At 39.2% G+C, this 140,784-nt stretch overlaps 11 protein-coding genes across 19 annotated transcripts; 6 read left to right on the top strand and 5 right to left on the bottom strand.

The window, feature by feature from the left end:
* Nucleotides 1–2,375: 2,375 nt before the first annotated feature.
* Nucleotides 2,376–35,788, bottom strand: loxhd1b (lipoxygenase homology PLAT domains 1b). The gene is given in 42 exon segments (XM_087848832.1): nt 2,376–3,015; nt 3,094–3,249; nt 3,471–3,618; nt 3,753–3,923; nt 4,861–5,046; nt 5,484–5,661; nt 7,353–7,470; nt 8,005–8,132; nt 8,617–8,825; nt 10,199–10,325; nt 10,426–10,635; nt 10,717–10,871; nt 11,357–11,519; nt 12,290–12,406; nt 12,491–12,672; nt 14,678–14,842; nt 14,936–15,064; nt 15,157–15,261; nt 15,363–15,508; nt 15,670–15,803; nt 19,125–19,276; nt 20,338–20,452; nt 20,540–20,656; nt 20,771–20,931; nt 22,181–22,373; nt 23,088–23,284; nt 23,363–23,439; nt 23,735–23,895; nt 24,021–24,175; nt 24,274–24,409; nt 24,629–24,715; nt 24,819–24,979; nt 25,631–25,766; nt 25,843–25,983; nt 27,613–27,722; nt 28,045–28,168; nt 30,540–30,688; nt 30,812–30,910; nt 31,050–31,234; nt 31,326–31,406; nt 31,858–31,972; nt 35,701–35,788. Coding segments are annotated over 42 exon segments (6,348 nt in total). The 3' UTR covers nt 2,376–2,534.
* A 15,301-nt stretch (nt 35,789–51,089) lies between these two features.
* Nucleotides 51,090–52,973, bottom strand: ptger4a (prostaglandin E receptor 4 (subtype EP4) a). Its single transcript, XM_006789854.3, has 2 exons — nt 52,092–52,973; nt 51,090–51,720 (listed from the first exon to the last, which is right to left on the bottom strand). Exons 1-2 carry the CDS (start codon nt 52,869–52,871, stop codon nt 51,163–51,165), a joined length of 1,338 nt encoding a protein of 445 aa, XP_006789917.2. The 5' UTR covers nt 52,872–52,973; the 3' UTR covers nt 51,090–51,162.
* Nucleotides 52,974–64,392: 11,419 nt separating this feature from the next.
* On the bottom strand, nt 64,393–74,620 carry mrps27 (mitochondrial ribosomal protein S27). 2 transcript variants are annotated; one of them, XM_087848735.1, is made up of 11 exons: nt 74,533–74,620; nt 74,196–74,273; nt 72,612–72,682; nt 72,460–72,518; nt 71,857–71,971; nt 71,269–71,347; nt 69,153–69,292; nt 68,867–68,969; nt 68,590–68,732; nt 66,629–66,790; nt 64,393–64,856 (listed from the first exon to the last, which is right to left on the bottom strand). In XM_087848735.1, the coding sequence occupies exons 1-11, from the start codon at nt 74,618–74,620 to the stop codon at nt 64,608–64,610; spliced, it is 1,287 nt and encodes a 428-aa protein (XP_087704861.1). In that variant the 3' UTR covers nt 64,393–64,607. The 2 variants fall into 2 exon arrangements, with proteins under 2 accessions (XP_087704861.1, XP_087704862.1); XM_087848736.1 differs by having other exon boundaries at nt 69,177–69,292.
* A 4,082-nt stretch (nt 74,621–78,702) lies between these two features.
* znf366 (zinc finger protein 366) lies at nt 78,703–88,892 on the bottom strand. Of its 2 annotated transcripts, none has more exons than XM_087848734.1 (7): nt 88,804–88,892; nt 84,334–85,359; nt 83,893–84,060; nt 83,429–83,579; nt 82,746–82,937; nt 80,113–80,287; nt 78,703–80,017 (listed from the first exon to the last, which is right to left on the bottom strand). In XM_087848734.1, the coding sequence occupies exons 1-7, from the start codon at nt 88,875–88,877 to the stop codon at nt 79,344–79,346; spliced, it is 2,460 nt and encodes an 819-aa protein (XP_087704860.1). In that variant the 5' UTR covers nt 88,878–88,892; the 3' UTR covers nt 78,703–79,343. The 2 variants fall into 2 exon arrangements, with proteins under 2 accessions (XP_087704860.1, XP_006789915.2); XM_006789852.2 differs by having other exon boundaries at nt 88,714–88,805.
* Nucleotides 88,893–90,396: 1,504 nt separating this feature from the next.
* Nucleotides 90,397–92,467, top strand: LOC102782130 (isotocin-neurophysin IT 1). Of its 2 annotated transcripts, none has more exons than XM_006789851.3 (4): nt 90,397–90,589; nt 90,677–90,801; nt 91,075–91,279; nt 92,076–92,467. In XM_006789851.3, exons 2-4 carry the CDS (start codon nt 90,682–90,684, stop codon nt 92,219–92,221), a joined length of 471 nt encoding a protein of 156 aa, XP_006789914.1. In that variant the 5' UTR covers nt 90,397–90,589; nt 90,677–90,681; the 3' UTR covers nt 92,222–92,467. The 2 variants fall into 2 exon arrangements, with proteins under 2 accessions (XP_006789914.1, XP_006789913.1); XM_006789850.3 differs by having other exon boundaries at nt 90,399–90,589; nt 90,680–90,801.
* Nucleotides 92,468–92,821: 354 nt separating this feature from the next.
* On the top strand, nt 92,822–93,901 carry LOC102781851 (fatty acid-binding protein, liver-type-like). The gene is made up of 4 exons (XM_006789849.3): nt 92,822–93,101; nt 93,201–93,373; nt 93,508–93,600; nt 93,691–93,901. The coding sequence occupies exons 1-4, from the start codon at nt 93,035–93,037 to the stop codon at nt 93,739–93,741; spliced, it is 384 nt and encodes a 127-aa protein (XP_006789912.1). The 5' UTR covers nt 92,822–93,034; the 3' UTR covers nt 93,742–93,901.
* A 1,866-nt stretch (nt 93,902–95,767) lies between these two features.
* Nucleotides 95,768–100,953, bottom strand: smyd1b (SET and MYND domain containing 1b). Of its 2 annotated transcripts, XM_006789847.3 has the most exons (10): nt 100,701–100,952; nt 99,653–99,829; nt 99,245–99,458; nt 98,873–99,003; nt 98,644–98,682; nt 97,620–97,815; nt 96,748–96,840; nt 96,492–96,655; nt 96,190–96,358; nt 95,768–96,079 (listed from the first exon to the last, which is right to left on the bottom strand). In XM_006789847.3, the coding sequence occupies exons 1-10, from the start codon at nt 100,820–100,822 to the stop codon at nt 95,915–95,917; spliced, it is 1,470 nt and encodes a 489-aa protein (XP_006789910.1). In that variant the 5' UTR covers nt 100,823–100,952; the 3' UTR covers nt 95,768–95,914. The 2 variants fall into 2 exon arrangements, with proteins under 2 accessions (XP_006789910.1, XP_006789911.1); XM_006789848.3 differs by lacking the exon at nt 98,644–98,682 and having other exon boundaries at nt 95,769–96,079; nt 100,701–100,953.
* Nucleotides 100,954–105,443: 4,490 nt separating this feature from the next.
* On the top strand, nt 105,444–117,129 carry lzts3b (leucine zipper, putative tumor suppressor family member 3b). 5 transcript variants are annotated; one of them, XM_087849223.1, is made up of 8 exons: nt 105,444–105,631; nt 108,572–109,397; nt 110,137–110,607; nt 110,700–110,867; nt 111,389–111,517; nt 112,031–112,222; nt 113,325–113,555; nt 115,418–117,129. In XM_087849223.1, the coding sequence occupies exons 2-8, from the start codon at nt 108,609–108,611 to the stop codon at nt 116,504–116,506; spliced, it is 3,069 nt and encodes a 1,022-aa protein (XP_087705349.1). In that variant the 5' UTR covers nt 105,444–105,631; nt 108,572–108,608; the 3' UTR covers nt 116,507–117,129. The 5 variants fall into 5 exon arrangements, with proteins under 5 accessions (XP_087705349.1, XP_087705348.1, XP_006790142.3 ...); XM_087849222.1 differs by having other exon boundaries at nt 108,448–109,397; XM_006790079.3 differs by having other exon boundaries at nt 105,444–105,673.
* Nucleotides 117,130–122,297: 5,168 nt separating this feature from the next.
* ubox5 (U-box domain containing 5) lies at nt 122,298–131,951 on the top strand. Its single transcript, XM_006789846.3, has 7 exons — nt 122,298–122,427; nt 126,483–126,546; nt 127,213–127,314; nt 128,519–129,255; nt 129,361–129,974; nt 130,557–130,739; nt 131,441–131,951. The coding sequence occupies exons 2-7, from the start codon at nt 126,493–126,495 to the stop codon at nt 131,659–131,661; spliced, it is 1,911 nt and encodes a 636-aa protein (XP_006789909.2). The 5' UTR covers nt 122,298–122,427; nt 126,483–126,492; the 3' UTR covers nt 131,662–131,951.
* A 3,338-nt stretch (nt 131,952–135,289) lies between these two features.
* On the top strand, nt 135,290–137,157 carry avp (arginine vasopressin). Its single transcript, XM_006789845.3, has 3 exons — nt 135,290–135,652; nt 136,249–136,453; nt 136,529–137,157. Exons 1-3 carry the CDS (start codon nt 135,533–135,535, stop codon nt 136,663–136,665), a joined length of 462 nt encoding a protein of 153 aa, XP_006789908.2. The 5' UTR covers nt 135,290–135,532; the 3' UTR covers nt 136,666–137,157.
* Nucleotides 137,158–139,297: 2,140 nt separating this feature from the next.
* Nucleotides 139,298–140,251, top strand: LOC148100245 (uncharacterized). The gene is made up of 3 exons (XM_087848733.1): nt 139,298–139,391; nt 139,749–139,866; nt 140,063–140,251. The coding sequence occupies exons 1-3, from the start codon at nt 139,298–139,300 to the stop codon at nt 140,172–140,174; spliced, it is 324 nt and encodes a 107-aa protein (XP_087704859.1). The 3' UTR covers nt 140,175–140,251.
* Nucleotides 140,252–140,784: the final 533 nt, after the last annotated feature.

Raw genomic sequence — 140,784 nt, 5'->3', positions numbered from 1 at the left:
TGAGATTAGGAGGGGAGAGTGTAACCACGGTGACTTCTGTTCCCACTTCCGCTAGTCCCTTTATTGTGGCGGGAATGAACCCCATATAACTTCCGGGTCAATCAGCTGCATCTTCCCTGCTTCCCCGGCTGCTGTTGTCCCTGTGGTTGGCGTACTTGTCAGATATTGACAAATTTTACATTGCATACTAGTTGACAGCGTGCAATAACCCGGCCGATTCATTCATCTTTACACTACCTCACAATCGACTCAACGGTCAGGTTTTTTTTCCCCGCGATCAGTCCTGATCAGCGCGGGATGGCGAGCCACCCGACCACCGCTATGTTGCGGTAGGAATCATAAACCTATGGACTGAATTACAAAAACTGTTGTCACGTGACCTATCACAGGTCCATGGAACTGAACCAAATCTCATACTGGACTAAACCTCATCCCACCTCCTTTTGGACCATAATAAGCTGTTTTGTATTGTTAGCGTTATTTTGTTTGTGATATATTATACATATATTTTTTTTGTATATCTCTCTCTATATTTATCATAACAAACACAATATATATATATTTTTGAGCTCTACTTTTGGTTTCCTGTGTTTTCTTCACACACTCAGGCTCCATAGTCGAGACTACTTCTGAGAGCTCATTGTCTATGTAGCTGCAGTCAGGCGCCCTGGTCCTGCAACCGCGTTACATGAACATAAAAGGCTAATTGTTCAGAGGGAAATGGCTGAAATGCTGAAGCTTGGAGTTCACTATCTGGGACCACATCCTCGGTAATGATGGGCGATGAGGGATGAGGAAGTGTGAACTGGTGCTGCGGTTTGGGGAAGGCCTCGAAGGGGACTGGCGATGGCTCTCGAGCCGGGCAGATCCAGATCCCCGTGTACTAACGAGAAATGAATGAAGGAAAGGAAGAGAGGAGAAGAAAGTGGGGGGAAAGATGGGGCATGAAAATGAGAACAGCAGGTACTGGAGAAGGGGGGGCTTTTATAGCCTGAGGCCGGAGGGGGCGTGAAGGAAGAGTGGTCCCTCTCCTGAAATTCAGACGATATCTCCACTAATAGAAGAGTCACACAGTGGGTGGTATAGCCCCGCAGTTCTTGTGGTGAAGAAAGATAGGTCTATACAGTTCTGCATTGACTACCGCAAGGTGAATGAGGTGTCACAGTTTGATGCCTACCCCATGTCCCGGGTCGAAGAGTTCCTGAACTGGCATTGCTCAGTTTTTCACAACTCTGGATTTAACCAAGGGCTACTGGCAGATTCACAGGAAAAAGCATCCTTGTGTACTCCTTACGGGTTGTACCAATTTGTCACACTTCCTTCTTTGGAGCTCCAGCCATTTTTCAACTCCTCATGGACTGGGTGCTGCATCCGCTGGCTGCATATGCTGCCGCCTACCCGGATGTCACTGTGGCTGGCATCATCCACAATGACACCTGGGCGGAGCATGTGCAGTGGGTGGCCACGGTCCTGGAGTCCCTGAGGCAGGTGTGGCTCACGGCCTGAAGAAGTGTCCGGTTGGACGGAGGGAGGTACAGTATTTGGGGTACCACTTGGGAGGCAGGCCGGTGCGCCCTCAGGTGTAAAAAACAGCAGCCATTGCATGCTTGCTACAGCACAGTTGAAAAGGAGTGCTTGGTAATCTGCTGGGTGGTTGACTCTCTTCATTTTTACCTCCTGAGCTGCCCTTTCATCCTCTGTTTGGATCACGCTCCGCTACAGTGGCTCCATCACATGCAGGATGCCAACGCCCGAATCACCTGTTGGTGTCTGACCTTACAGCCTTTTAAGTTCAAGGTGATACATAGACTGGGGGGCGCAGATGGTCGTGAAAATAAATGTCTTGGTCGAAATATCTGATATATTCTCTATGTTCTGTTGTGAATGAAATATGGGTTCATGAGATTTGGACATGATTGCATTCGTTTTTTTTAATTTACATGTTAAACAGCATTCCGCGTTTTGTTTTAGTTGTCTTTGTTTTTGCTGCTACGATTGGCTATTCGCCTTCCCTGATCCCTGTGTAATACTACCCATTATTCTACAAAATGGTTTTTAAATTTATGCATACTGAAAATTTTAACCCCTGTTGGAGTGCAATGCCCATGTATTATGCTTAAGCAAATGAATTTATTTTTGCTGAACTATTTTCCAGCTTTGCCTTTATCCCTCAAGTGATTGGCACTGGTATGAAACCTTTCAGTGAGACGTGAGGAAAAGTAAAATGAAGGTAAATATTTGTTGTAGTGAGCTGGGTAATATTCAGTTCTGTTTATTTGTGCGAGATGGAAGCAAATGGCTTTTTCTGAAGAGTGACAGCCTAAACAGTTGGCACAAACTTAAAAAAACAAAACAAACTAAAACAAAAAACTGGCTTTATCCTGAAAAAGTTGAAATACATTTATATTCAGATGGATTAACGCTAACTTTTCCGTGCAATGTTTCTCTTACAATTGGTAAAAAATCCCCAACAAAACAAATGAGTCAAACAGGAAAAAGCAAATGCTCACCCACTCTTTCTTTCTACCATTATTCTAATATCTGGGATTGAGCACTCGCTGAATTTGTCCATCAGCTTTAGCAGTGTGCAACCACTTTCCACAGTGGAAGATTGTTGTGACTGAATTGGCTGTGTTGGTCACCTCAATACACTCTAGATACCACCCACTGTTGGGGCTGGTGCCGTCATGTTCCACTTTGACCCTCAGCAATTCCCCAAGGTCCAGCATCTCCAGAACGAAGCGGTCTGTCCGCCCTCGCTCAAAAAGGTTGCGAAACTTCTGCCGTAGGTGACGCTTGCCTGAGTCACCATTGACACCATACATGGTGATAAAAACATTTGCATCTGTGCCGCCCGCTTTGACGTCCCCGGTGATGACGATGATTTCATACTTGACAGGGACCAGGTTGCGGACTTTGCTTGCAAAGCTCTCGATGGATTTATAGCACTCGAATGTCTGGAACTGGTCTTTTTTGGCTGCCAGGGGAATTTGTGCATCACAGTGGAAGAAATACCTAACCACAAGAGGATGCATTGATTCAGCACCATCAGTTTTATATAACATAATGCATGTTGTGTGAGAGTCTACTCACTTGTTTCCCAGCTCCTTTTCTGTCACCACCACCTCCATAACATGCCAGAAAGCCTCATTCTTCACCTTCTTGCCGTCTTTTGTGATGTGGCCAACGCAGATGCTAGCGATTTCCCCCACGTGCTTCGACGAGAACTCAAACGTGTCAGTGGCACCGCTGTGGAAAGGTTCAAGAGACGTTTCTGTAGGGTTTGATTTTAAACTGTTAAATTTTATGGTCTGCCTGAGAGGTTCTGTTTCACCTCATGGGATTATCTCTCCTGAGAGTAAAGAGAAAATGAAGCTACAAGATAAAAGGGGGTAGAAAAAAATGTGTAAAAGAGGGCAATTATGTAAGACCACATTAGAGGGTTTTACCACGAGTCGCAAACCCTGGACTCTCTGAAGACCTACCTTAAGAACTTCTTTTTCTTATTCTCCAGAACAAACTCCTTGGAACGGGCTTTCCTTCCTTCCAGCAGGATCCAGACATTTTCCGTTGTGGAGGCGTCATCTGCGTTAGCAGTTGTTGTGGCAATTTCATATTCTGTGGCCATGCACAGAGACACAAATTGCTGCATTATTTTACAAGTGACAAATGGTTGTAATTTACTGCAAGTGATTCATCTCAGATAATTACACAACCCATGATTATGCCAACAGACTCTCTGGATAACTAACTTGTTTTGTCACTGAGGTCTACAGAATCATTGTTGGCACAAGCCAGTTCCCTCATAATCTGCCCGTCATCTTCGTTTTTTGCCAACCAGCGGTCACAGGGGAACCTGAAGGTGTTGTCCAGGGTCTCATCTTTCACATCAAGGTACTCCAGGTGCCATCCAGGAGCAGGGCCTGTTTACAGTAAGAGCAACAGTCAATGGTGAATTTATTCCATCTGTAAACAAATGTTATCTCAACCACTTATCTAAATTTCCCCGTTCCATTGTTTAACAAAAAAAGGTAAAGTATATATAGTATAAAGTTTCTTGAGATGACTACTATTGTGAACAGGTACTTTATAAATAAAATAGATTTGAAGTAAACAAGCTAACATTAACACTATGGTGTACATCCACTCTTGCAGTATCTAAGCAAGATTCTGGTATTCCATCTTCCAAGTACCCCTGTAAGACATCTTGTCTAGCTTCCTGAGTCAAAAAATTTAAAATAAAAAAAAGTACTTTGCTTCAATTCATTGCTTATGCACAGCTCTTTTAAGGCTGTGGCATTTCAATTGGGTTGATATACCTAGCTTTTAACTGGGGGAGTGCAAATCATTCTGTTGAGATTTGTAGCTTGACATTGCTGCGTGACCTAATTTTGGCCAAACTTTAGCTGTGAGACAGAAGTATTCTAGAGTCACATTTGACTCTTGTATACTTTTATGTGGTGGCCTGGTCCCGTGGCTGCAAGTGAAGCCCTAATCATTACCCCTCCTCCACCGTGCTTGACGGTTGGCATCAGGTGTTTGCGCTGATATGTTGTATCTGATTTTCACCAAATGTGGCATCAAGCATTATTGCCAAATATCTCCACTTTGATGACATCTACCCAAAGGACATTGTTCCGGAAGTCTTGTGGTATGTTCAGATGCAACTTTTGAAATCTAAGTTGTGGTGTTATTTTCTTTTTAGAGGGAAGAAACTTTTCCTGGCAACCATTCCAAACAACTTGTTCATTCTCTGACAATAACACAAAAACTCGATGCTCCAGATTATTCCAAAGTGCTAAAACTTTCCTTCCTTTCTTATGTGCTTACTTATGACCGTAGTTCTCCTTGTCTCCTTACCTTTGTTGTCATGCCACACTCTGACTTTTGACAGTTCGCCCAGACTGAGCATATCAGGAAATCTGAACACGTCCTTCATTTTTCGCTCAAACTTGTTTCTGTTGGTGCTCTCTTTCAGAGGCAGCATCCCTGTATCTCCATACTCCCCAAACACAATCAGAAACACGTTGGCATCAGTGCCAGCACCTAGAATATTGCAAAGATCAGAGAACAGAACTCCAATAAACTTTAACTTATGAGAAAATCTATTAGTAGTTGTAAACATGCTTGTTAAAGTTAAGCACTCAGTGTCTTATTTAACACTTAAAAAATATGTAAAATACTCATAGAAGTTCAACAAACGTAAACTATTTTGATTCATTTGGGGAAGAAATTTGCGCAGTTAACGAGGGCTCTGGGATGATTAGAGAAAACCCCCAACTTGAATATTTATATTTATTATTATTTTTTTTAACTTTATTCCAAGCTGACAAATTAAGTTAAAATTGACTGATACAGTTTCTTTAACCTGGTCAACTTTCTAAATATATGTGATTGTTTTCTGTTTTTAGAATCACTAAACACACATTCTTAATAGTTGAGGCAATTACTTGACTATACATTGGAAACATTCTGTGACCCACCTGCAGCGTCACTAGTCTGGACTTGGATGATGTAAGTTGTTTTTTCTACCATCTCCTCGTCATCCACCATAGCCGCCAGCTCACACACCTTTGTCCTCTTGGGCCCTTTGGTCTTGGACAGCCAGTTCTCGTAGGTGAACAGGTACTCTTCCTCTGTGGTCAGGTTTCTCATCAGGATCTAACATTTTAAATCAGATGATGACATCACAATTCGCATTAAACAAATGTCCACATGTGAAATCTACTATTTAGCTGCAGCAGAGGAGGAGAAAATTGACTGTGATTTTGGAATAAATGCATTAATGTATATTTGTGGCTTGAAAAATGTTAAACAATCCACAAATACACGAAAGTTAACCTAGCATTCATCTGTTTCCACTGGAAAAGAATCTGATTAATTAACGGTATTTGCGAAGGCTGAAAAAAGAAATTGCTTCATTATTAAATTAGCAAATTAAAAGATTGTGGTTTAAAAATCACAAGAGTTATTGTTTTAATTACAGCTTAGAGACAGCGCCATCCACTGCAATGATATACCAAACACGCAAGTGAAATTTACTAACTTGTGAAAACTGTTCAGTGTTCCACCTCATTTCATTACCTGAATAGGAACGTTTATATAATTTCACAGATACTGTACAATCATTACTTACTTCATTAGGTACATCTGTTCAACTGGTTAATAATGCAAATATTTAATTAGTAAGTCAGACGGCTGCAACTCAATGCCTTTAAGTGTGTAGACATAGTCCAGATGACCTCCTAAAGTTAAAACTGAACATCAGAATGTGGAAGAAAAGTTATTTAAGTGACTTTGAACGTGGCATGGTTGTTGGTGCCAGATGGGCTGGTCTGAGTATTTCAGAAACTGTTGATTTTCCCACATAACCATCTTTAGGGTTTATAGAGGAAGGTCAGAAAAAGATAAAATATCCAGTGATCTGATTGTTCTCTGTGCAGTGAAAATGCCTTTTGATGCCAGAGAAAGACTGCATTGAGCTGATAGGGAGCCAACAGTAACTCACAGTAACTTACAACCAAGGTATGCAGAAAAACATCTCTGAAAGCACAAAATGTCAAATGTTGCAGTAGATCACACTAAGTGCCACTCCTGTTTGCTTGATTTCTGCTGCAACATTCAGATAGTAGTGTCTGAATTTGTTGCAAACAACATGAAAACATGGATCCATCCTGCTTGTATCAACAGTTCAGGCTGCTAGTGGTGGTTTAATGATGTGGGGGATATTTTCTTGGCATGCTTTGGGCCCCTTAGTACCAACTGAGCATCATTGAAATGCCACAGCCTACCTGAGAATCGATGCTGATCATTTCCATCCCTTTATGGCCACGGTGTACCCATCTTCTGATGGTTGCTTTCAAAAGGATGACACACCATATCACAAAGCTCAAGTAATCTCAAACTGATTGCTTGAATATGAAAATGAGCTCACTGTTCTCAAATGGCCTCTACAGTCACCAGATCTCAATCAAGCAGAGCACCTTTGGGATTTGGCTCAACGGGGGATTTGTATCATGGTTGTGGGGCCAACAAATCTGCAGCAACTGTTTGACGGTATCGTGTCAGTAAGGGGTAAAATCTCAGAGGAATGTATACACCACCTTGTTGAACCTATGCCATGAAGAATTAAGCCAGTTCTGAATGTAAAAGGGGATCTAGCAAGCTGTACCTTATAAAGTAGCACATGAGTGTAAAACGTAATATTTATGATAAACTGATGTTAAAGTTTTGTGCTACCTCAAAATGTGCACCTGCTTTCCGGTAATTGCAAATTATTTCTTATCATTCCTTCTTTCTTACATTTTTTATTCTAATACCAGACGTGTTGCATCAGACACTCTTTGCATTACCCTGTCAAGAAACCAGTCTGGGCGGCTTCCGGTGCCATCTATTCGAATTCTGATCTTCTTCAAAGGAGCGATGTCATCTATCTCCAAGGTAAATGTGTCTTCTTGCCCTCTTTCAAACCTGAATGAACCAATATATATGGATTAAGCTGCATTTAAAGACATGACTGTGCTAATTAAATAGTTTAACCTTTCTGGAGATACATTTAATTGCATTTTAACTTTCATGCCTTTGTAGCTGTACACAGCAGCTGGTTAGATTATCTTAGGTTAAACGGCATAAACAGTGAAACTGCCTGTCCAATTTTGTCCATAGGCAACAGCACAGATTAACATAAAACACTGTGTTTATTCAGAAACATGTGGTGCTTGTGGCATTTATATGGCAGACTCTTTGTTATTACGATCTTAGTGCCAATAAAGGAAATCACTGCTTTGATCCAAAATACCACACAATAAGTGTGGTTTAAGTATATAAATAATAAGTTTCTTTATAGTTAAGTCACATTAATGAGATGCAACACATATATTATTGAGCTTTAAAGGTGCTGATGAGCTCATTTTGTTTGTTTAAACTCAGGCATCCCACATTTCCAGTATTTGCACTGAAAGAATCAACTGTTTCTTTATTGATAAGTAATCACTGTGAACTGACCTATCCTCATTTTTGGGCAGAAGCATTTCCTCTGTGCTCCCATTGGCTCCGAACACGGTCAGGAAAATGTTGGTATCAGTTCCTGCATACTGAATGTCACCTGTGGCAACCGTGACTGAATAAACAACCTAAAGAAATACGGTACACAGAGATACAGATACAGTTTTTATGTAACACATTAACTGAATGTTTTCCAACACTTCATATTTTAGGTGCGGTGACTCACTTTGCGGATAATGTTGATCGTGCTGGAGTCCAGCACATTGAACAGTCTGGCAGTCAGACCATCTCCCCTGTCTTTAGCCAGCCAGCACTTACATGGAAAGATGTACTTGATACCTTTGGTTGGCACGGCAACCGACAGCTCATCCACCAACCAGCAGCTCTCTGGTGTGACACCGTTATGGCCAAGCTGAGAGGGAAGAGAAGGGAGAGGAGATGGAGAGGGAATTGGTATATCACTTGATTTTTGTTTGATCTAGGCACATCTAGAATTAATTATTGCTGAGCTAGAATGGTTTTATTAAAATTTTAACAGCAGTGCATCTGAAGAGGCAGCCGAGAGGAGACAGTTTCACAGATTTAGCTACAGAAAGAGTCCCAGATTCTCACTTCCACCCTCTTGATCTCTCCTACGTCAGTTCCATAGCACACAAAGTGCTCCATGGAGCCAGCTGTGAAGGATTTCTTTCCCTCTGGCAGGTCCAGCCACAGCCGGTCTGTCTCGACGTCATTGGGACCAATGATGATGACATAAACCCTCGCTGTGGTGCTGGCATCATGTTCGATCGCCGTGGACAGGGTGAAGTGATAAGGGATGACTGGGTGAGAGAGAAAAACTGCTTTGAGTTTTTTTTTCACATATAAAATTCAGTCTGAAGTCTCAGCCACTTCAGAGAACATTCCTACTTCTTTAATATTAGTACTATCATCTAGCTCCAGGCTGAGTGTGACCTTTTGATCTTTTTCAAATATGGATGGAGACAATATTAAAGTTTATCTTAAAAGAGTAGTTTGACATTTTGGGAAAGGTGTATTCTTACAGAAAGTCAGATTAAGGTGGAAGATTGTTAGCACTCTTTTAACTGTAGCCAGCAGCCATTTACCTTAGCATAGCATGAAGACTTATAGTCAAGAAATAATCCTTCATCACTATACACTGTAAAAGCATACAGCTGTTCTTCTTAGACGAAACATGTTGTGTTAAATAATGAGCCTTTAAGGTGTTTGTAGATGCTTTTCTTTTATTAAGGCTACATCAGTGTTATTCTAGTGCTTTAGCACACACATACTATCATGTGCAGCCAAAGAAAAAGAGCAGAGGGATGCTTGTTTTGTGTCTTTTATCATACAGAAGAACAGAAACAGCAACGTTTCAGACCAGAGATTTATTTTGCCTGAGGTAGAGCAGTTCCACTACTAATCAGAAGGTCAGTTGTTCAATCCCTCCTCCTCCTTCATTCTGCACGTTGAAGTGTCCTTGGGCAAGATACTGAACCTCAAATCTGCCTCCCCGTGCATCCTTCAAAAAGTGTGTGCGTGTGTGTGTGTTTGAAAGTCCTTAGAGGCACAAAATATAGCTCAAATGTGTGTGTGAATGTGGGTTGTAATAATCAAGTGCTTTGAGTGCTCACTTAGACTAGAAAAGCACTACATAAGTACCAGTTCATTTACCATCCCTGGTAGAGAAATACAAAGAGGATTATAGAGGATGAGGTTACAAAAGGTGTCTGAGCCAAGCTGACTTTTTTGTCTTTTTTTTGTCATTTTTTGAAGCAATTGTAGGTCTGCGTACTACAATTTTGTGAATGTCTCTGCTTTCCTTTCCACACTAAAAAAAAGTCAGAGCTGCATTAGCAGGACTTCCAAAAGTCTCAGTTTTAGGAGTGCTGTGGTGAGTGAGTTCAGGCACAAAGCGTAACTTTGGTAAGTTAAACACTTTAAAATGAAAGCCACCAAGCACAAACACTGTGTTTACCTATTTCTTTAATGTTGGTTAATTTGGTGTAAATATTAGGGTGAACTATGACCTGATTGATATTACCTGTATTTATGAAATTTCTATAAGTTTGTATTGATTCTTCCTGTTGATATTGTGGTTATTTATCATGTTGAATTTCAGTATTTTTTCCTGATATTTGTGTCCACTTCCAGAAACGTCATTTCACAAAGAGACACAATGAATAGACCTTACTTGGACCCCCTTCAACTACTACTGCCTTTTTCTTCTTTTTCTTCTTGTTGGCATTCTTGTCCAGTCCCAGTTTGGCCTGAGCAATCATTTTGGAATATGGATCAGAGCTTCTTTCACCCTCATACCCCTAAAACAGGCACAAAATAAACACAGCTATCAATTTTCTTTTCTGGAATAATTCTGACATACAAAGAAGAAAATAATAAAACACTGTCTTTAAACACAACCTTGACGTAGAAGGTCCTGTCTATTCGTTTGTCCTCTTTCTTCGTTGATAGCCAGCGCTCACACAGGAACATGTATACCTCTTCTGTTTCCACATCCAGCACCTCCACCTGGTCCAGGTACCAATCAGCCCCAACCATAGAGTTGTTATGACGAACACGAATCTTAAACACCTGCCCCAAATCCACGGCCTCAATATTGAACTTATCCACCTAAAAGGCAAAAGGAATTGAACAGATTTAGATTTATTTTTGTGCAACATCACATAACGATTCGCACTTCTCCTCTAATACCTCTCCTCTCTCAAACTTGTTCTTGTTATTCTCAGATTTGGCGAGTTTCCGCTCTCCTGTGTCTCCCAAATCTCCATAAATGGTGAGGAAAACGTTGGCATCGGTTCCCGCTCCGTACATATCGCCTGTCCGCACAGACACCGTGTATGTGTGAGCTGTGAGGGAGGAAAAATTTTGGTCGGTAAATGCAGACCTTGTTTGCTAATAGATTTTTTTTCCCAACTGTGTTGTTTCCAGTCTCACAGCATGTCTATTTATACAGCAAAATGTCTCAAAAATTTGTACAACATGCAGAGGGTTGGTGTGACAGAAGAGGATGCTTTGGATAGTGCGAGATCGGCTGTGGCAACCCCTAAAGAGAGCAGCTGAAAGAAGAAGAATGTCTCAAAATTGGACTTTAAACCATTCTCCCCACTAAGCCTTTCAAAACTCAGCTTCAGCTTTGAAAAAGTGCATGCTAGAAGAGCATATTAGGATGCTGAAAAGCAAAATCTACCAAGGCTTATATTGCTCCATGCTAGTTCAACATCTTCACCATGCAACAGCTGAAATAAAAATAAGCACCTCTAATGTTTCCTTAAGCAGAGCACCTGAAAGCAAGTGTAGTTACATTCCACCGGTGACATAACTTTCAACCTACTTTCCAAAGCATCTTCAACCTCAGTTTCAGTTGTTTTCAGTGTCCCATCCCTGAGGAGTTTCTGAGTGATGATGTCTGAGGGGACAAGCTCCCTCACCGTCTCACCATCATCTTCAGACTTGGCTAGCCAGCGCTCGCAAGGGAATATAGTCGTCTCAGAACCCTGCCATTAAACACAGATAACTCTTCAGTCTGGCACCAGCTATGTTTCTCTAACTGAGACTCAATGAACTGTGTGAGCCAGAAGATGTTAAATTATTAATTTGTTAATAATTTAATGAGGCCACAGACAAGAAATCTCTTAACGATGCACTTACAGTGCATTGCCTAAAGTATTCACTCATCTGCGTTCAAAGGCATATGAACTTGAGCGACATCCCATTCTTAATCCATAGGGTTTAACATGATGTTGCAGCTATAATAGCTTCAACTCTTCTGGAAAGGCTTTCCACAAGGTTTAAGAGTGTTTTTTGAGAATATTTGACTACTCTTCCAGAAGAGTGTTTGTGATGTTGGATGAGAAGGGTGCTGTCAGGACTCTGTACAGGACAATCAAATTCTTTCACACCAGACTCGCTCATCCATGTTTTTATGAACCTTGTGTGCCTCAGTATGTGCTCTGTGTTTTATGTGACCTACCACTTTGTGGCTGAGCTGCTGTCGTTCCCAATCGTGTCCACTTTTTTATAATAACAGTAAAAGTTTAATGTGGAATCTTTAGTAGTGCTTGACTTCACAGAGCTCCTGAGAGCAACCCATTGTGTCACAAATGTTTGTAGAAGCAGTGTGCATGCCTAGGTGCTTGATTTTATACACACACCTGTGGCCATGGAAATAACTGCAACACCTTATCTATGATTTGGATGAGTGAGTGAATAGTTTTGGCAATATAATGCCGCTATTAAGGTGTCATCTCATGGGGATTTTGCTTACCTTTCCTTTCCTGAGCTGTCGCCTGATCTCCACTCTGTCAAGATGCCATCCAGGATTGGTGCCGCTGTTGTCATGTCCTATCCTGATTTTCTCTATAACATCACCAATGTCCTCCAGCTGTTTAAAGACAACTTATCATTCGCAAACCGGCCGCCACTTTTTGAAAAGCTCTATCAGTGAGTAGCCACACATTACACTTACCTCCACAATAAACATGTCTTCAGCTCCCCTCTCAAAGCACAAGCGTCGCTCTCTCTTGTTGACACACAGGTGCTTCTGCTGAGTGCACACCCCCTTATGGCCATACAAGACTATAAACACGTCAGCATCTGTTCCCGCTCCAAATACATCGGTGGTGTATATCTTTATCTCATAAGGCACAACTGAAAAAAAAGTAAAAGCTTTTTTGTTGGCAGGAAAGGTGGAAGAACCCTTTTTGAGCCGTGCACACACTGGTCCCATCACCGTTTACACTTCGGTTTATCAGGTGTCATGTACAGCTGACCACTTGTGTTCAGATTTCCTTGCTTTTTTAACCAAGAGTCAGCAAAGAAGACAACTATTTTAAGACTTGTAAAACACAAAAGCTGCATGAAAAAGAGAAAACAAGGTGTTACAATCTTGTTGTGGATGTATTAGACACCATACAAAAAATTGTCAATGCGTCAAAGACTGAAACTCTGTTGCTTTGGCGGTTTCACCATTTATTGATGAGCAAACACTATCATGGTTAACTCATATTGATGATGTAGGAGTGGGTATATTTCAACTTAATATTCAAAAGCTTGCGTTTTGAATTTCAGAGACCACAAATAAACGAGTATAACAGATTACTTGTCTGTTATTTGGTTTTAGTGCTTCAGAAGTAAGACCCTCGCTCAAAACAGAGCTACCCCTTTTGCTCTTCACTGAACGACAGTGTGGGTGGGAAACATGCCAGGCTGTCATGGATGAAGGTGGAGGACAGGCTGGCATATAATCTAGTCTTTTATATAAGAAACATTTGCATTTTAGGAAAGGCTATATTAGTTTTCACAGCTAACGTTTACAGTTATGATACCAGACATGCTTTTATGCCTTACAGAAAACATATCAGACTAAACTATCTAACTGTAATAACTGTCCACCATCCTTACTACAAGCATTGATAAGCAATTAAAAGCAAGAAGTTTACGAAGAAAGTCCTGCAGTATATGTGGTTATTTATCTGTGGAGAGTGATCACAGTTGTGCTAGCTGATAGCTATAACTGCTGGCTTAAAATGTGTTTATTGTCACTGATGACATTTTTCTGTTTTAGTGTTAATTTGTTGTTGAAACTCAAAGGAATCATTTGATCTTTTAATACGTTTGCTGTCCTAAATAGTTAACATCTAACTGGTAAGATACTGAATGAAAAACAAAGTCACGTGTAGAAATTATATCTATAGATAATTGCTACTATAATATCCTGAAATTGGTTGAACTTTTTAGCCTGCTTTATAAAAATGCCCTTATATTGAAGGGCATTATCGTCATTGATTACATAATAACAGTCTTTGAGCCCGCTTTATAAACTGCAATATTATTTATTTTCTTTCTTGTTGTTTGTATAAACTAACTGACATGAATGGATCATAATGTATAAGTTGAGTTTGCATACATATTGATAAAAACAAACTATACTCTATAAGTCAATATTTCGGGCTGTTGTCTCAAACTTTATCTCAAAATTTGGATTTATTAACTCAAACTAATGAGAAAATAACTTTATCCATCCATTCACTTCCACTTATCCTTTTCAGGGTCGCGGGGGAGGCTGGAGCCTATCCCAGCTGTCATAGGGCGAGAGGCAGGGTACACCCTGAACACACAGACACAGACAACCATCCATCCATCCATCCATTCACTTCCACTTATCCTTTTCAGGGTCGCGGGGGAGGCTGGAGCCTATCCCAGCTGTCATAGGGCGAGAGGCAGGGTACACCCTGAACACACAGACACAGACAACCATTCGCACTCAAATAACTTAAATTCTGAGTAATTTTGTCTAAAGTTTGAGTGAGTAAGTCATAATCTTTTTTTGGAAAATAACCTGAAATTTCGACTTAGCTCTGCCAATTGAAAATGTTTTTTTCAAGGGCAGAAACAAGCCTTCATATTGGAGGAACGATAATAAAAAGACAGGACACCACTGCAGCTTTATAACATTCATTACAGGTTGGAGTTAATGGTCTGATAAGCACCATTCTTCAGGCAGACTGCTTTAAAATACATTTTACTGCTAATGCTTCCGCTCTTTTATCAGAGTGAAATTTTGCATAAAGCACTTTCAGAGGACGATTTCTCAATAAGCCTACTCTACGTTTACTAATGGATTTGAGTACTTATATCACTGCTGTTCACTCACATGGTGTGTAGAATTCAGTCTGTAAGTCAGCTGGATAGAGATCCCTCACAGTTGCACCATCATCCTCCCCTTTATCCAGCCAACGGCCACATGGGAAGCGCATCCTCTGACCCTGTGAAGGGGCATCAATGTCGATCCAGTCCAAGAACCAACCAGGTGAACCCCCTGATTCAGAAAAAAAAAGTTTAGTTTTTTTGTACAGTGCAGTGCTTATGTATATGACTGCTTTGTTTGTTTTACAGTACGTTCTTTTCCCACCTGAGTCCTCGTGCCCGATTCGAACTTTTACCAGGTCGCCCAGATCCACGGCCTCCACAGTGAACTCATTGATCATCCCCTGTTCAAACTTATTCTTGTAGTTTTTACAAGCCTTTAGATTGATGATCCCTGTGGGTGACATGCAGATTTTTTTAAATTCTGATATTTAGCCAGTAACAGGGATGCCATCATACTGCAGGGATGATGCTGAATTATCGCACCTGTGTCATCATTTTCACCAAAGAGGATAGCGAAGACATTGGAATCAGTTCCAGCATACTTCTTTTCTCCAGTTTTTATCTTAAGAGTATATGTAGTAGACATAGCTGCAGGATAAATTTATCATATAAGTATATGAAACTTGTCATATTGGTCTTCCACTAATCTTATCCCACTGAGGCGTAAACAAGCTTTGAAGCTTCATTACATTTCTGCTCCAGGCCCAGAGTGCCACTCGTGCCCTCATCATCATCATCCTTCCTCATGAAGGCCTCATCCACGGGAACCAGCTCTCTCGCTATCTGCCCGTCGTCTTCATCAACTGCAAGCCAGCGGTTACAAGGGAAGTAGTATCTACAGAAGAAACACCTTTGTTCAACACTCCAAGATATAATGTTGTTAATTTACTCTCCTAATCACACAAAATCTTTAATTGTTGTTTGCTGTCGGATTTTTCTGGAATCCAGCTGAATAACTAAGCAAAACCCACATGGCTGTATGTTTGTGGCACCTACGTTGTATCCTCTTTTGTGTCCACTATTTCAACACGATCTAGGTACCAAGAGGAGTAAGACTCAGAGTTGTCATGACGGATTCGTAGCTTCTTCAAAGGGCCCAAATCAACGGCTGTCACGATGAAAACATCCTCCTGCAAAATACAGCAACTAGATGTTTTACAAATCACTTTTAATTTAACTGTTTTTATTTGATAGTCCAAAGTGATACCAGAGCAGAAATGAATCGGGACTCACAAGAGTGTTAACTGATAGAAGAGAAGTTGGTCTGAAACAGTACTGAAATATATTAAAGCTTTGAAACTTTACAAGGGAAAGACAGAAAAGGCACAAATATATAAAAATGGAATGCAATCCATCCAGAATTGCTACAGTATATCTGACCACATCACAAATATATTATTAGAAAAGCATGTAAGCAAAAAAAAAGGTAATATGAAAACTCCCAGTTTCTGCGATGCTGTGTAAAATGTAGAGAAGAACAAATGCAAAATCCCATATTTACCCCCCAAAAAGTCAAAGACAACTTAAAAAAAACTTTAATTGTATTTGATATGTATGCATATATATATATATATATATATATATATATATATATATATATATATATATATATATATAATCCAATTTTGATATTGGATTTGATATGTATTTGTATATGAATTTGACTCTTTTATTTTTGTTTTTACAATTGAGTCATGTTGTTCACGTCACAGAGGTACCTGTATGTGGTTTGACATTGTCCTGAGAAATCATCATCTGTATGGCTGCGTATGATTTGGAATCATCTGGTGGGATTCATATGTTTCTCCATAACTTGTATGTACTCTTCAGCCTTAACAGTGCCAACCATGTGCAAGTTACTCATGCTTTTAAAATGCACACTAATATTAAGTCATACAGTTCCTCACATTTTTAGAGAGGAGGAAGTGATGGGCATGTTTTCCAAAAAGAATTAAACATTTCGGTAAATTCAAATACTGGATGCCCCCCCCCCCCCGTCTTAAATATGCTTGAGGCTAGAGAGGGCAGCAGTGTTTCTGGATCATATTTTATAGATGTTGCAAAGTGTAATATCCACTTTGGTGGATGCTGTTCACTGACAACAATTTTCAGAAGTGCTTCTGTGTCCATACAGTGATTTCCAATACTGTGTATTCAAATTTTAAAATATTATCCACTGAGGATAAAAAATCCCCGAAGTATTTGCAATTGTTTGAAATGCAATTCAAACTTCACAACAAGCATATACTATAGCTTTCAAAATTTTATTTTTTTATGCTTTTCTTGTGTATGATTTTTAATTAAATACACTAAGTGATTTGCAAGTCAATTCATTTTTTTCAGCTTTCCAATTATGTTAAAAAAGGAGAAGACGGCTGGTCATACTCCACAGAAAACAGTTAAATGAATATGTGAGCTGCAGTTAAATTTCTTCATGATAATGTGACAAAGATGGCACCATTCGTTTGTTCCCTTCTCCCTTCCACTTGCCACGCCTAAATTTATTTCTGTCTTCCCAAATCATCTGAAAACAGTTGATGTTAGTGACGGGATCTTGAATGATTCTTGAAGATGTATTTCTGTGACACTCAGTATAATACAAACATGAAGGGCCCCTCATTTCTCACAAAAGCTGTTAGCCTCTCCGTGGTCATCTCACAAGCATGACAGTGTCTGTTTTCTGGGCTGGTTTCTTTTCCCTTGTAGCTTCCTTCTACTTCCACATCCCCTGCTTGTTATCCTCTGATTTCTGCAGGGATGTCTGTTGTTGTTATTCCGGTCGTCATGCAACTGCAGCACGTTTAATAAAAATGGTAATAAGGGGTCGAGAAAACAGAGCAGAAGTCTCCCAAGCAACATGTCCGGTGATGGCATAGCTCAAGAAAAAAAAGGTACTAGCAATAAACGAAACAAACCAAGTGTGACAAGAAAAAGTAAAAGAAAGCAAAAAAGGAAGAAAAGGTGAGAAGGAGAGAGAGAAAGAGAGGTGGGGTTGTTAAGGAAATATTCAGTTTATTTCACTGTTAAGGCACTCACTCATGAGTAAAATATAGTATTTTTTTTACATTGTATCACATAAAAGTATTTTTTTAAAGAACAATTCCCTTACAGAACTGAGGGTGACACTGTTTATTTAGGAGCTTTAATTGGTCATAAATAATCTCTCTTTCTTAAATTTTGTTATAATATATATGCATCTTAAAGTATCTTTAATGAAAAAAACCCCCGATTTTAAACAGAACTAAACAGAGAAAAGGTGTAGATGTCTGTCAACCACAGACCAAACATTCCCACTCACTGAATGGACTTTTTACTTGTGTCTTAGAAACAGACCCATTTTCCTGGTCTGGGGCCTGGATCTCCTCCATGCCTGCTTCATGCCCTGGGGGACAGGGCTATGGCTCTCTACATCCTCTTGCAGACCATTACATGGGGAAACCATTTGAATACAAGCGCGCCGATCCACACAGGTGTGCACACGGGTGTTCACTGTTCGTAGACTTAAATCACACCTTTCTTGGCTGCTACTTCAAAGCACATTGTGCGCTGTCTGTCCTGCGTGCTGCACAACAACATTCAATATTTAGTATTTACTGCTGTTTACACTTAGCTAGATTAATGCGATGGTGTTGTGTTTAGTATGTTGCTTTGTTTTTTTGTTTTTTTTGCTTGTTTTCTATTCTTTTTCTCTCAACAGGTGATCCCGGAGATATTTTTTTCCCCCCTTTCTCACTGTCCCTCTCCCCTTCTGTTTTTCTTTTCCTTCCTCTTTCTTTCTCCCTTTCCTATCCCTCACTCATGTCTGTCACGTCTGTAACAACTGAAAATAAAATAAAATAAATAATAAAAACAAAGGTCGATCAAATGGACCAATACGGCAATGCCATGATGATCCATTTGGCAAAATAAATCCATTGGGTATCCTTGTTGGTCTTCAGACAACAATTCTGACGGCTAAAGAACCAAATGGGACAGGCAGAAAAAAAGAAAAAGAAAAAGAAAAAAAAAGAAACAGACCCATTTTCCACTGAAGTGAGCTCTATGTTCTTACAGGGCCAGCTGTGATAATTAATTAACAGGTGTGGATAAAGTATGGAGTAAAAGTAGGACGGTTCAATGACGCAGAGGACTCCTGTGAGTCCAAGCCGGCTTGCCTGCGGGAGTGTTTGTAACCCTACCAGAATATGCTCCCACCCACACCTCAGTGGAACTCATGTTGAATCTTTGACTAACTGCTGGTTAATTTTCAGCATGACACATTTTTGAGCAAATGTATGAAGGTGTTCAGCTGTGATGAAAGCTACTAAGATATTTTTTTTAAAGAATATCAATTCGTAGAACTTGCCACAATAGAGCATAATCACAAATATAATCAAGTGACGTCTTTAAATCGAAATGATCATTTTTATAATCATACAAATTTAGAAGTGATTGTGTATTTCCTTTATTACCTGCCCTCGCTCAAATTTATTGATGTTGTCAGAATTCTTCAGGCAGCGCTCTCCAGTGTCTCCGTTCTCTCCATAAATATTAATGTAGACATTGGCGTCGGTCCCGGCTCCCATCATGTCACCAGTGAAGACACACACTTCGTAGGTGTTGACTGTCAGACAAAACAAGGGTTCAATTACTAACACCTTGTTAACCTGTCATACATGCCCTCCAAGTAAAATGTGTGAACCAATTATGGCTAAAACACAACACTGAAGACACAATAAAGATGTCGTAAATAAAAAGACATTTCAGTTCTTTATTGCTTATTAGCTGTAGCTAATTGAATTTTCTTAAATGACTAAAAATGGGATAAGGTGGTACTGTGAAGTCTTGTTCAAAAAGATAAATGCAGACAGGTGGCTGCTCACTGGAAAACTGATAGAAAATACACCTGCTTTAAGCCTATGTCTTAAATTAATTAACTATGTGAGGAGAAGGGATGCATATGGGAAGAAGAGGTGCTCTTTGAATAAAACAGACCTTTTCTTCTCTCTAACTTTAAAGACATGATGTTAAATCTTTTAGTTTTGGTTGACTTAATAATATTATTACGTGCAATGTAATCATGAATTTCATCCAGCACTGGTATGCTTCCTTTGCTCTGAATGCATTATTCATGTGAAAAGGCATTTGAATTCAGTGCAGATGGTAAATTACCTCCATGACTAGATTTCCACATAGGGAGGTAACTAAGGAGTGCACACAGTCAGTGAGACTGCAAAAGTTGATGTCAGTCATTAATAATATAAAAAAAATTATAATGAAAATCTCACGCATTGAAACTTTAATATGCTCCAAACTCAGAGAAGTGTTTAAAGAACATATGCAATTTCTAAAAATGCATTTAATGCTGTTGCATTTTTGATATAATATAAATAGAGGGTTCATGGACCAGCGAACAAAGCTTTGTTTGCCTGACTCTATCCGTGCATGAATAGCAGCTCCATTTTGCTGCAGGTGGTATATTTGAAAGAGTGATTTTGGTGCATTTTTATTGTGGAGTATGCAAGGAGAAAAGGGTTTCGTTTTGTACTATGTTGCAAATCCATGGCCACTGAACAACTGGGAATTACTATTATGATGATTATTACTATATATCATCATCATCATGAACTGTGTTAAATAAAACAGTTAACACTTTCATTTATTAAAAGCTTGTTCATTTAGTACCTTCCATCTCTTCTGCATCTTCAGGCAGCAGCTCCACCACCAGCTCGCCGTCCTCCTCTCCCCCAGCCAACCAGCGTGAACAGGGAAAATGATATGTCAGCACCACTTCTTGCATCTCCTCGCCACCCTCCTCATCCTCATCTTCCTCTTTCTTCTTTTTCTTCTTCTTCTTCTTGTCCTCCTTTTTCTTCTCCTTGGGCACCAAGGCCATGATGAGATGTTTCACGTCCACTGTCTCCAGGAACCAGCCAGATCCAATGCCGGCTCCACTGTGACCGATGCGTATCTTAAAGATCTTTCCGACATCTTTGGCCTCTATCTGTCAAACAATTGAAAAGTTTTGATTCAACATTTGGACACTTACTTCTGCATTTACGTTAAATTGTTGCAATAGATTTGGAGTTTTGGAAATCATAAAATCCAGATTTGAAACCTTAAATATTTCTGTGGTATTCCGTTCAAAGTTGTTGGATCTGCTTTCGAGTGTGATAACCTCCGTCTTCCCCTTGTCCCCGAAGATTTGGATGAAGACTACAGCATTTGTGCCAGCAAACACCACATCTCCGGTCATGACTGTTATCTCATAGTTTATTACTAGAAAATGCAGATCGATGAATGTGAAAGTGAACACAAGTATTTTTTGTGCAGCATTGGTGTTAACACATACACTATAGATGTGTAAGCTCATATATTCAAAACTCCTTACATAATAATTCAGTTCAGTGTAATTGTTTTTAAATAGTGGAAATTCACAATAACTTTTATCTCAAGGTACTTTATATTGCAGGCCCCAAACCCTACAGTCTAAAAAATATTTTAAAATAACCCAACAAAGAGACAACCCCCTATGAGCTTGCACTTGGTGATGGTGGGAAGGAAAAACTCCCTTTGAACAGGAAGAAACTTCCAGCAGAACCAGCTTCAGGAAGGGGCGGCCTTTTGCTGGGACTGGTTGAAAGAAAAGACAGCAAAAGACACACTGGGAGAGAGAGGCAGAGTTAGGTAACTGCAAGTGGTGTGTAAAAACAAAAAGAGAGAAAAGAGTGGAAAATAAATGCTCAGTGCATAATGAGAAGCCCCCTGAGACCTGGGACCATAGCAGCATAGCAGTTTAGGTTCACCTCACCCATCCCCAAATAAGCTTTGCTGAGAAGGAAAGTTTTGAGCTTAGTCTTAAAAGAAGAGAGTGTGTCTATCACCCAAATATCAACTGGGTGCTGGGCCCAGTCTACTTTAGGAAACTCTTGAAAGCACAAGTAAGCCTGCCATCTGAGAGCGAAGTGTTCTATTGGGATAATATGGTATTATGAAATATTTAAGATATGATGGTACCTGATTTCTCTAGGCTTTGCATGTGAGGAGAAGGATTTTACATTCAGTTCTAGACTTGAAAAGTGGCCGATAAAGAAATGCTAATACAGGAGAAATATGTTTTCTCTTTGTCATAACTGTCAATAATCAAACTGTGGAATTCGGGATCAATTGATGACCTTTTAAGTAAATTTCAGAACATCTTGATACCAATGAATTGCACTGGCCCAGCCTAGAAGTAATAAATTAGTTTTTCAGTATCAAAAATGTCAAAAATGACTCATGATTCATCACAGTGTTACTGGTTGGCCAAAGTAACGCCAGTATGAGTTAGATGGTTAGATGCCTTATTTCTCATATTTTTAGGGCTGAGTACAATAACCCTAGTATCATCTGCATAGTAACCTCACTGAAGGGCTCCATTATTAACCTTGGTATGTGAAGGTGACTCCCCATTTTGACTTTTGACTTACTCACTCATTTAAATACTGTTTATTAGTGTTTTTCTTCTTGTGCTTAATGTGTTGCCTACATTGTTCTACATCCAGGATCTCGCTTGGGTAGAGCTCCACCGTTGTTTTGCCATCTGCCTCATCTTCGTCCAGCCAGCGGTGGCTGGGGAACATGTAATTCTTTCCATGGACTGGAACCAAAATTTGAACACTGTCCAAGAACCAGCCCGCACGCATGCCTTTGTTAGTGTGGCCGATCAACAGACGGTTGATCTAGAAGAATAAATAAATGACACCAATTACATTTTATTAAAGACGTTTCACACAGAAATTCTGAAAGTTCACAGGAAAAAACAAAACAATAGAATCTGTGTTATGTGTTTTTTCCATTTTACTTTAGCAAATATCCTCTCATATTTGGAGCAAATTGAATAAAATATCATAATACTACTGACAATTATTGTTGCTAAGCCACTGTCCACAAACAGACACTACAAACATTGTTTCTATGATGTGTTTGTAACAGTAACTAAGCAACAGTAATTAGTAGTAAGGGTACAAATGCGTTTAGACTACAGTTAAGATCTTTTTTTTTATTAGAATACGGAGAGTATTACCCTCTAATAGAATAGAATGAATCACAAAAGGCTATGTGTCTTTCATAAGTGAGAATAGGTCTTTAGTAAAGCTTTTCATAGTACTACAGTAGTGTGTAAAAGTCTCCAGCCACCTCTTATTTATAATCTTTATAATTTGCAAGGAAAATTGGAAAATAGGTGCAGAGATTTATTGAAAAATGTGCAAACCTACATGAAAATATGTGCTAAAAACACAGTCTGTACAATTGAAACAAGGGAATCACCTTTTGGTGCATAAAAAATTACAAAAAAAAAAAAGTCAATTTCCATGGAAACAAAATATAAAGAATTAAAGGGGAAGACTTATGCATAGTACTTTACATTGGCATCAACATCAAATGACAAAAACCTGTCCAATGTCAAAGGTTTCCACTGTGAAGATGTCAACGCGGCCTGTTTCAAAGTAGTTCCCCAGGTCGTTGGCAGAGACCACCAGCATCATCTTACTGGTGTCACCTTTCTCTCCATAGAGCTTCACAAACACATCAGAGTCAGAGCTACCTCCGGGGATGTCACCTGTCTTCACAGCGATGTGATAGTTGGTATCTGACACACACAGAGAACAAATATAAGCATGACAATAAAATTCAAACGTTACTGAAATGTCAGATTCCTTTAACTTACTGTAAAGACGCTGTCCTTCTGCAAACGGAACTAATTCTCTGACAATCTGTCCATCATCCTCGTTGCGGGCCAGCCATCTGCACGCCACATTCAGTAAACAAACTATTATCTCATCCATCACACACACACACACAGTTTAACAACTATTATGTATATACTTGCAAAACATGTTTTTAGGAACATGTAATCATCCAATCATTCATTCATGTGCCAGCACTGCAGCAAATAAAATCTTCAGGATCAGGATCTTTACTTTATGTGCACATCAAAATAAAGAAATGAGGCAGCCTGTCTTTAAAGAAGTGTTCCTAACAAAGTGACTAGTTAGTGTCGATTTTATTTCCCCGCAACAACTGTGACTGATGAGAGCACCTGTTGCAGGGGAACTCCACGGCATTTGCCTCAGCTTGTCCTTCCTCTCTTACAATCACTTTGTCAAGAAACCAGGCAGAGCCTCCACCTTTGCCATCATGTCCAATTCTCACCCTGCGGATCTGCCCAATGGCCACCGCCTCAATTAGAAACTCATCCAACTAGAAAAACACACAATTAGATTGGATGAAGATCAGTCATGTGACTTCTAAATGAAAAAACAAAGGAAGAGTGAAGCTTTCTTCGTGAGCTCTATGTTTAAGAGAGCAGTGCTAAATATACATACACTTCCTTTCTCAAACTTGTTGACGTTGTTTTTGCAGTTGATCAGGTCCCTATCGCCGGTGTCCCCTTGGTCTCCAATTAGATTTAGAAAAACAGATGCATCTGTGCCGCTACCACCCACCGTCCCCGTGCAGACAGTTACTCTGTATTTAATCACTGCAGAGAACAATAACATAATTCATCGTCGCTTACATTCTTCTTCTTGTTTAGCTAATAAGATTTGGATTGTTCATGGTGAATGTGGATATACACACAGGGCAGAGGCTCAGCAATAAGCTCTCCGGTGGCGGGAAGCTCTCTCACAACCTCATTATCATCTTCATTAGTATCCAGCCACCGCTCACAAGGAAATGTATACTTCTCCTTCGTTAATGTTTTCATTAATGTTGCCTGAATGAATAAAGATGATATTGATTTTTGATTGTATCAGTTGGAGCTGAGGATGCTGATTTCTTTATATTAGCACCATTCTTGTGTTTGCTAGGCTAGAATGCCTAAAAACTGGCTGTTTGAAATTTTAGGATTTTTATGAAATCACTAGCAGAAATAGGTATGGAAATGTCACAGCTGAGATAATTTATCCGATTACTAGAGTTGAGAAATTCTCACCTTGCTTAAATGCCATCCTCCAAAAGGATTCCTCTTTTCATGCCAGATACGGAGTTTGGTCAGTTTTCCCAAATCAGGAAGTTCAACCTGTGATTTTAAGTCAAGGTAAAAGTCGTTTATTACTGTGTGCAGCCTCAGTATCTGACGTGCTGATACTAATGTGTGTAGCACTGAATTGTAGGATACTTACCATAAATCTGTCAACTTGTCCTTGTTCAAAATTGTCTGTTTTGTTGTCCAGGCTGATTTCGTCTGACTTGCCCTTTTCTCCGTACACCTGGAACGAGATATCAGCATCGGTTCCTGCGCTGGGCAGGTCCGACGTCCAGATCCACAGCGACCAGGGATGCTCTGAGGAATGTGAACTCAAATCATCATCTTAAATTAGGACTGCCATCATCATAATTTGTTTGTCACTGTGACTAAGAGCTCATCCATTCTCCCTGATTGCTTTGGCAGAGTGAAATAAAGTATGCTTTACACATTTGAGGGCAGTAGGAACACAAAGTCTCTGGAAGGATTTTTTGACAAGAGCTTAAAGATGTCAGGGGAGCAGCTGAAAATGCATTTTTGCTCATTAAAAATCTTCTCAGGACAGAAACTACCATTTTGAGGTGATTGCAGCAGACAGCTCCCAACTGTGATTTTTTGTGATTGTGAATGAGCATGAAGCTGGGCAGTGAAGGAATGCCCACTTTACAAATTTATGTCGAAATAATAAACTTCTGCTGTTTATGTTTGTCGACCAGAAGAAAACTAAGATAATACATAACAAATGCAATCAGCGGTTACATGTCTTCAAAAATAGATATTGGACTGAATTTACTGGCTATTTCACACAAAGCAGAATAAAGACAGGCTGCCTACTGAGTCATTATGCAAATTTGTGTTACATGTGATGCGGTTGTGAGTTCATTTACTGAGTGGTTCAGGAAATAAAAGTGGAAATGACAGCATTAGCTGCCACCGCTGACTAGCCGTAATTACTGACATTCAGCTCACTTTTCTGTCTCTTCTGCCTGAGTGAGACCATCTCGTAGAGCTCTCTCTCTATCAACCCATCTCCCTCCTTTTCATCCAGCCATTTACTGCACGGGAAAGTCTGCTCTATTCCAGTGAATGGGCAGTAAACCACAACCTGCAAAGAACGCAAGTTCTGTTAAACTATTTAATTGAAAATGAACACATTTTAAAGGGTGCTTGTGGAAATGTACCTTCTCGCAGTACCACCCAGTACTAATCCCTCTGTTGTCGTGTCCAATGGTGACTCTGCTCAGGGGACTGAGGAGTGCAGCAAGCTCGACATTAAAGATGTCTGTTAAGTCCCGTTCAAACTTTCCTCCTTCCAAAAAGACCTTGATTAAGCACAACAGGGAAAAGTTTAAGTCTGGTTTGTCCACAAAGAACCTAATTCATGCTCACTGGTCAGAAAATTGTGTCACATGAAAAGAAATGTAATGCATGTGAGTATTTTATGTATTTAAATACCTATAAAAACCTATAAAAAAAGAAGCGACGCATTGACACAACATTGATCTGCAGTAATACATACACATTCAGTTCAATTCAATTTTATTTACACAGCGCCAAATCACAACAGCAGTTGCCTCAAGGCACTTTGTACTGTAAGGTAGACCCTACAATAATTCAAGAGCGAAAACCCCAACAAGCATATGACCCCCTAAGAGCAAGTCCTTTGGAAACCTCCAGCAGAACCAGGCTCAGGGAGGGGCGGTCGGTTAGGGTGATCGGTGTCAGCGTTACTCTGAGACAGGATGTTTCTAATTTTAGAGGTATTGGGCAAATGGAAGAAATACTCCTATATATTTGTTTAATATGTGCATTGACAAACATATCCTGGTCAAAAATGACTCCATGATTCCTCACAGTGTTCCTGGAGGCCAAGGTAATGTCATCCAGAGTTGCCATCTGGTTAGATGCCATATTTCCAAGATTTAAATAAATATACATAAAATGGTCCCACTGATTACACAAAAAGTACATTTATCACAAAAATACATAAAAATGAAAGTGATGAGCTTTTAACATTAAGAGGCAACCTTGGTAAATTGGCAAACGTGACCAAAAAAGTTCTTTAAATCCTACAATGCCAAAGAATTTATAGAATAAATATAATGTGCTGTCTGGGGGAAAAAAAGGGGTTTGCTCTCTGTATGGCTATGGCAGCTATAGAGAGTAAAATCAACCATAGTGGATTCATCTAATCTGTAATTAATTCATGCTTAGGTGGGGATGGTTTGAGTGACAAAAGGAGGGTGAAACCGGTGAGGCAGCACCTCAGCTAATTGGAGGCACTTGACTGGACCAGTCTCTCAACTCAAGTCTTCAAAATTATCCCTCTTTTATATCTACTTTAGATTCAGGTAGTAAAAAAAAGGGGACTAAATCAGAATAAAAAATGCCCTGCATTAGACCAGAAAAACGTTGAGTTAAAGAAAAACACCTGCAGAGACCCACTGAAGTTAAGGCCACTTTTAACAACTCTGTTTTCAAATGAATCAAGTTTAAGGCAAAAGTTTAATAAGGAAGATCTGCATTGACTCATCTGCCTAGATTCTTGGGTGTTTGGGCTGCTAGTCTATTCTGTGAAACTCAGTTCTGTCATCATCACTCTGGTCTAATTATTTTCTTGCCCCCCTTCTGCGAGTCAGTCGGCCTCTGTTCTGTGCTTTTAACCTCAGTGCTCTTATGTCATTCTGTTTTTCAGACTCTACCTTCAATTCACCCTGGCCAGACGGAGATCCTTATCAAGTCTCCACAGGTCCTCTCCTACTTCCTACCACAGTTGGACTCTGCTCTGAGATCTGGCTTCATTGGTGTCTAATTGCCAAAAACTTTATTTATTTCAATAAATCCTGCTCAGTTCCTTAAAATGATCTCTCCTCTTGGGAATGAAAATAAAGACTCCTGCAACACTTATTAGTAAAATGCTTTCTGTTCTGTGTCTTGATTTTCCTCTTTACCTTCCCACTGTTCTTCAAGCCTTTCGTGCCGTGCATCACAATGTGGATTTTGGAGTTGGTCCCGGCACCCCGGATGTTTCCTGTCACAATCTGGACATTGTACACAATACCTGATGGATACAGTTACATGTTAGCTTATCACAGGTAGTGCCAGTGGGTCGCCATGGTTCACAGCACCCGTACTCCCAAGGATACGAGCAGGACCAGATAACCCAGATCTAAACAATAGTAGTCGGATCCAAGAAGCTGCTTACACAGCTTTCTGGTAAGGTTAGTCTGCAGTTATTCATTAATAGTTAATAATTAATTAAAACTGAGGGAAACCTTTTTGTAAGACAGCTCCGAATTGTTAACTATCCTTGAAGCTGGCATCGTTTAAGCCAGTTTAATTGTCTCAGGCTTAAAAACCAATTTTCCAAATTTCATCTTCACCTGTGGGCTGACTCCCTCCAACCAAAACGTCCCTCTGGATCTTCCCATCATCCTCATCGATGGCAAACCAGCGGCTGATGGGGAATTCATACACTAGTTTGTTTCCAAGATCATCTACTATCACCTGTAGAAAAAAACTGCAATATTCAGTATAATTGGTCACACTAGAAACTGCAAAGATCAAAAAACCTAAATAAAATGAGATAGTGGTGCTTCATCTTCTCATGTGCTTGCTCAGTACAGGTCACATTAGTGCAATGCTATGATCAGTCTTACAGAGAAAGTTACAGTAGAAGGATGAAATGAGGCAGAGCAGTCCGAGTTTCAAATTACAGTTTCTTAATTAAAGGCTGGAAAGCTGACTGAGCACATTTGTCTGCTGCCTAGGTGAAACATGCACGATTGTCATTCAGTATCCACTTAGTGGCTGTTCCTTTCCTAGAGTGCTGAATATGATGTTGATGACTGTTTTATTCAAATGTGTTTTGCATGCGCAGGTTTCCTTTTTAGCATCCATTTTGTCCTTATGCTCTATCTATCTATCTATCTATCTATCTATCTATCTATCTATCTATCTATCTATCTATCTATCTATCTATCTATCTATCTATCTATCTATCTATCTATCTATCTATCTATCTTTAAATAATAAGCTATAATACTTTGCAGCTTGTTACATTTGGTGTGATGTATGTGTAATTCATTAATATTAGTTTATATTCCCCGAATTCTATTTTTGACATTTTGGGGATTTTTTGGATTCAGTTGTTTACATATTACTTGGTTGGCTTTGGTAATTAAAGTCACATCAAAATGAAAGAGAAGCTACTTTTGGTCACTCCCAAAATCTGTTAAACATAAATAATATTCTATGTTGCAAGCGAGAGTGAAATGCTTGAGAAGAACCTGCTCTTTGACAATAGAGGGCACTGTTCATATAAGAAAAAGACAGAACAGGAAAACACACACAGCTGTTAAAGTGAAGGAGCTTCACTTTGCCATGCTGTGTTGCACATAAAGCCATGAAGAGTTCCATTGCTAGTTATTGAGCACCACTGCTTCATCAAGCTTTTCAATAGGGCTTACTAGATCTGTCCTCTCATGTTCATTAGACTGCAGGCAGCCCCAAAAATACTAGCAAACCACCAAAATTAAGCAGGAAGTTGGACATAAATGTGGAGTTGAGTTGTCTTACTTTGTTTACCTAAATGTGCATTAATTTGTCCGTAAAAAACTGTTGCCCCTGTCACCTCTGTGTTTGTCAGACAGTATTTTTGTTCAGCTGCAGGAGGACAGCCCTCAGCTATTATTACAGTTAGCTCCTTGGCTGTGGGTCAAAGGAGGTGACAGGTTGAGACTAGGGTGGGACCACTCTGTTAAACAAAACATGGAAGAATTTTAGCACCATCTCGTTTTCTCAGTGACCAGCAAAACAGGAAATTTGTACCTGAGATGCATTACAGTGTAGTCACTACAAGTAAACAAGAAGTGTACCATTCAGTTCCATTACTGGGATTTCTGATATCATCTTGTGCCTTTCTGTTTTGCCATTATGCAAAAGGCCATACAAAGTCTACAGAACCTTTATTGAAAATCACGTTTTAAAACCCACACTTCTCTCATCATGTTAAAAAAAGGTATGTTTGTGGTTTAGAGATGAAAAAAAAAATCAGAAGTATTTGTTTTCAGGATCTTGCTTACTATCTTATATCATAAAAAGTCAGAATTATGAGATTAAAGTCAAAATTCTTTTTTCTCAGAATTCTGACTTTAATCTCAGAATTCTGACTTTTTTCTCAGAATGCTGACTTTTTTCTCAGAATTCTGACTTGTTTCTCAGATTTTTTTTCCAGTGGCCCTAATCCTCTTCCGTAGCTTATAGAGGTTTCAGTAGCAATGACAAAAACTAAGCTAGCCTCAAATAAATGCTCAGAATCTTTTAGTCCAGAATTTATCTCAGTGTAATAAGTAATGTAGTGGCTACACATTTGAAATGCAAATAGAATATGACTCAGCAACATTGTCACTACTGATCTTTGGTGTCAGCCTGTGCTGCAGTAACCAACAAATCTACCGACTCGTCTGTCTGTTTGCTGTAAGGCAATCTCTTAATGGGGCATGGTGTCCCTTTACACAGCAGGTAGAATGAAGACATGCGTGTTTCGCGTGTCTGTTTGAATGAACTCATCTCTCACTGTATGTGTTGGAGGTGCAGGGACGCTGGTCTCGGATGAGACAGCCGACAGGAAACAAGGAGATCACATGTCTTAAGTACGACTGCAGAAGCAGGGCAGCGGCACAGCGAGACTCTTTTGTTTCAAGATAATGCACAGTAAAATCCTTAATGTATCATATAACAAATGGAAGTCATTTTTCATGACGGGCATATCTTTTGACCATTAGAATCATGTCAACATCATTTTATTTTACAGACTCATAGGGGAACAGTCTTGTAAAGAATATCTGTCCTGTCTGTTTATGTGTCTGTTTCTTACCTTCTCCACAAACCATCCTGCTGAGGAGCCTTTGTTATTATGTCCAATGGTGATCTTTCTAATTTTGCCCAAGTTCGGTGCATCGATGGTGAATTTGTCCTCTGTGCCCTTTTCAAAGTTATTTTTGTCGTTGTCAAGTCGCCTCTCCCCTAAAATAGAATCAATGAATAAATAAATAAATTATAACAACAGTTTCATTTATTCATTATAGTTTCATTAAAGTGCTTCTCTTTGGGTCAAACTTAAGTGACCAGATATGCTGCACGTGTTACCTGTATCTCCAAACTCCCCAAAGATGTTAATAAAGACATCTGCATCTGTGCCACTGCCTTTTACATCTGCAGTGAAAACACTCACAACGAATTTATTATCTGGAAAATTAAGAAAAAGTACAAAAAAGTCACAATTTTTGCAGAGTTTAAAGACAAACCTGATATATAAACTTCTTAAAAACATGTCAGCTGCTAATGCCGACTAGATTCTTAGAGGGTTTTATCTATGCATACATACATTTGGGTATGTCCATGGGGTCTATGCTGCCCAGCAGGTCTCTGATATAAAGGCCATCTCCTTCTATCTTACTGAGCCAGTTATTACAAGCAAAATAGAACCTCAGATGAGGTCGAATCACATCCGTTACCACGACTCTGTCCAAGAACCAGCTGGGATTAAGGCCAGTGTTGTCATGCTCAATCCTGGAGAAACAGAAACATGTGGATAAATTACATGTTCCTGGTCAAAAAAAAATGGTTAAGGGTGTTAAAAAATATCTCATGTCTAACAAACCGTATCTTTTTCAAGGATCCAACATTGTGAGTTCTAATTCTGAACACATCTGTTTTGGCCCTTTCGAATGCTGTGCAACTCCTGAAATACCAAAAAAGGTTAAAATTCAGAAGTCACCTGAACTTCATCCTCTTTTGACACATCATACTATTCAGTAAAAAATAAATACAAACTAATCAGAAGTAAAAGTGTAAATCTAGGAAAATAATTACCAAAGTCATGCAAACTTTGAAAAAATCATGCAGGAAATGGTGCCACCAAAAACCACAGCACAATCTGATGGCTAAGCTGTCACAGCAATTTTTTAACACAACAATAAATACATACTTCTTTTCTGTGCTGTGAAAGAGAAGGAAAGACATCGTTTTAGTTCATATAGAAAATAAATACTGAAATGACATAGGGTTTATTTTGAACTGGAGGCTCTTAGAGTGATCACTCTTTGCTGTTTATTTAACCAGGTCATTTCATCTTTATTACACTTGCAGGCAAGCTTATATCTAAACTCCACTAATCTTTAAAGCTGACTTACTTGCTAGCCAGGTGGACTTTGGGTGTGATGCCATACTCTCCAAAAAGAGTAATAAACACATTGGCATCAGTGCCTGCTCCTCTCTCATCACCAGTGATGGCAACCACCTCGTACACTACAGGGTTCAAAAAGAAGAGAACAATAAAACCAAGTAACGTGTGAAGATGCATTAAGGTATTGTGTTAAGCATAAATACATACATACTAGGTGACAGTGTGCATTTGAGTTTTAGTACTTCTGGCCTTCTGAAACTTATCGTAAGCTTAATTTATTCAAACCCACACAGATGTTCCCAGTTATGTTTTCAGATAAGACAATAGGTTGCCAAATTTAATGCACTAATTCAAAAGTTTCTCACAGATACTTTGAATCTTAAATATTTTATATAGGATAGTCACTGTATCCAATTAGATGATTATGAAGCAATAAGTACAAGTAAGTGCTTTGAACTGGTCAAAAAGAAATGTCATACTGGGCAAGTAAGCAAAGAATGATACTAGTGGCCACATGTCTGACCGTTAGGCTATGACTTGTTGAGATGTGTCCGTTTTTTGGACTAGTCATGAGGCACCCTAGATGGAGTTATCCACTGTGACACAATATCCAAGATAAAACATACAAATCTTATGATTATTGCTTATTTTCCTCTCAAAATTGTCCATCATTTTGGTTGGTTATCATTGGAACCAGGCATAATGAAGGTCTATTCAAGTGATGTGTTTATCTGAGGAAGTTGAAGGTGTTTTAAATCAGATTTTCATTTCTTATATTTACCAATAGAATTGTTGGGGAGGGCTTGAGCTAATCCTTAGACACGGAACGAGCAGGTTACTCTACGTTCTCACATCCACACCTTCAGCCAGTTCAGGATCACCAATTAACCCAACAAGCATGTCTTTGAACTGTGGGAGGAAACAGGAGCACCCAGAGGACAGGCACAACTAAGAGCTGCTATCATGACATGTAACTGGTTAACCTGAGTTTTACTTAGATTATGAAAAAATATTTAATGATGAAACAACACACAAGTCGAATACATGACAAGATTTAAGCTTAATTGTTCTTCAAATGACTTTTAATTCCACTCCACTACATCTAAATTAAATTGCTAAAACTAAACAAACCTCAAATATATATCTTTATATTTCTTACTTCTTGAAACAACAAGATTTATTTATATAATTAAATACTTTAAAGATAAACCTAAAATCCATCCATCCATTTTCTTTCACTTCTTTTGCTTGAATGTGAGTGTGAATAGCCGTCTAAACACTAAAATAAAGTGCTAACATTTAAAGTTTACAATATTGTGGTGCATGTCATTGTGTTTCTTTGTTTTTGTAAGATGATGTTTCTTTTTGTTAAGTTCAGTGTGACTTTGCTTTGGGTTGTTGTGGACTGGGATGGACGTGAAACCACCCCACGTAAAGATTAACGACATTATGTTCACTACGCCACTATGTTCATCCGCCTCATGAACATTAAACTAAGGCAGTGACACTGCTAGAGACAGTGAGACTCCTGAAACTGCAAAGATCCACCTGTCCTCTGGGTGTCGAATAACTTTCCTGAAGCAGAACTGACATTATATTGTCCTTGATTCTCCTGAATATACATATTTGGCACCTGCTGCTCCCTCATCTTGAATTCTGCATTTTACAAGTGATGAAAAAAAAGTTCACCTTTCTTTTTGTGATACTCATCCTCGTAGTTCTCCACTTTTTCTGGCTCGTAGGTACGAAGCTCTTTCTCATAGATTTCAACATAATTTTCAATCTTCTTCTTCTTGCCTTTTGTCTTCTTGGTGTCTTCATCACTGTCTCCCTTTACTGAACCTTTCTTCTTCTTGTCTTTCTTTTTCTTTTTCCCTTCCTCTTCTTCAGGGTCCTCCTCTTTCTTGGATTTTTTGTCCTTTGATCCCATCTTTGACTGAAGACTTCTTCTTTGTGGTTTCAATCACATCAGGAAACTATTCTCCTCTCGTGCTACCCTTGGTTCTGCTGTCATTAACTTCATTATTGCTGCTGAATACTCTTTTGTCTTCTTAACCTGATTTTCCTTTTTTTTCCCTAGATGCTCCTCATATCAGACCCTGATTAGTCATAATTACATCCTGCTTCATCCTTGTCCTTCTTCTTCTTCAGTCTCCTTTGACTCACTCAACTACTCATCTGGTGAAAAACCTGTTAGGTTTCCTCCACTGCTCTCTGACTTCTTTTTTCTTTTTTGTAGACATCTTAATTTATTTAATACCTTGTAACCGTAGCCAATTCCTGTGGCTGAAACTTGATTAAACTGACCCGCGACAGCACAGGATTGACCCACTGCGAGGACAAGTCTGACTCAGAGTTTACATAGTTTCTTAGTAGGTGGCTGGGGATGATCCTCTTTATTCATGACCTCATGAGAAATGATGAAGTAACCTGAGCAGAGCATAGGGCAGGTTCCCTCCCAGAATGGAGACCTGCTAGAAAAGCAAGTAAATAAATGAAATGACTGATACATGTTAAACATGTGTCAGGATCCACTAACCCTGTGAGTATTACATGACTGGTATTATATTACAGGCTGTTATTAAAATATAAACAACATGTTATGTATTATTCAACAGTAAAACAGATGTTGACTGTTCTATTCAAATGTTTTTCGCATGTGCAGGTTTCCTTTTTAGCATCCAGATTCTGTTTTCTCTTTATGCTCTAAAACAGTAAAACAAAATACGAACAGAGTATTTTTAATTAATTTTTAAATTAATTTTTAATTAAGGATCATTTGTTTTATTATATTATCAACTAACTGCTGAACATTACACAAATTATTGAGTTTGTTAGACAATCATAGTTCTTTGTACAAACCTTAAAATAACAGGCTTAATCAGTTGTTTTAGCTAATGTTGGTTTCTCTAATATGTGCAAGTTATTGATATATTTGACATGCAAACATCCTAAACTTTTAAATATCCTGCCAAATTCAGACTTCATATAATCGAGTGGAAAGTAATTCTTTCTCTCTAAAGTGTAATGTATTAGAAGTAACATATAGTAATAGAAACATCCTAAGCTAATGTAGGCCATTAAAAAAATTAGTTTTAAATTGATATTAAAAACAGATACTGCAATGGGGGAAAAAACTGTTTTTGTACGTGTATGGGCCATCTGACCTCAGGAATTCGCATGATAAGGTGGGGCCAGGTTTGACAATGAGCTCACCCGAAACTCTGGCTGATTGGGACCCACACCCAGTTTCACACCTTGGCTCAGGCGATTAGAGGATCATCAGGGAGTCCTTTTGTCCCTCTGTGGGGGGATACTCCCACTAGGTTTGAAACTGGGACTCCCCACGATTTGACCTTAAAACTGAAGAAGCTTCTCGGATGAGAGGTGAAACGTCTTCAAGCAACTTAAAGAAGTCCAGACGCTTTTCTTTGCAAGCTCCTTTGACTTTTGTACGTGTAGTTTTAACTGCAACCAGCAGAGGGAGATACTTACGCTTGGATCGGCTCAAAGTGTGCTTTTTGTGTTTGCACCCACTCAGCAGAGGATGACCATTGCTTTTGTCATCCAGACTGACTTATCAAAAGGAGCTTATCCCAGCTGGTTTTAATAAATTAAGAAACAGTGATACAGTTAAAATCACAATGTGCTTCAAACTGCTTGTAATAAGTAAAACAATATCTGTAATGAAATTTAATTTTAAACAAACTGAAAAAAAATCTGTTCACTGCAACATAAGCAGTTAAAATAAAAGAAGCTTCATCTTGTATTCCTTTTCTGTCTGGGCAAATGTTTTTTCTCCATTTTCAGCAATGTTTCCTTTGGCTGTACAGCAGACATATTCCCTTACACGATGGGCTCAGCCACAATGAAAGCTCTTCCTCTTCCTTGTCCTCATCTTCCTCCTTCTGTTTCCCCCCGCCTTCTTCCCCCAACATCTCATTCTCTTTATGCAGTTCTGATTCTTTTCAAAATAGTTAAACTCACTCAAAGTACCTAAATGTTAATGTTTGCATCTGTGAAACAGGCACATTAGCGTTTCATTGCAGCAGTTACGTTGTAACTTACGATCACGGCCTTATTTAAATGGTTTCACAGTCTGTGATTTGGGCCACTGAATGTGTCTAATTTTACAGCTAATGTTCAATTTGCTCACCTAATTTTCCTCATTAGTTGATGACTATGCAATCACAGCTTACACACACAAAAAATAACAGTTAAACTGTTTCTGCAGATGTATGTTGTCACTTCAGTGGCTAGACTATAACATTAGTTTGTTGAGACAGCTGTTTAATGACTGAATAAACACCAGTAAAATAAACAAAATGCACGTTAAAAGAGAAGAGAGATATTTGAGACCCACTCCCTCGCTGTGTAGTCTCTCAGTTGGAAAGCTGTTGGGTAAGGAGGCTGTTTATAAGATCCATATCAGTGAAGGATCCAGGAAAAGGAGTTCACGATGACAGTCCTGACAACCTTAACAAGCTCACTGCAGTAAATCAATACAGATTTCTTTTGAATTCATTGAGAGAGGAAGAAGTTTACGCTACAGAGGAGCAGATCAGCTGTCATCTGTGTCCACAGGGGCCAAATACTGGACATCAAACTCAGCATTTATCTGAAATGTCTTTGAACATAGATTCAAAGAGTTTGAGAGCTTAGTACAGCAGTCAGCCAATTACTATTGCTGCTTGTTCACTGGAGTCAACTAAAGGTCACTCATATTATAGTTGTTCTTGTTCAAGAAGCTGCCGGTTGGCTTATCCAGACAGAAGATGTGTGGATGTGTATGTGTAGGTGAGGAAGGTTGTCTGTCTCTCTGTGTTAGCCCTGTGATGGACTGGCAACTTTCAGAGTGTACCCTGCATCTTGTCCAGTGTCAGCTGGGATAGGCTCCAGATACTCTAGGATGCTAGTTTGATTCAATGAGCAAGACTCCCCTTATAAGGAAATTCACTTTACCTTGTTGTCAAACTTCATACAAAATGTGAGGCAACATTAATATCATTGGGGGTTTAAAGAAAAGTGACATTATTCAGCAAATTAATAGAAAATCTCAGGTGTGGAGCAAAAAACCCATAATAAGTAAATAACTACTGATTTAAAACAATATGATTTTAGTAAAATCCATTCGCCCTAAGCAAGGGGATAAAAAGAGTCAGCCATGAATGCACCCCCAGACATGGAGATTTGACCATGTCGTGACCGGTAGGAAAATCCTGTAATCTACTGCTCAACATCAACAAAAATAAGGGAATGGTTGCTGACATTAGGAAAAAATGTGACAAAGACAAACTGTTTGCATCAGATGAGCTGAGGCAGACCTGAGGTGGAGCAGAAGAAAAGCTTTATGTTCTTGAGAATCCATATCCAAGAGAATCTGCTGCGGTCATCCTCGGGTAAGAAAACTCAGAAATGACTTTACTTCTTAGGCTTGGTCCTATAATCTTTGAAGTTCTTCCTAAACTTAAAGAGGAGCAATTGAAAGCATCTCAACTGTGATGTGCACACCGCAGGAAGGGGTCACCAAACTAACAAGCTTCAGTTATACCTGTGAGGTGAGGTGTGCAGAGTGGAGCCTCCAATCGGGCACTTTTTAAAAATGTATTTAGTATTCTTTAGTTAGTAGCAAAATGGAGTTATATCATGGGAAAAAAGCATTTTGTTATATAGTGAAAAAACAAATAAGGTCTGCAATTTATGCTTGTTTAAATATTTCCTTAATCATTCCAGTGTTTGAACTGGCATTTAAATGATTAAAATCCTGAAAATGTAATTTTTGATCGTTCTGATATGGACTCAAGTTGATTAACTGGTTTATAAAAAGCAGCAAAACAAAAACCAAAAAACAATTGTTGTATGAGGATTTTATGGCAGATTTTTTGTGTGTAAATTTTTGTCCACGAAGCTGTCAAAAGAGTGTAAAAGTTGAGGAGGGCACAAGGGTTAAGGATTCCACAGAAGTTTTATGATGAATATTTGTGACTTTTTTATTATTTTATAAGTGATTAAAACTGTCTTACTGATCTTACTTAATTTTAAGTGGTTGCCATTTGTGTAACGCAGGTTGCTACTTAAGAAAACAGCTTAATCTATTTAAACGATTCAGAGTCTATGAACCCAAGAATCACAAGAGTCTATGATATCCTTGACGTCTGTGTCTTTAAAAGATGAGGGTAGTTAAAAAAAGCAAACAGAGTATCTTTCCTCTCTGCACATCCACGACACCCTGATTCATTATCAGCTTTTGGAAATGAACTGATTGACTCTGATTTATTTTAGAGATATAAACATCAAGAAGAAATGTAAACTCTTGTGGGAGTCTGAAATGCCTCCTGCATGTGATGTTGACTTCAGATCCTTTCGTAGCCTGCAGATTATAAGCTTAATTGGTTTCCCAAACTTCAAATGTTTATTTTCTATCCCATCCAGAAGGAGCTTCGTGATAACATAGCCGTGGCTTTGCGACACAGAAGACACTCCGCAAAGTCATTCAAAACAAACACACTGGAGGGTTTGTGGGTTCACGCGGGATGCTCAGGAGGAAATGGAGAGGAAATTGACTTCCACAGAAGGATACGTGAGGAACACAGCACTGTCATGTTGCTCGGCCAGCTACCTCAGTCCATGACTGTGGTCGTGTTATGTTGTGACAGGGGGATCAGATCGTGGTGAAACCTAAACACTGATTTATTTGACAAGGACAAGGTGATTGGTTCGTTCTCAGAGCAACTTGTTTGTGTGGTGGTTATGCAACAGGGAAAGAGGTCATGGCTTGTGCTGATAGTATTATGACTGGGGCCAACAGGTGGCATAAGGAGAGATGAGAGTCAAAACCAAAGTTAAAGGTATCATGTTGGCAAGCAAGCTGGAAAGCCCTTTTGTGCTCAGGAGGGTACAAAACAACACTGTGTAATGGTAAAGCACCTAAAACATCACAATCGCATGACGGCATGCTTTCATGGAAATTTAAAGGCAATCAGTGGTGCTACTTGATACTTTGGGCTTCCTTAAAGCAGCGATTAAACTTGCCCTTCTTCCAAAATGGAGGTGACATCCTGTAAAATCCCTGAAGCTTTTCAGAGAATACTTTAAATAGTTTCACCTTTTAGTAAAAAGAAATGACATTAACAATGAACTAAATCCCTAATCTAGCTAATGTAGACATCAGGAAATTACAGGCTTTCTCTCCTTTTTAGAAATGCAGCCCTGTGGTGATGGTGACGAAGAAGAGGTCATCACAAGCCTTTCACTTTTCTGATCCCAATTTATTTTACTCTTCCACAGATAAAGCCAGAAACCTCCCGATACAACTACTAACACTAATACCAATTTGTCGGCTCACCTGAAGTGGCAGCAATCATTGTTGAGAGCTCATATAATTACCCATCTGGTGCTTTACTAAATTCATTTTAGCAATCAATTCTACTTTGTGCTTAATCACTAACTGTCATTTTGTCTGCAACAATTAATGCCTCTGCACACTCACAGTCCACCCACACAGATGTTCTTGTTTAAAGTGGCCAATATTTTTATAGTAATGTAGCCCTCATTCCTCATTTCTCCTGGGGTAGCGTTGCCCAGTCTCTGTGGGCTGCGCTTGAACATTGGACTACAGTTTCACTTAAAAATATCTTTAATGATAAACATCAACAAAGCGGGACAGTGTGCATGATACACAGTATATGTGGAAAATGATGAAGTGCTGCACTGCTAATGTACCGATAATGAAATACTTTAATATGCAATGAATTCAATTCTGTAGTCATTAAGTCATAACCCTGCACAACTTAATATTGAGCATAACATGCTAAAAGCTAAAGTTTATCAAATGCTAGTTTGAAAACAATGTAACAGTTTAAAAGGATTAAAGGTTGATGGAGCACTTCAGTGGGTTTATTTTAAGTTAAGAGTGTTTACATTTGAAAAGTCTTTCACTGACTTGACTTATTCTTTTGTTATTCAGCGCTGTGTGCATTATATTTTAACCTAGCTGTGACTCTTTGCATGCTTTATCTGTCAGTTCACGCCCCTGAGAAATAATGTTTCCCACTCCTGGTCTAAAGTCATCAGTGGCACCAAAGCAGCATTTAGCAGCATGTTTGGATGTTAGCAAGTAAACAAACTGAATACTTATTATTAATTATGAACACTTTAAAGCAAGTGTTCATAATTTTTATGAACACAGTCACAGTATCTGAGGACACCAGATGCAAGCATTCGTGATAAAAACTGACTTAACTTCAATTGATTTGATTAACGATACCGTTCTACAGCATTTCCTCTTTTTTTTTGCATTGTCTTCACTGACAGACAGACAGAAAGAAAGAAAAACAAACCCTAAAAAACTCAGTTGTCATGGTTACATCAGATCTCCTTCCTCTTGACCATCTGCACACGGATCAAGTATATATAAACTTAAAAGCGGGATTTATGACAGAAATTGGGCGAGAACATTTTTGAGTACAACTCACATCAGGTTTTATTTTCTCTTTTACAATCCCACTTAGTATCACAATACAAGCTTCAATCAGCTAGAGTTATCGAGGACAGCAGTAGACCTGTATATGATTGATACTTTTCACAAAAGGTCATTGGAAAGGTCCTTCCTCTGCTTATCTGGGGCCGGGCCGTGGGAGCAGCAGCCTAAGCAGAGAAGCCCAGACCTCCCTCTCCTCCACCTCCTGCAGCTTGTCAACACCAAGGCTTTCCTAGGACAGTGCGAGCTGAAGGCATTCACCCAATGAATCCAACAGAACCACAGCATCCACAATAAGCAGAGACGATTCTGAGTCCGCCCAAGTGGAAGCCTTCCACCACTTGGATAGATCTAGAAACTCTGTCCATAAAAATTATGAACAGAATCAGTGACGAAGAAAAGGTAGCCAACTTAACCGGTATTTGTACACATATAACTAGTCCTCTAAACAACTTCAAACATCTGAGAATGAAATCAGATGGTGGCGCTGGTTTATTTGATAGCTATTAACTGTAGTAGTAAGCTAAATGTTAAGCCACTTCATAACATTCATATGAAGAAAGGTATTAATTTAACTTTATCTTTTAGTTTTGGGTTGCCCCAAAGTAATTGTCTTTTATTGAAAACTGTTCCAAATATTAGAAAAAACGATCACAAGTATGTTTTCATGCTCTGAGCAGTTTGTGACTTCACCAGCAGAAACAAGAAGAATGTGGAGTTGTCAGCATCAAAGCCCAGACAGAAAGACATCCTGGTCTTTGAAGATAGTTACATAAGCTTTAGTATCTATTTCAAACTTCTACTTAATCAACATCTTTCAACCTTCAGTCTGGGCTTCCTGTTATTTTTCAGCATTTAGGATATGGGTACTTCAAGGAGATTACTTTCTCAGGGTGAGATGTGGCTTTTACGAAAGAAAATGATGGTGTTTTGTATTTATTAGATCTTACAGAGGTGAGTGTCAGAAAAAGAGGCGTACCAAAGAAAAGATCATGGAGCAGGAATACACAGGAATACCATTTTTCCAATGTAATGTCAAATATTTGGTCTTTCACAACTTAAATTATTAACCAAAAACCCCTTTATGCATCATTTAAAGTGCTGTAAGTAAGTGTTGAGGTTCAGGGTGGAAAAGCAAAGTGAAACAAAAAAACTGTCCAGAAAAGGGAGCAGTTTGGTAAATACTGATTTATAAAATGTTAATAAATTCTGTAAATAAATTATTTACTTCAAAATGAAATCATCATGCTTAACGTAATAGTTAGTATGAATTCTATGATGTGTGACTCAATCTGTTTATCTGCAAAAGCCTTTCTGGGTTCGTATTTGAATGCTACAAGGAACTCGATCCAGTTTACAGAAAACTGTTGGACGACTGACACAAAGGTTCTGTTTATTTGGCTTTTTTAACTAATTATTTAATGTCCTGAAAGGATATAAGAATTACATTACGAAAGCGCTTCTTTTCCTCTGCGGAGAATGGTTTGGAAATTTGTGTGGGTGCAAAAGAGAAACAGATTTGATATAAATGCATTTGCTCCACATCTGCACTGCTTCATGCCATCATTTATTTGCTATTTTTTTGGGGGGGGCCTGCTGAAAGCGCACGTAGAAGCGACATCTGATACAGTGTGTGCAAATGAGCATGCTTATACATAGTCTCTGCTAAAGCACTTACACAAATGTTGACCCGTGCCATCAACAATTAGTGGTCCCCGTTCCGGGCAGTTGAAATGAGGATACTGTTTCACTGCCTTTGGTGAGAAGAAAAGAAACTGAATCCAAGAATCACAAGAGCACAAAACCTGAGCAGTGCGGGCAATTCCCATTTACACATAAATGCACATAGAAACAAGCAAAAAACACATGCAATACACACTTATTATGATTAATAACATGCCTATTAGGTACTCTTTTGAGAGTAATTTACTCATTAAATACAGAGGGGTGCACTTTTCCCTAATTTCTTGCCCTATTGAAGTTGAAGATTGCATAAACCTTTCCAAACTGGTATAAAGTAGCAGATTTATGACCTGTGGATGTTGTTCTATTTCAGCAGCCTAAATGAACCATCTACTAAATCATGCTAGAATAAGCTACCTTTCATCAGAATTTCCCATGCATGCTGCTGGCTCAGAGACACAACTTACTTAAGCTACAGATGGTTTTCAAATAGTCGGCTAGTGCAGCAGCAACAACAGATATTTAAAGAGCCCATTTGCAGTGATTCAAAGTTTTAGCAGATTTTTTTGTGTGAATCACAGTAACCTGAAGAAAGCCAGATAAATTAAAAATCATGGTAAAATACCTCAAATCTGAATCACTTAACCCTGTACCATCATCTGGTAAAGCTCTAACCCAACATTAATATATACTCAGCGATATTTAAGATGACTTATTGATCTTAAACTGAAGTATGATGTAGTGTGTTGAACTGACACAATTTGTTACATCTGTTAGCCCAAGGACAGGACCATTTACAAGGTGTGATCAGAAATGTGCATCCCGACAAAAATTCCAAAATTTTTGGTTATTTAAATCTGTCCACTCGCCCTTACCACTAGTCTTTGGGCGGCTTTTTAAAAAGTCTCTGTTCTGACGACTTGCACATGAACCTCTGCAAAGTACTCTGGATTTTCTAAAATATGTCATAGCAGCAACCTTTACATTTTCAGGTATCCAAGAAACATTTAGCTTGATGAGGCCCAAAAAACATATGCGTGGTATCACACACTGTAGTCCAGAAAATTTGCGTGTTCACAGTTTGACCCTAGGGGTCAAATTCACTTTGCAGAGCCATGTGAAAGTAGGAAAAAACAGCAAAGGCGCTCCTGGCGGTGCTGTTTGTAGTGAAATTGTGGAATCATGACTCCTGGTCAAAGTCAAAAGGACCTCATGAATGTGCCTAGGTTTCTGAGACAGGGAGCTGTCTTTGAATCTGAACAGCGAAAGTTGTCTCCTATAATAAACTGAGACGTAAAGATTAAATAAATCAGTGTGAATAATACACTTACAGGGGAGGATAGCAGAGATAATGTCTGTGTATAATGTCAGCACTGTGCACATAAATGAACCTGGACTGTATGGTGGTGCCGTGGTGGCATATTCTCCGTCTGCCAGCATCTCCAAGATGTGTTAGGAAATTGATGATTCTAATTTGGCTGTAGGTGAAGAGGGAAGATAAATGATGTTCTGTATGAACGGGTAAAGCATTTAGAGCAGTCAGTATGGCTAGAGGATTGCTCTACAAATTGCAAAACCTGTTTTCATTTACACTATTTTTTTCTGGTGCCTGCTATGTTGTAATACCCTCGACAGGCTTTAATGTGACAAGCACTTGTTTTTTAAACCAAACAAATTTACAACAGTTTGTCATGTAAATCTTCAGCTTGTATCCAGCACAAAATAGCCATATTTTTAAATAACAACACTCAAGGCAACTGTGAGAAAAACACCAGGACATTCATTCTCTGTGATTCACAACCACATTTATAATTATTATTTTAAAAAACAACAGAGAAACGTACTTATATTAGGTGACTTAAGAAAAAAAAAACCCAGCTGAGAGCTGCAAGAATCATTAAGCGAGGCCCCAGAGTTGGCAGAAACAACGGTGAGAGTTGGGAAGCACTGCTAGCTTCCAGTATGTGAACATGTGACTTTCTGTTGGAGCACCTCCCTGATGACCTGAAGCGGTGAGCCAAGAATCTAGTATTGCATTTTTTTTGGGTTAAACCACATATAAATATAGACACTTAACTTTGTCTTAATAAATCATTTCTCAGTGATGTGGTGCTATTTTTAGAGTTTGAAGGTTTTTACTGGCCATGGCAAAGATTTTACAATCTTTATGTTTGGACTACTGGGCTGGTTTCTGTTGTTTCCCTTTGTAAGTTTCAAATTTAATAAATGACTACCTGTTTGAAGTTATTCATTAATAAATGTAGTGTTGATAAATCAGGATGACAGTTCCATGTTCTTTTTACCCCTTCCTGTTTTATTGTGAATGTTATTTCTTCATGTTGTATTTTTACTTCCTGTCTTTGTTCTCTTCCTGCCATCTTTATGGCTTATTTACACTTCTGTGGTGAATGTTGCAGTGCCTATGACATAACCCATGTAACTGGTCAACACTGTTACAACATTGTTACCAGCATTCATGCTTTTGTGTGATGTTTTTGGCATTTTTTCCCTCCTGGGGTTAATCTTTTCTCTCTCTAGCTCCCCCCTTTTTTGAGGCAAACATATTTGTCTCTTTAGTTTTTTTCACCTCTTTGTACTTGGCAATATCCTTCCAGGAATTTGGTGACATCTGTCACTGATAAATTCTAAAACTGTGGTGACAAAGTAGCTGGAAATACACAAGAGGAATGAATAGTACTGAACATCCTATTAGTTTAAGGCTGTATCAACACAACAAAAAACAACACTTTTTTGTCAGATAAACAACCCTACAAGTGTCGATGACTCACTTATTTTAACTGCTATTATTACATTTGACCTGCTTTAGCTAATTTCCTTAATAATATGAAGTTTGCACAAGCAATAAAGCAAATCTTGGGTGGTCTGTGGCTCATCTGAAATGCACATTTGGAAATTACTGACTCTGTGAACTCTAAACTTGCAGGAATGACCTACTGTTCTTTGATAAATGTGACTCTGGGGACTACACACAAACACACACACATGCACAGTCGGGTTTTCATATCTTTATGGGGACATCTAATTGATACAATGCTTTCCCTAGCTGCTTAACTGAACCCTAACCATCAAAACAGAATGCCGTACCCTAACCCTTAGCCTAAACCTAATCAGGACCTAATTGTAATCCTGGCACTTAAACCACATTTTGAGTCTCAGGCTACGTCCACACTAGCCCAGATAGATTTGAAAACTGTGTTTTTGTCTGAAAACGCTCCGCGTCCTCACTATTGTGAGTTGTGCGTCCACATTGAAACGGCTGAAAACACTTACGTTCCAGTCCTGCGCATGCCTGAAACGCAAGTTGATTCGACCTGCCTCATTTCTGTCTGCTGTTTATTTACTTTGCTCTTTGAAACGTGCAGCAAAATGGCAAGGAAAGCACAGTTTTTAAAAAAATGAACTAACAATGAGATGGAGTGACACAAAAGTACAAAGTTGCAAAAGCGAGTGAGAATTACAGAATTTGAAGAAAAGCTGTCTGGAGCATGTACAAACTGATATTAATCTTTAATAGGGCTGTCAAAATTGAGAGCAAACAAAACTACTGCTGTATAATGCCCTCTGCTATCTTAGATTAATTGGTCACTTGACTGCATCACATGACTAAAATGTGTCATCGTTTTCAAAAAGTCTCAGTTTTCGCTGTCCACACTGCCAGGCGAAAGCACTGTTTTCAAATGTATGCGTCCTTGAGAGCGTTTTCAAAACGCTGCGTTTTCCTTGAGTGAAAATGCCGTCTCAGTGTGGACGGGAGGCCAAAACGGAGAGAAAACGATGCGTTTTCAAACGATAACGCATTGGTGTGGACGTAGCCTCAAAAATGCTTTCAAACCCGCGGGGACGGGGATTTTGTCCCCATAAAGGCTGTTAGTCCCCACAAAGATATGCAAACATGGCACACACACACACACACACACACACACACACACACACACACACACACACACAAACACATAGACACACATACACACACACACACACACACACACTAACACACAGACACAGAGGAGCAACAGTAACACATGGTGTAACACTTTCATTGTTACTCCACACTTTTTGTCTACTGTGTAAAACGTTTCCCAGCAACATTTATTGTATTCAGATAAGTAACTGCAGTAAGACTTTTATTTTGTTGAAGTATTTCATTTCCCATGTGTTACGACCTGGCAAAAAAAACAAAACTGATTTAGAAATATGTTGGAGGACATACTGTGTTGTTTTTTTCCACTGTCTGTTGCCTAACAGGTCACCTCATGTGGTTAAGTTTTTCCTATTTGCTTGTATAACAGCAGAGATCAAAGTTACTAGTTGCTGGTTTCATGGGAACTTGCTGTTGTAAATAATTCTGTTTTAAAAAACTTTGAAATAAGTTGCCCTGCATTCTGTATATTTGTGTGGGATTTAACACAGTCTGGAGCCCAATCCTAACAAATTTCTGCCCTGGAGCTGTTCACACTATCGTCTTCTATGGAATGAAATGTGACAATAATAATCAGAATTTGGGGGGAAAAAAGAAAGAAATCTTAAGAAGAAGTACTAAAGTATTTCTTTATTTTCACTTATAAGCATGAAAAAGCATGTCTTAAGTATGAAAAACAAGGCTTTAGCTGGAAGTCAGTTAACTGATATCAAATAAAATGTCGTCATCTTTAGGTATGCACGTGCAAACGTTTTGCAGAACATTTACTGATTAGCTCTGAGATTTTTGCTACCACTCGAAAAGATCAGGCCCTTTATGTTTGACATTGCAGGCAGTAAACCCCACAATCATGATCCCAGCCAGAGATATGAATTTAAAATGTTGTGTTGTAGTATTAGCTAACCAAAGCTAAAAACCTCCTCAATCAAAACTGACACAAAAAATTCTGAAGACTGAAATTTGTCAAGTTGCTTTCAGTTGCTAATATTTTTGGACTGATGATCCAACACCTCCAGTATGTCTTTCAATTTTCACATCAGCTGTTCTTATTAACTTAGATATTATAATACAGCCTGCAAATGATCGGCATCATGACGGATTCAGGTTGAGGTGCTCTCAGCATAAAATAAATAAAATGTAAACAAGCAATCGTAAGACAAACAAACTTACATTCAACAAATTCCTATATAACTTTGAGACCCCTTCATAATAATGATAATAATAATAATAATAATAATAATAATAATAATAATAATAATAATAATAATAATAATAATAATAATAATAATAATAATAATAATAATAATAATACCACATTTTTTCTCTCTTTTTTTCCCCCACAGTCAATCAGGACTCTGAAGAAGATCCCAGCCAGGATCGTTTGCTTGTTAAGTGATTGTATAAAGCAATATGTTATTGGAATATAGCCTAAGGTAATGCAGACAGCAGTACTTTGTTAAAATATATTTTTGTATTTTTTTTAGTAAGCCATTTAAAATTATGTGGAAATTAAAATATTTTAATTGTTGTATATTATATTGTAACTTTATGTCTATGTTTCAATTTGTATGTCTTTTATTTTATTGTCCATATTTTGATGTCGGGTTAATTTTTACCTCATCAAAATATTGTTTTACAATAGTGTATTTTAATTTTTTATACCATTTGTTTGTTTAATCTATTTGTATTTGTATGTTTAACTTTATTTAAAAAATGTAATTGTTGTAACAAAAGAGGAGATTAGCACTTAGCTTGTGTGGCTTCACTGATGTCACATGGAGAAAGGATGGTCGTCACACTGATGTGAAAAGAATGGCTCCAAACACACCACAGAGGATCATATTTTCCCTTTGAATTACATTTCATTTCTCTTTTCGCCATCACCCGAGGGATGAAGCTCCTGCACTAAGACCTGCTTCAGCTCCGCTTTGGCTCTGACATATTTTCAGACTCGTCTTGTTTAATTTCCTCCTTAACCGAGGGCGACAGCAGACACTGTCAAGCAACCGGTGCTTTCTGTTGTTTATCAATGAGCACAGAGGTGACAGTGTGCAGACTGTCACTAGAGGACCCCGCTGACATAAAGCAGCATCACAGCTTTGCCGCTTACGCAACATGTCAAGTTGTGCATCACATGAGATCAAATTCTCTGAGCATCACCGAGATATTCTTTCACAGCTGAAATTTAAAGCTGATGATCTCACCACTTACTTCTCCAAAAGTTGATTCTGTCTTATAAACAGTACATTTCCATAATGACCGATTGGGGAAAGCTGCAGTCAACTGAGACTGAAGAAGTCACTTGGATGAGTGACGAAATGTTTCTCCCACTGAAAACGTCCAGATGAACAGAATCAACTTTTGGAGATTTACTTATCTGGATGATTGAGAATGCATCAAGACGTCACCACTTACTTTTGCCTGTTTGGAGTTATCGAGGCAATCCTGAACATTTGTACAGGCTGTGCTTGTGCACCTGTTCACCCAGATGGTAGATATCAATCTTGTTGTTTTTCCATTAATACATTTAATTGGGTATTGCAGACTCTGGTGAACAAAGATGATCAAATTACTGAGAATCTTCCTTAATGTTCCACGTATCACCATCTCCCGCTACGGTACAATCCTGATTTTCACAGTTTAATTAAATTAACGCGTCTTGTTCCCAGAGTCTGGAGGATCCTCTCACACTCCGTCTTGTAGTCGAGGTGTTTGCTTAAGCCACTGCAATGCTTGTTTAAGCTTAATTGCAGTGAACTGGAGCTTTCAATTGTGTTTATTGTTTCAGGAGAGAAGTGCTCTGGGGCACCTCTGCTTCCAGAGACCCCTGATTTTTCTTTTCCATCAGAGCAAAGACCTCTGATTTCCTCTTATTGTGTGTGTGTGTGTGTCTTTCACACAATCAAGATTCAGTAAGATTGTTGTAGACTAGCAATAATCGCATTTGTGTTTATTTATCTATAAACTTCGGAAAAGTGGTAGCACGCTTTTCTCAGGGTCATTTGTCTGAATTAATGGGGGTCATGAGATGATCTCACTAACTATAAACAAGGAAAATGTGACTGTGAGAAAGAAAGCTCGTATTAAGCAGTTCTGCTTTATGGTAATGAAATATGACAACATGTCAAAGGCGATGTTTGCTCTGAAACAGTTAGTGTTCCTTTACAACTGCATCATAAATGTAGACATATATATTTCTTATCAGACAGAAGTTCTCAGTCATTTCCACTCAGTTTTTTTCTTGTACATCAAGTCATATTTACAGATATAACATTACCACAGCAAATGAATTCAAAGCTCATACAGTATATACATGTACACAAATTTCACTCTGCAATACAATATGAACCACAACTGAGCATAAAGTGCATAATTTAATGACTAAAAATAAATTAAAAGTTTTCAACTAGTATGTCAATCCCTAACTTTTGCCCTCACTGTACAATGTTTACAATGTTCATGTTCAAACTCAGACAAAAAGATAATCTGAGTGAAAAACTTCAAACCAACAGGAGTTCAAAAGTTCAGTCTGTATAGTGTTACAATACCAGAAGGTTTAACTTTTAATATTAAAATGGAGAATTTGCCTTATAAACGCAACAGAGAGGAGGATTACGCTGTATACTCACATGAAACTTGAGAATAATATTTAACTCTAGACTTGTGATCTTGGATAATTCATATTAGATCTGATATTGGGTGGAATCTGGTCATTTTCAAGGAGGAAAAAGGTGCCGGTACCATCTTTTTAAATGTGAGCATCATCGGACTTTTCCTGATTTTGTTAACTGTAAACATCATGTCTTTGACAACGAAAACCTTCCTGCTAAACTGAACATCTCACTTTAAACATTACACTCAAAGAGAAGTGTTACTCCTAAAATTAACCTTTAGCTTCAGTCTTAACTGATACAGAACATTTTTCAATAGGTTCTTTGATATTTTGAGTCCTGACTTTATAGATAGTGATGTTGAAAGACAACAATTTGTGAGTGTAAATACTGATCAAACTGCATGACTGATACAATTTATAACTGCGCATAAATATGTCTTCTGGACAAGTAATCCTTTTGGAGATGGAATTTATTCATTTTGACCTTCTCTTAGAGAAGAATAATTATATATCACAAAAAAAATATTTTACACAAGATCGCTCATTTAGAACTTGATTTTTCTCAAGCTGACCACTTAATGCATCTCATTAATCAGCATCTATCCACTGATTTTTAGAACATTTTCTGTAGCTGTGGAAATTATGCAGAAATTTCCCAGTCTACTGTGGAACAAGAGCCTCTGTGCCCTCGCTGTGTTTTGTTTTTTTAATAATTTGAGACAATATCTTTGTGTGTTTTCCGGGCTATAGAACAAAAACGTCTGTGTTCACAACCTTATAAACTCTACTCTACATTAGTCATGGAGCTAACATGACTGTGCCCTTCAAAAAGCACTGTACAGTAGAGTTTCCAAATGAATAAGTCCTAACAATAACTATGTGAATACTCATAGTGACTACTCACGAGAAGCACAATCAGGACCATTTCACTGACCACAAGCTTGTAGTCAGCACAGTTTAGAGACAGTAAATAGAGCTTTACAGTAAAGGTTTCCACAATGGTTGAACAAAGTAAATGAAATTGAGAATGATACGTTTTTTTCATCAATGTTATGTGTCTAACATAGGGGCGATCACGCAAACATATATATGGGCGATCGTGGCTCAAGAGTTGGGCGTTCGTCTTGTAATCGGAAGGTTGCCGGTTCGAGCCCCGGCTCCGACAGTCTCGGTCGTTGTGTCCTTGGGCAAGACACTTCACCCGTTGCCTACTGGTGGTGGTCAGAGGGCCCGGTGGCGCCAGTGTCCGGCAGCCTTGCCTCTGTCAGTGCCCCAGGGCAGCTGTGGCTACACTGTAGCTTGCCATCACCAGTGTGTGAATGGGTGGATGATTAAGTAAAGCACTTTGCTATACAAATACAGATCATTTACCATAACATCTTTCTTAGGCAAAATGGCAAAATCTGCTCACACAGTCAGTCATCACAGAGGTTGCTGGGTGCTGAAACAAACAACGGGACGATATCACTCACAGCACTTATCTCTTTCCCACTACATGGGCTCTACTAGATAGAAGAGTTACTTATGTGTTACTTCCATTTTTGAGTTCTTCAAAAGGTCTGTTGTAGAGAAATAAAACAGTATTTCTCTGGTTGGGTCAGATGCATTTCTCCTTTACTGTCTCGGTGTTCAGCGTGACCTGAAGTGCTGGATCTTTAGGGCATGGAGATGATGGATGACCTGTGATTGCATTTGTCTCGTCTCTGGTCTGATCCTCAGCGCTGCCCTCTTGGGATGAGTAAGAAGCTTGTGAATTTCTTGCTGAAGGTGGTTGTGAAGCAGAGAGTTTGTTTGACCTAGGACATTTTTCAGTGCACATCTCAGTTTTATCTTTATAGTAGAGGAAGGTTTGACAGGTGCTGTTGCTATCTCGTTGGTCACTAGACACCAAGGAGTTAGAGATCACAGAGGAGAGCTGATAGGCATCAATACAGGGGAAGTTTCCCTGTCTCTGTTGCCTCCTTGCTCCCATTTTACAGAACAGGCACTTGATTTTCTCAATGAGCTTGATGAGAACAGCCTTGCGGAGCAGGATGTAGATCCAGGGGTCAAAGATGGGGTTAAAAGAGGCAAAACGTATTGCCCGTAGATCAGGGTTTTTGTCCAGCCGCACCTCCACTGGAGTCTTATAAAGCTGGTTTAAAAACACCTGAGCCTGCAGGGGAGAGGAGAATAGTGACTGAATGAAAATATATGGATGCGTATGTTTGAGAGGACACTAATATAAACATGAAAGGGAAGACAGTCAGTTCACTTCTAATGTAAACTGTTTTACACTTTTACATAATCCTGCATACAGCAGCTGTGCTGAGTAAGAGTGATTAATCTGGACTGTAAGTGTTGTGGCTGAAAAGGTGAAAGGAAAAGTTTATTCACTACAAATATTTTTTTCTTTTTCACATTTTTTTTAACCTAACTAAACAGTTTTCTGCACTTAAAAAACATTTTTGTGTGAAAAAGAACCATGCGTAAAGCGTGCGTAATGGTAACATGCAACCATTGAGAAAAAAACTTAAAAAAACTTACAACAAGTGGTATAGAGCAGATGAGGACTACTACCGATGTGCCTATGAGTAGAATAACCATCTGAATCTCTGCACCAGCCAGACGACCAAAGCTGCGTGCTCTTCTTCGCGGGTCCACGCTGCGTCCCACATCGGTGCCAAGCGACATCCTACGCACAAAGCGTCGATGCATCCGGATCAAAGCCACACACACCAACACATTACAGATGACAGTGGCGAGAATAAGAAGAGAGCTGAAACCAGCATACATGTAGGAGTAGGCGGCATCGCTGGTCTTGTTGCTCCTCCACTCTAAAAAACACCACGTTTGTGGGTACTGTTTCTTCACCTGCCCAAAGCCCATAATTGGCAGGGCGCAGAAAAAAGCATTTGAGATGTAGATCGCTACTAGAGTCAGTCCCGCCAGTTTTTGGTCCACGTAGTCGTTGTAGAAATAGGCATGGTTTATAGCAATGTATCTCTCTACCGACATGGCACATATGATGCTGAGCCCTGCCAGCGAGAAGAAAAGCATGGTGAATCCAAAGTACTGGCACAGCGGGTCCTCTCCGGGCCACTCGCCTTTCACATAAATGGCGATGGTGACCGGACTGGCCAGCAGCGTGCCAAGCAGGTCCGTGATCGCCAGCCCACACACCAGCGTGTAAAACGTAGTTTCTTTCTGTTCTTTCCGAGATTTACAAAGGACCACGATGGCGATGAGGTTTCCAACCACCCCGAAAATGAACATAATGGACGGAATGGTGGGGACCATGGTCCTCCCTGTGGTTTGATTATTCATTATGAAGTCCAAACGCACTTCAAGACAAGTGAAGCAACTCTTTTTATCGCCTGTATTTCCAGTCCAGAGCAAGAAACTTACCTACAAGTGAAAGAAGCCTGGGCAGCATTTTCAAAATAAGAAAGTAGTTTTTTCTTATCTGAAAACTAACCTTTAAAAAACTTACAAAATCCCCCAAAGCATCCTCCGCATGCTGCCTCTGTGGTAACCAACAACTCCGTGGTGCTTTCTTATCAGATCCTCAGCTGGCTGTGCAAGACAGAAGCAGATTTCACTCACCAGGCCAGAGAGATAAAGCAAGCAACTCCAGTGACTTCATTGAAATGAGGCTCTGCCTTCTGGCGTCTTGCTGGGCTCAGCCCCTCCCCTTCATTTCACTTCACAGCCCTAATCAGCAGTTCAGGAAAAAGGTCTTGGGCACATTTTGTAACACAGAGATTAACCACAACTCACAGCAAATTGTTTACACCATGGTATAACATTATTAGGTAGCGAAAAAAAAAGGACAAAACAAATGTCAGTCTAAAAAAATAAAAGTGTAGTTTTTTGCTTTCAAAGTTTCCACTTCAGAGAGAGAGAGGAAGAAAAGGCAAAAATCTATATTTTGCTTACATTTTGATCTGTTAGGGTGGATTCTACTTTGAGAAATGATTGATCGCAAAGATTAACCAAATGATTCACATGAAAACACGCAAGATTAGGCGATGGGAAATAAGACAATAATTCAACTAAAAGTTATACTTTGACAATCTGACTTCCTTACAGCCATTTCATATTTTGCTTACTGGTTCAAGAGTTGTTTTGTTCCTTAGGTACTGATAAAAATCAACAAAATGTGAAAAGGCTCCAGTGACATCAGTTAGTCTCCAGTCTAATTCTGATCACATATGTTTATATGATTGTCATAAAATGTCAAACAAACAGCCTCTTTGAATAAGGCTGTAATAAAACTTTCTGTTCCTATGATCATATTTTAATGAGAACAGTTTATTAGTAACTTAAAATTCAGCCGCCAAACACATTTTGTTTCAATTAAAGGCAAAACAAGCATCCATCATTTTCACTGTGGAGTACATAAACACGATGTTAAGGTGAGAGCAGTAGTCCTCTTTTTATTTAATTCTTTTCAATAATTGTCAAGTGACATTTAAACAAACCAGCAGATGTACACGGTAGTTAATCTGTAGAGATGAATTACTGAGGTAGTTAGTTGTCTAAGAACGTCAGGTATATATAATACATATAAATAATGGAAAGTTTTAGTCATAGCTAAATTTTACCAGTCTACAAAGGGTTTCCCGGTTTTCTGAAATTTATCAGATGAGCCACACAAACCGATTCTTCATTTCTCAAAATGAAGATGTTGCATTAAGTCTGTGCGTCCATCACGATCGGTGAAAGTTCTTCCAGTTTAGGAGAACCAATATTTATGCAATATTTATGTTTGTTTTCTGTGACTTAATACTACTACTTGATACACTGGGACACAATCCACAATCACATGCAATTCAGCCTTCAACCTGCTGTTATGTCAAACCTCAGCTGGCGAGTAAATGCCAGCTGAAGTGTACAATGTCTATGTACAGCGGCAATAAAGGAATCTTTATCTTACCTTATCTTGGAAAAGAATTCTACGTGTTTTGAGTTAGCTGACTATGTAGGCATAAATGGCAACAGTAGGCCAGTTTGGTAGTCTTTTCTTTACTTGAAATAACAGAAAAATCAAAATGTTGTCATCTGTACTGGAAAAATCAAACAGGTTTGATCACTGTCAGTAGATGAATGTAGGATTCTACCAGCATTCTACTCAATGGCCAGCAGGGGGTGAGTCTTGGTTTTAAACAATCAGCTGTGCAGAAATCTATGGGAAAATAATCCCGACCTCCTTCACGTGTCACCTCAGTAAATACTCTGTGATGGCTTTATAAGCTGAGTTGCTAATTTTAGGTCATACTGAACAGTACGTGAAGTTAAATTATGGTTGTTATTAGAGTAATTTTCCAGGGTATGCTAACTGGCTAATGATTTGTCAAACAGAAGTCGTCAGCCAATGAGCATGCAGAGTCCCCTTGGTTCACAGTTCACTTGTCACATCAGTTTTTTTAATATGAGGATTTTTACTGCAAAATGCTCGGCTTGAGGCTTCATAGCGTGAATTCGCCAAGCAGTGCATTCATCTTTTATACCTACTATGAGTGTGAGCACAACAATGTATATATATATATATATATATATATATATGGAGTATTTATAGCAACAACTTAAAAACTAGTCAGATGCACATCTAATCGCATGCTACTCATAGTTAGTTATTGTCGTACCATTCAGTCAGATAAAATACTGTTAGATTAAATTACTAAGGGTGTGTGTTTCAGTCACACATTTTTCTATGTATATTTGCTATTGTGCCATAAGTTACAACTGATCCTAATGTGCTGCACTCAAAACTTCAGTGGCTCAAAGTAGAAGAGTGTCGGTATGGCAGTGACCGCTTTGAAATCTCTTTCATCTTTGCTTTGTGTTTTTGGCTTTATGTTCTATGTGTGTCCTGTAGATAGGGATTTGTGGTGGTGTGTGGGACTGTAGCTAAGGTTTATGTTTATAACTGGTAATTATGTGACAAAGCCTTTCAGTTCATTTTGCAGAGTAATGAGAAAGTCACATAAAGAGTGTTATGAATCACTTTATCCACCCAACTTTAAGAATGCTACTGGATTACTTTCAAGAAAAGGAACAAGTAATGTGTAATACATTACTTTTTTTAGTTACCGACCTCAACACTGTATTTCCATGATACACTTACATAACCGATTCAGGACAATGTGTTGGAAATCACTGGTGTTCACTTGAAGTAAATGACAACTAACCTACACTGCTGATACAGCAATTCTGTCTGTAATCAGGCCTGGGCGTGGCCAGAAAAACTGAGCTCAGCTTTTCAAAAGATTTCTTTAACAGCAGTTAATCCATGATTTAACAAGGGGCTAGGTGCTTTAGCTAGTTTTAATTACTTAAACTTCAAAGTTTAATAAATTGAATCTTTCTAAATTTTTTAGTTTCACATTTTTGATGTACTTAGGTTGTCTTTGTCTAATACAGAAATTAGTTCTATGATCTAAAACATGTAAATAGGACATATATGCAAAAAACCAGAAGGCGGGAAAATACCTTTTCCCAGCACTGCATGTGAGGGCAATGAATTATTATAAAGGACCTCCGTGACTGTTGACAAACAAACAGTTTCTGCCACTTAGCTTCAGTGGGTGGGGTCAGTCAGTGTGCACTTGTAGATGCAGCCGGACTGTCGCCTGTGCTGTTCTTAACCCTGAGCTACCTGTCACCTGTCATCTGTGCGAAACCAGCACGGACAAATTGTCTGCATGGAAGGTGTTTGTTTTTGTTTTAAGTTAATAAGTAAAGATTACTGTGAATGTGTAAGCCTTTAAAAACATGCACACACATACACACACGGGGAGAGTCCACAACTTCTGGCTGCTACTTCTTTTTAACTAGACTGTGACAGAACACGTTGAACTCTTGAGACCTTGAGTCCCCTTATCTGACGTCATCCTGTTATAGTGACCCTATCAAAACACAATCTGTTGCTGTCAAAGTTACAGACATTTTACAGCCTTGAAAATGTTTTTTTTGTTTGTTTGTTTTAGCATTGCATTCATATGTAATCCGTATTACATAATTGGCCTTAACACGTCAGCCCGACCAGAAAACACAGTTGTGTGCGTGAACATACTCATACCCTACAACTTCCAGTTGTTTGTTTCTCTGAAGTTATGTTTAGTTTCAGGGCTATCCGAATGTGCTGTAAGTAGATTGGAAAGATTAGGCTTCACATGAATGTGCTTTTCCTGGATTTGTGTATTGAAGTCAGATAACCTGCAGCATAGCTGCACTGTAACTTAGAGTAATAACCACCAACACTACTGAAATAATCAATTTCCCTCTAAATACAATTCTGTAGATAGTTATTGTAGATAGACCATTGCACAATGTGGTTTTTGCATGGGCTTTTCTATTTGTACGTTTGTTTTTGTGTGAGCTGTACTGTCTAAAGAAAGCAAATCACACACAAAAAAAACCCTACTTCCCAAAAGCATTTCTTCTTGCTTTAATTCCTGTGCCAAACAATTACTACATTGTGTTGTGGAAAGGATTTATAGATTCCTATGTCCTCAAAGTATTCTAATTTACGGGTGAGGGAATGCACATTTTTCTCCCATGATTTTGTTTCCCAGAACAGTCATTTATAGAGAAGAAAAACTGCTATTACAGGTGTGTGGCACTCTGTATTTGCTACAGCATTTACAGTAGGCGTTGCTCTGGATTATTTCCCTTGCAACAATGCTCCTGTGTTTTGGTTTACTGTTAGGCTGGCTCTAAGATTATGACTGCTACCCGTAGAGCGGGATGATCGCTGAGGACAGGTAGAGACAGATTTGATAGCTCGGGGATGGGTCAAAGAAAACTGTCTTCATTCCTTATTTAATTCCCCGTACGCAGGGATGAGCTGCCTACACACCCACCAGTTTCATAATTGACAAATGTTGCTCTAGAGCTTTGGAGAGGCGGATTTTGCTTAAAAATATGTAACCTCTCACTTTTGCCTCTCTCTCACACACTGCCTCAAGTGAAAAGCTCAGCAATTTGTAATAATGTGCTTATTCACCATTTTGAAAAGGTTTTGACAGGTTCTCAGATGTGCCATAACTAGCAGCTGTAAGTTTATGTTTGAGTTGGAGTGAGAGAGTACTCTGTGCTACTCTTTCTAAAGGTAACTAAATCCATTCAGCAGCCTTTTAATGCTCGCTCATGTTAAACATGTTATATCTTGTTGTTAAATCTGTATGAAAAAACTTTAGCTGGGAGCTATTGTAAGATAATCATCAGAAAACGCGGCAAGGCCCGGACTTTGTGCATCGTTAAGCTCTGGGCTTCAGAGAGTATTCTTAATTTCATTCCAACTCTATGAATAAGGGACATAACCTATTTCTCAAATTGCCAAACTATTTAAACACTGAGTGGATTTATTGCTGAAGTGAAAATGAACTTCAAGTATAATATTTTTGATTAGTTTGGAATACTTTCACGCATCACAGAAGTCTTCACAAAAAGAGTTAAATTAATTTGAATAACGAGCAGTTAATGTGTTAAAATGTCCAAACACTGTTCCTACAATTGCAGATCTGTTTGTGAATTTAACACAAATGCTTGCAGGTAATATTTGAAATTAAACTTCAATCAATATTTTTTGCAGGTTGCAGCATGTGGCACATTCAATGAGCAGGCTACCTACAACCACTGCATATCTTTTTTTTTGTATCAACTTATTTCTTGACCTTTGGGTGGAATTCTCACTAATTAAAGGGAACAGGAGGTAAGAATGGGTTTCTCTGACAAAATAATTCCCCAGATTTCTAATTAGTCATTTAAAAGTTGAGTCGACTTGTTCCTAAACTGAGAAATTAATCTTTTTTATTCTGTTTTAATCTGTTTACCATACAGCAATGTCATAGGGAGGAGTACAAAAACCATATATGTAAAAATAAAAAAAAGCCAAACAAACCCACAAACAGTCAGCAGTAATGCTTATGACTCAGCAGTGCTTGTGTTAAACATTCAAAAACATTTTATCATTTCACGATCTGTTCGTTGCGATTCTTTTCTGCTGAATCAGACGTGTTTGGGCTGCAACCAAGGACAGAATAACAGTTATATGACTGCAGTTTACTCTCCGCTTTACAGTCTTGGTTAGGCAGACAGTTTGGTCTTGAAGTTCAGGAACTCTTATTGAATTACTTTATGATTTTTTTCCCCCAATAATGTATCAACAAATAGCGCAGAGCTTAAGGGGCTGACCTGGTAGCTCTAAACAGAGCAGTTTACAGTTACTTTAAACCAGACGAAAGATTCCCAGCATCTCCAGGAATAAGCCCAGGTGGACGGGATTGTTGTCCTTGAGGACATTCTGCCTGCAGCTTGTTTTTAAATGTAAAGTTTAGAAATAGCAAGGATGTGTTTATCTTGAGGTCTGGTTGATTTATAGATAACATCCGTATGCGATCTCCTTCAGCATAACAAAGCCACGGCGCAGAGAATCACATGTAAACTGTTTGAACTGGCACTGAATTGCCAACTTGCAAACAGAAACAGGTCCCCTTTTTTGTAAATTTTTTATTTTTATTTTTTTAGATCAGATTCTGCCAGTTTGTTTAGACTGTCGATGAAGTTGTCATAATTAATCACGTGTACCTTACAAAAATATTCATTCACAGTTCCTGCAAGCATGTCCTTCAGTCAGATTCGAGACTAAAACATCCATCTAAAGTGAACATATCTCTTCATAGGGTGATTTATTCCTCAGCTGGTATGCACCACACCAGAGAAGGAGGCTCACTCTAGTTTATAAAAGTCAAAATGACAAATAAGAGTCTGCGTTTTGCACGTTACACGTTACTTCTCCAAAGTAGATGTGACTCATCGTAGCAACAGTCAAACAACAACATTCTGGGAAGTTGAAGCGTTAATGCAGCCAATTGATATTCCTGGGAAAAACTGTAGCTCTTACTTCTCTTAAGATGCGCATAAGACATTATGATGGTAATCATTAGCGAGGAAAACAAACTAAAGAGACATTAAGGACTTTTTCTGCTAATCTGTAAATGACCGGATGACTATATTTGGCCACTAGAGCACAGTGGAAAAAGTCTGCAGGAAGCTGTATTGCTGATGGAGCAAACCTATAGCCAAAGGGCAAAAGCAAGACAAATGAGGAACACCGTTTAATTAGCTTATTTATATTCCAATCCCTGAGTCTACGAATTAGTTTTGGACATGCTGGATGTTGTTTGTGAGCTCCTGCTGTGTCATTTCTTTGAAATGCAGGTAACTAAATGGAAACCTTCCATTCAAATTACTGATGCTTACGCCATTAAGAAGCAGCTTTATCAAATCATTCAGATATCTTTCTATCTATCTAGCTATATAATACTTATATTACCAGAATATATATATATATATATATATATATATATATATATATATATATATATACAATTTTTATTTTTTATTTAATTTTATTTCATTTGGCTTTTAATAACGTTTGCTGAAAACTTTTGCCAGCTATCCTCACATGGTCCTGTCACAGGAAGTGGGAGCACGTGAGATTTCTTTCCAGTATTTGAGGATTGATTCATATCAAAACATCCCGCTGCTTCTATTTTTGCTTCAACATCATGGCTGTAGCCACTGCGCTTCTTCATGCTTATCAGTTCAGTGGGACAGCTGTGAGACATCTTGCCAAATAGTTATGTCATCACTGAACGCTCAGGCGCGGTTCATCCACCTCTGCTTGGTCAATGTGACTCTAAAAAGCTTTGTTGATTAAATGGCCACTTGTGATCAGACACAGGAATACCTAGCAACAACAGTCCTTATAAATAACAGGTATTCATCATTTGTCTCTATTGTGGAGAAATGAATATGACTTTATTTGGTTTATAATTTGTAATTGTAATGATTTTACGACACAACTTGTGAACTCGTGTTTACCCTTTCATGTCATGTGACTTTAAGAGAGGTCATTACCACCAGTTTGCCTGGGATTGCTGAATAACTTAGATCATTTCAGTTGCACTGACGTCATCGGTGTCTTTGAACAGGACGCATGACAATTTTCACAAACATCAACAATTTAGACGCAGATAAAAGGAAAACACAAGTTTAAGTGCAGCTACATCTGTTATTTAAAATAAAAATGTCCCATTCAAGCAGCTTAATAAAAATCCAGATATTCAAATCTGGATTTTGAGACTACTTACAGAGGTGCAAGAGCATATACATTACAAACAAATATACTAGATTACCACCTAATGAAAGGTGTATACCGCAGTTAACAGCTACAACCAGCTTATCTTTCTGTAATGGTTACTCCTTTATGTGCAAGCATGAAATTATACATTTTTATGCAAAAATATAATTACCGTTATCCATGACTTTTCAGATTTCAATGTTAAGCATTAATTTATTGTATTAATTCTGGTCTTAAAGCCTTTTGTTTACTGTTTTAGCCATTGGACTTTCTTCTTTTGAAACTGGAAGTTACCATGTTTACACAAAAGATCAGAAGTTAAGAACTAAAGTAAGCACTATCCTGCAGCTAGTTTGATTAGCAAGTTGTATCTATAATCCTAACCCTGTCTGACTGTTAAACAGGATGCAAAATTTGGGCAGTGAAAAGCTGTCTTAAAACCTAAAAACAGCCTACTTGTCGGACAAATTAAACACAATCAAACATTGGACGAGATCACAGGGCACCCACACATCACTTGGAGCAGGGTGCCTTTAATTATGCATTTAAGCATTAAAGCAGCAATTAAAAAAATCCCCTACTCCCATCCTCTCAAAGCAATTTTAGGAAGAAATTATCATCTTAATGATTCAAATTAAAGCCAAGTGAATAGATTTGCAGAGGTGGGTTATACAAAACTGTATTACCTGTACAGCTGCGTCGTAATACACTGTAAATGTGCTTATTTCTTCTGTGAAGCTGGGAATTTAACCATGAGCCTCTATGGGAACTGACTTGCTTTAAAGGCCGGTCTCGTTTTGAGTAACTGCAACGCTGAAGGTTGCTGCTTTGTTGCTCACTTGCTTAATCCTGATTGTTACTTACTGAGACGGAAATTTCGCGTTGTTTAACAAAGACCCAGCTTACACACTGTCAAAGTTTGGTGTTCAAAGTCAGAAAGTATTATTTTAAAGTTACCATGTAACTGTAGCTAATGGCTGAGAGCAAAAAATTATTTTGATTGCATTTTAATTGGCTTAAAAGGTCATATATTTCAGCTCACGGTGTCAAAATAACAGGTAAATGAATCAGACGGCAGATAAATCCTATGTCTAATTGCCGTTGCACATCACCTTAATTTATTAGTTTAATATAGGAACAATGCGCCAGCGTCAGGACACATAAAAGCCATGCATGCCCTCTAAACAAATGGACAGATGAATTAAACATTATTTGTTTTCACTTATCTTTTTAAAGTGTTAAATATGAAGCGAGTGACCCTGATGAATAATGAAAGATTAATAAACATCTTTCCCTGGAGATTCAGCGGGAAGTCTTTAATAATAACCCCTCTTATCTTGCATCTTTTCTGCTTTACAAGAGAAGGACCAACCTGCGCCCTCCCACCTTGGAGAATTATAGACGTTTATATCAAACGTAATCAATAAAAGGAGCAAAATATAAAAGAACAGGGGGGGGGGACATGCAACAAGGAAAAATGCATCTGCAGGAAGATAAAACTCTCCCAAAAGTGGATAAAGTTAGAACATGGTGTTCAGAGATAGCACGTACTAGACCTAAAAGATTAAATAAGAATGTGTTGACTTGTTTATAAATTTACTGACCAACAAAGGCATTTTAATTCTCCCAAGGAGGTTTCTTTGTATAAGAAAAGGTTTAAATAGAAGCAAGTCCTCTGTCTCCAAGCCCAGCTCTGATAATGTCTAATGCACACGCATTTCTCTTTGAGATTAATATTTACATCTCAAATAAACCATGACATCATAGCTAGCCACCGTCCTCCTCTCCTCCAAGAAAACAGACATGGGTGTTTTAACACACTTAAAAGGCTCTGGGCATCGGATAACCAGTGACGTGAATGTCAAACTTCCTGACATCTCACCTGTTTGACTTGATCAGCGGTGCTCAAACACCTGAAAAAGGCTTCTGGGACAACAGCAGAGAAAGTAAATACTCCTGTCACTGCTGTTAACCAGCAATGTTTAACCTGCCAAAGAATGACTGATGGCCATCTTTTTTTTTCTTTTTTTTTAATGCGGATTAGAGCTAATATATTTTCAACAGCTTTATCGCTATGAAATAAGCATCACACAGAAAAAAGGCCTGAATCTGTGGAAATAATCTGTGACTGTGTACAAAGAAGAAAGACTTCACTGATAAGCTGGAAGAAGGACACTGGCACTTTTCTTTATGGTAATTACACTCTAGTGGCACATATTTCACCACTGTGTGACTTTGTGCAGGCATCCAAGAATCAGCTGAATTTCTCCTGTAGTGTACACTCAACTGCTAGGTTATTAGGTGCACCTATTCAGGTAGTTCTTAATCCAAATATTAAGACGTTCTGCTGAGGTTTAAATCGATCATCAGAGAGAGGAAGAAAGGCGATTTAAGCGACTTTGAATGTGACCGAAAATTCATCTGTCAAGGTGGTCTAAGCGTAGCAGGAATGAAAGCCAACTGTCAGACTGATGAAGATGGTTCACATACACTGTGTTGCATTCGCTAACACTCTGCAAGAGCTATATGTGTATGAAAAAAAGAGAGGGGTGATCTGACACTCTGTTGTCAGATCAACCCTCCTTCACCACATTCACGAACCCTTTCTGTGGTCTGCAGCTCCGCATTCAACATCCTTTCTTCAGTATATCTACCACCCCTCTTTATACAGTATACTCTACTAACTTAATGATAACAAGTGCAATGTAAATAAAAGGAGATCTTCAAATAAAAAGTCAGTGAATCCACCTCTTTAAGTTTATAAATCTCCACCGAGTCCCCTCACCTCATCAGGTGGTGCAAACATTTACACCACAAAACTGTAAAATCTTGATTTAGTAACCCTTTTCTTTTAAGAACGCAAAGTCTTAATTCATAATCAGTTATAAATCAGTAAGTGGAGCCAGAGCTGAAAGTGTGACTCAACACCTGCGTGCTTTAATATTTCTCTAGGCGGTCCAATTTATGCAATAACACCATTAAGCAAACACCAACTATGAATGCAGAGCCACTCTGAGAACTGTTAGTGAGGTGCCTCGGGATCACAATGGTTCTTGTTTCAGCGTTTTGTGCTGCTCATTCATCCTGGACTGCATACCAGGCTGTTTCCCAAGCTCGTGCTCTGAATACTGAATAGCTGCAGCATAATGTAGAATGAATGCATTATCTGACCTACCACAACAGCATTCCCCCCCCCAAAGATCTATTATCTTATCTATTGTGCAGAGTCCAAACTGACATTGAACTTTTATGAAGATAGTTTCCTAATAATGTAGCCTGACGTGCACTTTGTCTGGTCTTACATTTATCAGGAGCTATACAACATTATTGGCTTTTTCATGTGAACGGAAAGGTCAAAACTGCATTCCTTTCTAGGCAAATAATTTGTTTTTCTCTAGATTTGCTATCAGCAAATTATCTTGTGTAATGTGGCCCGTGAGAAAAAACTCCCCAAGATGCTTTTGACAGACGTGCGCACACAGAAAACACACAAACATGTGACAAAGACGACTGCAGGAAAAGAGGAAAAGGAGTGGGAGGATGTGATGGGGCGATCTTTCCGTAGCTTTTCCATCTTTTTGCTTACATGAGGTCACCCTACGATCGGGCTTAACAATTGATGTGAGCATAAGTTCCAGTGATGATATCATCCCATAGTCCACGACAGACAAACAATAAATGTGAAATACAAATATGTGATAGAACTGAAAGTGTGTTTTATTTTGACAGCCTATTTATATTAGCTCTATTCTATAAAAACAGAGCCACAAACACAATAACTGATATATACAAAAGTAATAAGTGACAGAATCCGGTGCAATGATAATAATACACTCACAAGTATACACATTTTAAAGTACATACTCGACCGACAGTTCAGTGAGTCACAGTTGGCTCCATGTAAAAAGTTTCTACACCTGCTGAGCTGCAGCCATGGCAGCTAATCGCTCCTGTTTCTCCTGCTCAGCCTTTTCCCTCATCTCCTTCTCTCTCTGGATCAGCTGCCTCTTCTCGGCCTCCCAGGCCTGCACCCGGCTCTCATACTGCTCGAGGTCCGGTGTCTCGGCAGCAGCCAGGTTCTGCTGGGCCAGAGCGGTCACTAAATCCTGGAAAGAGGTTGACTCCACTTTATCCTGAGATTCCAGCTGGCTGCTCAATTCCTGGAGAGGCAGGGCAACAAAAAAAAAGTTGAACGCACAAAGGAATGATCTCATCACTTCATTTAAATGACTTGGGTGAAACCCTGTGACCCAGAAAAGTCACTTCCAATATGTGACGCACACAGAGAATCATGCTGCACAGAAAATCAGTCAAGATATGATGCATTCAAGAACACCGGACTTTCCAATAATTCCAGTGTTTATTATCTTAGCTTCGTGGTCTGAAATATCCCTTAAATCTATGACCAAATGTAGTTTGTTTTTTTATGATGCGCAAATGTCAAATAAACAGTTGCAGCTATTTTGTTCCAAATTTTCATCCAGCAAACATTTTGGCCATGAGGGGAAATCACCCTCTGGATGCAGCCACACACAAGCCTATAGGGAGCACGTGGGCAGTCAGCCAGTGAAATTTATCTTTACCCTGTGGCAATAATGCCATATGTATTAAGATAAAAGTTTCTCTGTAAACCTATCTACTTTTATTCAGAAGGTTAATCGTTTATGATTGTGGTATAAGTGCATATCCATTTGCATCATTACTACACAACAATAATTTGACATCTATGAGTTTAAAATGAATAGAAAATAAAGACTGATAAATTAAACCTGTTTTTATGTGGATACATACAGCGCATGTCAGGATGCATAGTGCAGAAAATGAAATGTACTCTTTCAATAATGATTCAAATTCAGCTATTTGATAAAAACTAAACTGGCAGGTGCAGATATTTCATGTATCCAATAGTAATTATGTGTGTGCACATATTCTACAGCATTTGATATATTTGATGTACTGAAAGTCAAAGTACAAACATCTGGATTTGCAAAAAAGAAGCTCTGACCACCACTTTACAGCAAACTGGACTCTGTTTTCTTTGTTCCCCTGTAGGTGCACCAGGAAGCATTATAAACCCTGATGCACGCAACTGATAAAAACCACATCCCAGCTAAGGCTTTTACACTGGTCCACTGCTCTACAGGTGGTAGTTATGTTTCAGGAACGTTAATGGATCTACAAAGCCAGGAAAGAAGAAGAAGAATGCCAGCTGGAAAAATTTGGAAGAAAATGTTCTATGAGGAAGGAAATGTTTTCAGCATGGTCTCAAGAACATGCCCACTACACCTTAATGAGCAACGACAAATGCAAACAGAAGCTTTGCTTTAATTTAAAGAGAAAAAAATATATATAAATTATCGTTTAGAGAATCAACAACGTAACTACCAATGTAAGAATCCCTAATTAACAGTCCACTTATTCAAAAATAAGTGGAAAATAATAATTTTATTAATTTATTTTACTATCAGTTCAGTGGTAATACAAGACAGTAGGCAGAATGGAGAAAAGCACTTCTGACAGTCAAAAAAACCATCTTATGCTGTTTGCAAAGGGGGAAACTTTTTAAACTAGAGCGCAGTTGGAAAGCGTATCCTATAACCCAACAGGGTATTTTGCATTTTTGGAAAACAAAATGATTTGGATCCACATCAAATTTTTAATGGGTCTTTCCTTTGTCTAGGCTACACCTTTCCATCAGGTTTCAGCTTGGTGGTTGTTGTGTAATCTTGCTGAAAGATGGACAAATGGGAGGGAAAACATACTTCCACCCCACCTCTTGCCTTAGAATTATATTTTAATCTGTCCCTTAAAAAAACCAAAGCATGCTGCTCACAGCAGCTTGACTTCTAAGTTATAACCTCATTTTTACCAGCATGCTCCTATAATTACATTTTAATGCAAATTTGAGCTGTAAGTACAAACAAAGACCCACCTTGAATTTCTTGACATACTCAGGTAGCTTAGCAGCTTCGGCCTGATCGTCTTCATCTACAGTGTTTTCTTTCTTGTCCTCTTCACCTCCTGACTCTTCTCCAGAAGAGTCTGACTCTGAGGTCAAAGGCAGGTCATGGAACAAGTCATTCACATACCCCAGCTGAAAAATAATCACAAAAATTAATGTTATTTGTGTAGAAACATTTTACATGCATGTTCTGAAACAACTTTTCTGGTCTTTTTGCTGAAAATTACATTATGCAAGTAAAGTCTCTTACTGGAATGAAAACAGGCCAGACATTTAATGACGCAGGGTTATACACCTTACTTGACAAGTCACCTCTTAATCTTAGGAAAAAGTAAGATTAACTGTGACCTGAGGCAGCAGCACCTTCATTGAGATGTAATACTTCCTCTCTGTCCTATGGCGTTATCTTCTCTGTCTACGTTATTGCTGTGCTGCTGTGTGACGCAGGCTGTTCACTTTCTGTTGCAGTGATTGTCAAAGACATCCTCAGAGCTCCAGGCTCTTCAAAATCTCATTAGATGCAGACAAAGCTGAACTATTGAACTGGACAGCAGAGAGCGGATTAGAGATGCTACAGCCTGCGCATATATGTAAAAATTGCAAAATCATGACAGCGTGTGTGTCACACAATGCTGTCTGTGCCAAGCAGCCTGCCTGGAAAGTAATAAGCAGCCTGTGGACTATTTGCAATGCTGCACGCAGTTTAATCCATGCTCATTTTACAACAGCAAACTAACACGTTAAGAAATACATCCGTTTGACATCAAACCCACAGTTAGGGGGCTGATATCAGGTGCCCAAATGAGAACAAAGAGCAATGCTGTCTGGTACGGCTCAGATAGGTGTTTGTTATGAACTATATAACAGACTCACACATGGGACATAATCAGGGATATCTGGGGTTGCAATGTTCAATGCTTTTGCTCTCTCATTACTGATTTTGATATTTAAATATGTTTGCAAATTGTGCATTACCCTGAGACGCTTAATGAGGTGAGTGCTGGCCCAGACACCAATTCAGGGATCGATACAACTTTGACATAAAAAGAAGAGTGTCCCCAGATGACATTATCAGCATGGACTTAGCTTATTTTTGAAGGTGTGAGAAACCAGAACTCCCAGAGAAAAACAATAAAAACACCACACCCTCTGCTCCCAATTTCTATGGGGGCCAGAAAGGCGCCAATAATTAATTTAGATGTGCTGAACTAAACTGCACAGGCCCTATTAATACCCAATTAAATTGTGAAATCAACTGTATAAATGAAGAAGATCTTTAAAATAAAGAAGTTGCACCATGTCAATACTGCAGGAAAGCGTCTCTAGTCTGAGGACATACTTATGTAAGACAGGATACGTACAAAGGTTAGGCAACTGAACAACTAAATCAGTTGTCATCAACTCATCAAGTCCATTTCAGTTCCTTTTTTGGGCCTTGTGCTCAAAGGAAATAGCATTTGGTATTTTTGGTCTTAACTTGCCACTTGCACAGAGAAACTGATCCACTCCAAAAAAGGAGATTTGCTTTAGTTATGAGTTGGTGTCAGCTGTGCACCTTATGTTTTGCTGCTCAGGTACAAATCTGTACAATAAGAGGCTGCAATCTGTCCTTCATCTCACTTCTTTCTATGATCTCTGTCGCCTCTGTCAGTGCGCCCCAGGGTGGCTGTGGCTACAATGTAGCTTGCCATCACCAGTGTGTGAATGGGTGGATGACTGGATATGTAAAGCGCTTTGGGGTCCTTAGGGACTAGTAAAGCGCTATATAAATACAGGCCATTTACCATCTGTGGTTTTAAAGTCTCTTCCAGAACAAGCTGCACAAACGTTTCTGTGAATATACTAAGAAACACCAGTCAGGAAAAAATGTAATTTGTTGTTCAACCCTAACACAAAACACACAAAATGAAGCACGATTTGTTTGCCCTTACTGTATCTTTGGACAGTTTGACATCACTAGAAGCAGCAGCCACTCTCTCCATAATGGCCAGGGCTCGGCCCAGATATCCTCGACCCCAGAAGAGAGGCATCCCTTTGAAGACGGCATGTATGCCCTTTAAATTTTCTACCTTGCCTGGATGATGAAGAAGGAGGAAAACAAATGAGACAAGTGGCATAATGAAAGGCTACAGGAGAAAAAACAAAACTATCAATCACAGCAAAAAAAATAACTTAAAAAAATGCAAGAAAAGAAACTCAAGCACTTACCGAGGAAAGCATTGCCAAGCAGCTGAGCACTGAGGCCAATGGTGTTGTCTTGCTTCTGTCCACAGAAAAGCAGTGATGCCCCCAGAGCCCGTTCTTCTGACACCTGATCGCAGCAAAGAACAAGTGTTTTATTGCTTCTACTGCAACATGCTATTATCTCTTTTTACAAAAATGTATAAAAGTTTAGAATGAAACCCCCTAAGATGCCCCGTTTTGAATCACCGGAAATTGATTTTGCAATTTTCAGTCATAAGAATATTCTAGAGTCATTAGTTGTCCTAAACACCTTCAGAGCTGCTGATTCACTCACAGCAAGTTGTGGTCTGGTTGCTAGGTAACTGCCCAGAGCATACAGAGACAGGATCTGAGTGGAGGGAAGATCAAAAGCCTCCTGAAGCATCACCTCTTCAACCACAGAACACGCACCTGAACAATTATAAAAAACAAACATTCTCAGATAACATTTCCCAATATCTCTATATGACAAACATTTTTTATATTACAGACATTTCATAATCTGGATAGGAGTAAGCTTGTGTGTGAAAAACTGAGTAAACTCTTACTGCTTACATAAGAACTAAGGGGATAAGTAGCAGCCAGGTACTCATAATCAAATGCACACAACTATTTGATTATATGTGTGACCGTCTCTATATTTTTTGGTCTAGAGATGAAAAAAAAGAGGATTTGGCAGTTCATTCAGATGTGTGTTAACAGAATGCCAAAGAGAAAAGACATCAGCACTGATCTCAGAGAAGACTTGCTGTTGCCCATCAATCTGAGACGGCTTATATGGCCATTTCCAAACTCTGTCAGTTCACACAAAAGATTAATTACTTGTGAAAAACCGTCAAGACAGGTGCCAAACTTCCCAGGAGCCTCACCCCAAGCTAACACTGTGCAATGCTCAGAGAAACCCAAGAGCTACATCCCAGAATCTGCAGGCCTCAGCATGCTAAATGTTAATGTTCATGACAAGTACAAAAAAAAAAGAAAAAATAAGTTTGAGTTGTTTGGGTTGCTAGGAGAAATCTAAAACTTACACTGTACTTAGTTTTTGTTAAATAAATAATACTTTTATTGTCACATCACATGTGCAGGTACACTGGTACAGCACATGCGAGTGAAATTCTTGTGTCCAAGCTTCACAAGCAACAGGGGTGAGCAAAATACAATACAATAACATAAGAACAAGCAAAATATAAGAATGGGAGAAAAAATAAAGGAAAAGGAAAATTAAACACTAAAACCAGCTGTTGCTTGGGGGAGCTCGCGATGAGGCTGCCATACTCGGCGCCATCTTGGTGCCACTGTGTGTCATGTGTGTATAAACTCTTGGAAGTGAAAAGAAGCTGTGTGATAAACTACCAGTATATGATGAGTTCACCATTTTACAGTGGTGTCCAAATCTGCACTATGATTATGTCCTGTATAGCAGAGAATCCTTGTATCCCAGAAAAAGGAGCATAAAACCAGTGGTCTATAGTATATTGTAAACTGTGCATAAAGCGAAATGACACAAACAAGGTGTCATACAACTTGCAAAATGAAAGCAAGGTGTATGACAGCGATGTATTGAAACATGAAGTTCCCCAAAGTATTTATTAACTACTTATTTATTAATTACACTCAGCATATTTGCAGGACATTGATTCTTTTAGCTGATTTTTGATGCGTTGTGTTTTATTGTGCAATTTTTTTTTCTAGGCACTGTTAACTAAGTTAAATCTTGGCTGGCTATTAGCTCACTATGTTGTCCTTTACATAGAATTTGCCAACCATCAACTGGAGTGTCGTGGATGAGTATATAATTAATAGTATAGTATATAATTAAGGACACTGTAATTTTCTTTTAATGACAAAGGATCCAAAACCACCCCAAAATTAGTTCTATGCGCCCACCCAGTTTTAATCCAAATCACTTGTTGTACAAAACATGACGGGGCTTTGAGAGTTCATCTGGCAAGGCTGTAAGCTGTTGAGGTACGTCACAATAGCAATATTTGGGAACCACTAATAAAGGAAACTAACAGACGAAACCTAAAAAGTAATTCAACAACATCAGATCTGAGCTACTGTTTTGAAACTTTACAGCATATAAGCACTTTTATCAAATGGAATCAAAACTTTCACATTCAACTGAAACAGCGGCTCTGCAAGACAATTATTTACGGTCTAATGTTATTATAGAAAACATAAATAAATAGAAAAAACAAGCTTCCCTTTACCCCCGTCTTTTACAAACAAGGAAAGAAATGTTGAAATCAGATTTTGGTGATTTGAACATTTCAAGCAAACAAGAATGTGCTTGGAAACCTGCAAGGGGCTGGCCTTGTAGTCTGTGTGGTGCTTATGCTTCCCAAAGGTTAAATGAAAAATGATTTTTTTAAACTAAGTCTTACTTTTAAAGTCTGCATCCTTAATGAAGGAATCCATGAGGAGATTGAAGGTGAAGTCATCTGGGAATATTCCATACTGGATCTGCACACAGAGATATCAAAATATTGGCATCATGGAAAAACATCAACTTTTTTCTACATTATTTAATGACGAAGGTGTGTATCACATGCAGCAATAAGACTGCTTCTCAGTGCATTAGTGACAATGAAAGCTCTTGCATCAGAGTTGTATGCCGCCAATGAAAACAACTACAGCGGTGATTGCCTTTACCTCACTGTAAAAGCGTCACTGGCTACCTGACATCTGTTTCTGGAGTAATTCAGGGATGCTCAGATACTATAGCGCATTCAGGAACTGAAAAAAAAGCGCTGGGCTGAAAATGCCAACCATGTTTAACATTATTTGTGCTGGTCAGATCGGTTTGAAAACATGCCTCAGTGCTTCACAATGAGTCTGTGCTGTCTCATGATGACAGCCTTGATCAGATTTCCTCTCCGATCATTGAGATAAGGTTCACATGCAAGGCCCAAACAGTGCTCTCAGCGTAGTTTATTTCCCAAAGAATAAACTGAGTGAATATTATAGTGTACCTTGTTTTTAAGTGTGTGCAAGGCCTTATCTCTAGCCCCATATTTTAGACACTGTCTGATCCAGCCGTGAATGGTCCAGTCTCGCAGGTACCAACAGTTTGGACTGTGACGAAACCTTAAAGAAATTTACGGGGAAAAAAGTTGTTTCACATGCTTTAAAATAGAAATAGATACAAACACAACAACAAGAGGAAGAGAGGAAATCACATGACAAGTATACGGTAAACGGTTTCAGCTGCTGAACCACAACTTTATCCTGGAAATCAGAGATAAGAATAAGAATATATCAGCAGAAGCACATCTAAACTCGTTCAGTGTTTCCCGATTATGAAAATGAATGCGCCCTGAACTAGAGTGCAGTTGGGAAACACACTAAATCTTGCCATCACAAGAATGGGTGCAGATTCCAGAGGAAGGAGTAAACAGGAAAGGTCTGGAGTTGCCCCGAACAAAGAAGAGCATGTGACTGAATATAAACCAAAACAGACAAACCAAACAGACAGTTCAGTCCAACAAAAACACACAGACTGGTACCACAAAAACCAAAAGCAGCAGCAGACATTTGGCACAGATGCAGAAGATATAAAAATGATATCTGATTACTTATAAAGGTAGTACTCTGCTTGATCAATTTCTTCCCGGGACGATATGTTGTCCACAAACTGAAACAGAAAACAGTGCGCCATGAAAAATCAAGTTTACAGCAAATAAATAAAAAAATTAAATATGGTCCATTTAATGTAGACGCAGCTTACCCGTGACATAATCAGAGAGCTAACAGGGAGATTCCTGTCATATGTCCTGTCCATAGTGTTGGCGAGTACAGCTGCAAGTTTAAGAAGGATTTAAAAAAAAATACCAGAATTATAGTAAAATAAACTAGAGAATAAGCTTTCCAGAGTAGAATAAATTGCTGACACATTTTTTTTTTAAATATATGAGTTTTATTATGGTGATTTACAACTTTTCACAACTTCGGTATTATCTAATTAAATTGTATTTAAACTGTGGTAAACTACGAGTATAAATTATGTACACTTTGTGAAGCAGGTAAATTTCGTCTGTAACACCATGAGGCTGCAGTGCTACACTGCCACCCTGTGTTGATGAAGTGTACACACAGTAGTATTTGATGCTGGACTTAAGCATCAAATGTTGTAAATATGTCCAGAAAAAAATCTCTTTTTTTAATAATTCTCCCAAGACAAACTAATTTACTGTACTAGAATAATATTCTATATTTGTACAACTATGGGTTATGGGGGATGGGGGGGGGGGGGAGGGGGGGGTAATTTTCTGGTGTTCCCTTTGGGGGCCACAACAATGGATAATTTGCCTTCATCTCACCCTATACTTATACTTAACTCACCCTACACTTAACTTCCTCCTCTGTCACACCAACCCTCTGATTGCCCTCCATCACTACACCCATCAACCTTCTCAACCTTCTCTGGGGTCTGCACTTTTTCTCCTGCCTGGCAGCTCCTTCCTCAACATCATGTGTCTAATATATACACTATCTACTCTTTTTACATATCCAACACAAAGTCTCTAAACTGCTTGATTGGAGTTGTCTCTCTGATGTACTCATTTCTAATCCTGTCCATCCATATTGAAGCCAACCTGCTCCTGAGCTACAGAAGATAGTATCCTACGCACTCTACCCACTCTAAGTGGAAGGTCAGTGGCTGACTTCATAACACCTCCATTCACATTGAAGAAACCTTGGGCAAGATACTGAACCTCAAGCTGCCCCAATTGAGTGTGAGCATGTGTGAATGTGTAGGGGTCGAAAAAATAAATAAATAATAATAACAACCAGTGTGTGATTGGAAGAGGAAAGTGCTAAATAGAGAAAAATATTAAATAAAATGCATTCTTGGTGGACCAGCGCAGGAGCAGCAAATCTATGTAAAGTTAAAAGTATTTCTAGATTTTGACATGCTGTTTAAAGATGCGCTTGTATGTTTTAGTCCCAAAATGAGAAGACTTTGTTGTTTTAAAATGAAGACACAAAAGCAGAAAAAAACAACCTGTAAGTGCAGTAAACTGAATATAGTGCCATATTTAGTGGAAGTGGCACTTAGGTTTCTTTACACGTCTCAGGCTGCTTATGATCTGTTTTTTAAACAGTTTATTAAAGGTAATAAACTATTAATGCTTTAATAATTATTTGGAATTAAGGGCATTATAGTCAGTCTTATTGCTTTATTAGTTTGACACTTCTTGACTTGGTGGAAAATATTACGTTTCCCTGGATAATGATCCAAATCTTGACAAGCCCTTTGTTTGCTTGTCTTTTCATTATGTACTGTGTAATGTGGAGTTTTAACTCTTACCCAGGTTCTGGGGATCTTTCTCTCTCGCCTCCCACATTTTGCTGTCTGTGTAAGCCGCTGAAAGCAACCATCGTCGGGCTGTGAAGAGAAATGCACACATCAATCAAATATTAGGGCAAATGAGTTGCTCATGGCTTTAAAATGACAGGAAAACTCAAATGCCGGTTAATTTAGCTTCATGCTGTTAGCTAACGTTACCATAAACTGAGGGCATTTAGCTCCACCTCTATGAACATTCAAATATTGACCGTAAAACCCAAAAAATAGACGTTAAACATGAAACTAAAATTAAATCATACTCTATATTGAGTCTTAACCAAATGCATGATGTGTCTACCTGAAAGAGACGGAGATAAACTTTTAACTTTGACAGCAGCAGTCGCACATCGCTTCAACACGGAGGCTGCCATATTAGACGATACCATCTCGAGGCAGGTGCCGGGGGAGTTTGATGACAGGCAAAAGTGGATTATACCAAAAGTGAAAACAGGATTGGTTGGTTTGGTTTTTGTTGTTTTTGTTGTTTTTTTGTTGCTACCTATAAAAACACATTAAAACAAAAAAATTGAAAAACAATAATAATAATTTATAAACACAATTCGTACATTTTTATGACTCAATGAATTATTAATAAAGTTAAAATGAGATATTATTGATATTTAATTTAACTTAATCTAATAATTTTTACTGTTCTATCTTGCTGTGTGCACCAAGCAACAAAATACTTTACAGGAAATGTTTTGATTTCCTGAAATTTATCAGGAATGACTTGCAGATAATGTAGAGAATACACACTTCCAGCCTACTAACCACAAGTTTCACCACAAGGTTGCTAACTTCCACTTTGGTACCACCTTCTACCTGTAAAGCGATAAACATTTCTTGATCTATCTATCTATCTATCTATCTATCTATCTATCTATCTATCTATCTATCTATCTATCTATCTATCTATCTATCTATCTATCTATCTATCTATCTATCTATCTATCTTTAAATAATAAGCTATAATACTTTGCAGCTTGTTACATTTGGTGTGATGTATGTGTAATTCATTAATATTAGTTTATATTCCCCAAATTCTATTTTTGACATTTTGGGGATTTTTTGGATTCAGTTGTTTACATATTACTTGGTTGGCTTTGGTAATTAAAGTCACATCAAAATAAAAGAGAAGCTACTTTTGGTCACTCCCAAAATCTGTTAAACATAAATAATATTCTATGTTGCAAGCGAGAGTGAAATACTTGAGAAGAACCTGCTCTTTGACAATAGAGGGCACTGTTCATATAAGAAAAAGACAGAACAGGAAAACACACACAGCTGTTAAAGTGAAGGAGCTTCACTTTGCCATGCTGTGTGGCACATAAAGCCATGAAGAGTTCCATTGCTAGTTATTGAGCACCACTGCTTCATCAGGCTTTTCAATAGGGCTTACTAGATCTGTCCTCTCATGTTCATTAGATTGCAGGCAGCCCCAAAAATACTAGCAAACCACCAAAATTAAGCAGGAAGTTGGACATAAATGTGGAGTTGAGTTGTCTTACTTTGTTTACCTAAATGTGGATTAATTTGTCTGTAAAAAGCTGTTGCCCCTGTCACCTCTGTGTTTGTCAGACAGTATTTTTGTTCAGCTGCAGGAGGACAGCCCTCAGCTATTATTACAGTTAGCTCCTTGGCTGTGGGTCAAAGGAGGTGACAGGTTGAGACTAGGGTGGGACCACTCTGTTAAACAAAACATGGAAGAATTTTAGCACCATCTCGTTTTCTCAGTGACCAGCAAAACAGGAAATTTGTACCTGAGATGCATTACAGTGTAGTCACTACAAGTAAACAAGAAGTGTACCATTCAGTTCCATTACTGGGATTTCTGATATCATCTTGTGCCTTTCTGTTTTGCCATTATGCAGAAGGCCATACAAAGTCTACAGAACCTTTATTGAAAATCACGTTTTAAAACCCACACTTCTCTCATCATGTTAAAAAAGGTATGTTTGTGGTTTAGAGATGAAAAAAAAATCAGAAGTATTTGTTTTCAGGATCTTGCTTACGGGCATCCCCTTGCTGCTTCCCTTTTTTATTTCTCATCCATAGTGTTAGAGGACGTTGGTGCAAGTTGGTGCGATGTGATAAAAGAACTGCATTATACAGGGAATGACAAAGCATTTTGTAGGGAGGCTTTTTATGCAATAGATGTGAACTGTCATTGAACACATGCATGCTTGACCAATAGTATGTGTCTGCAAAATATAATGGATAAATTTATCATATAAGGGTTGCTAGGATGAGCAGTGTGATAGTCTGAATTTTATTTAATTTGTATTTAAGACATTAAATAAATGTATATTACACAATGAGACAATTATAAGAATCTCTAAAAGGAGAAACAATTTTAGCCACATTATAAAAAGTTACAAGTTACTAATCCTCAGTCTGGTTATCAACTCATCCTGAGTTCCTTCTTGAATGTGCATGATTTGGAAAACATTTATTGTGTAAAAAAACCTACAAAAAACCCCAAAATGGCTTGCTGTAATTTGCCTGCTTATATAACAGTATTCAAATACATTCCGGATGAAACAGGATAGCAGGACAGGAACCGCCCTGTAATATACAGCCCAACTTTCCGGCCAAGTGTTGTGACACCTATTTTTTCACAAGTTTAGTTGAATTTTCTTTCCAAGACTTTTAAACTGTTGTCATTATCAGCCATTTGAGTTACAAAATGTTTTCCGAAACAGTCCTTGACTCAACTTTTTAATCACAGTATTATGAAACAGAAAACAGCATAACAATAATTTATTGGACTTAAGACAGATGACAACCCAAGCACAACCTACAGAATGGTTTGGGTAAAGCAACGTTTTGGAAAAATGGGAATAGGATTATCCTTATCAGGGTCATGGGGGGAGGGGAGCACTGGATCCTATCCCAACTACCACAGGCTGAGAGGCGGTGTCCACCCTGGACAGTTCCAGCCAGCCTGGCTAACACAGAGAGAAAGATAACCATTTGCACTCACATTCACACCTATGAGTGCATTAGACTCACAAATTAACCTAACCCCACTAACTGCATGCTTTTAGACTGTGACTTTAGACAAAAACAGAGAGCACATGCAAAGTCCACACAGAAAGGCCCTGGCCTGGTGGTGGAGTCAAACTCAGGACCTTCTTGCTGGGAGGCGATAGTGCCGGACCACAGCGCAGCCCTGAATAATTTTCTATGTGTGTTAATTAGAATGAATATTTTCCTTGTTCCCTGATTGCAAAGACCTGCGAAAACACTTAAATTCTATTTTATAATTTTACACATTTATCTTGTAGAAAAACTGAGACGTGAACACTGAACACTGACAGAAAGTGCAGTTTCACTCTTCCAGCCCGCAACAGAAGAGGACTGAATGAAGGCCCTCAAGGTAAAATGAGTTAGCCATCCCTGGCTTAGAGGGTTATTCCTGTTGGTCAACTACTTTCTTCTTCAGTTTATAGAGCATAGCACAAAGGTTGTGTGATTTGGCTGTCTCTGAGTAACCACTGAAGGCATGATGCTTATGGTCAGTGTTTTTACAGAACTCGAGCTGTTTTTTTGTTTTTAACCACGAGATTCATTTTCCCACCCGAGACGTATTTACCTGTTCTCCCCTATGTCTGATTCATCTTTGGCTTCTCATTGTCTCTCAAGTTTCAGTTCACGAAAAAGTGATGGACTCAACGCGATCAACATGCTTTTTCAGAGGAGATTAGATAAAGAGGAGCTAACTGTGAACAGGAGATGGTGATACGGCCGACTCTCTGTGGTTTCTCTTCAGGCAAGTGGCCGGGACTGAAACATGTAGGTGAGGAAAGGAAAGAAGAGGAGGATGTGAGAACTTCCTCAAACTGTTTGCAGTTTCGCTCTTTTGGACACGGTGGTCGTCGCTGGTCAAAATAGAGAAGCTGCTGTTCTGCATTTCATCTGACAAGAAATGACTGTTTACCTGAACCGGCATGATTATATGAGATGTAGCCCACAGCACATACTGTGGACTAAAGCATAGTAAGTAATGTTTATAGTCACATTTTGCTAATTTCTTTATAATCCAGCAATCTTAAGTGCGAGTTATCCCACACAGCGCACTGTGCAATATTGCAATTTCCATTTTTTCATGTAGTATTTCTATTTTCAGTGAGACTTCTGCAACGAGGAGAAACAATGCTTTATTCTGAGTCATACAGACATATGAAGCCTTTGTCTGGGACACCCACTGTGTCCGTCACTGCTGTTTGATCACAACCTAAAAGAGAGAAGGGGAGAGGTGTTTTCTCTTCCTCTTCCTCTGCTTTGAAAGAGAAGCAGGAGGAGAGAGGCAAGCTTTCTGAAACTCGCAGCAATCATTTCTCGCTCGGTATGTGCGAGACGGAGAGAATCGAAAGTTAGCATCTGGGCTCATATGCTTTAAAAACATTTGCAGCGACGTTTATAAGGCATTTAGTGAGAAAAAGCATCAAGTTTGTGTATTCAAGCTTTTATTTCAGTATTTATTCATCAGAATCATATTCAAATCACCAACATTGCAATAAAACACAGAAATATCTCCAAAAAAGAGCATGTAGATAAAAAAAAAAAACAATCGAGACATAGAATGTAAAAAAACAAAATCATTTTAGCTTTTTTTTTCAATTGTGTCTGTCAAAAACATTTTTCATCCAGTTTTTTGCTGACTTTTAGAACAATATCACACAAACAAGAGTAGAGCATGTACAATGGTGTGATCAGTAACACTTAAAATTTTAATATCACAGATTAGATTCTGAGTCAAAACAGAGTTACATATTTAAGAAACATTTCAAAATGATTTGTAAAAAACTAAAACATTAAATATCTGTTTGCATTTTATTTACATCGCACGTTTCCAGCCAAAGCTTCTGTCAGTCACTATTAATGATAATTTGATATGTTTTTTTACATGCAATATTCTTCACAGCTTGTATTTATTCTTGATTTTTTGCTCTGGTAATAAACAACAAGTTCATTCGCTGCTACTCACCACCCTTCCCTAATCAGAGATGTTTGGAAGCATACATATTGTCGTTGCCTTCCAAAACAACCACTTAGTTTTAAACAAGAAACAATGCTACACATTTAATTATCTTCTGAGTCTTTGACTCACTTTTCTTCATGTTTGTCTTCTTCATCGTTTGACCCGTAAACTCTTCGAGCAATGCACTCGTATATGTTTGTCTCTTCCACATCGATAGCCTTGTGAAAGTTATCCAACTTTTCTTTTCTTTGTTTTGGTTCATCTAGCTCTTGCTGATGTGCTTCTTCTTCTTCTGAGTCATATTCATATGACTGTCTACGGACCATTTTTTGGCGGCACACCTGCTCACCTAATTCTGCATCTGATTCATAGGATGTCTCGGACTCCAATAGCTGCACCTTGTTACCTCTGGGAACTTTAGATTGACCTTCTGCTCCTGACTCCCTCTCAAACGTCTCATCCTCTAAACTTTCCTGGTACTTCTGCTGTTTCTGTCTCTTGCCTTCCCTCGGTTCACCAGGGGATCCCTGCCTTCTTTCCTCCAGCTCAGGCATGTACTGATCACCTGCTGGCTCGTGGTGGTCTACTTCAGGGCTGTACTGGCTCCTTCTGTACAAACTCTCCTCATCCTCCTCCTCCTGACAGGAGCTTCCCGGGACACTCTCACCATCAGACTGGGAGAGACGGAGGCTGGGCAGACCCGGGGGTTTCTGGGAGAGGTCAAACGGTTCCTCTTGGCTGAAGTGGGTGAGGAGGTCCATCGGGGTGGTCAGACAGAAACGCCCTCTTTGCCTAAATACTGAAATCACAGGGAGAAAAAAAAGTTACATTTAACAACAAATTTTACTAAAATACATAAACAATATACATCATCAGCAGTGTGTGCACACTTACGTCTCTCATCCAGGCCTCTGTCCATGACACCATGTTTAACCTTCATGTGTCTGGTGAGGTTCCCCTTCAGTGTGAACTTGCTCTGGCAGTATAGGCATTTGAAGGGTTTGCTGTCTGAGTGGAGATGCATGTGGCCCATTAGGTTGTGCATCCTGTTAAATTCTTTCCCACAAAGCTGAAAGAGAAGAGAGAGAATACATGTCCAGATATTAGGAACTCATTAAGACCTCGGGTTTAATTTGACACATTATTAACAGTAATGCATAGGCTATGCATCCTGAATCATTCGCAAGGTTTCTCAGGTAAGTACATTTTAATCTCTTGCTTTTATTTCAAGTCATTAAAAAAAAAAAAGTGAATATTATGTTAACAACCAATCCAGTTGCCCATTTTCTGGCTTGAAAAGTGAAAAGGCCAAGATATTTTTGTATTAAAATTTACATGTTATCAATACAATGTAAAATTCTGAATTAGAATTGTTGCTACAATTTGAATAATATAAACACACACAAGCATTAATACCTTACAAACCTTAAAAACTATCTGCAATAAAAATAATATTTTAAGCTCATTTGTAACAGCTGCAGCGGTCAGATAAATGGAGTGATTAAAAACAAAGCATATTTCTCTGATTCAAATTCAAAGTGTAAGAATCGAGTATTAAAGGTGATACTCTAGCTTTTCATCAGTGGCTGTAGTAAACACTGTGTCCACATCCAACAATAACAGGCAAGCCCTAATTACCTGTTATTTTTCTCTCTCTACCAGATCTCCTTTGTTAGATGACTAATTTTCTCAGATGCTGAGTTGCAGAGTTTACACGTAATCATGAATGAATGCGAAGTCTTTCAGACATACATACACACATTCTTTCTCCCTCCTTCTATAGTTATTCTCCTCGTTTCCTCTTTGTCTTCCCCCCTCACACACAAGCAAGGACACACACACACACAAGAAAAACAGAAAGAAAAAGACAGAGAGAGAGAGAGGAAGCAACACTGAGACAGGGCCAGGAGGAGAACAGGGAAGGGCAACTCCTGTGCTGTCCTTCCTCTGCATTCTTTTTTATTAGGGTGGTCCTTTCCTTCAGGAGGAGAGAGGGACTGTAAACTGTCCAAGAGGACCGTGAGAAAACAGGAAGCTGCCTCCAGCAGCAGAGAAAGCGAGATGAAATCTATTTGCGGGGCTTGTTCTCCGGGGAGGCCGGCGGGCCATTGTTAGAGAGGCAGTTTGTGCGGCGATATCCTTCCTATGGACAAGGAGGCTCCCACTCCCATAAGCCTCTCTGCTATCTGGTCATCGTCTCAGTCCTCAAGTTGTACCAAAAAACCAAGGTCAAAACAGACAAATTCTTTAACAGCAGCTGCCACTACAAATTACAAGTCTGGTTCCTGGCTGTGATTATCAAGACTTGGTTTGTGTAGCTTGCAAAAAGGGAGACACTTGCATTTTAGATGCCTTTATTTACTCCTTATAGTAAAATAACTGAGTATTAAAGGCATAAAATGAAACTGAAATAGCAACCAGACCTGTAGCTAACAATGACCTGCTGCTTTTCATCTTACTACAGTTCATGCCTTCTACTGATTACCAGTGAAAGTATGTATTTTCTTCATATGTAAATAAATATATATGTTTTTCAGCTTGCATTTTTCTAACAGCTGTTTTATGTTTTTAAGGCCCATTTATGATGTCATGATTTGTGTATTCCTGTAAATGTAATAATAAAATAACATTTTGTGCATTACACACGTGTCTAGCTCATTAACTTAGCTTAGCAAGAAGAGTTGAAATAGCTATCCTCACTCTGCCCCCCCAAAATGTTTCACATCAAGCCCTTTGCTACATGGGATTACATTTCAGTGTGATAAGATAAATATCAAACTTTATAAGTCACAGTAGATGGACTGGCATCTGGCAAACTGTTTTGCTTCATTTTCTCTTTTTGTTGGAGGCTTAAACTGTGGTTTAGTGGTTGCTAACAGCAATTTCATAATGATATCCTACAAATGTGATGTTACACTTTTACCAGTTTGCCCTTTAGAGCAACACTGCTGAAAACTAGCTCAGTCATATGGTGTAGAAACACTGTGGCTCGATTTTGTTGTGATAGGGCAGGAAAGGGCTAGCTTTTTGTCATACTGATAATCCTGTCTTCACTTGGGTTGCCAGTTCTGTGGTTTTCCTGCTGAGGGGAGTGACTTTTTTCTGTGCAATTTACAGACTGTGGGTATTTTTTCTATACTTCAGGAAAAAATAAGAGTATCTCTATAATTAAAAAATCGTATTTAAATGAAATAATTGATTCCTGCCAAACCGACTTCATGGACGCACATATGGACACAAAATGTGCCATACTGACCTCCAACACCTCCAGTTACTAACTGAATACAGAGCAGGTTTTGACTGGCCAGGGAGAGATTCGGGTCATGTAAGTTAAATTACAAATTTATATTCTTCTTCTCCTATGGACTTTGTCACTCCATAATGAGATCACCTGACAGCGCAGACATGAGTCATACTTACTGAGGCCACTAACGTGCTTTGTCATTCGAACACGTGAACCTTTGGGAAATTTGCTGTACAGAAGGCCAAAAGAAAGAGCCACATCTCACATGCCAAACTCGACCAACCTTGCATTTATAGGGCTTGATGTCCGAGTGGACGATCATGTGAGCCTTCAGAGTCTGTTTCTGGACGAAACTCTTAAAGCACATGTGGCACTGGTAGGCCCGAATGTTGGTGTGGATGAGGACGTGACGCTTCATGTTGGCCAACAGGGTGAATTCACGACCACAGATGCGACACTTGTGCTCCTTCACCCCCTGAAGAACAAGATAACGTGGAAGTAGTGGTGGGAGAAAGACGAGTCATTCTTCTGGTTTGCATTAGAGAGGCCAGATCGTCCCCTGATAACAAATATGCCAGGCAGTGCCAGTGGAAATGCATTTAAATTTATTTATGAAATATAAAATATCTATTTGATGAAACTATCGCTGCTACAGTTGTAAATATAATGGTATAAACAATAAGTTGTGCATTTTAGAGCTTGGGCATGCTAATACAGGACTTGTATAAATGGTTTGTGTAGTCAGGTGGTTTATCTAAACTCTAATGCTACTAAAGAATAAAAACTGGATGTTAAGCAGTTAAAAGTAGCTTCACTCAAAATTCAAGAGGAAACTGCTTCATGGCTGATATTTTTACTATCCAAAATGCAAATTGGGCAAGCTGATAATTCTTGGATGCCATTAAAAAACAAGAGAGAAAAAAAACTTTAAAATTTCATTTTTTAATCCTTTTGTTATACACCTACTTTATGAGTGAGCGTGTGCTGTTTCAGGTGGTGCGACTGGATGAACTCCATCCCACACTCACTGCAGATATACGGTCTGATGTCTTTGTGTTTCATCATGTGGTTCTGAAGCTGACTGGGATACTGGAAAGTCTTCTGGCACTCTGTACACCTGCACACACAGCAACCAACATTTGCAGTTAGCCTGCTGGAATGTCTCAACAATGTGGGAAATGCATATATAAAAATGCACTTTTGTGCCAGGAGTTCCACGAATAATTAATATTGCTCAGAAAATCTGAGGCCATAGCCAGCAAGAGGTTAGCCTAATTTAAAATTTAAAAAAAAAAAAATCTATTTCTTGGAAAGAATTAGTGGATGTCCTCAATGGGTGGAGCTTGAGCTGCTGTGCTAAGCCAACTAACTGCTTACTTTAAACAATAACAAGAATATGAACATAAGAATATGAAAGGAAATGAGCTCACCTGTACAATGTGGGACCTCGGTGGACGGTCAGGTGCCTCTTTAGCTGTGCCAGTGTGGGGAAGTCTAGACCACACTCCACACATACATTCTCTTGACCTTTTTCATGCTTCAGCTCGTGGGCTCGAAGCTCGCTGGGATAAGCGAAACCTCGACCGCACACACTGCAACTGGCGGTGCAGAAAAAGTGTGAATGAGCAGGAAATCTAGGCATTAAACAGCAGAAACTCTATATAATATATTGGAATGAGTGGAAATGAAAGTAAAGCTGGTGTAAAGCTGGTAAAAAGTAGATTATACGCCTAATTCTACACAGGAGGCCACTCCACACCCCTTATTCATTACCTCCAGCTTCAGAACACCAAGATGGTGACTGCCAAGATACTCAACATCACGATGGCTACCTCTACCTCTTTGACATATTGTATGTAAAAATAATTTACCTGTATGGCTTCACGTCACTGTGCTGCATCATGTGTCTCTTCAGGTGGCTGGTCTGGGTGAAGGCCTTGTGGCATACCTGGCACTTGTGGGGCCTCATTCCCTGGTGTGTGAGTAGGTGTGTATGCAGGTGGCTCAGCTGCTTAAATAGCTTCCCACACAGGTGACACCCGTGTGGTTTGATGCCGTTGTGACCCAGGATGTGTGTGACCAGGTTATATTTAGATGTGTAGGACTTCTCACACATTCGACACTTCCATCTCTTCTGGTCTCCGCCAACGTCCACATAGTAGCTGTCATCTACGTGAACATTGAGACCGAGCTTCTCAGCGCTGCTCGTACCACTTCGAGGAGCTCCTTCACGGGCGCTATGACTGGGGCGGAGGTCCTCTCTGGGGTAGAAACCACCAGGGGGGTGGTGCATGATAGGGCCAGGCATAAAGAAGGGGTAAGGGAGAAGGCTGTGGTGGAGAGGTGGGAAGTAGGGAGGGTGAAGAAGCAGAGGAGAGGGTGGCCAGATGGGGGAAGGACTGAGTGGCTCCTGTTTTATCTGCACAGGAAAATTCACATCTGGAGGTCTGTGTTGAAGCTGCAGGCTGTTGAGCTCGATCATGCCCGGGATGGGTTTTGGAGATGGAAAAGGACGAGGTGGGAGGGAAAAGGGAATGTGCGGCAGGTCCACTGTCTTCTTACTGCGGCTTTCTTCTGCCTCTTCTGCCTCCTTCTCAGGAGATTCACCTCCCTCATGGCCATCCACTTTTAAGGGAGTCCTTTTGCGTTTTTGGGATCCTTCTTTGAGGGTGTAACTGGGGCCAAGCATGGGAAAGAAAACAGGTGGACTAAAAGCACTGTAGGCATCTCTGGTGGGTGATATACTGGGATATCTAGCAGGAGAAAATTTGGGGGGCTGAATAAAGAGTGGAGCTGGGCTTAGGTAGAAACTGCGCTGAGATGTTTGTCTTAGCTCTTCTCGGAGGGGAGGACTTCTTCGCGGTGAGATGCTTACTCTATCTTTTTCCATCTTCTTTCTGCATGAAAAAGGAAAAGAAGTTGTTAAATATCTTCAGTAACAACAGGGAAGAAAGTATTTAATCATTCTTTTACTAGAGGGAGTCTGTTAAAACTACTTGTGAGCTTACAAAGCCCACTTGATGATGCAGAAGGCAAGCAAGACATGACATAAAAATAGAGGGCTTTTTAGTTCTTCATATAAAATGTGGATCTTTGAAGTTTTCCTTTTAACTTTGGAGTGAGCCTGACAGTTTCATCATAATCACACAGAAAAACTGAAGCATCAAAAACTATCCCAATACTTTATCCAGGATAAAATGAATTTTCTTTCAGGAATTTACAAGAGTAAACGTCAGGAATTGACTGGTTTAAAGAAGAGTAACAGTAACACGAAGCAAGTCCTGAAACCAGAACCAACTTCCAGTGATTACATGTATTTTCTTCTGCTGCCTTCAAATAATGTGCATTTAGACTTGCATCTGTTCTATCCTCGCTATATGTTAGAAACTAACACGAACAACCAGTACTAATATCAATGTCGCCAACCACAGTAGAATGCAAGTCAGCAACATTGGTGTGACATCAGTGATACTTGTAACATTTACAATTGCAGGCACTATGTCTGTCTGTGGTGATGACAAGGGTGATGAGAAAATAGAAATATTTGACTAAAACTACATTTAAAACGACATTTCAAAATTTCAAAAAACAATATTAGTCCAACTACTGACAGAAAGAAAGTGTCAGGTTTTTTGTGCAATACATGTGTCATGCATTATATCATACACATACATTTTTTATATATTTCCCTTCTGGTCCTTTTAAATAAATATATTAATATGTTCTTCACATGATCCTTTTGTGTTATTATTGGTAGGATCTATTAATATCTGTGATGTCTATTAATGTATGTCAGGTTAGAAATTGTTCTGTCATCGTATCGTCTGTGCATTTGAGTTAAATGTACTTTTAACACAGTTCACAGAATCAAAATCTAGTTGGTTCTGGAATAGTCGCCAATGTTTCTGGAAAAATCAAAAGAGATGTTTGTCTTGAATACACAGATTGCCTGATATCAAAATAAATTTGAAAGTACAAAGGCTGAACATTTTTTTAAAGTTACATTTTTAGTTAGTAAGGTGATTACTTTGAAGATTGCTTCTGTTTGAGATTTGCCCAGTTAGTATGATGTATTTTTTCAGTGTTACATTTTCCACCCTCTTCTGTTACTATTTCCCCCATCAAGGGCTCAGTTGTAAAACTCTGGTTTCTTGCATTAAAATAGGTATTTTAGCCCTGTTCCCATTATTGACAAGATATCAGTTGTACTATTAGTTGGTGCACATCTGTGTTTTGTTTATCAGCAGATGACCAGTGTATTTCAATTAGCCTGTGAGGAAAATGTTTTTAAAAAATATATTACATCTGTCCCCAGTATCCACTAGTTTTAAATGTTTCACACATTAACACATATTTAATGGGACACTTAAAATTTTATAAGAATGACACAATCAGAAATAACTGCTACTGACTACACAAAAAATGCATCCATCTTATCGTGCTTTCTTGACATTGATGGGGAAAAACATCATGAATGTGAAGAAAGGACTTAGCAAAAAAACAATGTGGCGCAAAAACAAGCTGGTTAAACCTCAGAAACCTCAAGCAGGAACTCATATCTATGAGGGGCATTGCCATTTTGCAAAATAATACACTGTGAATGACTGGTTTGAAAATCAGTACTATACTTTCCATCATATGCATTTATTTTAATTCTTAATTTGAAAAATAGCAAGTAGCTACACCTGTCCAATAAAATCTATACAAATAAGGAAGTAAATAAACTATAAATACCTCACATTTGATTTCACGTTCAGTTCTTGAATGTGTTTACTTTCCACCACTGCTTACATATACTTCCAATTGTAACATTTGGAGAAAGACTTGACAAAAGTGTGTCAAATGAAACTGTGTCCTGTTTCTATTTATGACATTAAAAACCACTTCTCTGAAGATTCCTGTGGAAGGAATGCAAGCGGACACACGCATGCACGGTGTGGCGTTGACACCCACACCTTTCAGGTTTCAATCTGAAACCTTTCACTTCTTCGTTTCTCACAGATCTTCTCCTTGTCTGAAACTAGGAAGTTATCTGTGAGAAGTTTGCCTCTACCTCCTGGCCCCTTTTCGCTTCTCCATCTATTTTTCTCTGCGCTCTTCATCCTTCTTTTTTTTCTTTTTTTTTTTTGGACTGATAGCCAGGAAGAGCTTCCTCTTTTCTCCTTTACTGGAGTTCAGTTAAGCAAAATCACAAAACTGCAGTTTGCATCTGTATGATATAGAAATATAGAATAGATGATTGTAATGGATGTAAAGATGAAGATAGTCAGAGGGGAACTATCTTACTTCTGCATGACATTCAAAATAGTGGTGCAGATTAATTCTATTCCTGTTAACACTGCAGTGCTTATCAGTGAGAAACTGCTGAGACCTGTACCAGTCCACTGCTTGCATGACTACAGTTTCCACTTCATGTCTGTCACAGGTTACATACCTGTTGGCTTTTTAAATGTAAACATTTTAAAAACACCCAAGGCTTCAATTTATGATTGAACACCTGCTACAGTTTCCAGAAATTAAAGGAGACGTCTTACATTTTCTCATTTTTTCTGGCAAACACTAAAAAAATTGTAGTAACGCAAGTCAAAGAAAAAAAATAGCAAAAGCTCGTAACGTGGAGGTTGTAATTCCATCACATTTTGGCATTTTTGTTTGACAAACATTTTAACTGATGAATTGAAAGCAAATGTTGATTTCAAATCAAGGATCAGCTTTCTAAGTATTTCAGCTCAACATCTGCATCCAGCTTTGCATGCATTCTTTCAACACAAACGTCATAAAAGCTAATGTGACAATGAAATGAAAACCAGTGAAACTTTGACATTTAAATCCACCTCAACAAATAATTAGCATTTTACTTCTGGAAAAACATTAAAATGACACATTTCTACCAGTAAATTTCCCTTTCACAGATACATGGATGGAAATTCATAAAAATCAATCAACAGGAATAAAAAAAAAACCAACAACAACAAGATGCCAAATGCAAAAACTGGATTTTTCTGCCTCTTTCCAGGATTTTCAAAGAGCCCTAGATGCCTGCTGAAGTTTTGGGTCTCTCCTGGACATTTTCCTGCTCTTTTATCCTCTTCACTTCTCTTAGTTAAGTTGCTCTGTGCAGAGACCCCAGCCTGTCCTTGCCACACCACGCATTCCAAACAATCCATCCCGAAGCCCCTCCTCATGTGCCAGTCAGTGCCATGTAAGTGTGTGCTGTGTGCGGTTGCAGCATGTCTGCGTGTGTAACTTACCAGCTGAGTGTAGCAGAGTGTGTGTGTGTGTGTGTGTTTTTTCTCTGTGATGCTGGGGCTGAAGTGCTGCTGCAGTAGCTGCTGTTGTACCTGTGCCTCTCTTCTCTCCCTCCTGCTCGCACTGCAACTCTCCTGACAATGAGCCGCCTGTCCACGGATAGCATTTGAACTGACTTAAGAAAGAGAACAGGAACAATCACTTTGTTCTCATTTTTCAGATGAGTACCTTCGGAGAGAAGGAAGGAAGGGAGGGGAGAGGAAGTCAACAAGCCTAGTGCCTTCCTGCAGAAAAATAAGGAAACACTAGATAGACATCTCTATTTCTCTATGAAATAGGGATTTGCATAGCCTTTGGAGGAATGTGGGGAGGAGGGTGCTGATGTTTCACTTGAAAACAGCACAATTTCTAGGTTTAATAGCTGCAAAGTGACATGTCATGATGGAAGATAGCAATGCTTTCCATTAATCCAGCTCAAGGAGATGTATCTTAATACTGGCTGTTTTCATATTTATAAGAAAATAAGTATCATTTTTTTTTAGATAAAATAGAACATTTCTTGAGCTTATGAAATAAATATTGTCAAAAGTTCTTGATTGTTATGTACATGTTCATCACAGAGGGGCCGATTGCCAGGGAGACACTGCAATGTGTAATATATCACATTACTGGAGAAAAAAACCAAGCATGTGAGACATGATGTGTTTTATTCCCTTTTTTCTTTTTCTTTTTGAAATTGTATTTTTTCATGCATTGTGTGCGTTGCTCTGGTTATCAATTGCAGGATCACCTTAATCAGTATTCCCATTATTTTCTCCACTTCCCACAAAACACGTGGCAGATGGAAACAGCAGCAATGAAAAATGTACAAATAGATGACATGCGTCAGCACAGCCACTAGGAGGCAAGAGTGGCCTGTCTGTCTACAATGCCACTTTATTGTCCTGTTTGTCATCATATAGCGTTTGTAGCTACCCGTCTCTGGTTGTGAAATCTGAGTAAATTAACATCCCACGCGTCTCTGTTGGCACAGAAGTTTTTGAACAATGACGATGTTAGCAGCTCTTTAATTGAGATGAGGTGGCAGTTAGTAAATCAGGAGGGAGCTGCAGTAATTGAGCTCATATTATTGAAACGGTGAAACTGTCTTTTATGAGATGTGGCCAATCATTAGCTGTGTTAATTAGCTCATAAGACCAATTAACCTCGGCCCTGGACAATGTGTGCATCAATTCCTCTGAGGAATTAAGTACTTTATTAATAGAAAGGGAAATTTTCAGGTGTGCGTATGTGTGTATATACGTTTGTGGGTATGTGTGTTTCTTGCTTTGTTGTTGAGTTTGTTTACAAGCTCTGCAAAAAGCATTGCTTACCGACATGGTGGCTCAGCAGGCCAGAAATGTTCTTTGAAACCAGCTTTTTCACTCTCTCCTGACCTCCCAGGGGTAGTAATAAAAAGTTGAATCCTTAAAATTAACTTTTTTTGTTCTTAAAAAAAATTTAACTGGTGCTACCCTATTGTCCAGTCGCGCTTTGAATAATTTCATCGCTGCCTGCTCTTCTTGACCTCTCTGACTTTCCTAACATCTCTAACATGCACGGTCACGCAGCAGGAGCCCTTAACTAATGATCTCCAATAGGAAGAAGCAAACCAGGCCACACAATTACCAGGCCCTTTGACCTGGCCCACACAGTGGTCAGCTTCATCTGCTAAGGTGATTAAAAAGGCCTCATTAAGGATTTCTAAGTGGCTTTTAAGTTTCTGTGTCACTCTCAAAAGGTGCTTTGGAAGTATATAAGACACACCAGCAACACCGTATGACACAGAGAAGTCAGCAGTCATCCAAGAGCAACCTAAAGAGGAACTTGAGCTAACAAGTGTGTACATTTGCTCTCTGTGAAGCGTGGATTTTGTGGTCAGCCTTACTAAGTGTTTTTTTCTCTGTTTTTCTCTTCCATTCTTAGCAGAAATGACCGGAGCTGCTGTGTCTGTGTGCCTGCTTTTTCTCCTGTCTGTATGTTCAGCGTGTTACATCTCCAACTGCCCTATCGGAGGAAAAAGGTCCATAATGGATGCACCACTGCGCAAGGTGAGCTCAATCAGTCAGCCAATAGGTTTTTAACTTTGCAGCTTTTGAAGCTTCTATTAGCAAACTGGCACATGTTTCTCTTCATTCATTTATTCAGATAATGCAAAGCCTAAAGAGAGATTTAGGTGACATGCATGTGAAAAACTTGGGTCAGGGGCCAAAACCATCAGAAAGAAAATACAAACTGAGAAAGCCTAAAAATGCTTTATAAGGTAGTAAATTATGGTGACGTTCAAAGCAACACCAAAAATAATCATCTGTTTCAACCTCTAGTGCATGTCATGTGGCCCCGGAGACAGAGGCCGCTGCTTCGGGCCAAGTATCTGCTGCGGGGAAGGTCTTGGTTGCCTGCTCGGCTCCCCGGAAACAGCTCACTGTGTGGAGGAGAACTACCTGCTCACCCCCTGCCAGGCAGGAGGACGACCCTGTGGTTCTGAAGGAGGACGCTGCGCTGCTTCAGGACTCTGCTGTGATGCAGGTCAGAAAATCCTGATGTAAATATAAGCAGTAGTAAAAGGAGTATTTTAGTCCTTTATTGAAGTAATTAATACCACTACCATTTGCAGAATACTTAGAAAAATAACTCTGCAAGCTAAAGCAAATAGCAGAGAAGTACTATATTAGCAATATTTGCTTAAAGTACAAGAAAGCAAAGTTTATAGTTTAAGCTGATCAGTCAAGCTGATTGTCATTATTATATTTACAGCTGGGTGGCTTGTTCAGTATTCTGTGTAAGCATACATCCTATTTTATAAGCTTATTACATCTGACTTGATAAAGGCACAGTACCTAGAGTAAACAACATGAAGTAAAAAGTATACATTTTCCTCTAAAATGTAGTGAAGTACAATTATAAAGTGCTATAACATTGAAAAACTCTAGTGAGGGTTATCAGGTACAAGCACTTGATTGATTCATGAAATTGTGCAGTCTCTATTCCGGTCCAAGGTTCAGCATAGCTTAACCTGCACAAGTCACAGATTCTCTAGTGTAAACATGATGACTTTCATCCAAACCTGAAGTTGTAATCATTGTTGTTTTTTTGTTATTTTATATAATGTAAGGAATAATGCAAGAATTATAAATCTTATTCCTAATAGAGCTCTGCACGCTTTAGTATACTACTTTGGTCATGATGACCTAATTTACCCTACCCTGCTCTTTAAGGGTCCATGAATACAGGTCACAAAGACTGATAACAACAGATCATAAAGTGTAGACGATGACCATTTTTGGTAATAACTCCTTCTGGTTTGTTCTTAACCCTGCCTCAGAGAGCTGCACCACAGATCAATCCTGCCTTATCGACGAAGAAGGAGATGAACAAACCAGCCAGTTCGATGGCAGCGACCCCGGTGACATCATCCTCAGGCTCCTGCATTTGGCTGGCCACAGTTCTCCTCATCGAGTCCACCAATGAGCTGCTCTTGACGTCGAGGTCTCACTGCAAGCTCTCGAGCTGTAGGGATTAAATGGGACTTGTAGTTCACATAGTTGTGTTTTTATGTTTGTTGTCATGATGCTGGTTTTGCTCTTTTTCCCTGCAGTACTTCTGTAGAGTGCCTTTGTCAATATAGCCTATTTTTATGTATGAAATTAGGGGTGAATACTTGTTGTGGTCATCCTGTTATCTGCATGTTGAAATAAAGTTTGAAGAGAGTATAAAGTGCTGTCATTTTTCCTGACCTGATTAAGTCTTGTGTGTAAAATTACAGTATTTCAAACCTTCCAAATACTTTTCCTTATAAGACAGCTTAAACCGTATTAGGGCATTGTGTTTGGCAAACAAATATACAAAGCCCACAAGAGTCTTTATCTTTCAGATAATCCTCCAAAGGATCTCTGGCAAATTCAAATGATCCCCACATGATGGTGTGTGTGTGTGTTTTTGTGGCAACTCTGGTGACACACTATCCCTGTTGCAACAGTGTTCACCTTTGATCCAATTTTGTTTTGGTTAACTTTGCAGTCAGTCCGCTTTGGTTCTCTGTGTCCTTCTATGGGCATGCATAGAAGGGCACAGAGCATGCAACAAAGCAGTAAACAAATAAACACAGCATGCTGAAGACTTTTATCTCTCTGCCCGCCCATCTTTTGCGAGCACACCTGAAAGTAGTGAAGTAGGGACTTTCCTTAATTTCAGGCACCTGAGGTTAAAGATTGATCCGCTGTAGCTTGAGAATATAAAAGAGGCAGATACTCGCCTCTTTCTTTACCTTCACTGCCTGCCAACATGTCTTTCTCTGGAAAATACCAGCTTGAGTCTCAGGAGAACTTTGAGCCTTTCATGAAGGCTGTTGGTAAGAGTTGTGCAAAACTAATAAGCTTCCTGCACTGAATGAACTAAAATAACAATTTATCTGACCAACGTTTTCCAAACTTTTTGCTTTCTGCCGCAGGTATGTCTGATGAGATCATTCAGAAAATCAAAGATCTTAAGAGCATCTCTGAGATCGAGGAGAATGGTGACACCTTCAAAGTGACATTCACAACTGGCTCAAATGCCATCGTCAGCAATTTCACTATTGGACAGGAGGCTGAACTACCGTCGCCCACTGGAGAGAAAGTCAAGGTAAGCCAAGATACTTAACTTAAATCTACAAGAAACACAATTATGACAGTTAAAACACTTATAACACATTTGGTCTGTATAAAATGTTATAGTTGATCACTGAGCCTAATCTTCATTTATCATGCTTGTTGAAGGGGGTGGTTCAGCGTGAAGGCAATAAGCTGAAGACCACCCTGAAGAACATCGTGTCTGTCACCGAACTGGTGGATGCAAACACACTCGTTTCAGTAAGTAGTTTCTCTGACTTTCTTGTCTTTAAAGTCTTCCTTGTTGATTAACTAGCTGGTATTTAATGCATTTTGTTCTTCTCATTGTAGACACTGACTCTTGGGAACATTGTACAAAAGACGACAAGCAAACGCATGTAACTTTCTATACATGATAATAAAAGGAGGGTGAAAATTTTTTTTTTTCAAAAGTAATTAATTACTTAGTTAGTTTTTAAAAACATGATTTACAACCTGAATAGGTGATAAAGCGATAGATCTTTCAGCCCAATTCTACTTTTTCTACATAATCCATCATACAAAATGTAATCAAATGGAAAAGTCCCTTTTTAAAACTTGTTTTATTAGTTTTAATCTTTTAACTTTATGCATCAAGCAAAAATTTAATTATATGCAACATTCTCTGACTGGAAGAAATTTGTTTAATATTTAAACTATTTTCTGCACATTCCAGCACATAATTTTTTTTTTTTTGTGTGTGTGTGTGTGTGTGTGTGTGTTTACACTCACTCTTTCAAATAGATTCAAGTAAAACAAAGCAGAAAATAAATAAAGTCAAAGACTAGCGGTCCTGTTGCTCTATTTTCACCTGTAAAGCAGGAGTAGGATGGGCGGAGGTTTACCCTGGTGCAGGTGTGCCGCAGCGGTCAGTGGAAGAATCCGCGAGTTTCTCTGTGAATTTCCCATTACGTGGTAGCCACTCGGTGCTTGCTTGGAAGTTTGGGGGGGGGGGGGTTTCCGCTGTAAAAAGAAGTTTTCTTCCCATGTACAACGGACGCTAATGTTTTTGTCACTTTTTATGGAATCAAACTTAAAATAAGGTCAGTACTTCCACGCTTTAAACACTGCACGCTCATACTCTCTCCCGCACTCGATATATTATCCATGGTTGATTTGCACACAGCTGTTGTCACAAACGTCGCACTTGTTTACGTCACTGTCATGAGACATTCTCGCAAAAAAATCACGGTTTTAGTAACGCAGTAACGCAGCGTTCCTACGGGAAAGTAACGGTAATCTAATTACCGTTTTTTTGCAATAAAGCCCCCAACTAGTTAATTTGGGGGCTTTGGTTTCAGAAATTTTGCTTGCTTGTGTTTATATAAAAAAAACAAAAAAAAAACTTTATTTAAACAAATATAAGCAGTAACAGTAATAGGTTCCCAGTTGAAAAAGGTAAACAAAAGTGTGGGGAATACATATGACCAAGAGGTGAAGTGGAAAAATCAAAGGAAAAAAAATAACATGATAACCTGAAATTGACAAGAACAGTCAAAAATTAGTTTAAACCTTTACAAAATGTGCTTAAAGGATGTGTCCTGTGCAGAAAACGTATTTCATTTAATTGATAATGCAGTATTTGTCTAATAATTTCCACGCCTTATGTAATATATGAGGCTTACAGTTCATGGACTTGAAGTGTAGTTCTAATTTGTTGGGTCAAAGGTTAAAGTTGATGCGATTGTGACATTTTTGCAACTTTGTCAGACTTTCCTGCAAAATGTGGAGGCTGTGAAGAGTTAAGTATAAAAGATGCTTTCATTAACGATGTCTACTTCCTAGTGAGTACTAACAAATATCTTGATGAATGTAACCCGGGTTACTCAAAGACCTTGCTTGAATCTAGATGAATGCTGGCACAAAACTAGAATGTCTGGCTTTGTCAAAAATGGAGATTTAGGAGACTTTGAGGCACTTTGAAGCTGCACTGTAAATATTTACAGCTTACAGACAGGAACTTAGTTAAAGCCCTTATATCAAATTTGGCATCTAGCTTACGTTGGTGATTAGCCCAGGATCTGCAAGACAGTTCGTTGTTTTTTTTGTTTTTTTTTAATTATAAAATAAAACTATCAAAACATCAGTGTGCATCTTTATCTGTGCAGTCAAAGATCAGTTAAGCTAGCAACATCTTCTGGTAATGTAAAACTTGGGTTAAAGTACGACATACTGTCATTGCATTTCTTGTACTGTATCTTTTGACCTTATGTAGTGTCATAGCAAACACCAAAGGATGCGGGTCTATTTGATGTACAGGTGCACTAACTTAAGCCTGTTTTGTTTTTTTTGTTTTTTTGTTTGTTTGTTTTGAGTTTTCTAATTTACTCCTGTGGTTGGATTTTGCATCTTCAAAGCAAACTCACAAGGTCAAGACATCATTTTTTTATTTTTTTAAATGAAAAGACATATTTCCCTGAAAAACTAAGTGATACAGAAAATGGTCATGTGACTAAATGGCTAGGCTAACAACAACACTCTGACAGCTGTTAACAGTAAACAACAGGGTGGGGCTCTCCTGATTGCTGTCATGTGATCACTTCCTCCGGTGGAAGAGATTTTTGATTCCCTCCTCCACAGACTTGGGCTCGTGCATCATGGTCATGGGTTTGTTCTTCAGAGCTGCCTCTCTCATACTGTGATAAACATACTCATTCTGCTTGAACATCCTCAGCTCCATCTCTGTCTGAATGCGCATCGCCTGTGAAGAAATCAGAACAGAAACATCAGCACTCAGTGGGCCAGGAAAATTTTATTTCTATTAAAAAGTTTAAGGAGACCTAATTTGAATAATTTTAAGGTGACGCTTACATCAAGGTCCTTAGTGATGGGATGCGTTGGACCATGGGTAATCATGAGAATGGCGTAGGCCTTGCAGATCATCCCATGTGCAACCTCAATCTGCCCAGCCTGCCAGTGGGTCACTCCTGCTCTCATGGCAGCCATACCAAGAGCAGCATTGTTCGGGTGGTACAGCTTCCTGTTAGAGGGATGAGACTCGATTTGTGTTGTGTTTTTAACCTTTTCAAGCTGAAAACCTGTTCTTTCTATCAACATTAGATAAATTATGTTCATGGGTATAACAGGAAAATCCTCTGTATTTTCACACTTACATGTATCCCTCCACCATCTTCCGGGCGTAATCTGCAGCATCATCAAAGTACTGCAGGTAAGCTTGAACCTCGCTCATTGTGCTCCACATCCTCAACAGGTAGATGTGAGTGTCTGCCAGAACCGGCTCTGTCTTCTCAATGCACTCCCTGCAGATTTTCACAACCTGAAGAGACGAACCGCAATAAGAAAGATTACACAGTATCAAAAAACCCCATTTATTTTATTTTTTTTCATTTAAGTGATTTGATACAATACCTCATGGTAGTCACCATTTAATCGAGCCTTTTCCATCTTCTCTAGCATCTGAAAGCAATAATCTGTTGCCTCTTTCACTTGCTCCTCTGAAGGCTAAAACATTGGACAGATTTTTAAAAGTCAAGTATTAAAAAGTGACAAAGAAATGTGCGGAAAAAAAATGTTTCAGAGTTATTTACTGCCGGTAAGAATTTCTAGAATTATAAAGCAGAAAGTCTGGTTATTTTTATTCCTAAAAGGACCTTTGACCTGCTTGTGACACACACAGAATGTTTGATTACAACAAACAAGATTTACTTTGTTAAAATTGTAATTAATTTTCCACATTATTATTATTATTATTAGGCAGCCAATCTGGCGCTTCAAAATAGATGTGGCCAGTTTTTCAGACTTAAACACAGAAACTCCTTAAACATTTTTTTTGTGCTGATAGCTACTGGTAAGTTATTTATAACTTGTGACACACCCGTGTATAATCTATAAAAGCATACAGAGCACATTAGTGTAACAACAGGAGTACATAGATTCAGATTACATCTAGCAGTGTCTCTCACTTCTGAGACTTTCAGTGATGTGACAAACATTTATGTATATTTGGCACTGAAAGCTGGATATAAACTTTATTAAAAAATAAAACAGAAAAGAAAGTAAGTAATTAAAATTAATCAGCAAATCAAGTTAAAATTGGTTATTTCTTCTAATAGCTGTTTCTCAAAAGAAGGTTTGAATGCACAGAAGACTGAATCCACTTGAGACTTATCTTTGCTTAAAATAGTCTCTGTGTGACTGCTTCTCATGTTTCTCGACTGTTCTTATCAGTTCTAAACGCAGTGGGGGGTGTTTGGTTAAACTGGAGACAAGCGAACACTAACCTTGACTCCGTCCTCTTCCCTTCCCCCAATCTTCATGTCATCTTTGATTCGGTTCTTGCAGTCCTCACACGTGCAGTCAAAGAAATATTGTGTTTTCAGCAGCCTCTGTCGCTCCTCTGACAAATTCAAGAAGTCCACATAGGCGACTGTCAGCTCCTCGCCTTCTGCAATCTTACCCAAAGCACGCAGCTCGATCCTGGGGATGAGAATCACAGTCAAACACGAGCAGAGATGTGGAAACACATGCAGAAAGGTTTTCCTTTCATGTGTGTTGTCTTTCATTCAGAGTTTGTGATTGATGGTGAAATCCTGTTCCACGGCGTGGCTTTCAGTCCAGTTCAAGGACTAATCCTTCAACTGAGTGAGATATTAGTGAGTGTCGGTATATTTCACACAGCACTTAAGTGGCAAAACATTTCACGTATATCTGGTTCATTTTCTTTAATTTGTTGTAAAGTTAGTTTTAATTTCGGTCTCCTTGCATAACATGCAAAACGGTAATAATTGGTTTTATCTAACAAAAAGGTTGTATTTGTATGAAAATGCTCTTTTTGTCTTATTTTACTTTGGTGTTGTGCTGCGTTAAAGGTGAAACAATAGGGAGAAATGTGGTATAAAAGGTAGAAGCTACTACTACACTCACACACGGCAATCTGTGTTGGTGTGACGGACAGACACACAAAGTGACACATCAGCTGCATACAAATAAAACTTTGTGTGGACACGACAAAGGTTTTTACGGGCGAAGAAATATGAAGATAAGAAAAAGTTAGCAGCCTTTTGTTACACTAAACAAGACAATTAAAGGGTTAGAGCATTCAAGTAGCACATGTGAACATGTGTTGATGTGATATTCGAGTCACATCAAACATGCGGTGCTCACCACAGAACACTGCTCGCTGATTTAAAAAAAAAAAAAAGAATTTACAACAGATTGTTAAGTGTAATGATGTAATTGTTTAATGACAGAGTCTAAAGGGTGCTCTAATAATAAACTTCAAAGGCTCAGGATGAGGCAACGCACCTCCGTTGAGAATGAAACATAGTATTCACAGCCGATTGACTGAAAGACAAACAGGAAGCAGTTTTACACCAAGTGACACCCGACACACACACATTCACACGTAACAGCACATAAACGTGCACAGAAGCTCTGAAAACGTTAAGTATTATTCACTTTTTAATCAATTTTGAGGAATTTGGAGCTGTAGATAACAATGAGTTGTCATGAAGAGTATTTTTTGTTAACTTACTTGCCGTGGTTGAGGATTACGGTGCAGTTGGGCCAGCAGTCATGGTTCACTAGACACAAGTTGGGGAAAAGACCAACTCCTACTGCCTGGAGACCCCTCTGGTCACTCACACTGAAGCCGTTACAGTTGATCTGGAAAAACAAGCAATCTTTGATGTGAACATGCACACATATTGTCCATATAAGACTGCTACAGGTAAATAAAACAACTGTAAATATTTAAGGCTTCATGGCAGCTGTGAATCAAGGCATTAAGTGCAGAAACAGTGTTGTCTCAGGTAAACTGTCTTAATTTATGAATCAGGTTTTTCTACTAAAGACTTTACTTTAAAAAAAAACCAAACAAATATATGTTTTAGTCATTTAAACGCACCACTCCAAATATGTGTGAGATATCATCAATTGTGTGCTGTTTGCTGTTATGGGGCCAGTAGTCCAGGAAGTTGTGAATGTCCACTTTCAGCTCCTTCAAGTCGTCCTCTGGCATGTCGGCAATGTGGTCCTCCAGCTCGTCCAGCGTGGTCAGCTGCATGTCAGACACCGTGCTCCCCTCCTTGTCGAGGCGCCACATAATGCGGGCCACCACACTGACCACACAAATGAGCAATGGAGAAATGGACGTGTAAAGTCAAATCCACATTATCTTTAAATTACTTTTGAAGTCTATTAACATTTACTGCTTTATAGCATACAAGTGCCTATTTGAATTACACATTTGTTGTAAGTAATAAAGACTAACCAGTCTTTTTTATAGCACTTATTTCCCTTTCCATCCACTTACCGAATGTTCTCATTTGGTACTTTGCCATAAGCTTTGATGGCGCTGCATTCTAGCTTGTGCTCTGCCCAGCCTGCACGCTGGCAGGTTCGGTCACAATAATGTGCAAATTTACACTGGCCGCACCGCTGCAGCTTCTCTTGTCTTCGGAAACAGCTGTGGCAAATACGCTCTGCTAGACTGCAGAGGATAAGAAGAAAGAAAACGAGGATAGGCGTCATAATTTAAAATCTGTAGCACACGCATATGACACTCAGTTATCATTTAAAGAGCAGCACTTGCACCTGCTTTGATAGTTCACTCTTTCATGTTTAAGTAAAATTGCACCAATAATAAATAATTGGTGTTCACAGCTTTCATCAGTGAGTTAAAGAAGTATAAAAAACACTAATACAAGTGGACTTTGACCGGAGATTATTTTGACCCATACAGTTAACTGTTATAAAACTCATAATGATTGCTTGTATGGAAATTAATACTAGGATAATCTGCACTTCTGAGATAGAGAAGAACTGATATTAAGGCAGTCAAGTTTGGCATTGTGTGTTAGAAGCACATTTTTAAAAGTATTGTGCACTTAAATTCTTGTTTAAAAGCTTTTAGAAACATTAAAATTTAATATTTTGAAATTATAATGTAAGCTAATGATGGGTAATAAAGCAAAAATTTGTTTTGTTATTAAGTCTATGATACAGAAGCAGAAACCTCTGACTACTACAACTGTCACACAGTCCACCACAAACAACACTGAAACATAGTTTCAGTGTCATAGTTAATGTTATTAGGGTTTGCTTGATAAGGCTGAGTCGCTACAAGTGGCAAGGCACCATACTCTAAGGAAAATGCTTTTATTCCATTAAACTAAGTAAAAATCAGCAGTATAGCTTTCCAAAATATAAAAACACAACATGCTGTGGTTAATTTCTAATTACAGACTCACAAAAGGCCAGAAAATCCATTATTCACATGTTCAAATATCCCATAAAGACTGCATTTGAAGGCATCCCCTATCAATGACCATCCACACCCACAACTTACATCCTCACCTTACCTGTCAAAGACAACAGCTGCAATACTGGCCTCAGAAAAAATTACATCTCCTGCCCAGAACTCCTTTGTTGCCTTTAACCCTCTCCCCTTCCCAGGCGAGTCAAATATTGCCACGGTCTCCATTGTAGGTGCGCCGGATTCTGAGACTCTGGTGAATGGATGATGGTCTGAGTGGATGAGAGAAGACTTAGTGTAGGACCTCCAATCTGTGCCTGTGTTCTTCAGCGACTGTACATTCCTCACCCAAGTTACTAAAATAGCCGATCACCTCTTGAACTGTACCAACAGATGCAGAAGACGGGTTGGTTGGTGTTTTGTCTCTTTAGTTAAGAGAGAAATTAAAAATCTTCAGTGGGCGGGCTTGTCAATAAAACCAGTTATCTTTGTGTGAAAGTAACACAACTGAAGCTGGTTGTCATCTGTGAGATGTCTTCAGCTTTTACAATTTGTCACATTTTTTGCTTTACACTGGCAGAAATTCCCTGACCCCTGATGTTGAGTGTTGGTAGATGCCCTCTCATTGAGGGTTATTTTCGTCCTTCAGTTGTGGCTGTCTGTCAGGAGTCAGTTGTGACGTTGAACAGCTGCGAGAAGCTTGACAGGAACAGAGTTGCTCTTTCTCACTGCCTCTACTCTGTTCTGGTGCTTTCTCTATCATGCTGTTCCTTTCCTGCGCTCTGTCTCTCTCTAACTGCATGTTATGATGCAACAGAGCAGGAAAACTGTCACTTACACACTGTGAGGTGGGAGGCATCCACCTGCTGAGGGCCCCCTCAAAGAAAGTCAGATCATAAAACTTGAATATCCAGTTAAGGTCTCTGTATACATACACTCTCATGCTTTCATTCACCAAACTGTCACAAAACAGCAGAAAAGTAACACAGCTTTCCCTCCCTGTTTCACTCAGCTGTTCTTTTATGCTCAGATCAGCTGTGAAGCTGTAAAACAGCTGCTGTTCATAAGTGAAGCCCAAGTATAACTCTCTTTATTTCCAGCAAGAGTTTCCCAGAGTGAGCTGAAGTGACCACAAGGATAGTGTTCAGAAGACAGACCACCTGGATGGACAAGAGACAGTTTCTTTAATTTTTCTTTTATCCTCTATCAATTTAGGAAGCCCTCTGCTTACTTGGTTCACCCATTCTGGACTCTGGTTTTTAAAGTAGATGCCTGACATCTTCACAAATTTCTGTTATGATATAAATAGGGATCATGAAGAAAATACATATTTTGCCATCTTGAAAGAAGCATGTGATATCAATGTTCTTCTACTTATATACTGTTTTGCAGAACATGGAGTGAGAGCTGACATACCCTGGACAGGCCAGCAGTTAGTCACAGACTAACACATAGAGGCACATATTCACAGCTATAGCCCATTTAAAATCACCAGTTAACCTAAAGTCTATGTCTTTGGATTGTGGAATGAAGACAGAGAAGGAGAACTCCACAAAGAAAGGCCCCAGTTGGTCTGGTGGATTCAAACCCACGACCTTTTTAACGTGCTAATCATTGCACCATAACCCAACATTAGCAGACAAAAAAAACTGCATATAATTCTTAATTATATGTAGGGCGATCGTGGCTCAAGAGTTGGGAGTTTGCCTTGTAATCGGACAGTCTCGGTCGTTGTGTCCTTGGGCAAGACACTTCACCTACCGCCTACTACTGGTGGCGCGATATGGCAGCCTCGCTTCTGTCAGTCTGCCCCAGGGCAGCTGTGGCTACAACACAGCTTGTAGGTTGACTGGATGTGTATAGCGCTTTGGGGTCCCCAGGGGACTAGTAAAAGCGCTATACAAATACAGGCCATTTACCATTTAATTCGACCTTTAAAAATCTAATGTGGACTGGAAAAAGAAATCGATATCATTAAATCTTCTTCTTCTTTAACAACCTAAAGATGCAGCGTTAAAGTGCTAGAAGTTACATTTTAATGTGTTAATAGTAATCTAAGGAAGTTCATTTGTATCTCACAGGTTATTACCTCTTGTTTGCAAAGATATTAAAATGTCTTTATTTTTTCTGGGGTTTGACATTAATGCCTTCTTTTGAGTCAGGTGACCGGTATAACAAAGGAAAAGTAAAGGGAGACAGCAGAGAAATAAAATGCATAAAATTAAGTTAAGTAAACATTAGCGCCTCATGGTGGCCAAAGGAAGAACATGCCTCAGTTGAAAGCAATGGTGCTCTCAGCTTGCAGCTGTATTGCAGCTGCGAGATTGAGTGCAAGTGAAAAAGTAAACACTACTGCCCCCTCATGGAAAATGAAGCAAATACAAGAGAACTGGGATGTTTTTCTTTAGAGATTTGACATTTCAAGGTAAGATTCTACTATCCTGCATGAGTAAGATTGGTAAGTGAGCATATGACATCAAAGGCCAACACTATACTATAGGTATCCATAGCTCCAACTAACCTAAGTGTCTTAAATTCACTAGATAATTACTTTAGATACTTACTTAATTATTTACTACCTGTACACACATCTACACATGGTGATTAAATTAACTTATTGCCTATTTGTCGGTCACAGCAGGCATTTAAGACAAAGACGCAACCAGTCGTGATAAGGATGTGGTGAATTTATTTAGTGGAGCTTCACCTGCCACAACAACTCTGAAAAAATCAAATTGCTTTCAGATACACAGAGTGGCCACTCTTTGGAGTTTTGAATTCTCTCTGTATGATTTGTGCCTCCAATCCTCTAGAGGAAGCACTGGGGCTCTTTTTCTAAACATCTGTACCTTTAAGGAGAAGCATGAGCAAGAAAACATAATGTTTTTGACCATTATGTGAAAATACAGAAAAACAGCTCATCGGTGAGACTTCTAAGCTAAGAAAATTAAGATGAAATTCATATACATGCACATGCAGACTGCTGGTGGAGTTTGTCAAAACCAAACAAAGGAATGTTCTTTTTTAACTCCACACATAAAAAGCAAATGTCAGCCTAAATGATTCTGTGGCAACTTTTGTGCTAATGTGCAAACAAGCATAATCCAAAACTAGAAGAATTTCAGGCAGGTTCATTCTATTATTCTGATAATATTATACTAATAAGTCTGCAGTTACTTCATTCAGGATGTAACAGAAATCTGGGGATTTATTACCTTATACTGGATATTTGTTAGTTCATGAATGACCAGCATTAATGAATTGTTTTTGGATTCTATATGGAGTTTAGTTAATATTTTTTTAGCATTATCTTCCATCGTCAGTTTGTAGAAAGCACAGGAAGCACGGGACGACTGGCCATCCTACCTATCAGGAAAAATATCTTAATCACAAACTCTACTGCTGTGGTTTCAGTAAAACTATTTTATGTCTAATATACATTAGCAATTTTCACCTCTCCTGGTTGTCTCCTGGGTAGAGTACAAGGCAAAAGAAACAACTTAAGGTATTCACGTGAGATAGATAGGGTATAAAAGTGCTACTAGTTGGTCTCACTGGGTTAGTGTTATTGTTATTTTTCATGAAGTCTTGCTCTTCGTCCATCTTCTTCCTCTTATCCAATTAGGTATTGCAGGGGGGCTGGTGCCTATCCCATCTGGCATATGGCAAGAGGTAGGGTACACCCTGGACAAGTCACCAACATAGAGAGACTGACATCCATTCACACTCACATTCACATTTAGAGACGCCACTTAACCTAACCCTGTCCTCCTGACAAGGAAAAAAAGGATCTTCCCATTGAACTTGTGTGTGTGTGTGTGTGTGTGTGTGTGTGTGTGTGTGTGTGTGTGTGTGTGTGTGTGTGTGTGTGTGTGTGTGTGTGTGTGTGTGTGTGTGTGTGAGTGATTTCCTGCCTCTTTGGAGCTCAAAGAGGCCACTCAAATGCATGAGATATCAACGGAAATCCAAGAATGTCCTCTATTTAGTAGATCAGAACATATTAAGGTAACTCAAATAATTCAAAAGATATTGGCCAAAAACAAATGTCCATTACAGAGGACATAAATGAATGAGCTGGTTCTCAGGAGGCTGTGTTTAGACTTTGGGAGAAAGTCAGAGAACTCAAACAAACATGGGAAGAAAAAAGGCCCACACAGCAAGACCCCAGGCTGGATTCGAACCTAGGGCCACATCACCAAGGTGCACCAAGTCCTGCTGTATGTCTGTAAATTACAAAAGTGAAAAGATGTAGCCCAGGGCAATTATTTTAGCTGTATGTTTTATTTTAGATGACTCTTATCTAAAATCTGTGGTTCTATTTTGTTCTAGGCACATTTTCCACAATAAACATTACTGCTTTTGATTTACAGCTCACTGCTCTGTTTCTTCACAATCTAATACACAATTCTAAAATAGTGACTGGCTGGAGATCATAGAGAAGGAAAAGCTGGAGAATCAGATATTTGATTCAGACACTGGTAGATACCAAAACAGAGCAAAAAGAAGCAGACAGAGACAAACCTGCGAATGAAGGATCCTTTTGTTCTGCATCATCGGGCTACTTATATATGTAACATAAATATATGGGGAAAGATGTGTCAGTGTTGAGTATATTGCATTGCCCAAAAAAATCACGTGTCCTTTGTTTCATATGTGTTATGATTATGAAGATTAAGCTGACATTTACCATCCATCCATCCATCCATCCGAGGAACTGTCCAGCATATAATACCTCTATAGGTTTTTCCCGGGGGAGAGCACTGGATGAGTGCCAAAAGGGGGCGTTTGTATCGTGCAGCCGGAGGGGCGGGACCAAAGGTGGGTGTGTGTCTCTCAGCTGATGCGCGTATCAACCGACCGACTCCATCATCAGCATCCGACGCTGACAGCGGTCGAAGACAGCATCCTTAATATTACCGAGCCACGGCATCAGCGCGGAATAATTCAGAGCCCGACCGACCAGGACTGACGTCTCTGTCTTTTAACATTATTGTTTGTTGGGGCTGCCATCTTACAAAACCGCCAAGCTGCAAAATAGTGAGTAGCCTTTGATGATGGACCGCCAGGATGCTACAATCGGTAAATCAAAGCCACTGCATGATACGTCGTCAATGTCAATGACGATCTGCATTTTAATCTCGATTCATTTTTCCCAGCCAGCGAGGGTCGTGCGCTTGTGTTTTGGCACAGGCCTAGCAAGTAATTGTTTGGGAGCGCAGTCGATTCAGGGCTTGATGCGGATGCTGCTAAAGCCGCCCTTGCCGCCCAGGGATGCAGAGAAAACGGAGAGAGGGAGTCGTGAGGGGAGGGGAATGAGGCAGAGCAGCAGACAGATAGGCAGTGTATTTTACTACTACTACTATTCACCCAAGTGGAAGTAAACCTCTAGTAAATGGCCTGAGAAAGGGAAGTGCATTGCTTACTCTATCTATCGATCGATCGATCTACTGTATGATTTTGGTTGGTGTAAAAATATCCTGAATCCTATTTTGCGATTCAGAGTAGTGGGTGGCTGCAGATTATACACATATAAACATAGCTTATATAGGCCATATCAAGGCTTCTGTGTTCTTATCCTTCTCTACAGAGTATATGCTCCTCAGAGTTCCCTGTTTATTTGGCAAACCAAGCTAAAAAATGAATGCACTCTGTTATATCAGTTTTGTGATATATTCTGCTTTCTTAGATTCAGTTTTAGATGTTGGTTCGGTTTTGTGGCTGGTTTTGTTTTCAGGGTTGTTGAATTGTATTTTTGGCCTGTACTAGACAAAATAAGTAAACTGCTAACAGGCCACAAAGAGATTCAAGTGGCACTCACCCATGGTCCCAGGTTGGACTCAGATGGTAATGTTGTTATGTTTAGCATTAGGGTTTCCACTGAGAGATGTGTGTAACATGTAGTCTTCTTTCACCGAAAGGCACTCATAAAATGAATAGAAACCACAATCATTGCAGTGCAGTTCAGGTCACTTCAAATAACATATTTCATATATGTGCTTTTCTTAAAGCTGTTTTAGAGACATGTCAATTCCACTTTATGGTAATTTCATTATAGTTTGTGTTGCTGCTGAATTGTACACCATCGCCCTTCTTTTATTGTAGAAAAAGTAGAAACTCTATCTACATAGCCAGAAGCAGATACACCTGCTGGGAGGCTGTGAGAGAAACATGAGCTGTGGATCCTTGTTGAGTCTTAGAAACCAGCCAGAATACCAGTAAACTGTCTGAGTGTGACTATTTGGTTGAACGCACATTTGTTTATGCATGTTTTCCATGGAAATAAACACAACTGACTGTGACTACAGTAAATGGGAAGGGTATTTACAGGCCTCTCTGATAGACTGGACTCCTAATTGCATAACATGCAAAAAAGAAAAAAAAAACACATTTACCTTGGAGTATTTAAGATGTATTATCAGTGGATGATTGCAAATAAATTTGCTGTTAATCAAATATTCAACAGCCTGAGCTGTTGCACTGTTTGCCCAGTGGATAAACCAGGCTTAAGTATAGTAATGTAGGTCCGCAGAAGTAAAAACTACATCTTCTACAATGATGCAAAGTTATTCCAGAGCTGATATCCAACTGCTTTAACTGGGTGTACCTAATAAACTGGCCACATTAACAGGAATACACTTTGTGCAAAGTTTACACAGTCCTGCAATAAGAACATTTTTTGCAGCAGTTTTGATGTTGAGATTCCAAAATAAAGATGTTGGAGATAAGTTGACAAAGCTCCGTGGTATTTTTTTGGTCACTGGTGATATTTGTGTTGGTTTGTGCCACACTACAGATGTTCTCAATGTTCTCAACAGGTCCTTTTCCTGTTTACATGCTCCAAAATGTACTGAGCATAACATCATTAGCTTTATACCCAATGACTTCCATATAAGCCCAGTTTGGATGCTGTGATTTTTCTCAGATGCCCACTATAGAAAATAACCTTCTATATAATGCACTGGTTACCATCTATACGTGTGATTAGTGTTTACAGTATTTCTACACAGCTCCACCCTAAACCCACTCTATCTGGATTTCTGTGATTCCTGGTGTTTGATTTCTATCACAGTTGCTTAGAAAGAGGTCTGACAGGAAAGTATAATAGACCACAAACATCATCACATGTACATGTCAAGTTCTTTTATAGTTTTTTTTAATGGGTTAAGTGAGATGTTGTTTTATGTTGCAATATTGTTCCATTATTTTTATACATTGTGTAGGAGTTATGTCTGAGGAGGAAGCAAAGGGAAAAAATCAGGGAATGAAACTACATCTATCTGATGCAAAGCAAACAAAAAAGAATAATTGTGAGCTTTCCTCAAAAAAACAGGCTGTGATTGTTGCAGGGCTGGTTTTTTTGCACTGTATTCCTGGATTTGTGACCATAGAAAAAGGGAAAACAAACAAGCTAACAAAACAAACTAACAATAGACACATACTCTCATCCTCCAGCTCAGTGATGCTAATGGACACTAAATCTGCATAGTCCGTGTTTTGTGTTGGACTGGTATAAGTGACCTGTTCACACTATATCTCATAACTTATGAACATAAACAAAAAAGTCTGAAATTAGTTTGAGAATTTTCACTTTTACTTAGAACATGTTTACAGAGATTAGTGTTGTGATTTCATCATCAAGCTGGAGAAAGTCTTATTTTTATGTTTTTTTTCCCCTCACTATGCACACAGTTGTCCAGACTTATCTATCTGACCCTTTTCATTTTTATCATGGTGGGAGGACCACGCTGCCCCTGTATGTGGGCTGGAATCTCTTCTGCAGTTGTTATTGTATAACTAGTCATTATGCAATTACAATATTGTATAACTCCTTTCGTTTTTCTGTGTTCCTCTAGTGTGTGTGCCCCCACTACCTGCATTAGGTTGTGATGACCCACACTACTTCCAAATGTATCTGTGACCCTCCCCAATCCTGACTCCTAACCTCTAATCCTGACCTTTGACCCCCACTATGGGCAGTGTTGGCAGTGGGGTGGCAGGAGAGCAGGAGTTTGCCATGAAGTCTGTGGGCACGAGGACCACCCTGCCCCGAGCACCTCCTCTCTCTCGCCGTTGCCCTGCTGATCGCAGCTGCAGCGCAGAGCGGCTGCCACGCCCCCCAGCGACAATATCAGACGGGACGGCCTCTAGCGATGAACGAGGGAGTGTTAGTATCGGGACTGGGACCTGTACCGGGACTGACCGGCCCACCGAAACAGCCTCCTCCACCAACACTGAATGCACCATGACAGCCCCGTCCAACAACAACCAGTTGGACTGTGGCAACGGAGCGGGCAGGAGGGAGTGGGAGAGGCAGCGTGAGAGGGGGAGAGACAGGGACCGGGACCGAGACTGGGACCGGGAGAGGTTAGAGAGGGAACGAGAGAGGGAGAGGAACCGGGAGAGGGAGCGGGAAAGAGTGGAGAGGGAGAGGCTGGAACGTGAGAGGGAACGTGAGAGGGAGCGAGCCAGAGAGAGGGAACGAGAGAGGATTGAAAGGGAGAAGATAGAAAGGGAGAGAGAGCGCGAGAGAGAGAGGGAGCGGGAGCGAGAAAGAGAGAGGCTGGAGAACGAGAGGATGGAAAGAGAGCGAGAGAGGGAAATGCAGGCTGCAGGTTTAGATGTTTGTGGGAACATTGTGGGTCGAGGGGCAAGTGAGAAGAGCAGTGTTGGGATGAGCCAACACCAGCACAGAGAGATGGCAGCCGTCAGAGCCGACAGCGAGAACAATCCAGCCAGCCATAACCACAACCCTCCAAACCACAACCCGCCCAAGATCATGCCTGTGTCAGGAAAACTTGAACAGGTACTTCACACACAGCAGGTCAGCACCTTCAGAGAGGGATTCAAAACAAATCTATTGGGTTACAAGTATGTTTTAACTCAAACTACTCAAAAACATTTTTTTTGAGATTTTTTCTCATTATTTTATTAAGAAACAGTGTAGACAGTGTGTAAACAGTTCATCTTTTCTATGTTGTTTTCCAAAATCTTCAGAATAAAGCACCATCTTTCCACAAACTGTTTCTTTGCTGAGGTTTTTGTGGAGAGCTACTAACACAAAGCAATTTTTTTTTTTTTAAAAGATGGCAACTTTATTTGGATGTCAAAGATTATTGAAGCTGTATATTAACGTTCACAAGCAATAACTTTTAAAAAGCATGAGCTCTGTAAAATGATCTCGTGTTTTTCGTGAGATCTGCTTAGGCTGCTGCCCCCATGACCTGGTCCCGGATAAGCGGAAGATGATGGATGGATGGAGTTCTGTAAAAACAGATAGTTATAGTAACCATCAAAAACATATACTTGAGGAATATAATGCATGCAATGTGGAAAATGAGTATTAGTAGGAAGAAATAAATTCAAAAACTCTTGTTTTAAGTGGTTTTAAATACATAATACTTTAATAATATCAGGTGCAGCATTCAAATACATAATATCATCATTTTATTGCTGAAATTTGTACTTTTGTCTGTAAACTGTAGCTCATATGGCTCACATTTTTTTGACTGTCATTCTTCTGTCCCTCTTCTTGTCTTTCACAGGCAATGCAGAACAACTCAGGCCTTGTGCGTCCTTCTGCATTCAAGCCAGTGGTGCCCAAGAGCTTCCACTCCATGCAGAATCTGGTAGGCCAGGCAGGAGGGGCTGGAAATGAGGGAAAGCATGAGGGAAGGAGTGAAGGGTTCAGCGAGGGCAGAGTAGGCAGGAGAGGCAGGGATGGAGGAGGAGGTGAGTCAGGAGAGGTCCCAGAAGCCCTGCTCCTTGATCAGGACAGCCCAGTGAGGGTTAGCAGAAGTGATGGAGGGGGAACTGGTAATGAAGTGGTTCAGGGAGGCATGTCCGATTCAGGGAGAAACTCCCTGACCAGTCTGCCCACCTACACGGGCTCAGGGTCTGGTTGTGGACCCCCAGCAGTCCTGGGGCCTCTCAGTGCTTCTACCAGCCACATCAACAGATTGGGCATGGTTGGAGCCGCTGCAGGCCTAGAGAAGCTGGAGAAGCCTGGCTACCAGGTGCAGCCATCATCCATGCTTGCTTTGTCTAAGACTAAATGGGCCCTGCTCTTATCATATTTGATGTACCGTGATGTGTTTCTCACCTTCAGAATGGGATCAGCGCCTCAGACAGCGGCCGGTCCTCCTCAGGAAAGAGCTCTTCGTCCTATCAGAGGCTGAGCCACCTGAGTGACGCTCCAGCACCTCTACGCCCCTCTCCCTCCTCGGATGACATCATCCAGGACCTCGAGGATCGCTTGTGGGAGAAAGAGCAAGAGGTCAGACCCCGCTCAAAAATATCTGACACATGTTAGCATTTAAAGGGCCATCTCACCTCAGACATGAGTTCATGAGACATGAGTTTGTTTTGATTTACATTCTCAGATTTCTTTTCCAAAATAGCTACCACACCAGTACATTTGAGATTAATGAGTTTCAATTTTTGTACGCAGAACTTAAAAACATAGAGAAAAAACGTGAGATCATTCCTTTGCTTTAATCAAATGTGACTTAGGTTGGCCCATTGTATTTGGATGAAACTAAACTGTATCACTCCCAAACTGTTAATAATAATTATTATTCTTATTTACCCTATAAATAATGTGATATAATTGATGCAACAATGTGAACACGGCCACATAGGTGAAAATTGTAATGATTAAGATTTGGATTTTCTTTAAACATCTGAGAATTAAATCCGTCACATTTTACAAATACTACATTCCTCACACATAAAGTTTACTGCCTTCCTACAGTCTGATAGAGTTTCCACTTCCATATGCTGCTTTCCTTTCATCAGGTGCAGCATATGCGCAGAAACCTGGACCAAAGTGAGGCAGCGATCATTCAGGTGTTTGAGGAGAAGCAACGTGTCTGGGAGCGACAGATGGATGAGCTGAGACAAAACTATGCCTCACGTCTGCAGCAGGTGACTTCATTGCAAACGTTCATGCAAAATAATGTTAAGGTGCATTTGCACTTGGTTTTCTTTACTCCAAACAAAAATGATGGAAAGTTTATTAAAGAAATTCAAAGTTAGTTAAATTAGTCCAATTTAGAGTTTATAATATTTTATTTTTAAATCAATGTAAGTTTTTATGACATGTATATCTCTGTCAGATTAGTAAGACTACAGAAATTGCATTATATGAAAATGTATTAGGATAGGTTCAAGTGACGGTTGTAAAAGAATTTCTATTACAGTTTAAAAACTTTTAGAAAAGCTACATGTGAAGTAGATGTAAGCTTTTAAATGGTTAATCTGGCACTCAAGAAATAAGAAAATATGGCTAAAATCCAGTATATTATAAAAAACATTTAAACACTATACATGTTCTAAACTTTCACACCTTAATGTATCAGCGTATGTTATTAACTTGTCTAATCATACACTGGGTCTTCCAAGTATATATTTGTTCAAAGCTTGCATTTTCATCTGCAGGTTACCCGTCGTGCTCAGCGTTCCCAGACTGCCCTGCAGGCCCAGATAACCCGTCTGTCCCAGGACAAAAGGAGGCTCCAGGAGGAGATGGCGGCTCTGTTGGCCCAGAGAGAGGAGCTGGAGAGAAAATGTTTGGATTACAGGAAGGAGCAGGCTGACATCTTGCCTCGTCTAGAGGAGACCAAATGGGAGGTGAGATGCGAGGAGATGTCGAGATGTTGGGATTGATGAGCACTCAGAATATGTGCATGTGTGTGGGAAATTAACTTTGCTGTGTAATTTTAAAAGTGGTCAAACAGGTTGTGATTCTTTATTTAAAAAATAAGACTTTTTTCTGAAGGAAAAGCATATGTTGACGCCTTGTGTTTGATTTTAAAAGAGGGATTATTGCTTATTCTGTGAAAATCTACTTAAGTGATCTACATAGACTATTGACTTATCAAATTATTATTTTTAAAACTACTGGGTGAGGTGATAAGAAAGAAAACTGTTGCCAAATATGTTCAAAGTATGAAGGTCACAAATATTTTGTCCCCAGACTGAAATGAAAAATGGTTCAACCTGTTGCAAAAGAACCAAGGAAACCTTCATATAATAGTAACTGAGCACCAAGATAAATGCATATCGCAGCCTGAATACAACATTTTTATCAGTGAAAGTTTACCAAAAGGCATTTTGACCAGTCTCAATAATTTAAAAGGAATACCTTTTGGACAGCTAAGACAAATTAAGGTCCTTGGATTAAGTCACATTAGCTGTAAAAGTCCCCACTATGCTGATTTATAAGTTGTGTGATGAGGCTTCATCAAACAGTGCTGCTCTCCTGAGACCTGGTATGAGTCTTGATCTTGATCTTTATGGAAAACAGTGTAAAGTTACAGTTTGGGGAAAGTCAAACCATCACATGGAACGCCCATTAAGTGCCACAGAAAGCATTTGATTGGACAGTTAATCTCAAAAGGGTGCAGTACACTCTGTTAGGTTAAAGGTTTCAGTATTTTTGGCGATGCTATTTTGCAATGCAAGTGCTGATGCAGAGGTGTTTTAAGTTCTGTTTATATTTGTTTGTCGGTTAGCAAGACTACATCAAAAACCAAATGTCATTAAAGTTAGAAAATTGGACCACAGCACTTTCTTGTATTAGTTAAAATAAATGTTTACACAGAAAATCAAATGCAGGACGTCTTTTTCTTTTTTTTTATTGAAGTTTTGCATGTATGCAATCTGTCTGTATGAAATGAGATAGGGAGCACATTTACAAAATACCTCTCACTGTCTAACCTTCCTGTGGCAGGTGTGCCAGAAAGCAGGAGAGATCTCCTTGCTGAAGCAGCAGCTGAGGGAAAGTCAGGCTGAAGTGACCCAGCGAGCTGGAGAGATGGTGGCCCTGAGAGGCCAGCTAAAGGAGCTCAATGCCCAGCTGAGGGAACGGGAGGAGGTCATGCTGGGTCTGAAGGACTCCTACAGCAGCAAGAGTGTGGAGCTGGAGAAGTGTGAGGGAGAGCTGAGGAGGACTCTGTCTGAGGTAGGTTTTCAGTCACACCTGAGGACTAAACAATGAGGATTACAAATAACAGAAAGCAAAATCTAATATAAATACTTTATATTAGATTAGATTAGATGAAACTTTATTAATCCCTCGGGTGGGTTCCTCCAGGAAATTCAGTTTCCAGTAGCACAGCACCGACAGAAGTTGCATGTTACAGATACAATAAGGGGAATGAGAGTAAGGATATAAGCATAAATATACCATATATACATATATAAATACAGAATATATAATATGGATAAATAGGATTGCACATTTGAGTGAATATATTGCACAGTGATTATTGCAAATGGTGAATGGCCAGTATTTGTATAGCGCTTTACTTAGTCCCTACGGACCCCAAAGTACTTTACACTACATTCAGTCATCCACCCATTCACACACACATTCACACACTGGTGATGGCAAGCTACAATGGCATCAAGTCGAATATAAGAAAAAAATATTGCAAATATTGCACAGTGTAAAAAAACACTACAGCTCAGATGTTCCTGCCCTCCCTCTCCCCTCCAGTGAGGAGTTAAACAGTCTGATAGCGTGTGTGACAAAGTTTTGACAAAGAGTTTTTAAGTCTGTTGCTTTTTGACTTCGGGAGAAGCAACCTGTCGCTGAATAGGCTCCTCTCCTCTTTACGACCGTGTGCAGAGGATGCCCAGCATTGTCCATAATGTCCAGCAGTTTCTTTAATGTCCTTTTCTCTGCCATTGTCACCAGAGTATATAAATATATAAATCAATCATTCATTAATATATTACATAAAAAATAAAAGTAGCTGATTAAACTGAATTGGCCTCATAAAATATGCCTTAGCTTCCCCTGTATAAAAAATTCAGCACAGTCATATTTAATATATTAATTGCAATATGTTCGTAAGGGTTTGTATTTGAATTAATGAGTCCAGCACTGGTTTAGTGTACCTGCTGAAGCTCTGAATCAACAGATACCAAACAGCACAGATGGATATTCAGAATAGTTTCTTTTTTAATTTTATTCACATAAATATAATCAAGATTCAAGATTACTGAATCAAGATTCACTTAATCTCAGACAAGATCTCAAACTACCGATGAAAGTTAGTCTATGTGGCTAAATATATTTACAAGATGAATTTAAGTGTTCATTTTCATTAATATGTATTGCATTCTCTATATAGATATAAACATATATATAAACAATAAGCAAAATGTCATAATTACAGGCCTAAAGATCATTATCCAGGCCTTTGATAACATACTTCACATTCTTTACATTTACTGCCATCATTATGTGATGCCAGCATGCGCTTTCTATGTTACTGTAAAATAATAATAAAACATTATCTCATGACCCATGGCCCACTTGTTTGGTGCAGGTTGAAAATTAAGACAATCGAAACTATCGAAGCCCAGATTTTGCATTTGGTGGAGACAGCTGGCTGCTTCAGGGTCCACAAAAAGTGCAACACAGTGCCGCTCGCACTCCGAAGCAGTCGGGAAATAATTTACAACAAGTGAGATTGCCGGATTGGGATGTTTACCACCAAATCTAGATTGTTGTGTGTTTAATCCTCAAAATCCTTTGGAGGGATTTCAAAAACTTGGCAAGGAGACTAGGACAAATTGGGGATTGGGCAACATTATATATAACAGCTGCAACATTTTTTTTCCTTTTGTGCTGAATGAGCTCGTAATCAGCTTACACACATAGAGTAAAATGTCTGTGTACCTTGGTTAATTTTTAGTTAAGGAGGCGTGTTTACATTCTTTTGAAATGAAACACATGTGTCCTATGCTAAAGCACACATAGATTGAGTTCAAATAAGGTTTCCTATAATAGCTGTTACCTTTTCTTTTCTGCAGGTGACCATCCTTAGAGAGAAGCTGGGTGTATTTGAAGCAGAGGTGCTAAGTTTAAAACGGGCTCTGAGTGAAGTGAGCAGAGGGGCAGAAGTTGTTGTGAGCCCTAACTTAGCTGCTGCAGGGCTGCTGCCTCCATGGGGAGGTGTCCACTGTCCACGAAACCCAAATGAGCCCTCAACAAACTCCCTCACCCCCACGTCTGACACCCTGCTAAGCCTTCAGAGTGATGAAGCCAAAGCCCAAAGGCAGGAAGCTCAGAGACAAGAGAGGCAACAGCGCGAAGAAGCTCAGTGGCGTGACGTGCAGCAACGGCAAGACGCGCACGTTCCGCAGGACCTTCAGATGCGTCAGGATGCCCAAATCCGACCAGAGGCCCAACTCCGCCAGGAGGCACAGCTGCGCCAAGAGGCTCACCTGCGTCATGAAGCCCAGATCCGTCAAGAGGTCCAACTAAGGCAAGAAGCGCAGCTGCGTCAAGAAGCGCAGCTCCGTCAGGAGGCCCAACTTCGCCATGAGGCTCAAATGCGTCAAGAGGCCCAGCTACGTCACGAGTCCCAACTCTGCCAGGATGGTCATCAGCCACAGAGGGTCCAGGAGGGTCACTGGGATGAAGCGGGGGAGCTGCGTAGGCAGCTAGAGCAGTTGCAGGCTGCATTACGGCTGGAGCGACAGCAACGGGAACGTCAGGCCCTCAACTTTGACCAGGAGCGCCACACCTGGCAGGACGAGAAGGAGCGGGTTTTGAAATACCAGGCACAGCTGCAGCTCAGCTACGTGGAAACACTGCAGAAGAACCAGGCCTTGGAAAAACGTATGAGCCAGCTGGGAGCTAAACAAACCACAACCACCACCACCACCACTGTTACCACTATCACCACTACTTCCCCCACCTCCTCTAATTCTCCACCTCCACCGCCACCAGCTCTCTCACCTTTGTCTCCTCAGCCTCTGCCATCTCTCTCTGGCCCTATCGCCCTCACCCTCTCTCCACCTTGTGAAGACCAAAAGGGCCCTCCTTCCCTCCACCAGCTTGCGCCTCCCTGGGCAGGACCCTCACGCCTGGAAAGGATCGAGTCAACTGAGATATAGAGACACCTCCATGGAGGAAATTCTCCATTTCGCACCATTCACAGTGAACAAGACCTCTCACACAAAGCCACTTCAGCATACAGTAGAAAAACAATTCAGTCTACAATAGAATAAACCAGTACAGTCTGACATACTTTTCAAAGCAACCACAGACACAAAGCAGCAACAGGAGCCGACTGTTAAAATGCAACAAGAACAAAGTCATCTGAACAGGATCTTAACAACACGAATCATTATCAATGATATTTTCAAGCTCCTAAGCAGCCTTTCTATCACTGGTTGCTAATTGCAGCATCCAACATAATCAGTGTTCATGGAAAGTGTGCCACGCTAACGGATGGCAGCAAAACAAAATATTAAATGACGGTGTTTAGATTACAGCGCTAAAACACGAGTCATTTAATGCCAATGCTAGAAAAGGACCAAGACAATCAGGGATATTGTCAGAAACGATCAACAGGAATATAATGTGGTATTTATTCATTGTAAGTCTGTGTCACTGGTTATGTAAAAGTAGAATTAGTGGTCAGAGTGTGTGATGTTAACATTTTTGGCCAGAGAGCGCCTTACTCCAGTCTTTCCAGCATGTGTATGCTGGGAACAGTTAGTGGTGGGGGGGGGGGGGGGGGGGGGGGAATCAAGTGTGATGATTTCAGCGCTTTAATCGCGACCTTAATTATCAGCAAACCAGTCAAACAGAAGTGTGGCTGGACTATTTAATTTGTAATCCCAGCAGTTAGTAACGTCAGCGGTCTCGCAGACTGATTCAGTTTATTTCGAGTCATTTCATGCACAGGGTCCAACACACGTGGCCCATTTAAACACATTATTAAGACCAACAGAGTTTATATTTTCTACAAATTGAATTTAAATAGATATGTTTAGCAGATAATCAGCCCCAAAATGCAGGCAGAACAGGTTTCAGGACACAGGAGAACGCGGTTCACCTTCGCTCCAGTATTCCTGCGGTGACTAACAATGAACACCAGGGGTCACTGGAGAGCTTTCACCGCTCCGCTAGCAGATGATGTGAATGGAAGCACACAATTTGAATTTGGTTATTATGATAATTGTGTCATTCACAGCCAAGACATCTGTCAAAGCAGTACTTATCCCCAAAGTTAAAAATTTTATAGAATGTATGATAATCTAGAAAGAAATACTTATAATAGTTATAGATTGTACATTTTTGTGTACGAGAGAAAGCGAGAGCGTGTGCGAGCGAGTGCGTGCGTGCATGTGTGTAAACATATGAAAGGCTTCAGCTTATGAGATTGAGGATAGAGGGACTAGTGGCAATAGAGCAAGTGAAGATATAATATAAGCAAAGGGGGATTTTCTCTACAGTAACATGTACATCAAAGCTTGTGAGACTTACATTTCAAACTGAGGGGGTTTGTTTATGCTGGAAAGTCTTACTTTCTTCTGTATATTTCGTTTCGATAAAGCAGGGGATAAGGAAGTGAAAAAAAATCAGACGAGTGGAGAGTCTGCCCCTTTAAAGGGAGAATTCAGGCTAACTGCACTATGTAGTTTCCTACACACAAGTTATGATGTACAGTAGACTCAGATGTGAATATCATGGCTTTTATATGTGTTGTTTATGCCAGCATACAAAGATGTTGCTCAAGAATATTAACTTATCTCTAAGGTATTATATAGTATTATCATCTTTATTACTGTTATTATATTATGGTGAACTGACAGAGAAAAAAATATGTGCCATTTGAGCTTTCCTTTATGTGGTTTTTGTTTTTGTTTTTGTTTGTTTTTTAACTGTGTAGATAGCCTATCGGCCTACCATGATGGTGCAATCATAGCAACCCTGTCCAAAAATGATGTTCCTTTTTGATGTAGGTGATAAATGTAGTTACAGTATTGCATTGTTTAGAGAACAAAATGCCACCGATTTTATACATATTTCCAATTTATTGTTTGCATTTATGTTACTAGTACTGCTCTGGCTTGATTAAAACCCACCTCTTTGTTAAATTCAGCAGAACTAATAAAGATATGTGAATACTTCAACCCTTTTAGTTCTTCAGTTGTCCTTATGTTTAAGACTAAACATTTGATTCTGGAAATCAAGTTTGAAAAATCTGACCAAAAGAAATATTTTAATATAATGATATATGAAATAATTATTATTACGCTCTGAGTTAGCACCTCAGAGCAAAAAGGCTGTCTGTTTAAATTCAAATTTATCAGGATAAATTTGTACGTGCTCTCTGTCCCTCATTCTGGGTACCCCTGTTTACATCACCATCCACATATATGTATGTTCTAAATTGGCCATAGGTGTGGATGTGAACATGAGCTGGTGTCTGTCTCGCGCCCCAAAGAAAGCTGCTGTCGAGACAGATGATGGATGGATGTCTCTTAAAGCAGTGGTTTCCCATTCATTCCCCTCAGATTATTTACAAAGTAGAAGGAGATAAAAAAAAAAAAAAATCTGTCATTTTTTTTCTTTATACTTCTAAAAAGCTCTAAAAAGCATTGTCCAGTGGTGAAAGAGGTATTCAGCACTTATAAATAAACAAAAAACAAATGCTACACTACAGCAATATATTAGTATACGTTATATTTTGTCACATATAGTCATTAGAAGCAATATATTTGAGCAAAAGATTAATGTAGGTTTAGCGAATTTACTTTGAGTTCAACTTACCGGCCACTTTGTCAGACACACCTGCAATTTAGGCATGCAGGTGCATCCTGAAGATTAAACTGTCCATCAGAATAGGGAAGAAAGGTGACTGAAGTTTGTTGTTTGTAGTAGTCGATCTGGTCTGCCTACTGCAAAACCTGCTGGGCAACTGCGATTTGCCCACACAAACATCTCTACGGTTTACAGAAAATGGTCTGTAAATCAACCATTCTAAGTAGAAATGCCTTGTGCCAAAGGTCAGAGGAGAATGGCCAGACTGCCTGAAGATAAGAGGAAGGAAACAGCAACTCCAATAACTACTTGTTACAACCAAGGTATACAGAAAAGCATGTCTGAATGCACAATTATCCTTGAAGCAGGTGGAGTACAGCAGCAGAATACCACAAGTGTAACTCATGTGAGCTAAGACTCACCAAAATTCAGTGACAAAAGATTGTAAACTGTTGCCTGGTCAGATGTTGCCTGGTCTCAGTTTCTGCTGTGAATTGTAGATGGTAGAGTCTAAATTTTTGTAAACAAGCTGAAATCATGGATCCATTCTGCCTTGTATCAACTGTTGAGTATTGTTGCAGATCGTGTCCATCCCTTTATCACCACAATGTACCCATTTTCTGATAGCTGCTTTCAGCAGGATAACTTTTTTTTTTTTTTTTTTTGCCTGTCCCGTTTGGATCTTTAGCCATCAGAATTGTTGTCTGAAGGCCAAGAAAGATGCCAAGTGGATTTACTTTACAAAGTGGATCATCATGGCCTTGCCATATTGGTCCATTTGATTGACCTTTATTATAATTATGTATTTATTTTATTTTCGTTTTTTAAAGACAGGACAGACATGACTGGGGGATAGGACAGGGAGAAAGAATGAAAGAAAGAGAGGGAGAGAAAGAAAAATAGAGGGGAGAAGAGATGGTGAGAAAGGGGGGAAGAAAAAAAGAAAAACAAACAAAACACCTGGATCACCTGTATGGAGATAAAAAACCAGAAGATAAAACAAACAACAAAGAGCAACATAATAAAAATAACACCATCACAATAAATTAGCTAACAATAGATAACAGTAGATACTTTTTTTAATTTCAGCTGTTGAGAATGAAAAAAGAAAACAAGCAGAAGAAAACGAGAGCAATAGAATAAACAACATCACGATGATATATGGGAATATAACTGTAAATACTAAATATTAAACATTATTGTGCAGCACGTAAGATCGACAGCACACAGTGTGCTTTGAGGCAGGAGCCAAAAAGAGTGTCGTTTGTGTGTGTGAGCACCCGTGTGTATACCTGTGAGCATGAACGTGCTTGTTTTTAAAAGGTTCCTTCATGTAATGATCTGCTAGAGGGTGTGGGGAGCCACAGCCCCGTCCACCAGGGCATGAAGCAGGTATGGAGGAGATCAGAACTCCAGACATCCAGAGGCCCCCAGAACTCAAGAGACCAAGGAAGACCAACAGAGGGGCAGCCGCGCCACTATCCCAGAAAGAGCTGACGAGAGTCCCAGATGAGGGGTCACTCAGCAGCCGCGGAGCAGAAGCCAGGGGGGGTTGCAGTGATGTCCCCGTGAGCTCCGCCAGTGGCCAGCTTAGCAGCAGGATAACTTCACAAAGCACATCTCATGTCAAATAGGTTTCTTGAAAATAATAATGAGTTCCCTGTACTCAAATGGCCTCAGCAGTCACCAGATGTAAATCCACCTTTGGAATGTGGTGGAATGGGAGATTCACACCAAAGCTGTGGTTCTTCTGCAGTTCTGAAGGCAAAAGGGGGTCCAACCCAATGTTAGCAAAGTGTACCTAATAATATGGCCAGTGAGTATACATTATAGTAAGGCAGTGCATTAATTCGCAGGCTTATTTTTTGTATGTAAGAAGCACAATGTGAATGTGCTTAAGTAAAAGCAACTAAGTAATCGAGCCAGTACCCTAAGCTTATTACGTAGAATGTAGATACTATAAGGTGTGAAATTAAATTACTAAAAGGTATAATAGTGAGCAAAAGAATAACAACCCTCAAACAAAAGAAGTCTGGGTCCATCCCTCTGAACACTATGTATCCAACTGAGATATCCTTGAAATGAAGTAGGCTGCAGCTTTTACAGATGAGCAACCCTGCTGACCTTCATATAGAGGATGCAATACAATATCCATATGTGAAAGGGACAAGATGGACACAGAGCACTTTTCGATGGAAAATGCAGAGGCCTTGCCATTATTATTTTCTGGATATAAGGTAAAAAAAAATTTAATTACAACATCTCACCATCAGCAGAATAGAATAGCCTTTTACTGTCATTGTACATGTACAACAAAATTATGGATCAAAGGTCCATACTCAGTTATTGACATCACAATTAATATTTTGTGTGTAGAGTTTTCTAATATTTTAGGTTTAAATATAGAAAAATAAGTATCTATGTTATCTATGATTACATTTGTATAGTTTTCAAATACTGGAATCTCAGGATCGAAAAAAAAATCTTCTCTTTGAAATCTACTTTTAACACACTGGAGTGAAAGGTTTTTCACAGAATATTTTGAATGTCTGTTCATGACGCAACAAATCAGGGAGCACTGTTATTAAACTGAAAACTATAATTTTCCGTCTATTTTTTAGAAAAAAAAAACTTAATTTCAGCACATAAATTATTCGAAATAAAGTGTAAATAACACTGGAAGGTTAAATGTATTGTGCCACTGATGTGGATCATTTTTTGCTATGAGGAGAAAAAAGTCACTATGACAAATGACCTTTAAAAATGTACTGGGAAATTCCACTGATTCTTTACTGGCAGAAAGGTATAGCAAAACAATAAACCTAACTGTGGCAGTGTTTTGAATGTTTTCTACCTGCACAGGATGTAGTTAGTAACACCTCGAGTAGTTAGTACATTGGATGGATAGCCTGGTAGAAGAGTTCGTGGTTGGCAAAAAAAAAACAGCCTCAAACTCAAAAAGAGTGCATAAAAAATTAAAAAGATGGTAATTGTCTGTAGTGGCTTTCTTTCAGTACAAACTATGGCAAAAACACCTAAGTATTAATGAACAGGCAGCTAAATCCACTCAAAATCTGCTTACTAATAATGTAATTTGTTGACGAAATTTGAAGTATGTGCCTTACAGGGTGCCGTAGCTGAGCCGGCTAAGCTATGTAGCTGTTTTGTGGCTAATAACAGATCGCTGCTAGTAGCTTTTTTCCTAATGATTAGACACGCAAAATAAAGACTCAAAGCGGGCAAGTGTCAGCAACCAAGCAAAGTGAGTTAATTTTCATTGGTTTAGTTTGCTGTGGAAATGTTAACACTGTCAGTCTCACCCAAGTTTAAATATTAGCTCATTGTTAGCTGTTGGTTAGAATACAGCTGAATTCATAACAGATTTTACATGGAACCAGGTAGTTTCAGTTACATGTAAAATCTGTTATGAGTTAAAGTCTATTCTAACCGAAAGCTGCAGCGATACGTTTGACAGTGTCCCTGAAACGATTGCGTTCTTGTTCAGTCATTAATAGCTTTGTATTAAAAATATCCTTAAGTGGTGAAAAAGTGGCGATGTTCTCGGTTTAGTTATTTTCCTACAAGAAACAGAGAGACATTAATTTGGCTGTTTTAGATCATACCTTGAAAACAATCAGAATAGTCGTTGATAACTGTTTTTGACTCCGCTATCGGTGAACTGTTATTAATTCTGATTGTTTCGACTGTCTTAATAATGATTGTACGAGTTGAAGTTATTTATCCATTAAACGTCTGGTCAGAGAGAAAAAAAATCATACATCATTATTTATCAGTACCACAGACGTTCAGTTCAAGTCAGTTCAGTTTATAAAGCGCTAAATCAAAACAAAAGTTGTCTTAAGACGCATTGTATTGTAAGGTAAAAACCCTGCAATAATACAGAGAAATCAGAGAAAACCCCAACAATCATATGACCCCCTATGAGAAAGGGCTTTGGCGACAGTGGGAAGGAAAACTTCCCTTTTAACAGGAAGAAACCTCAGTGGAACCAGGCTCAGATCAGTGGCCATTTGCCACGACCTGTTGGGGTTGAGTTGATGAACATAAGACAAAGACATGCTGTGGAAGAGAGACAGAGGTTAATAATAATTAATAACTAGAAAGTGCATTTTCTGAAGAAACTGCAGTGTGAATGCTTGAATCTGAATGTATGCACTGAAATGAATTAATTGCTGAATTTTGAGTTAAAAATTTTGAATGGGATGAAAAAACTGAATTTTGAACCTGAAAACCAAAGTGCTGAACTGCTAAAAGCTGACATTTACACAGAAGAAGTTGGAAAATAGCTGAAAATTTTTTAAATGTAAATGAAAAAAACCTAAGAAATGAGAAAATAAAATTTAGAGTCAGAAAACATCTGAATGAATATTAAAAGTTCATAGTCTTTGAATCACTGAATAACTAAAATGTTATCCCTCCACTTGGATCCACACAGTTTAAAAAGTTTACATCTCTGAGCTTTTAAAGACACGGTGTTGGACAGAGAACAATGATGGCGACGTTTTGAGGGTAAAATGATGGCTGATGAGCAAACACTGTGGACACAGCAGCAGTTAAAAGAGAAGTGTTTAAGATGAATCTTGGCAGAGTGAGACAGAGCTCGTTAGGCAGGCAGGTGTGAGCCTGGTTGCTATAGTGACTGCACCCAATGGCTCCCTACACACACAGACAGACATGCGCCTCACTTTTGATGCTTAAAATGAACAGAAAAGTCAGGCCGAAACAAATCGTTCCCAAATGAAAAGTACAGGTCGTATTGACAAAATTCTTTCACTGTGAGCACCAGCAATGTCCAGTCTACCAAATTCTCAGTTTTCATGGCTGTGGAGTTTATTATATAGACGTGGTGACAGTGTAAAGACACCATGCTCTTCTGATTTTCAAACGAACCTTCTGAGCCATTTTAACATTAGAGTCTATGGAAGAGTTGGAGGGAGGAGGCTGTGCATTGGTGACATTTATGAAAGAACCATAACACCTAGTACAATAGTAAACACATTGGATGAAAGAGGACAGCGATGGCTACGTTTTGAGGGTAAAATCAGACCTGTAGAGCAAACGCTGCGGACACAGCAGCAGTTTTAAAAAAAGATTTTAAGATTAATTTTTTCGCTCCTCTCACTCTAGCAGTTGAGCTGTCTCACTCTAGCGCCAACATTCCGTCCCATAAACACCCATTATAAACTCTGAAACGGGTGAAAAAACATCATGAAACTTAAACTGGAACTGAAGAAAAAGTATAATAGATATTGAAAAGATAAATACAAGTTGAAGAGTTGAATGTCTTGTCTTCGTTTTAAAGTTTGAATGGTGGCTCTATGTCAACGTATGTGGAAGTAGTAAGAGTTTAAAAATGAGTAAGTTGAATGAGGATTTGAAGGGTCTCCCCATTGAAATACATGGGAAATTTTTGTTGAAAAAAGTTGAATAAAATTAAAAATATAAATATTAAAAATGCGAAAAATACAAGCAGTCATGTCCAAAAGAAGAGGAATCTAACGGTGTTTGAATGGTTTTTCTAAGTTGAACGGTTTTGAAGGAGTAGGAGTACAAAAAACGTACGGAATATATAATAATAATAAAATAGAAGAATAAAGATTAGAAGAACAATACTGTGAATGCTTTTACAAGCATTCACACTAATTAAATGCAGATAGGTCTGTTAACACATAGTGAGTGAAAAAGGTGACTGAAGAAGAAACACTGAATGTATTATGGGAATCCCCCAGCAGCCTAGACCTGCAGCGTAACTCAAGTTCAAGGTTCTTTATTTGTCACATAGTTATACACTTATAACACACAGTGAAATGTAACCTGACACGCTCCTCGACATGTGCAAAAATGGGGGGGGGGGGGTGGTAAAGGAAGAACATTATATATATAGTATATACATTAGGTGAATGTGCAGTAGTAGCAGCAAGCAAGCAGGGAGGATAACTAAGGGAGGATTTAGTCACCTGATCCAACCCTAACTATATGCTTTATCAAAAAGGAAAGTTTTAAGACTAATCTTAATAGTAGAAAGAATGTATGTCTCCCAAATCCAAACTGGAAGCTGGTTCCACAGAAGAGGGGCCTGAAAGCTGAAGGCTGTGTCTCCCATTCTAATGTACAGTGATGTAACACAGAGAAGCCGTTTGATGGAGAAGTATAGAGAAGGTCAAAACGATCTGCACTCATAGTCCACATGGACTATGATGTTTGGACAAGATTAAGAGTAGTTATATCAGATTAACAGGTCAGGTTGAGCTGTTTGAAGAGGTAATGCTGAGATCCTTTGGACATGTGCAGAGGAAGGATAGTGGATACACTGTGCCAAGTATGCTGAAGATGAAGCTTCCACAAAGGATGAAAAGAGGAAGACCACAGACAAGGTTCTTGATGTAATAAAATAGCACATGCAGAGGGTTGGCGTGATAGTGAAGGATGCTAGAGATGGGGTGACATGCAGGCACGTGGTCCAGCATACAACCTCTAAAGCAGGGGTCCCCAATCCCAGTCCCGAGGGCTGGTGTCCCTGCAGGTTTTAGATCTCACCCTGGGTCAACACACCTGAATCACATGATTAGTTCATTACCAGGCCTCTGGAGAACTTCAAGACAGTTGAGATGGTAATTTATCCATTTAAATCAGCTGTGATGGATCAAGGACACATCTAAAACCTGCAGGGACACCGGCCCTTGTGAACTGGGATTGAGGACCCCTGCTCTAAAGGGAGCAGTTGAAAGAAGATGAAGAAGGAGAAATGTTTGGCTTTCCCTTTAATAAATTAATTAACTGCTAAATCATGTGTTTTATTGTTAACTGACTAATGATTTCAGTTCTATCTTGGAGGCAGTCAGAAATGAATCATTGAATTCAGTTGAAATACAGCTCAAACATATGTGCAAATCAGGGTCTTTCCTCTTCATCGTAATAAATACTTACTGTATAATAATATTGTTGGGAATTGCAATGACGTATGACTTTAAATGTTAAATAGCCTGTGCTTAAAGAACAAACACGTCCTCTTGTTGTGCTTATTGTTAGTGCATGCAAAGTTCAGGCTCTTTCGCTAAATGTCCATTTTATGTTATTATAATGAAAAATTAAGCTCAGGTCATTCAACTTAGTGTTAAAAATCGTTATTGAGAGATGATTATGAGATGGAAGTGTAAACACAGCAAATATATGTTTACCTTCTGAGTTGGGGTTTATGAGCTCTATTCACTAAATGGCCCATTTTGCTGTGACCTATAAGTTTTGTGTAAGTGACGTCAGAAAACGTTCATAACTACAAACTGTTTCTCTTTACAGATTGGAGAGTATGGTTGTGAATCTCTGCTTGCCACATTTTCACACGACAGCTCATTGTAACAAGGTGAGATATATTTTATAGACCTGCCACATAAAGGTACCCTCCCCTCCTTTCTTTTTTTATTTAACTATTTTATTTTTTGTTTTTTAAAGTCCAAGAAAAGGCTTGATATGTTTTTAGATAAGCAGTTCAAAGCAGCGCAGACAGATGCAAAATGACACAGGAAGTGGAGGACAGTGATGTAAAAATAAAAATAAATAAAAAACCGGTGGGATAAAGTGCTGTGTGGGAGACTGAATCACAACCGTCCTTGTGTTCTTTTCATTGGTATTTTTTAATCCGATCATGGCTGTCTTTTTCATCACACTCAGAGGATTAAAAAAATGAATGTTATCACCTTCAAGAAAACAGTTTTTTTTTTTTACTCCACATGTGCCCTATTTATGTCTTTTACATGGCTCGTTCTCATTTCATATGAGCTTTCCGTGTTTAACCTTGTGATGACTCTCTCGTGAGCATGTGAGGCATGTGTACTGTAATTGTTTTCAAATTTTCTCATATCTGCTGTCAGTTCGATTCAGTTTTATTTCTATAGTGCTAAATCACGACAGTCGCCTCAAGAAGCAGTCAATCCTACATTACTACAACATAATGTAGCTTTTCTCTGTACATTTTCAATTTCAAGCTTTCACTGAAAAACACTGACACCAGTTTAATTTTCTTCTCCAGCTGTGCGCAGATGGCTATGATGTCACAAATCTTGTATCAGCTGACCCTGCCCTCCGCAGACGTGGCTTTAAGCTGGAATATTTCCTTCGTCCACCTGTACAGGTAAGATTTCACTGTCATACTTACCTATTATTTAATGTCATACTCATTAAATAATAGGTACCAGTAGAAATAGTATTTGGTACTGAAAAAAGTACCACTACCTTTTATTTAAATAATAAACGCTTGAAAACAGGGAATTTGGGGAAAATGTGCAGGTCAGGAAGACACTGAGGAAGAGTCGCATATATTATATTTTATCTATGGTTTTTTGTTTGTTTTGTCATCTTTTTGACTGTATTTTTGTTTCCAAACATTAATTATGTAGAGTATTATGTTGATGGGGCTGAACACGGATATCCAACTGTAAAGTTTATTTTTATTCTTGTTACAAGCTTAAGATTTGAACCCCTTTAAACCAGAATGCAGTAGGTGTTCTAAAGAGGTCTTAATATGCTTCCTTTTCCTTAAGTCTGTTATATCATCTCTTTTGTTCATTTGAAAGCTGTGCAGGTTATTTTTTTTCCTCATAGAAAACACCGTTCACTGACTGAGCACCCAAAGTGTATTTGTGCCAAAAATGCAACAAAAGGGTAAAAAGCCAAAAATGGCATTTAAAAGGAAAGTCAGATTTACTAAATGTGCATACACACCTGCATGTATTGTTCCCTTCATGAATCACGCTTCAATAGGAAATGTGTGTTCAGCCTCTTTGTGCATAGAAATGGTAAATGGTAAATGGCCTGTATTTGTATAGCGCTTTTACTAGTCCCGCCTAGGGACCCCAAAGCGCTTTTACACGTCCAGTCATCCACCCATTCACTCTCACATTCACACACTGGTGGAGGCAAGCTACAGTTGTAGCCACAGCTGCCCTGGGGCAGACTGACAGAAGCGAGGCTGCCATATCGCGCCATCGGCCCTTCTGGCCAACACCAAATCGAGAAATCGAGATTAGTAGTTCTTACCATCATGTTTTTCTCTGGCAGCGATGGTACATTTGTATGTTTAAAGCAGTCAGTTTAAACAAAAACTTTCCCACATTGTTGCAATGAACTGTGGTATTCTCCACTGTGGGATGTCATGTGACAGTTTAACTTTCCTGAATATGATTTATTTATTTGAGTTTTTATGGAGAACATATCCTGTATTTTGATGAGGATTCATAATGCATTGTAAGAGTCATATTTTAAAAAAAACTAGGTATGATTATTATAGTAATGTGTTTATATCCGTACCTTACACATTTTTCTTCTGTTCCTTTAAGGTGACATTGAAGTTTGGCTTCCAGGTGGAGCTGTGTAGGGTGGATGTGGAGTTGTGGCCCTGGGGTATGGACAGGGGACAGGCTTGCAAGAGACTGGAGATCAGCACCAGTTCTGATCCGTTACCTTCTACAGGCACCAAAGATTTTCCACAAAAGAAGCAGATACAAGCGAAAGATCAGAATGCAGCAAATAGACGAGAACCTCGAAAACATGAGAGTAAATCTCAACAGAGTAATGGCCACCAGTGGAGTCTTCAGGCCCAGCAGTGGAGTGAAGGGACTCCAGGTGAGCCTCAGAAAAGAGGCTGCATGTTCAAACATCAGACAAACACGGAATCCAGCAATTATGAGCCAGAGTTTAAACTGGTGGCTCGTTGCGAACTAAAGGAGGAAACCAAAGTCTGTTTCACACGTTCAAATTTTTGCCCCAGGGCCCCGTTTCTGTCCTCGCCTCCTCCACAACCTGCAAACTGTCTGCAAGAGGAGCTATGGAGCCGAGGTTTGCTCTCGCTCGGGGCTGTGACAAAGCTTCGTGTAACCATGCCTTATGGTGGTGCAGCATCATCTCTGGGGCTGAAATCTTTGACTGTGTGGGGACAACCTGCTCGCATCTGCCCTGCAGAAGAAGTGGAGAGGATCAAAAAAGTCCACGAGGCCAGTGAAAGACGGCTACAACAGCCTGCATTTTTTGCACCCCCTATCAGACAAAGCAAGCAGGGACTGCAAGAACCTCCAAGGTATTTGTGTAATTTCACAAGTAGTAGAACTAATTATCAGGCTGTCACATCTATACTGTTGGTTTTAAGTATTGATGTGTGCCAATATGTCGTTTACTTTGGTAGTCATTCCATCCCAGAAGAATTCCTTGATCCACTCACACAGGAAGTGATGATGCTACCTATGCTGCTGCCCAGTGGTGTATCAGTGGACAACTCCACTCTAGAAGAGTACCAGAAGAGGGAAGCCACTTGGGGTAGACCCCCAAACGACCCTTTCACCGGTGTACCATTCACTTCAACCTCCCAACCTCTTCCTAACCCCCAACTGAAAAGTCGCATTGACCACTTCCTGTTGCAGAAAGGAATGACGAGGAGGGATGGGATGTTGGGGAGAGGAGTTACAGGAGAGAATACACAGGCCTCAAGACTTCTAGCCTCCAAAGTACACGAACAGTCTCAGAGCTCTCTGTGCCTCAGTAAAAGCTCAAACAGTGGTGCTGCTGAATATAATGCTGACACCAGAATCACAAACAGGACTGTGAAGATAGAAGATGCAGGGTCAGGACCTTTGTCAGATAATAAAAATCACACATCTGAGCCTTTAAGTAAAGGTAATAAGTCAGCATTAGACAGGAGAAAGAAACGGGATTTAAGTGAGATTTCCAAAGAATCCAAGGACACATTGACACCTGAGAGGGAACTCCAACTAAAAAAACTAAAAAGTGATGGAGTTTCTGGTGAGTATAACATGTAAACATCCAAACCAGGGGTGTCAAACATAAGGCCCAGGGACCAGAATTGGCCCAATCCAGCTGGATGGCTTTTGAAACATGTAGTTAAACTTCTTTTCTGGAGTTTTACTGGTTTGGCCCATTTAACCTCCTAAGACCCGAACTCTTCCACAGTATGCATTTTTAATTTCTCTTTGATATTTGGGCTTATTGGGGCCCGATGAATGTAAAAACAAAGAATTACCAGATTTTTTTTTTTACCTTATTTTTGTTTTTAAGAAAAATAAGAGCCACATATGAGGATATTCGTTTAAAATTTGATAGAACAGTAGCAGTATAATGTCCTCGTAAGTGGATATCAGGCCCTTGTAGAGCAAAATTGAGTATTTTGGTCTAAATAACCCAAAATGTGATGTCCACATATGTGGACGCCAGGTCCTAGGAGGTTAAGATCAAAGTATGTGGACAGACATGTAAAATGAGTTTGACATCCCTGATCTAAACCATATCCATGCCATTTTTTCAGTTTGTCTTGATTGTTGACTTCTCTGCTGTCTTCATGTTTGCTTCCTCATTGTGCACCTTCAGTTCCGAGCTGCAGCTCCCACGAGCAGCGTTTATCTGCTAGTCTGGATGAGGCCCTCTTCTCTGCCCTGCAGGGCCGGCCCTCCTTCACTTCAAATTTGCCCCAGAAGCGGGTTAGTCCTGACTCTGAAACGCTGAATACCACCCAACAGCGCCAGAATTCAGGCTTCCTGAGCAGTTCTACAGGTAGGATTTGCACCCTCTGATACATTTGAGTAAATACTATTCCCAAAGTATATAACTGTTGAAATATAATAAAGAAATGTGGAGAAGTTGTTTAGAAATCTTGTTTTTGGTGTAGTCAGTTTTGATTCATGTCAGTTAGAAATAAAACAGAGGTATAAAACCATACATGAAAATTTCTCTGACCACTTCGCTGCTGCTTACCTCTGTTCTGAATAAGTTCCACAAACTCAATTTTGTATCATTACAGTGGAGAAAAAAAATACTGAAAAACAAACCTTGAGCCTATGTTCAAGTTTAAAGTGCCAGTGAAGTGGGAGAAATGCAAGTGTTCAGTTTTACTAGATACATTTGTAACATAAGAACCAGATGTCTACTGTTTCCCTGCTGATCATTGCCACAAAAGACAAAACAAACAGTGTTTACTTTCTAGAGTGCTGTCACGCTTTCTCATTCAATGCTTAACCAGAGTTGCATTTACATTCTTTAAATGTTTTTCTGTATTGCTCTCCCTTTGTAAAGCACTCTGAGTGACCTTATATCCAAATCAGTTTGACTTAATTTAAATTGGTTTAATATAATAAACAGTGCCCCAAATGCTACCTGGCTACAGAACATTGCTTAAAATTTTATGGCAGAAGTATTTAAAGTTTGTTTGAAATTAAGTGAGTATTAAGTGATTCTCCCCCACTCCATCTTAATAGGTGAGAAGATGTGTTCTGCGTGTTCCTGTTCTGTGTCCCTTTACTCCACCTCAGCATCATCCGTCTACCGTCTGAGCTGTGGTCACTTGCTCTGCCGCGCCTGCGTGCAGAAGGAAGCCAATCCTCTGAGGTCGGCCACTACATCAACATCCAATCGTATTGTGTGCCCAACCTGCCAACATCCCACCCCACGTGCTCTCATCACACGGGTGCATCACTAACATAGCATAAGAATCCAACCGACACTTACAAATTGAAGACATGATTGTATTCCAGATGTTTAAGTAAAAAGAAAAAAATTGCAACTGGAAATTCGGGATTTTATTTATGGACCGTTAACTTTTCTTGACAGTACCTTTATCACCCTTTTTGTAAGCATGACATCTTTACATTGTAAGTCTATTTGTCACGTTATAACTGCTGTTTTCACAACCACTCCTGTTAAATTGTCTGTTTTATTGTATTATTTTGTATATTTTTGCTCACGTGGATTAAAGATACCTCAGATCTAGCAGTAAATTGTATTTCTTCACATCTTCTTACACTCATATTGTCACAATATCAGATCACACAGGCCTGTTTTATTAATTTCCACAGATCAGGAAAGGACATCTGTGAAAGCAAAGACCTTTGCAAATATTGAAAAAAATATAGTTTGGATAAAGTCCTGTTCTTTATCTCCTCCACCCCCTCTTTCTTTATTTTCATCAAGCGCTGAAGTGTACTTGCAGCCTTGGGTCTGCAGTCTTTGTGTGGCCGCTCTCTGTGTGGATGCATTTGACTAGGTACGTAGAAAAGGTTTGGGCACAGAAGCAAGAGACCAAAAGAATTTAAGTGGAAATTGAGTCCAACCAAGGTTATGTGGTCATTGTGAAGAAGGAGACAGTGTTGTGTTCAGCTGACCTCCTGATGTCATATGTTCTTTGTCCTTATCTCTGTTCCTTGCCTTGTTTTCCTGTCTTAAATGGGTGAACGCAGGCAGAAGATGGAATAATAAGAACTTCCAGACACATCATGTACTAGTTTTAAATATATTTATGTGATAATAACAATAACCTTTATGTTGGTATTTCAGGTAGAATGAAACACTGACTCACACTAGATTACATTAGGTTTCAGGTTTCTTTTTAAGGAGCAGTTTTACATTAGGAGGCTGCACCTCCTCCTTGCCCACGTGTTCTTTCTCTACCTTCTGAACTCTTGAAGCTAATTACCTTTTAGAAGCCTGAGTTATTGTGCACAGAAGGGTTAAACGGAGAAATGCGAGGCAAACAGTATTCAGTTGGTGTTCACCATCACAAATAGCATAATCTGTATGTTGCTTTCCTTGACAGCATTAAGCTTAATCAAGGTCGTGATCCTGTATCCGCTCAGTAAGAGAAAAGACAGGAGTCAGTTCTGCATGTGAAATGAAGACATGGGCTGTTTCCGATACAAGTGGTAGTTAAAGTGCTTAAATTATACTGAATCACACTGTATTAGTCAAAGTCACTGACTTTATACACTTATTAGACAAAAACTTTGCTTATGTTGTGAACTCTTATTGTTTGTAAACTTTTCTTATTATACACCTTATTAGAGGTATCAAGAAATTTCTGCAGAAGACTAAAACTGCCATAATTACAAGTAAACATGTGACTTAATAGATCAGTTATTATACCACTAAATGAATGAAAACATACTAAGAAAATTAATATTAGCATTAATTAATCTAATAAAATGTGAGAAATTTATTCTCTCTGGTAATTCTTCACTGAAAACAACCATTTACTTTTAACCGAAAATTTCTTAGGTACACTCTGTAACTACCAGGTGCCATGTCGTCACATGTTTTAAGGTTTTATTTGTCATATACAGGAAATAATGGCACATAACTACCAGTAATGAAATTCTTAGGCCCAGAGCCCTCTCAATATTGCACATAAGTAATGCCTAGATATAAATAAGAAAAAGTATAAAAAATAAAGAAAAAATAAAATAAAATATATATATATATATATATATATATATATATATATATATATATATATATATAAAAGACTACAATAAATAAATACAGAATAATGAAATACTGTAGCAGCTGTAGTGCAGAGATAGTGGCATATAAAAGTACAGTGTGTATAGTGATTGTGCAAAATAAACTGTCCAATATTTCAGCAATTCATTAGCCAGATGGCTTGTGGGTAGAGACTTCATCCCTTCATAAAGGGATGGACATGGTCAGCAGCAATACTCAAATAGGCTGTGGTATTTAAATATTGCTCAACTGGTGCCAAATTGTGCCAGAACAATGTCCCTTACACCACCACATGAAAAAACAGCCAGGGTGGAGCTACATTTACATGTTGTTTATGTCAAATTATGATCCAACAATCAGTAGAAATTGAGAGTGATCAGGAAACATTCGCCCATTTTCCTGTTCTCAGCTGACAAGAGTGGGACCCGGTGTGGTCTTCTGCATCTGTTGTGTTCACAGAGGTGCTCTGCTGCGTACCTTGCGTTTAATCAACTGTAATTTGAATTCTTGCTGCTTCCCTCAGCTCAAGCCAGTCTGGCTATTTTCCTCTGACATTTGGTGTCAACATGGCATGTTCACCCAGAGAACTCCTGCTCACTGGAGCTCACTATTTCCACTTATTGGATCATTCTCTGTAAACCTAGAGATAGTTGTAAAAAAAATACACAGAAATTTTTGTAAAGTAAAATAAATACACACATGAAAGAGTATTTATTGTTGATACTTTCATGTATTTAATGACATACATTTTTTTCACTGAGTCTTAGTTATGTCTCAATTTTGATTTTGGCACTTTAGGGCCTCCTATAGTCCTGTTTGTCTGGGTCTCGGTGTTCGAGCTACTTCCTGTTTTATTTTGATAGTTCTTGTCTCTGGTGTGTTGTGTTCAGTGCTGCGGCTCCTGTCTCGTTATGTCCTATTTCTTCCTGCTGTGGTCCCATTTGTTTCCACTCCCCTGTTCACCCCTCACTGTATTTATTGTCTCTGTTTTCCCCTGTCAGAGCGTCTGTTCGCATACCCCTGTGTCTCCATGTTCCTATTGTTGCAGTTTATGTTTTCACGAAAATTTGCATTTCTTATTTTTGTACCGTTTTGCCAAACGCCCTGAATAAACTGCTCGCCTTCTATTAAAGCCGGTGTCTGCGTTTGAGTCCTCTCTCTGCTCCACTCGATCTGCTGCCGCAGATCATGAGAGAAATGTTTGAAAGTAAATTCTGTAAAACTTTTTCTTTCACATTTGGAGTACTGTAAAGTTTAATGAGATTTGGATTCACTGAAGGATGAGCTTTGAATGCTGTGACTCTAATTAAAGAGCTTCACACCTGAACCTGCACCCTTTGATGCTCAGTTTTGCCGTTTCTCATTTAACTGCTGATTAGTATAACAACAGCTAATAAGAGAGATGCAACCCCGAGCATGCAACAAGACGCTGAAAGGAATAATCAAGGTGTAATATGTTTATTTGAAAATGCTTCTCTGGTTAGGATCATTACACCCACTAGTTTTACATTAAGTCTGGAACATAATTTGTGTGACCTCTGTTGTCATGATGCTACCACATTTGTCTTAATCTAAAAGTGAAAACTACACACAGTGACGAACTGTGCATGATCATTAAATGTTCTTCATTATTCCCCTTCATTGCGGTTAATTTGGGCTAATAAATTGTTCGCAAACTCCAATTAGTTGTTCATGTTTTGCCGTTTTCAGTGTGTCAGTCAAAGCGGGGGGTGAAATTATTCAAAGTTATTACAAATAGGCGCAGTGCTGAATACAGAAATTGTATCTTCTGCTGTCGTGTCTGTTTTTGTGTACATTTGTTAGATGGCACACATCCGATGCAGAGCCACATCTGTGGCGACCTCTCGCGCACGCGTCGCGCGCACGCCGGTGGCCTTCGGGCGCGCATCCCTGCGGAGAGAGCGCAACGGGGACGAAAGTGACGTCAGGAATCAATCGCTTTGTCAAACATGTCCATCTGCTTATAAGTGAGAAATGACCGCAGTACCAGACAGACATCCACACCGGCGGAGGACACAAAGGTGTAGCGCGGCGCTCACTCCAAACCGACAGCGATGCCTCACTCCTTGTTCCCCCTGTGCGTCCTAGGACTCCTTGCGTTCTCCTCCGCCTGCTACATCCAGAACTGCCCCCGAGGAGGGAAGCGAGCGCTGACTGAAACTGGGATCAGACAGGTGAGCATTGTTCTTTCTGCTAAGACAGCATGCTTATTCTTTAACTGGCTGTGTTTGATTCTAAATTGGCTTTAGCCTATAACATTAGAAAAAATATAACCAATAGAGAAAAACGGTCCAGCAATTCACAAATTTAAAGGAATGCTAAGCAGCCTTTAAATAAGGGAAACCGAGCGTGCAATGGATGTTATGGGATCAAAATGTGAGTGGTTTACTGGGTTGGGCTCAGAAGAGCAATCATATATCAGATTTTAATAAAAACGGAAGAGAAATCATACAGATAAAAAATAAAAGTCACTTATGGAAAGGTTTAAAAAAATAGCACCAACTCAATTGAACCTTTTTTAAAGTCACAAATTAGATATTACTCATGTAGTTTAAAAATACTGATTTACAGTGAGAGACTGTAGGAAAGAAGATGGTTGTGACTTATTTCACATGCTCATATTGCTATAATTCTTCTGCTGAGGCAATGCAATGAATGTTGATTTTCTTGCATAGGAGATGGAAAAGAACGTGAAAGTATCATTGGTCTTGTAACATGATATAATATAACAGAAAATAATACTGCTAAATTCAATTCCATTCTCCTCCAGTGCAAGTCTTGTGGCCCTGGAGACAGGGGCCGCTGCTTTGGCCCCAGTATCTGCTGTGGGGACGGTTTCGGCTGCCTGCTTGGCTCCCCAGAAACAGCTCACTGTGTGGAGGAGAACTACCTGCTCACCCCCTGCCAGGCAGGAGGGAGATCCTGTGGGTCTGAGGGAGGGCACTGCGCTACTTCTGGATTCTGCTGCAATTCTGGTACGAACTGGTCTGATTGATTGACATGTTGACATGTAAGATATGAACTTCATTTCTTATTTTTGTTCTTTTCAGAGGGCTGTATGGTGGACTCTGACTGCCTGGGAGAGTCAGAGGCCACAGATCCTGTCCACGGCTCTGCAAGAGGCTCACCAACAGAGCTGCTGATGCGTCTTCTCCATGTGGCTGCCAGAGGACAGAATGAGTACTGATATTTTATGTGTGGGCGTCCATCTGCTGCTCAAGACCTGGAACTGCAACAGAAATGAAGTTCATCCATGTTCCACTATAAGCCTTGGGATCTGAACTCTGAACAATTTAAATTTTCTTGGTTCTGTTACTGTTTCTGTTTGAAGTGTCTTTCTGATTAGCTGGGCTAAAAATACAAGGGGAGAAGAACCACATTAATTGATAGGAAAACATTAGGTTTCATGTGTGCTCCCCCCTAAAAAAATGTATATACTAATGCACATACTGTAAACAAAGTTTATTCTCTTTAAGAAGACACCCGAGAGCTCCAATTTCAAAACTGAGATATAGTAGAGCACATTGTAAATAAGTCAGAGGTTAAAGATTACAGTTGATACAAGCATCCAGGTAAAACAGCAGAATGTCAATGCTTGATCAGTTGCTTCTTGTGTAGTAGAAATATTGTTGTATATTAAAAATGGGAGAAACAATACAGAATGAAAGAATGCCAAAAAGGCTCTTCTGATTCCTCATTTCCCAGAATACTCTTGAGCGTGCGAAAGATAGCGACAGTCAAAGAAACCACCACAATAACCACAGAGTAATCAGGAATGGTAATTGCTGTAATTTGATCAGTTTCGATCAAAACTGTTTTGCACACAGATTAGCTGCTCAAGGAATTACATAAACTGACTGCACTGACGCATTCATATCCACCAACCATATAACTCAGCACTGTGTACCAACATGTATAATTTGCGTAGATGAAAGATAGTGATTTCGTACTATCAGACTCCCGTCTGTGTGAATGCTAATTTGCTGCCAAATCTGTATGTGCTGGCAGTTTGTCTGCACTGTTTTTCAATCCAGTTGGCACTAGATGCAGGACCTCCCAGATTTTGACAGTTATGTTCTTTGATTGACTCAATACCTGTGTGGCACGTCAAAAATCCTAAACCTTTGGAAAGTCATTTTATGTGTGACTCATCTTGTGCTCCACACTATGAAGGAGACGCCTCAAAATCCACAGATACAAATAGACCTGCTGGCAATTCCCCAGGTTTCAGACCCCAACCACTGTGACACCATGATGACAAAACAGCTCGGAGCTGTTTTGGTAGCACAAGGGGAACCTACACGTGGGTGGCAATGTCATGTTCTGTCACCTCACAGCAAGAAGATGATTGGTTCAAATATCAGTCGGGGCCTGTCTGTGTGGAGTATGTGTGTTCTCACTGTGCCTTGCGTGGATTTCCTCCAGATACTCCAGCCTCCTCCCACAGTTTAAAGACATGTCTGTAAGGTTAAATGACAATACTAAATTGGCCATGGAACTGACACAAATAAAGTGCTTCAAGAGTGAATGTGTGAAGCATCCCTTATCTTTAGCTAGTTCAACACATTCTCATTTGTGGTTAACAAATGATGTATTTTGTAGACTTTGGTTACTGAACACTGTTTTCATTAGCTAAACAGAGGAGTCGCACTAGACTACAGAGGCTTATCTTTAAAACCAAAGCAAATCCTCCAGATCTCATTCACGGAACAAAACATGTCAGAGAGATTCAAACCTCAGTCAATACATCTATGTCACAAAGGCAAAGACAGTTGGGAAGCAAGATCACATAAATCATAAAGTCCTGCGATTCAAAGGCCTTAGGTGGTATTGGGGAGCTATTAGCCGTTGGATCAAAAGTGCAAATCAAGCGCAAACATCCTACAGACACCGTTTTTATTTGTCAGTTATGACTCCTACTGACTTACCAATGTTCCCACCTTTAAAATAAACTGCCAAGAAGTCACTCATTGACATTGGTGCAACCAGAAGAATTCCTTTCAGCATTATGTTTTTCTTTTTTTTTTTCTCAGTAATTATACTGTATGCTTGCACGCTCAGTTAAATTGCACAACACGTAAGAGTTGAAAACCACACCTGGATACACAATGAACCTTGGCTCTAAAGAGGTTGGAAAACAGGACGACACTTTTAAAATGACTTAACCGTGCATTATTTATTTATTTGTTTGTTTGTTTGTGTGCCCAAAAGCTGAGTTCATCGACACAATCTTGCTCATGCGCATTCATTAAAGGGTAAAAAGTGTCAAGTTTCCTGCATGATCAGTACTTCAGAGTGTCATCTGAACTCTTAACAACAAAATGAATCAGTAATTAAATGTTATTACTGAGCTTTGCGCTAATCGCACATCCTAATTTGTCCCCAGACTTGGAAAATATCCCTGAAAAGACTGAAATCTGACGTTTTTTGTGTTCTAATTTGACCTTTAGCAGTGAACTGTATTGAATGTTGACTCTGGGTGTGTCGTCCATTTTTTTAAAATTTCATATCAATCAGTCAAGTAAGATTCTGTTCAAAGAGTGGTGATTAAACCTGTCAGAGCCTGCCTTGGCGCATCATACCTGTATTTATGAGCACTGACTGTTTGAACAAAGAGTTAGGCTGGAAACGAAAGTAACTTTTCTTTTCGTAAATACTTTACTAATACCAATACTATACTAATACCCTTTCAATGCATCAATTACCGAGTTCCATTCAAAGAAACGCTAGCAGATGTCCACATGTGCTTCTCTGAATCTTCGTGGGTGTGTGCACAGGCATGTGCAGGACCTCTGTGTCAGTATTTAAACACCAAAGACATGTTACCTCCCCACACTTGCTCTGCCATCATGGATGTGAAAGTTGGGTTTGTGATTGTTTGTCTGTGCACTTTGGCCATCACCTCCAGTGAAGGTAAGGACACTCAGGCCAAATACATTTGGCAAAATCAAGGAGACATTTGGACTGAATATGCACTGATTTATACATCAGGTGCATCCAAAATAAGCAAATAAATTGACACTTAGAGCTCTTTTGTGTGTGCAGGTGTGTGATTACCACATTCCTCCTAAAGTTTAGAAAGGATGAAAACACACTCTGTCTTTTCAATAATTTTAGTGTTCATACAGTGTTTTTAAAGACATTTTGTATAATGCTTCTTATCTGTTTAACAATGACCACTGTTACATGACATGAAACATTTAATCCTGTTCAGTTTTATGAGGCTCCATAAAGACATACAGTACATTTGGTCATAATCTCACCTTACAGCTGGAATTCCAAAATGCTGCATAAATACAAAGAGTGACATCCGGCCACGAATACTGATGAACGTTCAAAGATGGGAGATGCAGGAAAGCAACGGTGCCTGTGACATCCAAGCACTTGTGTAAGTGTTGAAAACTAATTTTCCAAAAGGTTACAGGTAATTTTGCAGTTATTACATGATCATTCATGTAATCATGCATTCCTCAGCTGCACAGTTTCAGTTAAATAATGATCAGGAATCAAACTGTAAACTAATACCTTTTACTTCAGGTTACATTAATATTTGTATTTAATTGCTTTTCTTTGTGCATCCACAGACTGTATGTAAAGAACTTCAAAAAGCCAGTATGTGCTCATCCCGATGTGAAGCGAAAACTGAAGACCATTCTGAAAATAAAGGACCAGATGGCGCGCCGACGTCCTTCCTAGGACAAGGAGCAAAAGAAACGTCTTCTCCAGATGTTCGTGTGTCATGTTTCCCACAAAAGGTGTTTTTCAGAGTTTTTATTATGTAATAATTATCATTTAGTTCCACCTCAGCTGCCTGCAGCAACATTGCTTACATGTTAAGGCATTGGTACAGTAATATCACATTACTTCTGCTACTATACTTTAGTTTTACATTGACAGATACCATCCTACTTCTGAGTTGCTACTTTAAGTGTATTATGCTGTATGTAAGAAAAAAAACATAGGTTTGCATGTAATAGAATATGAAGTAATGGAGTATTTTTTTTACAGTGTACTAAAACTTTTTAAACTGTTTAATGATGCAACTATATCTTGTACTACTGCGCTGATGCCAATAGAAAAAAAACACTGTAAAGTGTGATGTTCATTTTTCTTTTACTTTGTTTTCTATTAATCTGCAAATATATAGTAGTTAAGATCATCAAGCCATCATTAGACTACCAGCACGCAGCTTGATAGTGTAGTAGTTAACACAGTTGCTTGGCAAAAGAAGGGCTGCTGGTTCAGTTCCAACTAGAGACAAGGTTGTGTCAGGAAGGTCTCTGTCAAATCAAAAATCTTGTATTGC

Source organism: Neolamprologus brichardi, chromosome 12, assembly GCF_056152115.1.
Source record: "Neolamprologus brichardi isolate AB-2024 chromosome 12, ASM5615211v1, whole genome shotgun sequence".
NCBI lineage: Eukaryota > Metazoa > Chordata > Actinopteri > Cichliformes > Cichlidae > Neolamprologus > Neolamprologus brichardi.
This window is presented reverse-complemented; position numbering and strand designations above follow the sequence as displayed.

Bases quoted from the DNA above. Each gene is read 5' to 3' on its own strand.
- mrps27 (XM_087848735.1), bottom strand. From the start codon at position 74,620: ATGGTATCGTCTAATATGGCAGCCTCCGTGTTGAAGCGATGTGCGACT. The intron at 72,683-74,195 runs GTAAGAGTTAAA...TTAAACTTGCAG, and splicing joins GAAAGATCCCCAGAACCTGG to CTGTACTCGCCAACACTATG. The intron at 64,857-66,628 runs GTGGGTCTTTGT...CTGCCTCTCCAG, and splicing joins AGTATGTCAAGAAATTCAAG to GAATTGAGCAGCCAGCTGGA.
- ubox5 (XM_006789846.3), top strand. From the start codon at position 126,493: ATGGTTGTGAATCTCTGCTTGCCACATTTTCACACGACAGCTCATTGT. The intron at 126,547-127,212 runs GTGAGATATATT...TTTCTTCTCCAG, and splicing joins CGACAGCTCATTGTAACAAG to CTGTGCGCAGATGGCTATGA. The intron at 129,975-130,556 runs GTGAGTATAACA...GTGCACCTTCAG, and splicing joins AAAAAGTGATGGAGTTTCTG to TTCCGAGCTGCAGCTCCCAC.
- LOC148100245 (XM_087848733.1), top strand. From the start codon at position 139,298: ATGTTACCTCCCCACACTTGCTCTGCCATCATGGATGTGAAAGTTGGG. The intron at 139,392-139,748 runs GTAAGGACACTC...CTCACCTTACAG, and splicing joins GGCCATCACCTCCAGTGAAG to CTGGAATTCCAAAATGCTGC. The intron at 139,867-140,062 runs GTAAGTGTTGAA...GTGCATCCACAG, and splicing joins TGTGACATCCAAGCACTTGT to ACTGTATGTAAAGAACTTCA.
- LOC102782130 (XM_006789851.3), top strand. From the start codon at position 90,682: ATGACCGGAGCTGCTGTGTCTGTGTGCCTGCTTTTTCTCCTGTCTGTA. The intron at 90,802-91,074 runs GTGAGCTCAATC...TTCAACCTCTAG, and splicing joins TGGATGCACCACTGCGCAAG to TGCATGTCATGTGGCCCCGG. The intron at 91,280-92,075 runs GTCAGAAAATCC...ACCCTGCCTCAG, and splicing joins AGGACTCTGCTGTGATGCAG to AGAGCTGCACCACAGATCAA.
- smyd1b (XM_006789847.3), bottom strand. From the start codon at position 100,822: ATGGAGACCGTGGCAATATTTGACTCGCCTGGGAAGGGGAGAGGGTTA. The intron at 97,816-98,643 runs GTGCGTTGCCTC...TCTCATCCCCAG, and splicing joins ATGTTTCATTCTCAACGGAG to GATCGAGCTGCGTGCTTTGG. The intron at 96,656-96,747 runs GTATTGTATCAA...TCGTCTCTTCAG, and splicing joins TAAATGGTGACTACCATGAG to GTTGTGAAAATCTGCAGGGA.
- lzts3b (XM_087849222.1), top strand. From the start codon at position 108,564: ATGGGCAGTGTTGGCAGTGGGGTGGCAGGAGAGCAGGAGTTTGCCATG. The intron at 110,868-111,388 runs GTCAGACCCCGC...TCCTTTCATCAG, and splicing joins TGTGGGAGAAAGAGCAAGAG to GTGCAGCATATGCGCAGAAA. The intron at 111,518-112,030 runs GTGACTTCATTG...TTTCATCTGCAG, and splicing joins ATGCCTCACGTCTGCAGCAG to GTTACCCGTCGTGCTCAGCG.
- ptger4a (XM_006789854.3), bottom strand. From the start codon at position 52,871: ATGAATAATCAAACCACAGGGAGGACCATGGTCCCCACCATTCCGTCC. The intron at 51,721-52,091 runs GTAAGTTTTTTT...TCTCCCCTGCAG, and splicing joins TCTGCTCTATACCACTTGTT to GCTCAGGTGTTTTTAAACCA.
- znf366 (XM_087848734.1), bottom strand. From the start codon at position 88,877: ATGCTATCCGTGGACAGGCGGCTCATTGTCAGGAGAGTTGCAGTGCGA. The intron at 85,360-88,803 runs GTACAACAGCAG...TTTTTCATGCAG, and splicing joins GGGAGAGAAGAGAGGCACAG to AAAGAAGATGGAAAAAGATA. The intron at 82,938-83,428 runs GTAGGTGTATAA...CTTGTTCTTCAG, and splicing joins AGCACACGCTCACTCATAAA to GGGGTGAAGGAGCACAAGTG.
- avp (XM_006789845.3), top strand. From the start codon at position 135,533: ATGCCTCACTCCTTGTTCCCCCTGTGCGTCCTAGGACTCCTTGCGTTC. The intron at 135,653-136,248 runs GTGAGCATTGTT...ATTCTCCTCCAG, and splicing joins CTGAAACTGGGATCAGACAG to TGCAAGTCTTGTGGCCCTGG. The intron at 136,454-136,528 runs GTACGAACTGGT...TGTTCTTTTCAG, and splicing joins TGGATTCTGCTGCAATTCTG to AGGGCTGTATGGTGGACTCT.
- LOC102781851 (XM_006789849.3), top strand. From the start codon at position 93,035: ATGTCTTTCTCTGGAAAATACCAGCTTGAGTCTCAGGAGAACTTTGAG. The intron at 93,102-93,200 runs GTAAGAGTTGTG...TTTCTGCCGCAG, and splicing joins GCCTTTCATGAAGGCTGTTG to GTATGTCTGATGAGATCATT. The intron at 93,374-93,507 runs GTAAGCCAAGAT...TGCTTGTTGAAG, and splicing joins CCACTGGAGAGAAAGTCAAG to GGGGTGGTTCAGCGTGAAGG.